The following is a 133,754-nucleotide window of genomic DNA, read 5'->3' on the forward strand; positions in this document are numbered from 1 at the left end:
CAGTCCTATGCTCAATTTTCATCTGATTCATTAAGAATTCTATGGTTTCATTATACATTTTATAAAAGGGACGAATACGTTTTACCTGCAACTTACTAGCTGCTTTCAAAGTAAAACTCCCAAACTTGGCTGCCCTTTTATTAGACACCAGTGGGATCACCTGACTATAGTTGGAGGGGGTGGGAGCTACAACATAGAGCTGGTCACTGCTCTTGTAGAACTATAACAAACAAGGGAAAGTTGTGCTCACCACTAGTTTTTAAAAACACCAGGCGGGGGTGCAATGAGGGTGTGACAACAAAACACACATAGACAAATACAAGATTCCTCTGCACTCAACCCATTCTCAATATATTTAAGACAGAGACATTTTGTGCATACTGCTACTGAAAAATGCCTTACCCTTTAAACAAAACAGGGACTGTCTGTCCATATATTACAATATATTTAAGCTGAACAACTACGTCAAAGTCATCCCATATCTGGCCAGTCCTATGCTCAATTTTCATCTGATTCATTAAGAATTCTATGGTTTAATTATACATTTTATAAAAGGGACGAATACGTTTACCTGCAACTTACTAGCTGCTTTCAAAGTAAAACTCCCAAACTTGGCTGCCCTTTTATTAGACACCAGTGGGATCACCTGACTATAGTTGGAGGGGGTGGGAGCTACAACATAGAGCTGGACACTGCTCTTGTAGAACTATAACAAACAAGGGAAAGCTGTGCTCATCACTAGTTTTTAAAAACACCAGGCGGGGGTGCAATGAGGGTGTGACAACAAAACACACATAGACAAATACAAGATTCCTCTGCACTCAACCCATTATCAATATATTTAAGACAGAGACATTTTGTGCATACTGCTACTGAAAAATGCCTTACCCTTTAAACAAAACAGGGACTGTCTGTCCATATATTGCAACATATTTAAGCTGAACAACTACGTCAAAGTCATCCCATATCTGGCCAGTCCTATGCTCAATTTTCATCTGATTCATTAAGAATTCTATGGTTTAATTATACATTTTATAAAAGGGACGAATACGTTTTACCTGCAACTTACTAGCTGCTTTCAAAGTAAAACTCCCAAACTTGGCTGCCCTTTTATTAGACACCAGTGGGATCACCTGACTATAGCTGGAGGGGGTGGGAGCTACAACATGGAGCTGGACACTGCTCTTGTAGAACTATAACAAACAAGGGAAAGCTGTGCTCACCACTAGTTTTTAAAAACACCAGGCGGGGGTGCAATGAGGGTGTGACCACAAAACACACATAGACAAATACAAGATTCCTCTGCACTCAACCCATTATCAATATATTTAAGACAGAGACATTTTGTGCTACTGAAAAATGCCTTACCCTTTAAACAAAACAGGGACTGTCCAGGGTCGGACTGGGGGCCCGGGGCCCACCGGGACTACTGTCCAGGGCCCCCCCGACCCCCTCGACCCCCTACCGTGATGCGCACTGCACACCTTCGTGACAGCATGCTTCGACGCTCCTTCTTGAGAGACGCCGCTCAGAGCTCTGTATGTTGCTGCGCGCATGCGCAGATGGCGCGGCGCCTAAAGAAATCTTTTTTTTTTTAACAAAATGGTCGGGAGAGGGGTCTGGCCCGGCGGGGGCCCATTAAGGGTCGGGGCCCACCGGGTTTTTTCCCGGTTTCCCGCCGGGCCAGTCCGACACTGGGACTGTCTGTCCATATATTGCAACATATTTAAGCTGGCCAACTACGTCACAGTCATCCCATATCTGGCCAGTCCTATGCTCAATTTTCATCTGATTCATTAAGAATTCTATGGTTTAATTATACATTTTATAAAAGGGACGAATACGTTTTACCTGCAACTTACTAGCTGCTTTCAAAGTAAAACTCCCAAACTTGGCTGCCCTTTTATTAGACACCAGTGGGATCACCTGACTATAGTTGGAGGGGGTGGGAGCTACAACATAGAGCTGGTCACTGCTCTTGTAGAACTATAACAAACAAGGGAAAGTTGTGCTCACCACTAGTTTTTAAAAACACCAGGCGGGGGTGCAATGAGGGTGTGACAACAAAACACACATAGACAAATACAAGATTCCTCTGCACTCAACCCATTATCAATATATTTAAGACAGAGACATTTTGTGCATACTGCTACTGAAAAATGCCTTACCCTTTAAACAAAACAGGGACTGTCTGTCCATATATTGCAACATATTTAAGCTGAACAACTACGTCAAAGTCATCCCATATCTGGCCAGTCCTATGCTCAATTTTCATCTGATTCATTAAGAATTCTATGGTTTCATTATACATTTTATAAAAGGGACGAATACGTTTTACCTGCAACTTACTAGCTGCTTTCAAAGTAAAACTCCCAAACTTGGCTGCCCTTTTATTAGACACCAGTGGGATCACCTGACTATAGTTGGAGGGGGTGGGAGCTACAACATAGAGCTGGTCACTGCTCTTGTAGAACTATAACAAACAAGGGAAAGCTGTGCTCATCACTAGTTTTTAAAAACACCAGGCGGGGGTGCAATGAGGGTGTGACAACAAAACACACATAGACAAATACAAGATTCCTCTGCACTCAACCCATTCTCAATATATTTAAGACAGAGACATTTTGTGCATACTGCTACTGAAAAATGCCTTACCCTTTAAACAAAACAGGGACTGTCTGTCCATATATTACAATATATTTAAGCTGAACAACTACGTCAAAGTCATCCCATATCTGGCCAGTCCTATGCTCAATTTTCATCTGATTCATTAAGAATTCTATGGTTTAATTATACATTTTATAAAAGGGACGAATACGTTTTACCTGCAACTTACTAGCTGCTTTCAAAGTAAAACTCCCAAACTTGGCTGCCCTTTTATTAGACACCAGTGGGATCACCTGACTATAGCTGGAGGGGGTGGGAGCTACAACATAGAGCTGGACACTGCTCTTGTAGAACTATAACAAACAAGGGAAAGCTGTGCTCATCACTAGTTTTTAAAAACACCAGGCGGGGGTGCAATGAGGGTGTGACAACAAAACACACATAGACAAATACAAGAGTCCTCTGCACTCAACCCATTATCAATATATTTAAGACAGAGACATTTTGTGCATACTGCTACTGAAAAATGCCTTACCCTTTAAACAAAACAGGGACTGTCTGTCCATATATTGCAACATATTTAAGCTGAACAACTACGTCAAAGTCATCCCATATCTGGCCAGTCCTATGCTCAATTTTCATCTGATTCATTAAGAATTCTATGGTTTAATTATACATTTTATAAAAGGGACGAATACGTTTTACCTGCAACTTACTTGCTGCTTTCAAAGTAAAACTCCCAAACTTGGCTGCCCTTTTATTAGACACCAGTGGGATCACCTGACTATAGCTGGAGGGGGTGGGAGCTACAACATAGAGCTGGTCACTGCTCTTGTAGAACTATAACAAACAAGGGAAAGCTGTGCTCACCACTAGTTTTTAAAAACACCAGGCGGGGGTGCAATGAGGGTGTGACCACAAAACACACATAGACAAATACAAGATTCCTCTGCACTCAACCCATTATCAATATATTTAAGACAGAGACATTTTGTGCTACTGAAAAATGCCTTACCCTTTAAACAAAACAGGGACTGTCCAGGGTCGGACTGGGGGGCCCGGGGCCCACCGGGACTACTGTCCAGGGCCCCCCCGACCCCCTCGACCCCCTACCGTGATGCGCACTGCACACCTTCGTGACAGCATGCTTCGACGCTCCTTCTTGAGAGACGCCGCTCAGAGCTCTGTATGTTGCTGCGCGCATGCGCAGATGGCGCGGCGCCTAAAGAAATCTTTTTTTTTTTAACAAAATGGTCGGGAGAGGGGTCTGGCCCGGCGGGGGCCCATTAAGGGTCGGGGCCCACCGGGTTTTTTCCCGGTTTCCCGCCGGGCCAGTCCGACACTGGGACTGTCTGTCCATATATTGCAACATATTTAAGCTGAACAACTACGTCAAAGTCATCCCATATCTGGCCAGTCCTATGCTCAATTTTCATCTGATTCATTAAGAATTCTATGGTTTAATTATACATTTTATAAAAGGGACGAATACGTTTTACCTGCAACTTACTAGCTGCTTTCAAAGTAAAACTCCCAAACTTGGCTGCCCTTTTATTAGACACCAGTGGGATCACCTGACTATAGTTGGAGGGGGTGGGAGCTACAACATAGAGCTGGTCACTGCTCTTGTAGAACTATAACAAACAAGGGAAAGCTGTGCTCATCACTAGTTTTTAAAAACACCAGGCGGGGGTGCAATGAGGGTGTGACAACAAAACACACATAGACAAATACAAGATTCCTCTGCACTCAACCCATTCTCAATATATTTAAGACAGAGACATTTTGTGCTACTGAAAAATGCCTTACCCTTTAAACAAAACAGGGACTGTCTGTCCATATATTACAATATATTTAAGCTGAACAACTACGTCAAAGTCATCCCATATCTGGCCAGTCCTATGCTCAATTTTCATCTGATTCATTAAGAATTCTATGGTTTAATTATACATTTTATAAAAGGGACGAATACGTTTTACCTGCAACTTACTTGCTGCTTTCAAAGTAAAACTCCCAAACTTGGCTGCCCTTTTATTAGACACCAGTGGGATCACCTGACTATAGCTGGAGGGGGTGGGAGCTACAACATAGAGCTGGTCACTGCTCTTGTAGAACTATAACAAACAAGGGAAAGCTGTGCTCACCACTAGTTTTTAAAAACACCAGGCGGGGGTGCAATGAGGGTGTGACCACAAAACACACATAGACAAATACAAGATTCTATATATATATTACCGATTGTGTTTTTTCGCTGCAATTTTTCCAAAATGTGGAAAAAAAGATGTGAGGGATCCCTAAGACCCCACAAATGCAACAGCACCCTCAATGGCCGATTGTGGCCTTTATTTTTTTGCAATTTACACTCTGCGTCTGGCGTTGCAAATGAGGCCTGTGATCTTGGATACTGATATATTTGCACATTGATGTCTGCCAGTTTATTCCAAATGATTTTCTTTCAAACTAATTGATTTATAACAAGTTGTTTGGGCTCCAGAATGTGCAAAGTCTGTAGACTGGAAAACCATTTGTGTTCCCTCCTGTCCTTGTTATGGCTGTAAAAAAAACTTAAAATCGCTTTTTTTGTTGCCATGATGTCGGAATCTATAATAAAGTGAATAAAGTAGCCCCTCTTGTAAAGTATAAGGATATTATTAGTTACCCAGGAGTTCCATGACCATATAAAGACATGAGGCCAAACGTAGTGATGGAAAAGCAAATTATTTTGCCGCCTGCAGAAATTCGTCAGCGAATTTTCTCTGCAATTTCACGGATTTATTTGCGGCTCTTTCCGAAGCAGAAGAGCTTAACCTGAACCTACCTGCGACCTGCAAATGGTGCAGCATATCGGCCCAAACCCGCCGACCGCACATCACTTAAAATGCCGACCCCAAGTCATTAATGAACAAGTTAAATAAAAGTGGCCCCAATACTGAGCCCTGGGGGACCCCACTAAGAACCTTACTACAAGTAGAGAATGTCCCATTAACAACCCCCCTCTGTACCCGATCCTGTAGCCAGTTTCCTATCCACGTGCAAACGACTTCATTAAGCCCAACAGACCTTAGTTTAGTCGTGGCCATTCTCCAGAAAATACTCTTGAATGTGATCCCTTATCAAAGTGTTTTTACCCAGCACAGATGTCACATTGACAAGGCTATAATGTCTAGGCTGAGGCCTTTTTTTAAATATTGAATTGCATGAACTTTCAAGTAAACAATCCATAAAAAAACAAGCCCTGAATTTACAGAAAACAACATTCTCCATTCTTTCCTTTTAGATCGGAAGCTCTTGCAAACAGACCCCTCTAATCCTACTGTTTCCTTCTCTAACTCTTATTATAACAGCCCTGGTTGATGCCGTCGTGATTAGTGATGATTCGTTTGTCTCTTATTAGAGCCGCAGATCTTTTGAGCCTCATTCATCACATTTACATTTCACAATGGATCCGTCATATAGTTCATCATGTGAAGACTATTTTGAATATGCCGAGTTCTTAAGAAACTGTAACATTTGGCATCTGGAAAGTATTATACCGTATGTAATTATAAATCTATGCTGTGCCAGAGGCAACATATCAAATGCGATGAGCTCAGGACCGTTTCTTCCACTAGACAAAAATCTGCCCCCGGTAACTTTAGTATCTGAAATTCTGGTTTTTATTCTGTATGTGTCCTGGGGCACCAATATAATATGAGCCATTGATCATCATTTTTATTGTAATACTTCCTACTGCATTGTAAAAGGGTACAGCGCTGCATACACAGTATACCTAGAAAGCACCTGATCTTCTAGCTAACGGGGTGATACCCTGTATTTAGAACTTCATCAGTATGATACTAACAGCATGAGTTTTTTTATTTACATTAAAGAAAAAGGCATATAAGGTATATATATATATATAAACAAGGGAAAGCTGTGCTCACCACTAGTTTTTAAAAACACCAGGCGGGGGTGCAATGAGGGTGTGACCACAAAACACACATAGACAAATACAAGATTCCTCTGCACTCAACCCATTATCAATATATTTAAGACAGAGACATTTTGTGCTACTGAAAAATGCCTTACCCTTTAAACAAAACAGGGACTGTCCAGGGTCGGACTGGGGGGCCCGGGGCCCACCGGGACTACTGTCCAGGGCCCCCCCGACCCCCTACCGTGATGCGCACTGCACACCTTCGTGACAGCATGCTTCGACGCTCCTTCTTGAGAGACGCCGCTCAGAGCTCTGTATGTTGCTGCGCGCATGCGCAGATGGCGCGGCGCCTAAAGAAATCTTTTTTTTTTTAACAAAATGGTCGGGAGAGGGGTCTGGCCCGGCGGGGGCCCATTAAGGGTCGGGGCCCACCGGGTTTTTTCCCGGTTTCCCGCCGGGCCAGTCCGACACTGGGACTGTCTGTCCATATATTGCAACATATTTAAGCTGGCCAACTACGTCACAGTCATCCCATATCTGGCCAGTCCTATGCTCAATTTTCATCTGATTCATTAAGAATTCTATGGTTTAATTATACATTTTATAAAAGGGACGAATACGTTTTACCTGCAACTTACTAGCTGCTTTCAAAGTAAAACTCCCAAACTTGGCTGCCCTTTTATTAGACACCAGTGGGATCACCTGACTATAGTTGGAGGGGGTGGGAGCTACAACATAGAGCTGGTCACTGCTCCTGTAGAACTATAACAAACAAGGGAAAGCTGTGCTCACCACTAGTTTTTAAAAACACCAGGCGGGGGTGCAATGAGGGTGTGACCACAAAACACACATAGACAAATACAAGATTCCTCTGCACTCAACCCATTATCAATATATTTAAGACAGACATTTTGTGCTACTGAAAAATGCCTTACCCTTTAAACAAAACAGGGACTGTCCAGGGTCGGACTGGGGGGCCCGGGGCCCACCGGAACTACTGTCCAGGGCCCCCCCCGACCCCCTCGACCCCCTACCGTGATGCGCACTGCACACCTTCGTGACAGCATGCTTCGACGCTCCTTCTTGAGAGACGCCGCTCAGAGCTCTGTATGTTGCTGCGCGCATGCGCAGATGGCGCGGCGCCTAAAGAAATCTTTTTTTTTTTAACAAAATGGTCGGGAGAGGGGTCTGGCCCGGCGGGGGCCCATTAAGGGTCGGGGCCCACCGGGTTTTTTCCCGGTTTCCCGCCGGGCCAGTCCGACACTGGGACTGTCTGTCCATATATTGCAACATATTTAAGCTGGCCAACTACGTCACAGTCATCCCATATCTGGCCAGTCCTATGCTCAATTTTCATCTGATTCATTAAGAATTCTATGGTTTCATTATACATTTTATAAAAGGGACGAATACGTTTTACCTGCAACTTACTAGCTGCTTTCAAAGTAAAACTCCCAAACTTGGCTGCCCTTTTATTAGACACCAGTGGGATCACCTGACTATAGTTGGAGGGGGTGGGAGCTACAACATAGAGCTGGTCACTGCTCTTGTAGAACTATAACAAACAAGGGAAAGTTGTGCTCACCACTAGTTTTTAAAAACACCAGGCGGGGGTGCAATGAGGGTGTGACAACAAAACACACATAGACAAATACAAGATTCCTCTGCACTCAACCCATTATCAATATATTTAAGACAGAGACATTTTGTGCATACTGCTACTGAAAAATGCCTTACCCTTTAAACAAAACAGGGATTGTTTGTCCATATATTGCAATATATTTAAGCTGAACAACTAAGTCACAGTCATCCCATATCTGGCCAGTCCTATGCTCAATTTTCATCTGATTCATTAAGAATTCTATGTTAATTCTATTCTATGTGAATTCTTAATGAATCAGATAAAATTGAGCATAGGACTGGCCAGATATGGGATGACTTTGACGTAGTTGGCCAGCTTAAATATATTGCAATATATGGACAAACAATCCCTGTTTTGTTTAAAGGGTAAGGCATTTTTCAGTAGCAGTATGTACAAATGTCTCTGTCTTAAATATATTGATAATGGGTTGAGTGCAGAGGAATCTTGTATTTGTCTATATATATATATATATATATATATATATATATAGATATAGATATAGATATATAATTAATCAAAAATCCGGATGCACACTGGGTAATTTTAAGAAAGATAAAAATTCTCCTTTATTTAATCAATCATTAAAAGAAAACAGGCCAACGTTTATACTAGGGATGCACCGAATCCAGGATTCGGTTCGGGATTCGGCCAGGATTCGGCCTTTTTCAGCAGGATTCGGATTCGAACCGAATCCGAATCCTAATTTGCATATGCAAATTAGGAGCGGGAGGGAAATTGCATGACTTTTTGTCAGAAAACAAGGAAGTAAAAAATGTTTTCCCCTTCCCACCCCTAATTTGCATATGCGAATTATGGTTCCGATTCGGTACGGTATTCGGCCAAATCTTTCACGAAGGATTCGGGGGTTTGGCCGAATCCAAAAAAGTGGATTCGGTGCATCCCTAGTTTATACATATAAACACAGTAACTGCTTAGGGGCATATTTATCAAGGGTCGAATTTCGAATTGAAAAAACGTTGAAAAGACCAGAATAGGTCAGTTTTTGATCTAATAGGTCCGTATTCGGCCAAATTCTAATCAAAGGAATAGCGCATTTGATCGAATTCGATTCAAAGTTTTTCCCCCAAAAAAACTTAGATTTTTCAAAGTCCACCAGTTGACTCCAAATAGGTTCTAGGAGTTCCCTCATAGGCTAAAACAGCAATTCGGAAGGTTTTATATGGTGAATGGTCGAAGTCGAATTTTTAAAAAAACAGTACATGAATTTCAATATTCGAATTTTCTAATTTTTTTCAAATTCAAATCGAATTTGGAATCATTTTTTTCATTCGAAAATTCACCTCGACCTTTGATAAATCTGCCCCTAACTGTTAGGGGCAGATTTATCAAGGGTCGAATTTCAAAGTGATAACGATTTTAGAGTATGGTCGAACTATTTTACTTCCATGTGTAAAGACTTAGAAAAATGGTCTAGAAGGTCCCCAAAAAATATACGTTTTTTTAAAAGTGATAGTACTTCGATTATCGAATGGTCGAATATTCGAACGATTTTTACTTCGAATTGAATTCAAAGTCGTAGTAGCCTATTTGATGGTCGGGCTAGAAGGTCCCCATAGGCTAGCATAGCACTTCGGCAGGTTTAATATGGCGAAGTATTGAAGTCGAAGTTTTTTTAAAAGCGACAGTACTTAGATTATCGAATGGTCGAATATTCAAACGATTTTACTTCGATTCGAAGTCGAAGTCGTAGTAGCCTATTCGATGGTCGACGTATCCAAAAAATTACTTCGAAATTCAAACTTTTTTAACTTCGAAAATTCACTCGAACCTTAGTAAATCTGCCCCTAACTGTATGGAGAAGTTTATTTTTGTTTTCTACGATATGAGATAAAGTTGCAAATGTCTTTTGGTTAATTTAATGTTTGTTTCGTTACTGCTTTTCATGATGTCTGTGCATTTGTTCTGCATTTAGTAGGTTAAATCTGTTATTTTCTTTTTATGCTTGTTTTAATGTCATTTTTTATTAATCTAATGAAAAAAATTCCCTCCAACTTCAATGGAAACCGTCTGAAGCTCTAAAATAAAAAGGGACTGCAACTCTCCTCTTCCAGAAGAAGGAATTAAATATATATCTATATCTATATATATATAATCACTGGGGGTGCCCAATATTAGTTATTGTAATAACACATTCAAAAGGTTGGGAGGTGATGAATAATGCAAATCATAGTCCAATAAATGAAAGTAAAGTAATTAAACATATTACTATTACGGAGACTTTCTGAACTGTATGTTCTTATGTTACAATTCCTGCTCAACCAGTTCTTTAACTTTAATCTGAATTCAAGAGAATTTGAAGGACTTAATTCATCATAATTAAACCCTTAATCATACACAGGATTTCTGCTGAAATACCAGCACATAAGTGTTATTTAACCCCTTAGTATCTGGTATCACTGCAGTTTTATGTTTAATCAGATGTTTTAGGTCCAACACAATGTTTATGGGACAATCGCTGGAGAGGCCACGTGTGAGTAGTTGGACACTAAATAGTAACTTGCCTTAAAGGAGCAGGACAGTTAAAATGACTGGAAGGAGGGGTGCCAAATGTTAGACACCCCCGGTGATTATATTCACTTATGTCATATCCCAGGCTGGTGCTGCACCGGCCCAAGGTATTTCTGGGCTTGCAGTTCTTTGTGCAGACATACATGCACACTAGAGAGAAATTCCGAAATGCTGGCAACCAAAGAAAGAAGAAGCAGGAGAAGAGGGTTCTCCATGATTCAGAAATACCCCAGACTGATGCCATTCTCTGCTAACAGTAGCACTGGTATCAGGTAAGGGAATATAATCGCTGGGTGGTGCCTAAAATTTTGCATAATTTTCCTTTTCCTTTAAAGGCGAATTAAAAAAAAAAACCTACGTAGACCCCCTCCCTCCCGGGAAAATGCCCCTAACTTTTTACTTACCCATCGGTGCAGTTCACGGCAGCCATCTTCCATGTCTTTGTGTCTTCTTCTTTGCCAATTGTAACTTACAACAAAGATTCCTGATTCCCCAGCCTCTCCAATTACTTAGCTTGGTGTCTGGAAGAGAGGTCGGCACCTCTCCAATATGCATTAGAGCAAAAGAATCACCATCAGCAAAATTCTTCTTTGCCAATTGCCATCCATTTCGGCACATGTGCAGTTGTCACAACCCAATAAATTGCTCCAACTGCACATGCGCCGCTTCCAGGGTCTCAATCTCGGCTAACCAAGACCCGGAAGATGGCTGCCGTGAACTGCGATCCCTGAACCTGCACCGAGGGGTAAGTAAAAAGTTAGGGGCATTCAGTATCAGACTGGCCCAGCGGGACACCGGGAAAAAACCTGGTGGGCCCCGACCGGGCCAGACCCCTTCTCCCGATGTTCGGTTAAAAAAAATAAAGTAATTTCAGCAAAGTGCAACACCTTCTGCACATGCGTGCCGTCGTTCATGTATGCATGGCGTGTCACAGAAGGGGGCCCTGGGGGCATTTTACTGGGGGGAGGAAGGTCTATGGGGGGTAGGGTTTTTTTTAGTTATGGGTTGAATTCTCCTTTAAGTCAGGTAACGTGTGTTTACTACTTACCTCTATGCATGGCTTCTCCAGCTGTTGTCCCTCAAAAATTGTGTTCAAGGTTAAAGGAGAAGGAAAGTCTTTTTGCACTTGGGGGTGCCAAATGTTAGACACCCCAGGTGATTGTATTGACTTACCTGAAACCCCGGCAGGTGCTCCTATCAGCAGAAAACTGCACCGGCCCGGGGTTATACCAGTGAGCACCACGGAGCGATCCTCTTCCGGCTTCTTCTTTCTTCAAATTTTTTCCCGGGACAGACGCATGCGCAGTAGAACAAAATAGCGACTTTTTAGTTAAAGTTCAGCTTTTCACTGTACTGTGCATGCGCAGCCGTGTGAAGGTAAGGCAATACAATCACTTGGGGGTGCCTAACATTTGGAACCCCCAAGTGCAAACAGACTTTCCTTATCCTTTAATGCATTTTAAACACAGGTGTATACTTGCCCTTTAGTGATATACTCTAACATTCAGAGGCTGAAGTGACTGAGATATAAAGTGATCATGCAGCAAAAGTAATGTCCTGAACCATGGCTTCTATTAAAGGGGTGCTGCACCTTTAAGTGAATTTTTAGGATGTAGAATGTAGTATTTTAGTATGTAGAATGGCCAATTCTAAGCAACTTTTCAATTGGTCTTCGTTATTTATTTTTTACAGTTTTGATTTGCCTTTTTCTTCTGACTCTTTCCAGCTTTCAAATGGGGGTCAGTGACCCCATCTAAAAACAAATGCTCTGTAAATCTATACATATAGGGGCAAATTTACTTAAGGTCGAATATCGAGGGTTAATTAACCCTCGATATTCGACTGTCGAAGTTAAATCCTTCGGCTTCGAATATCGAAGTCAAAGGATTTAGCACTATTTGTTCGTTCGAACGAAAAATCGTACGATTGAATGATTGAATCCTTCAAATCGTTTGATTCGATGGATTTTAATCCATCGATCGAACGATTTTTGTTCGACCTAAAAAACATTAGAAAGCATATGGGGACCTTCCCCATAGGCTAACATTGACTTCGGTAGATTTTAGGTGGCTATCTAGGGGGTCAAAGTTTTTTCTTAAAGAGACAGTACTTCGACTATCGAATGGTCGAATAGTCGAACGATTTTTAGTTTGAATCGTTCAAATCGAAGTCGAAGGTCGAAGTTGCCCATTCGATGGTCGAAGTAGTCATAAAAAACATTTTTTTTGTTTTTTTTTTCCCTCTATTCCTTCACTCGAGCTAAGTAAATGGGCCCCATATTGCTTTTGCTACTTTTTATTACTCCTCATTCTATTCAGGCCTCTCCTATTCATATTCCAGTCTCTTATTCAAATTAATGCATGGTTGCTAGGGTAATTTGGACCCTAGCAACCCGATAGCTGAACCTGCAAACTGGAAAACTGCTGAATAAAAAGCTAAATAATGCAAAACCCTCAAATAATAAAAAATGGAAACCAATTGCAAATTGTCTCAGAATATCCCTCTCTACATCATACTAGGGGGCCGATTCACCAAGGGTCGAATATCGAGGGTTAATTAACCCTCGATATTCGACTGGGATTTAGCGCAGATAGTACGATCGAACGATCGAAGGATTATTCCTTCGATCGTTCGATTCGAAGGATTTTAATCTAACGATCGAAGGAATATCCTTTGATCAAAAAAACTTAGGAAAGCCTATGGGGACCTTCCCCATAGGCTAACATTGAGTTCGGTAGCTTTTAGATGGCGAACTAGGGGGTCGAAGTTTTTTTTAAAGAGACAGGTACTTCGATTATCGAATGGTCAAATAGTCGAACGATTTTTAGTTCGAATCCTTCGATTCGAAGTCGTAGTCGAAGGTCGTAGTAGCCCATTCGATGGTCGAAGTAGCCCAAAAAACACTTCGAAATTCGAAGTTTTTTTACTTCGAATCCTTCACTCGAAGTTAGTGAATCGGCCCCTAAATGTTAACACAAAGGTGAACAATCCCTTTAATAGAACCTCTTCCTTTTCATAGTCATGACTACTCTGTAACACATGTATCCAGCTCACTATGTATTTACTCAGTAATTAATGTATTCAGTCAACATGCTTCTCATTGCCTGATTTCTTGAAAACATTCTACGATCCTTTATAGCCACATGGTTTGACCCATTCCTGTTCAAAACTCAATAAAATGATAAATGTTCCTGTATAGAATGGGCTGGGGATAATATGGAGGGGAATTTTTTACAAAACTCAAGCCATTCCATAAAATCATTTGTATGTTCTCTATTGGATACTGTATTAACGCATGCAAAATGTATTAACCCACATATTTTATCATCATTCTTGTTTGCTGCCTGCCTTGACCACTGCCTGATACATGGACTTGTTCTGGTTTGCCGCCTGCCCTGACCCTGTGCCTGACAATGGACTTGTTATTGCTTGACAGGGGTTGGTATATGAATTGCCTCTTCCATTCAGCAGCAGCTTGCACTATATTTGCTGTTTTATTTATGGCTTGCTTTCTATTAAACCATCCTGTTTCACAATAACAAGGCTTTGACTATTCATCAATCTTACATCATGTATAACCTGAGTTACGCCGCACATAGGCCTGAGATTTCTCCAGACATATTTATATGTTGGCCCCTGAGGCTGAATGGTGGTGCATCATTGGAAACATAATATACAAGTTAGACAGCTTCAATTACATATTCCTACATGAGCACTTTCAGAATTATCTGCTAAACGTTTTGAATTCCTGCTAAACCAGTTCTGCAGCGATTTTTTTCTTCTTAAAATCTGAATTCAGCCCACGTGAACAGAATTAAACCCTCGTTTAAGCTCAGGATGACACATTTCTGAAATACCAGCACATTATTCTTTAAAGGAGAGCTAAACCCTAAAAATAAATGTGGCTAAAATGGCATATTTTATATAGTGAACTTATTGCACGAGGCTAAAGTTTGAGCTTGTCAATAGCAGCAATGATCCAGGACTTCAAACTTGTCACAGGGGGTCACCATCTTGGAAAGTGTCTGTGACACTCACATGCTCAGTGGGCTCTGATTGGCTGTTGAGAAGCTAAGCTTAGGGCTCGTCACTAATTATCCAGCAGAAAATGAGCTTCCCTGGCTGTAATATAAGCTGATGCTACAGGTTTGCTGATTATTCAATTCTGATGCTAATTGCACTGGTTTCTGTGCTGCCATGTAGTAATTATCTGTATTAATTACTAATCAGCCTTATATTGTGACATTTCTATTCTATGTGTACTGTATATTGTGAGTGGCTCCCTAAGCTCAGTAAGTGACAGCAGCACAGAGCATGTGCAGTGAATCAGCAGAAAAGAAGATGGAGAGCTACTGGGGCATCTTTGGAGACACAGATCTTTACTGCTAAAGGGCTGTGGTTGCCTTGGGCTGGTACAGAAACACAAAACATCATGTACAACATGTCTACCTACTTCTTTAGTTTAACTTTAGTTCTCCTTTAACACTCAAGATTAGCCATTGGGCCAGGTTCAATTCAGTGAGGAAAGGGTTTATTACATGAAAAGTCATTCAAAAGTGATTCAATTTGAGATGAAATTCAAATCAGAAAAACGTATTATCATGTGAAAACTCAATTGAAGTCTATGGGAAAAAAACGGAACTGAATTTGGAGAAAAGTTTTTCCTCCTCAAATTTAATCTCGCCCATGACTTTTCCTGTGATAAACCATGAGATCATTTTTTTCTCATTAAATTGAAACTGGCCCATTATCTGGTATCACTGTGATTTTATTATGTTGAATCAGAATCTTCTTTTGAGGTCCACACCACATGTTTGTGGTCCCTGCTCTACATGTATAATTTATTTTCTGCTTGGTTCCCTTGCTCTTCTATAACATATCTTATTTTGGATGACATTATTATTATGCAAAGTACAGCAGACTGACTCCCCTCATATCAAGGAAAAAGGTGTGATGGAAGAATGGCAGGGGATGAAATGGAAGAAGACCAAGGACACATTGGGGCACGAGGGGGTTGGATGCAGAGTGAGCTGTAGAAGAAGAACACTAAGATACTCATGCTTCAGTACGGAGGTTTCAACAGCAGGATGAGGAGTTAGTGAGGAGGCAGGTGGAACATTGTGAAAGAAAAGGCAACAGATGGTCTGAGTTGGAGGCATGGTGAAATGGGTGGTACAAAGAGATTCAGTGTTGGATATGGAACAGAAACACGGGTGATGAAAGATTAAAGCGGAGCTCACCCTTCCTTGTGGCGTCTCGGCCGCAGCTCTCGCGATACTCCGGCAACTCCAAGCCGGCATCTGCAGTACTGAATCTGTGTATCGCTGTTCAGCGCTGGCCCGTCCACATCAAGACTCGCCACACTTCATCTTTGAAAAAGCGGCTTTATTCAGATTGCAAAGAGTGATAACAGGCAGTGGGTAAGTGGTGCGAACTAACGCGTTTCGTGCCCTCAGAGTGATGAAGTGCCAATAGAGAGGGCACGAAACGCGTTAGTTCGCACCACTTACCCACTGCCTGTTATCACTCTTTGCAATCTGAATAAAGCCGCTTTTTCAAAGATGAAGTGTGGCGAGTCTTGATGTGGACGGGCCAGCGCTGAACAGCGATACACAGATTCAGTGTTGGATATGGAGCCTATATTTTAGGTCAGTGAGGATAGTAGTGAAAGGCAAAGGACTCACCGAGGCATTCATACGGGCTTTATAATAAACAAATGATGGATATGAGGCAACAATAGGACAGGACTTTAGAGAGACATGGAGTAAACAAGGTACAAGGGCACAGTAGGAAATGCAGAGTGGACTATGGGAGGCCATGGTTTGGCACTAATCAGAGGCTCAGGGCAGAGTGGGGGCAAAAGTCAGAATGATTGAGGCAAAGTCAATCAATAGGAGTGTCACAAAATACTCTGAAGGGCATTGAAAGACCAGAGGGCACGTCATAGGGGAAAAAGGAGTGAAATAAAGTATAAGGGCTTTCTTATATTTGCAAAAACACTGGAACTCTTCCCGGGCTTTTTACACAATTTTGTGCCCATTTAAATGGCTAGCTCTGAAGATAATAGTGTAGAGACACATCCCTAAGGGCACAGAGGAGTTGGAGAGGGGAACACTGGAAGTGCAAGGGGAGCCAATGGGAACAGATGGACCAGCGATGAGGGAAAAGTCATGAGGACACAATGGAAGAGGGAACGTTGAGGCTCAAAGGCCAGAAATTGGGGTTGGAAAATAATGCTAAATTGAATCCAACAATTTAAAGTAAAGCAAATGAAATGTATATGCTGGAAAGTGCAGACTGAAGCAATACATTTAAGTAAAGCAAATGAAAAACAATATTCAAGTTTAGCTTTAATTACATATTCCTACATGTGCCACTTTCACAATTATGTTTGTTTTATGTTGCATTTCTTGCTAAACCAGTTCAGCAACTTTTTTTTTCTTCAGAAAAATCTGAATTCAAAATGAAAAGAATTAAACCCTCATTCAAATTTTGGATGACACATTTCTGAAATACCAGCTCAGAATTATTCTTTAACCCCATACGGTGAAACATGGGGCCAGAGGAAAAATATTTATCCTGTGAAAAGTCATGAATGTGATTCAATTTGAGATGCAATTGAATTCAGAAAAACATATCTCAAGGTCTAGCACGTGAAAACTCTGTTGAAGTCTATGGGGAAAATCTGGAACTGAATTTGAAGAAACATTTTTTCTCCTCGAATTGAATCTTATCCATGACTTTTCACGTGATAAAGCTGGAGAAAACTATTTTTCTCATTGAATTTAATCTGGCCCATTATCTGGTATCACTGTTGCTTTATTATGTTTAATCAGATTTCTTCTTCTGAGGTTTATACCGTATGTTTCTGGCCTCTGTTCTATGCGGCAAATTCACTAAGATTCGTAGTTGCGCCAGCGTCCGCTTCGCCGCACTTCGCCAGGCGAATTTTCGCCAGCGCTACGCAAATTCACTAAAATCCGAAGTTGCGCTCAGGGGAAACGAAAGGTTGCGAAGTTGCACTAGCGTTAATTTGGCAGGCAAAGCGAAGTTACGCTAGCGATGCTTAATTTGCAAACGGCGCCAAATTGAATTTACAATGGAGGAATATGTAGCAGCACTACACAAGCCTGGGAAACCTTCAAAACATCAAATAAATTTTTTATTTTGCCCTACACATGTGCCCACTGTATAGTTAAGGTGCCATGAGTCAGGAAATGTAGGGGGGAAGGAGGGGAGCCCCAAAAATTTTTTTGATCTTTTTCAGCCTATCACCCATAAAAAAAGAAAAAACGCCAGCGTTTTTTGGGACTTAGAAAAAATTTCAAATTTTTTTGAAGCAATCCCTATCTACTCTATTGCGCTTCGCCTGGTCTGAGGTGGCGAAGGAAGTCTGGCGTAAAAGGTAGCGTTCAGAAAATTGCGCGCGTCAGTGAATTTGCGTAGTTACATCCATTGCGCAAATTGGCCAGGCGCAAGGGTGCGAAGTAACACTAGCGAAATTACGCCAGCGTCTGTTAGTGAATCAGCGAATTAACGAAAATGTTCTACGCTAGCGAATTAACGCTAGCGTTAGGCGCTTCGTCCTTTAGTGAATTTGCCCCTATGTGTCTCATTTCTTTATATCCTGCGTGGTTCTCTTACTCTTATCTTGCTCTACTACTTTGCTTATACTCCACCTCTAAATATCTCTTAATAACATCGCAAATGTCCCTCTCTTTATCATGTATTGAAATTCCTACTTAGTTTCCAACTTCACCAATTCCCAAATTCCACACCATACAATCAGGCCTACCACCACTATTATCTCTCATGCCCACAGAGAGTAAATATTTAAATTTTTAATCCAAGCTACTCATGTATACTCCCTCCTCTTTAATCTTCTTGTTTTTGTATCTCGCAGCTTATGAGACATAATCGTCTACCTCATTGCCCCCCAGTGTAATCTACATCCACCGCGCAAAATACACATTAGTTGCATCAAATCCAAGGGGGTATTTACTAAAATCCAAATGTATCTCATATTTTATATTAAAAAAAAAACACAACAAAACTCCCATGCTCAATTTGACCTTATTTATTAATAAAATAACCTGAATTAATCGGATTGTTGAAAAACTCAATAAAGTTGAGCGAAAACCTGAATCACTTTCCCAAATGTTTCGTTTTGTCCTGAAAACCCCGAAAACGTAAGATTAAGCCCTACGAAGAAGCAGTTCCACATTCAGAAAAGTCAAATCTTTATTTGTCCATACTTAAAAAGAAGACATGTTGTGCACGGTGCTTGACGCATTTCGGGCGCAGGCGCCCTTAATCATATCAACGTGTCTTCTTTTTAATTATGGACGATTAAAGATTAGAATTTTTAAATTTGGGGTGCGGAACCGCTTCTTCAATATAGTGCGCCGTGCGACCTTGAAGGACTCCAGCATTACCAACCGCCAGGTCCGTGTCTACTAATACATTCAGTGAGCATGTAGAGGAGGCACATGGCACAGTAGGTGACACAGGCAAATTTACTAACCTCCGGAAATTCGCCAGCGACGGCTTCTCTCACATCGCCACACTTCGCCAGGTGAAAATTCGCCAGGACAACGCTAATTCACTAAAATGTGATGTGTCCAGGGCGCTGAACGATGGAAAAGTTGTGCTAGCGTTAATTCAGCAAGCAAAGCGAAGTTGCGCTAGCGTTGGCTAATTTGCATACGGCGGGAAGTTAAAGTTGAATGGACGTATATGTTGCAGCAAATACATTACACTACACAAGCCCGGGGAACCTTTATAAAATAAAATAAAGTTGTTATATTGCCCTACACATGAGCCCAGTGTATAGTTTATGTGCCGGGTACCCTAAAAAAAATTACGATCTTTTGTAGCCTATCACCCTGAAAAACTGAAAAGACGCCTGTGTTTTTTAGGACTTTTTTTTGGAGGAACTCCTATCTACTCTATTGCACTTTGCCTGGTCTGCAGTGGCAAAGGCAAGTCTGGCGCAAGAGCTAACGTTCAGTAAAATCCGCATCTTAGTGAATTTGTGTAGATGAGACAGACAGATGAGTTATGACGCAGGAATTGGGAGTTGAGTGGGGAGAATGAGAGTGACAGAGGTGTAAACAGGTGCAATGATATAAAGCCAGAAAAGGACACAATGGAAGAAGAAGGGACTTTGAGGACCACTGAGGCTGTGGAATTGGTTTATAAGTGGAGCTGTGATGAATATTGCAAATTTTAGTGCAACAATTTAACGTCAATGAAATACAATAGCTAAGTTACTCTAAATACATGGACATTAAAATGTCTGCTGAACTCGCCTTCTATTCTGATTGCTGCTGAAGCAGTTTCTGTATTTCCACTCCAGCTTAAAGTGCAGTTACGGAGTTCAGCATTAGAGACTGTACAGCAAGTGGGACACGAGTGAGCAGAATCCTCATGCAGAACCCACAGCTTCACATTCCTCAACTACTTGTCCTTGACTTGTCCAGATTCTGCTCATACACTACCTGCCCTCATCTACTCATTGGACATTGAACCTTGAACTTCATCCTTCCTTGCCTGTCTGTGAGCCATCCTATTAACCATGTCTTTGCCAGTACTTATCCTTCGTTTATCTTCTTGCCTGCCCGTGATTCAGTACAGTGCCACTGCCCACCTTCTACACTTGTCCTGTTTGTTTCTTGGCTCAGTCTCTGCATGGATTTACACTGGTTAAAGTAAAGCAAAAACTCCCCAATATATTTTATTTATTTTTTTTATTTTAAGAACCCACGTAATTCTGATAAATTGTAATAATATGTGTCTTTTTAAAGCCTGAGTGTAATTGCATAACCAGGCTGTCCTTACAGCACATGGGAAGGCAGGATAATAATAAGCACAGTACAGAGGTCACTGCTTTATTTGTAAACTTATCATTCCAGAACCAGCTCACCTTTAATATTTACCACTTAAACAGCTTCAACTGAAATCCCAGTCAGTGCCTGTTGCCATAATTCCCAGAGACCACTATATTCTTGTAGGGGGAAAATATGTTTAATAAAGGATAAGTAAACCTTAAAAAATGTAATGCAAAATTGCTCAGTGTGCAATTTGCTATTTAAATTATTTTTGTTTTTCAGTTTCAGAGCTAATATAATGCATTTTTAACAACAGCTCCACCTGCTGGTCAGTTGCTGTAATGGTACAGTGAAACAGTGAAAGAGACATACCTTCAGAAGAGAAACAGAGGAGTGTTCTGATGTTGCTCTGCTCAGGAAAGAGACAGGAAAGGGCACTCCTCTGTTTTTCTTCTGAAGGTATATTTTACATTCAGTTTTTTTAAGGTTTACTTATCCTTTATTCAACAATTTCCCCCTGCAGAAATGTATCTTCAGCCAAGAACTGCTACTTTAGTTTTTCAGATCTCCTCACTAACCTTTAAGGGTCAGGGCACACGATTCGGGGAGATTAGTTGTCTGGTGACAAATCTCCTCTTGTTCGGGGCGACTAATCTCCCTGAACTGCCTCCCGTCGGCTAGAATGTAAATAGCCGGCGGGATGGCACTCCTCTGTTTTTCTTCTGAAGGTATATTTTACATTCAGTTTTTTTAAGGTTTACTTATCCTTTATTCAACAATTTCCCCCTGCAAAAATGTATCTTCAGCCAAGAACTGCTACTTTCGTTTTTCAGATCTCCTCACTAACCTTTAAGGGTCAGGGCACACGCTCAGATTCGGGGATATTAGTCGTCTGGTGACAAATCTCCTCTTGTTCGGGGCGACTAATCCCCCCGAACTGCCTCCCGTCGGCTAAAATGTAAATAGCCGTCGGGATGGCACTCGGAGCGCTTCGATTTCCAAAGTTGCCTTAAGTTTCCTCGAGGCGACTTTGGAAAACGAAGCAATCCGAGTGCCATCCCGCCAGTGATTTACATTCTAGCCAATGGGAGGCAGTTCGGGGAGATTAGTCGCCCCGAACAAGAGGCGTTTTTTCGTCGGGCGACTAATCTCCCTGAATCTGAGCGTGTGCCGTGACTCTAAAGCTGCAAAGAGAGCCAACATGAACAAGAATGTAAATAACCTAAAATATTTATTAAATAAAGTCTCCATGAAGACCCGAAACAAAAAATATGGCCTGTGGAATAAAATGGTCCTGACAAAAAAACTTTGTTAAATGGAAAGAAATATCACACTGCTGGGAATCGTTAAGTTCAATATTTCATAATTCAGCCGCCATGCCTTTGCTAGAATGAGTGTTGATTTCCATGCATTTTGAGCGCTGCTTCTCATCAACATAAACAATTGGTGAGGCTCTTTTCTGAGGATTTTAAGATTTCTCATATGTTTTTCTCACATACTTTCCCTGGAATTTTTTCTAAATTTAGAAGTTTAAATCTGACAAGATCAATTCAAACCAAAGGGCACATTAACATGTGATTGAGTTGAAGTCACTACACATTAAGGTTATTGGAATGGCAAAAACTTGAAAAAATGTTTACTATAAAGTTTTTTATAAATTTATTTTTTGAGATTTATTATCCCCTGAGGGTACAAAAAGTCTGAATTTGAAAATCCAACATCTCAGACCTGCGGAGGTTTTATATAAGTCAATGGGAGAGGTCCCCAACATATTTGGAAGTTTCCGCGGTCTGCACTGGAATTAGCCCAAAAATCTGACTATTTCAGACTTTTAGGGAAAAAGCCAGAAAAAAACGAGTGTTTCTGAAAAAATCATACGATTCTGGTTCTCATTCGATTTTATTGAGTTATCCCCCGATCCGATTAATTTGTGCTTTTTTTAATAATAAATAAGGTCAAATTGTGGATTCTTTTTTATTTTAAAAACATCTTATGAATTCGGATTCGGTTTGTTTCCCTGTAGAGCAGTAGGCGACTGTGTAGAGATTTGTATTGGATTTTATTTTTGCCTTTACATCCCCTTTACTGTTTCCAACTTTAGCTGCAGGGACAAAGATCATGGAGCCAGATTTAAACAGATAAACTGGGATTCTATTTGGAGGAGATCCATCATATGAAAACCCTTTATCCAGAATGCTCTGAATTACGGGAAGGCCATCTCCCATAGACTCCATTTAATCCAAATAATACAAATATTTAAAAATGATTTCCTTTTTCTCTGTAATAATAAAACAGTAACTTGTACTTGATCCCAACTAAGATATAATTAATCCTTATTGGAAGCAAAACCAGCCTATTGGGTTTATTTAATGTTTACATGATTTTTTAGTAGACTTAAGGTATGAAGATCCAAATAATGGAAAGATCCGTTATCCGGAAACCGCCAGGTCCCGAGCATTCTGGATAGCAGGTCCCATACCTGTATCCAGAAAGCTCTGAATTACGGAATAGCCATCTCCCATACACTCAATTTTAACCAAATAATCCAAATTTTAAAAAAATGATTTCCTTTTTCTGTGTAATAATAAAACAGTAGCTTGTCCCTGATCCCAACTAAGATATAATTAATGAGTTATGTAAGGGGTGGTTTACCTTGAAGTTAACTTTTAGTAGTTATAGAATGGTCCGTTTTATGCAACTTTTCAGTTGGTCATTATTTCTTTTTTTTTTTATAACTTGTTTTTATTGAAAACGATAAAGTGAAATCACATGATACATATGCACATGGTTCCGTAATGCAAAGTTATAGGGGCAAATTCACTAAGCGCCGAACGCTAGCGTTAATTTGCTAGCGTTTGGCATTTTCGTTACTGCGCAAATTCACTAACGAACGCTGGCGTAGTTTCGCTAGTGTTACTTCGCACCTTTATGCTAGGCGAATTTTCGCTAGCGACGTAACTACACAAATTCACTAACTTGCGCAGTGTACTGAACGCTACCTTTTACGCTAGACTTCCTTCGCCACCTCAGACCTGGCGAAGCGCAATAGAGTAGATAGGGATTGTTTAAAAAAAAGTCAAAATTTTTTCTAAGTCCCAAAAAACGCTGGCGTGTTTTCTACATTATGGGTGATAGGCTGAAAAAGATCGAAATTTTTTTTGGGGCTCCCCTCCTTCCCCCCTACATTTCCTGACTCATGGCTACTTACCTAGACAGTGGGCACATGTTTAGGGCAAAATAAAAATTTTATTTGATGATTTGAAGGTTTTCTAGGCATTTGTAGTGCTGATACGTATTCCTCCATTGAAATTTGAATTTGGCGCCGTATACAAATTAGCCTTCGCTAGCGTAACTTCGCTTTACATAGCGAATCAACGCTAGCGCAACTTCGCAACCTTACGCTACCCCTGTGCGCAACTTCGGATTTTAGTGAATTTGCGGAGCGCTGGCGAAACTACGCCTGGCGAAGTGCGGCGAAGTTGCGCCTGGCACAACTTCGAATCTTAGTGAATTTGCCCCATAGTGATTATGACATCAAATATAAGACATTTCAACAATTTTTTGCTCAGGTATGGCGATTAGCATGGGGGGTTAGTCCTATGGGGATTAGTTTAGATGGGATGACAGCAGTCTGTTTATCTGATGACTCCTGGGAGGCGCAGTATCAGGTTGCAGGTGCTCTTGTTGTATTGCCGTTAGAAATTGGGATGATTCCATGATCAAAGGGTGATCTTTCAAGGTTTCCATATCATACCATGATGTGTGTCTAAAAGTATAGATTGTGAGATATTTAGTTCGTTGGGGAAGATGTGTAATGTAAGTTGTCCATGTATCAAAAAATTTTGAGGTGTTGTGTTATTTTTTGGTTACAGGAAAACTATACTCCCAAAATGAACACTTAAGCAACAGATAGTTCATATCATATTAAGTGGCATATTAAAGAATCTTACCAAACTGGAATATATATTTAATTAAATATTGCCCTTTTACATCTCTTGCCTTGAGCCACCATTTCGTGATAGTCTGTGTGTTGTCTCAGAGATCACCTGACCAGAAATACTGCAGCTCTAACTGTAACAGGAAGAAGTGAGGAAGCAAAAGACACAACTCTGTCTGTTAATTGGCTCATGTGACCTACCATGTATGGTTTGTTGGTATGTTTGTGAGTACAGTGAATCCTACGATCCCAGGGGGGCGGCCCTTATTTTTTAAAATGGCAATTTTCTATTTATGATTACCCAATGGCACATACTACTAGAAAAGTATATTATTATGAAAATGGTTTATTTACATGAAGCAGGGTTTTACATATGAGCTGTTTTATGCAATATCTTTTTATAGAGACCTACATTGTTTGGGGGGTATAGTTTTCCTTTAAGGTTTCTAGCCAGTCCATGTGAAAAATATGGTGTAGTTTCTGTTTCACCAGTATCAGTGGCGGAGGATCAGTGTGTAGCCATTGTTGCAGTATAGTTTTCCTGGCTGCTGCTGCCAGTCTTCCCATAAGGTGTTTGTCGGTTTTTGTAATTTGTGTGAACGATGTAGTGTTGCTGAATAGAGCCCATTCTATGTGTGAATGGAAGGGTTTCCCAATCATCTGTGCACCGTAGGAAATTACTTCCTTCCAAAAGGATTGCATTAAAGGACATGATCATATGGTATGTAATAGGTTTGCTCCCGGGTCGCGGCATTTTAGACTTTCATCTGAGGAGAGGTTACCCATATTAAATCCCCTAACTGGGGTGATATATGAGTTATGAAGAATCTGTAGTGACATTTCCTGATATCCACTTGCCGGAAGTAGTGTCATGACTTTAGTATGTTGTTTTAGAATGTCTCAATCCGTTGGTTTAGTAAATTGTTCTTGTCGTTGTTTGATAAGAGTTTTATTGTGGTATTTGCAAAATGAATGATTTGTAGACTCAAGTATATATGGTTGGTGGTAAATGGAAATTTTTCTGCTAGTTTATTTGGAGAGAACGCTGAATATGTATTGTCTAGTATGTCATGTATGTTTTGTAAACCGTTTACACTCCAATGATAAAGGATAGGATTTCGTATACCTTGTGGGAAATTTTTGTTATCTATCCATGACAAGTAGGGGGAGGTATATTGTGAGATGTTTTGTTTTTTCCTGACCGAGTTCATTATTTCTTTTTTAAAGTTTTTTTTATAGTTTATTTGGTTTCTTCTTCCGACTCTTTCTAGTTTCAAATAGGGGTCACTGACCCCATCTGAAAAACAAATGTTCTGTAAGGCTTCACATGTATTGTTATTGCTAACTCAAAGGTGAACAACCCCTTTAATGAACATTTTTTTATTAAACCTGCTTTTCTTTACATTTTCTTCCACTTTCTTGGTGTACTATATGTAGACTTATGTAGATATGAATATGATATATGTTTCCCAATATATAATGCCTACCATTGATAACTCTAGTATTTACTAATGACATCTGTACGCTTTAATTTACTCATTTCTTAGTTCCTGCCAACTTCAAGTAATTGTAATTAATCCTTAGTTGGGTAGGAGACATCTTGAGTTTTTATGACCCAAACTCAAACCATCTGGAGAGAGTCTTTTACATTTCAAAGAGGAATTGTTTGTACAGTTGTTTTTGGTAAAAAGGACATCTAAATAAATGATCTGTTTTTCCTGATTCGCTTGCCGTCAGCCAATCAGAACCATTCCCCATTTTGGTTAATGGGATAGAAACAGTATAACAATGGAGCTGGTTTTTGGCTGAAAATGAGGGAAGAAGAGGAAGAGAAGGATTAGAAGAAGAAGAAGAAGAAGAGGGAGAGAGAGAAGGAAGTATGACCTGTGGGCACATTTTGGAAGATCTCTATATAAATTGCTGTCTCTGGGCTGGATAATCTGAATAAATCGTTTCATCTCTGGGAACCTTGGTTGCATCACTTTACCTGGCTGTGGTAAATTGCGAAATCGAACTCTAAATTCTTGTATCTGGTTTGTAAAAAGAAAATAATGTTGAGTAAACCCACAGGAATGGGCTGGTTGGAGGATCAGTATTCCCTTGATTCTTTAGGCCTTTTGAGATATCAACATTCAGGAAAAGCAATTAAAAATGTCTTTTGAAATATGCACACATTAGCAGTTTTATGCTTTACACTCCATGGTGAAATGTAATGGTTGCCCTGAATGAATCCAGCATTGAGTAAAGTGATTTACGTTAGCGAAAATTCGCCAGCATGACATCATTTCGGGACTTCGCCAATTTACTAACGGGGGCAAGCGTAAATTCGCTGGCGAAGGAGATTCTAACGCTACTTCGCACTCTAACGCCAGGCGAATTTTCACTGTGGCGAATGGACATAACTACACAAATTTACTAAGATGCGGATTTTACTGACCGTTTCCTCTTGCGCCAGACTTGCCTTCGCCAGCTCAGACCAGGCAAAGTGCAATAGAGTAGATAGGAGTCCCAAAAAATGCTGGCGACTTTTCCGTTTTTCAGGGTGATAGGCTGCAAAAGATCGTAGTTTTTTTTTTTAGGGTACTCGGCTTCCCCCTACATTTCCTAACATATGGCACATAAACTATACACTGGGCTCATGTGTAGGGCAATATAACAACTTTATTTTATTTTATTAAGGTTCCCTGGCTTGTGTAATGTAATGTATTTGCTGCAACATATACGTCCATTCAACTTTAACTTCCCGCCGTATGCAAATTAGCCAACGCTCACGCAACTTCACTTTGCTTGCCAAGTAACTGCTAGCGAAATTTCGTCATCGTTCGGCGCCCTGGACGCAACTTCGTATTTTAGTGAATTAGCGTTGTCTTGGCAAACGCTGGCAAATGTCCAGATGTTAGTGAATTTGCCCCCATTGAATCCTACCAATCAGTTGAAATATATTTAATTTTTGCAGCTTAGTCACTTTCCTGTTTGGTCTGCATTTTGGAAAGGGGTTCGAACTTGTGAAGGTGTTAGTGTACAGTGGCCCACGGATAAAGTCTGTGGCACTTCATTCATTGAATCCGCCCGTAAAGGTAAGCTTCTTTCACCTTTTCAGGATCATTTAGTAAATTCTCCCTACTAGGAAAACCTGTTGTGATCCAAATAGCTGTGACACAACCGGTCATTTCAGCTACACTAATTATAGGAACCGACAGATTGTAAAATGTTGCACAACCAATAACTGTACTGTGCCTGAGCATTCATGTATGTATCTTATTCATTATTATTAGGTTACTATAAAAAGTTTCAGGGTAGGCGACACTGATACCCTTTTCACTAAAAACCTTACTAAGGGCCCACTGTTTCCTTACACCAATTAGTGGGGCTTTAGTTAGAAGGTCAGTTAGGGGGAGATTTGGGGTGTTTATTTGTACCCTGAGTACCCCTGGAACTATAGCAGGGTGACACCCCAATGTTTCTATATATCTGTAACCTTGTTATGAGCTAAGGGGGCCCAGTCTGAAGGTCAGTTAGGGCGAGATTTGGGGTGAGTGCTTATTTGTACCCTGGGTACCCCTGGAACTATAGCAGGGTGACACCCCAATGTTTCTATATATCTGTAACCTTGTTATGAGTTAAGGGGGCCCAGTCTGAAGGCCAGTTAGGGGGAGATTTGGGGTGAGTGCTTATTTGTACCCTGGGTACCCCTGGAACTATAGCAGGGTGACACCCCAATGTTTCTATATATCTGTAACCTTGTTATGAGCTAAGGGGAACCAGTCTGAAGGTCAGTTAGGGGGAGATTTGGGGTGAGTGTTTATTTGTACCCTGGGTACCCCTGGAACTATAACAGGGTGACACCCCAATGTTTCTATATATCTGTAACCTTGTTATGAGCTAAGGGGGCCCAGTCTGAAGACCAGTTGGGGGGAGATTTGGGGTGAGTGCTTATTTGTACCCTGGGTACCCCTGGAACTATAGCAGGGTGACTGTTACCCCAATGTTTCTATATATCTGTAACCTTGTTATGAGCTAAGGAGGCCCAGTCTGAAGGTCAGTTAGGGGGAGATTTGGGGTGAGTGCTTATTTGTGCCCTGGGTACCCATGGAACTATAGCAGGGTGACTGTTACCCCAATGTTTCTATATATCTGTAACCTTGTTATGAGCTAAGGGGGCCCAGTCTGAAGGTCAGTTAGGGGGAGATTTGGGGTGAGTGTTTATTTGTACCCTGGGTACCCCTGGAACTATAGCAGGGTGACTGTTACCCCAATGTTTCTATATATCTGTAACCTTGTTATGAGCTAAGGGGGCCCAGTCTGAAGGTCAGTTAGGGGGAGATTTGGGGTGAGTGTTTATTTGTACCCTGGGTACCCCTGGAACTATAGCAGGGTGACTGTTACCCAATGTTTCTATATATCTGTAACCTTGTTATGAGCTAAGGGGGCCCAGTCTGAAGGTCAGTTAGGGGGAGATTTGGGGTGAGTGTTTATTTGTACCCTGGGTACCCCTGGAACTATAGCAGGGTGACACCCCAATGTTTCTATATATCTGTAACCTTGTTATGAGCTAAGGGGGCCCAGTCTGAAGGTCAGTTAGGGGGAGATTTGGGGTGAGTGTTTATTTGTACCCTGGGTACCCCTGGAACTATAGCAGGGTGACTGTTACCCCAATGTTTCTATATATCTGTAACCTTGTTATGAGCTAAGGGGGCCCAGTCTGAAGGTCAGTTAGGGGGAGATTTGGGGTGAGTGTTTATTTGTACCCTGGGTACCCCTGGAACTATAGCAGGGTGACTGTTACCCAATGTTTCTATATATCTGTAACCTTGTTATGAGCTAAGGGGGCCCAGTCTGAAGGTCAGTTAGGGGGAGATTTGGGGTGAGTGTTTATTTGTACCCTGGGTACCCCTGGAACTATAGCAGGGTGACACCCCAATGTTTCTATATATCTGTAACCTTGTTATGAGCTAAGGGGGCCCAGTCTGAAGGTCAGTTAGGGGGAGATTTGGGGTGAGTGTTTATTTGTACCCTGGGTACCCCTGGAACTATAGCAGGGTGACTGTTACCCCAATGTTTCTATATATCTGTAACCTTGTTATGAGCTAAGGGGGCCCAGTCTGAAGGTCAGTTAGGGGGAAATTTGGGGTGAGTGCTTATTTGTACCCTGGGTACCCCTGAAACTATAGCAGGGTGACACCCCAATGTTTCTATATATCTGTAACCTTGTTATGAGCTAAGGGGGCCCAGTCTGAAGGCCACTTAGGGGGAGATTTGGGGTGAGTGCTTATTTGTACCCTGGGTACCCCTGGAACTATAGCAGGGGTGACTGTTACCCCAATGTTTCTATATATCTGTAACCTTGTTATGAGCTAAGGAGGCCCAGTCTGAAGGTCAGTTAGGGGGAGATTTGGGGTGAGTGCTTATTTGTGCCCTGGGTACCCCTGGAACTATAGCAGGGGTGACTGTTACCCCAATGTTTCTATATATCTGTAACCTTGTTATGAGCTAAGGAGGCCAGTCTGAAGGTCAGTTAGGGGGAGATTTGGGGTGAGTGCTTATTTGTGCCCTGGGTACCCCTGGAACTATAGCAGGGTGACTGTTACCCCAATGTTTCTATATATCTGTAACCTTGTTATGAGCTAAGGGGGCCCAGTCTGAAGGTCAGTTAGGGGGAGATTTGGGGTGAGTGTTTATTTGTACCCTGGGTACCCCTGGAACTATAGCAGGGTGACTGTTACCCCAATGTTTCTATATATCTGTAACCTTGTTATGAGCTAAGGGGCCCAGTCTGAAGGTCAGTTAGGGGGAAATTTGGGGTGAGTGTTTATTTGTACCCTGGGTACCCCTGGAACTATAGCAGGGTGACTGTTACCCCAATGTTTCTATATATCTGTAACCTTGTTATGAGCTAAGGGGGCCCAGTCTGAAGGTCAGTTAGGGGGAAATTTGGGATGAGTGATTATTTGTACCCTGGGTACCCCTGGAACTATAGCAGGGTGACACCCCAATGTTTCTATATATCTGTAACCTTGTTATGAGCTAAGGGGCCCAGTCTGAAGGCCACTTAGGGGGAGATTTGGGGTGAGTGCTTATTTGTACCCTGGGTACCCCTGGAACTATAGCAGGGGTGACTGTTACCCCAATGTTTCTATATATCTGTAACCTTGTTATGAGCTAAGGAGGCCCAGTCTGAAGGTCAGTTAGGGGGAGATTTGGGGTGAGTGCTTATTTGTGCCCTGGGTACCCCTGGAACTATAGCAGGGGTGACTGTTACCCCAATGTTTCTATATATCTGTAACCTTGTTATGAGCTAAGGAGGCCCAGTCTGAAGGTCAGTTAGGGGGAGATTTGGGGTGAGTGCTTATTTGTGCCCTGGGTACCCCTGGAACTATAGCAGGGTGACTGTTACCCCAATGTTTCTATATATCTGTAACCTTGTTATGAGCTAAGGGGGCCCAGTCTGAAGGTCAGTTAGGGGGAGATTTGGGGTGAGTGTTTATTTGTACCCTGGGTACCCCTGGAACTATAGCAGGGTGACACCCCAATGTTTCTATATATCTGTAACCTTGTTATGAGCTAAGGGGCCCAGTCTGAAGGTCAGTTAGGGGGAAATTTGGGGTGAGTGTTTATTTGTACCCTGGGTACCCCTGGAACTATAGCAGGGTGACTGTTACCCCAATGTTTCTATATATCTGTAACCTTGTTATGAGCTAAGGGGGCCCAGTCTGAAGGTCAGTTAGGGGGAAATTTGGAGTGAGTGCTTATTTGTACCCTGGGTACCCCTGGAACTATAGCAGGGTGACACCCCAATGTTTCTATATATCTGTAACCTTGTTATGAGCTAAGGGGGCCCAGTCTGAAGGCCACTTAGGGGGAGATTTGGGGTGAGTGCTTATTTGAACCCTGGGTACCCCTGGAACTATAGCAGGGGTGACTGTTACCCCAATGTTTCTATATATCTGTAACCTTGTTATGAGCTAAGGAGGCCCAGTCTGAAGGTCAGTTAGGGGGAGATTTGGGGTGAGTGCTTATTTGTGCCCTGGGTACCCCTGGAACTATAGCAAGGTGACTGTTACCCCAATGTTTCTATATATCTGTAACCTTGTTATGAGCTAAGGGGGCCCAGTCTGAAGGCCAGTTAGGGGGAGATTTGGGGTGAGTGTTTATTTGTACCCTGGGTACCCCTGGAACTATAGCAGGGTGACACCCCAATGTTTCTATATATCTGTAACCTTGTTATGAGCTAAGGGGGCCCAGTCTGAAGGCCATTTAGGGGGAGATTTGGGGTGAGTGCTTATTTGTACCCTGGGTACCCCTGGAACTATAGCAGGGTGACACCCCAATGTTTCTATATATCTGTAACCTTGTTATGAGCTAAGGGGCCCAGTCTGAAGGTCAGTTAGGGGGAAATTTGGGGTGAGTGTTTATTTGTACCCTGGGTACCCCTGGAACTATAGCAGGGTGACACCCCAATGTTTCTATATATCTGTAACCTTGTTATGAGCTAAGGGGGCCCAGTCTGAAGGTCAGTTAGGGGGAAATTTGGAGTGAGTGCTTATTTGTACCCTGGGTACCCCTGGAACTATAGCAGGGTGACACCCCAATGTTTCTATATATCTGTAACCTTGTTATGAGCTAAGGGGGCCCAGTCTGAAGGCCACTTAGGGGGAGATTTGGGGTGAGTGCTTATTTGTACCCTGGGTACCCCTGGAACTATAGCAGGGGTGACTGTTACCCCAATGTTTCTATATATCTGTAACCTTGTTATGAGCTAAGGAGGCCCAGTCTGAAGGTCAGTTAGGGGGAGATTTGGGGTGAGTGCTTATTTGTGCCCTGGGTACCCCTGGAACTATAGCAAGGTGACTGTTACCCCAATGTTTCTATATATCTGTAACCTTGTTATGAGCTAAGGGGGCCCAGTCTGAAGGCCAGTTAGGGGGAGATTTGGGGTGAGTGTTTATTTGTACCCTGGGTACCCCTGGAACTATAGCAGGGTGACACCCCAATGTTTCTATATATCTGTAACCTTGTTATGAGCTAAGGGGGCCCAGTCTGAAGGCCATTTAGGGGGAGATTTGGGGTGAGTGCTTATTTGTACCCTGGGTACCCCTGGAACTATAGCAGGGTGACACCCCAATGTTTCTATATATCTGTAACCTTGTTATGAGCTAAGGGGGACCTGCAGCAAAAGCTGGACTTACAGAGATGGATGGAACTGAAAAGATTAGATAACCACCTCCTTAAAGCAACACTGTCTCAGTCTGTAATAACCTATAAGTCTTTTTCAAACATCTGACACAAATTGTGCCAATTATCATGGCATCAGGACCAAACATTTACTAAATACATTTTCACATCCACTGTGAAGTCGGCTGTTGATTCTAAATCAGCAGTGAAATGTTTATAAACATCATGTCCTCACATTAAACTACTGTAAAGGTGGACACAATACAGAACAGTAACAGAATCAACTTTGTCTCACATTTCCTACTGAACATGTCATTCCCCTTCAACACAATATTGAATGTGATCCCTTTTAAATGTTGTCAAATTAACTGGCCTATAATTGTTTACAATGGAACCCCGTATTAATTTACATTCCTCCAATCCATACATAACATACCAGATGAAAGTGAGTCTGAACATATCAGTGTTCTAGACTGAACTGAACTAAACTCCCTAAGTCCTTATTGGTATATTCCATCAGGGCCTGGTCCTTTCAACATTATCTTTTCATGTCCTGCATCAGTCGCTTGATTGTGTTGATCCATCTTTACCAATAGAGAGTGGGTCCTGAAACGCCTCTATTTACATTAAGGAGGAGAAATAATTAAGCCTCAGTCTTTACTTATACCTTTTTACTATTGATATATGTAAAACATTTTTGGAATTAGTTTCATTTTATCATTTTCTATTTTGCCTTCTATTCTTTATTTTTTTAATTGTCAAAATTCAGGGGGAGGGGTATAAAGCAATTATAATAATACATGACTGACAAAGTCTTGACAAATAGTTTTCATCTAGCCAATTTCTTTAAATGCTGTTTATTGTTATGAAAAGTAGAAATCAGTGTTTTATATAAATTTCAAATGTAAATTCAAGTTCAAGAACCTTTATTTCCCCATTGTATAAGAAATAAGAGAAGTGGGACAGCTGGTGGTTTTTCTCTAGTATTACATTTAGTAAAAGTAATGGTATATCTGTATTTTTTTGTTGGGATCTGTGTAAATAAAGTTATATCTAAAGTGTGCTAGACCAATATGTGTTGAGTTGGGGACAGGAGAGCCATACGTGTAACAGTTTTTGGAGCTTTTAGGGTATATTTTATAGAGTTTGGCAGGGGTACAGTGCCAACTAGTGGACAGTTTGGGGTTTACAACTTTTAGTTGGGTCTATTTATTAGAAAGTGGGTAAGGGGATTAAGGCATTTCTAAAAATGTTATTGTGATGTGAAGCTAATATTTAAACTAGTGAGTTTTATTTAAAAAAAAAAACATAATCAAAGAAAGAAATTTAGATTGCGTTAAAAAATTGTGTTTTTTGATTCACTTCTCTGATTTTTAATAAATAAACCATGCAGTGTGTTATTTCTATGCTTTAAACGAAGGGTCTATCAGGACCCAAAAAATGAAGGCACGGTGTTAAGCAAGTAGTACTGGGACAGTTACTTTTTTGGAAGAAAAGAAGCTCCCAGATCAAGGTCAATGGTAAGTAAATTAGCTTAAAACAATGGATGATAGGGTAGAGCAGTAATTTAAATTGAAGTAAAATGTTAATTGATTGCCTTGGATATCTAAAATAGACTGACTGTAATCATGGTTTCATATATCCATGCTATGCTAAACAAATGAATGAGAACATTTATTGACACAATTTGTTTTTATTTGGATTGACAAAAGTTAAAGCCTTTACTGTGTCACCCAGCACCACTGACCCCCATTATTCAAACAGAAAAATCACTTTACATTAATCAGGAGGAAAACGAAATGCAGCTGGAACCACAACAAAGCAAGTGGGAAATTGATAAACATTGAGGTCAAAGGACACTTTAAAAGGGAAAAAAATTTTTTTCAAAACAAATCAGTTAATAGTGCTGCTCCAGCAGAATTCTGCACTGAAATCCATTTCTCAAAAGAGCAAACAGATTTTTTTATATTCAATTTTGAATTCTGACATGGGGCTAGACATATTGTCAATTTCCCAGCTGCCCCCGGTCATGTGACTTGTGCTCTGATAAACTTCAATCACTCTTTACTGCTGTACTGCAAGTTGGAGTGATATCACCCCCCTCCCTTCCCCCCCCCCAGCAGCCAAACAAAAGAACAATGGGAAGGTAACCAGATAGCAGCTCCCTAACACAAGATAACAGCTGCCTGGTAGATCTAAGAACTACACTCAATAGTAAAATCCCATGTCCTACTGAGACACATTCAGTTACATTGAGAAGGAAAAACAGCAGCCTGCCAGAAAGCATTTCTATCCTAAAGTGCAGGCACAAGTCACATGACATGGGGCAGCTGGGAAATTGACAAAATGTCTAACCCCATGTCAGATTTCAAAATTGAATATAAAAAAATCTGTTTGCTCTTTTGAGAAATGGATTTCAGTGCAGAATTCTGCTGGAGTAGCACTATTAACTGATGCGTTTTGAAAAAAAACATGTTTTCTGATGACAGGATCCCTTTAAGGCAAAGCTGTACTATTCCCTTACACTTACCTACCCCTCTTATAATGTAAGTAAATGCTCCCAGAACTTGATACTATAATTACTAATACCATACTCATTTACTAATGTAGAAGGGCTAAGTGTAAACTCTTTTTCTGTACATTTCTTTTCTGGTTGGTGCCTAAACCACAGAAACACCACACGTGTCGTTGCTTTATTAATATGGTACCTGTGGGATTTTTATTTCATTTTCATAACAAATGAGGCAGCATGGATTCAGGATATTCACATTTAAAGATGCTCCCATTATCACCAATGAGCCACAGGAACCCGGCATCATAGCTGACGTACCGAAAGCTGTTACAGACGTCTATCCCAATCCATGAGGTTCCTCGGGGGTTCTTGGGGGAGATCCCGGCTCTGAAGATAGAAGTGAATTCCAGTGATTAGATAATTAGACATTGGCTTTATATTACTGAAATTCTTGTTACATTTTGGTGATGTGATGTATACCCTTCTGTGAATATACAGTTTGCTAAACTCTTCTTATATAATGTCTGTGCATTAAACTTTATAATGAAAATTTTCCACCAGTCAAGTGACATCACTAAGCTCGGATAATAACTGGTTACATCACTAAACGTTGTTCACTCGGATATATTTTACTCCACTAATTTATAATGATCGGGATGCAACACACGTCCTAATGTAATTATTATATCTCTTATTATATAATGGGTGCACGTTATACTTTATAATTAAATTAAAATGACATTTTCAGTCTCGCAAATGACATCGCTGATAATTTATAATGATATTCGACCTCTGTCTTGCAGGGATGCAACATACTGTAAGTCCTAATGTAATTATTATATCCAAGACTTCTAATATTCCTATAAAGTGAAGTCGGGGTACACTCACTATATTGTACAATGGTGAATAACTCTGTGACCCAGGACTGTTGCTGATGAACACTGACACTCGGGACCCTGGAATTACCACAACCCTGGTTGCACAATGTGTCATCAATCAGCTACAGACTTGCACCCAGTCAATTACACTCTAATGACATTTTTGATGCCACACGCATTGGCAAACCAGAAGTGAGACAATCAATAAACTGGAAATGTTAACAAACAAGGGAAAGTTGTGCTCACCGCTAATTTTTAAAAACATTAAGCTGGGGTGCAATGAGGTTGTGACCACAAAATACATATAGACAAATACAAGAGTCCTCTGCACTCAACCCATTATCATTATATTTAAGACAGAGACATTTTGTGCTACTGCTACTGAAAAATGCCTTACCCTTTAAACAAAACAGGGATTGTTTGTCCATATATTACAATATATTTAAGCTGAACAACTACGTCAAAGTCATCCCATATCTGGCCAGTCCTATGCTCAATTTTCATCTCATTCATTAAGAATTCAATTGCTTCATTATACATTTTACAAAGGGACTAAGTTTTACCTGCAACTTACTTGCTGCTTTCAAAGTAAAACTCCCAAACTTGGCTGCCCTTTTATTAGACACCAGTGGGATCACCTGACTATAGCTGGGAAGGGTGGGAGCTACAACATGGAGCTGGTCACTGCTCCTGTATAACTATAACAAACAAGGGAAAGTTGTGCTCATCACTAATTTTTAAAAACATTATAATTGCACCCAGGCTTAATGTTTTTAATGTTTTTATTTGTCTAAATTGGAAATGTTAGCTGCAAGTTACAAGAGGGCATACACAATAGTGTCCTGCAGCAAATCATCTTTTTAAGAATTTTCTAACAAATTCTAGTATTCTTGTTATTACCTTTGGAGCACTGGGCCTTCTGAGTTGACACCAAAGACTGAGCCGTCAGTTCCAACCTCCACCATGATCAGACTGCCTTCCACCCTAACCCATCCTGTACCCTGGCATGAGCTTGGGGGTCACCTGGTTACGATAATAGATCTCATTGGCACTATTGACTCCCCAGCAACCAAGAGGCCCGCAGGCATAATGCTTCAGCTTCCCTTCAACATGTACATAGGGTATGGCATTTGCAGGGAAGGTGCTTGGATCCTGGCTCACGCAATAAATGTCATCATCAGCATTGGCTCCTGAAATGAATTTATCACCCCCAGCATCTATCGGATTCAAGCGCCCTGTGGGGAAAAGAGCACACGATGACCTAAATACCTTTATTACTAAAAACAGCATTTACTGTTATGCACAAAGAGCAGCCTTCATTGATACCCACTGTGGCACAGGAGTATCAGGGGATGCAACATATACGTCCATTCAACTTTAACTTCCCGCCCTATGCAAATTAGCCAACGCTGGCGCAAATTCGCCAGTGTTCGGCACCGTGGACGCAACTTTGGATTTTAGCGAATTAGCATTGTCCTGGCGAATCTACGCCTGGCGAAGTGTTGCGCTCTGAGCGAGCCGTCGCTGGCAAATTTTCGGAGGTTAGTGAATTTTCCCCTATGCCTTCCCTCTCCCAGCCAAACAAGAGGTCCCACACCCATTACCTGATACTTGTACCCAGTAGAAATTATTCAGTCTGTAAATGTAGTCATCTTTGTTGACTCCCCAAACTCCTGCTGGTCCCACAGTCACGTGAGTGAGCCTTCCTTCAATGGTTTGAGTGCCAGAAGTAAATAGTGTCATCATCTGCCACCCCGTAGACTTCTCCATTCCCCACGTCCAACTGCTTCAGCTTCCCGGGAATAACCGTGCATGGCAGTTCTGCAAAGTAACAGAGAATGTCTTATTGGTACAGAGAGACACAACTTAACTTTTGGGGGCAAAAATAAGATTTTGTCTCCTGACCCCTCCTTAGGCTCTTCTGAGGGTCTGAACAGACATTTTTGTAGCCTTTGGGTTCCCTCTACCATCATTGGCTATGAGACCTGTAGGAAGGCTGCTGGATAGTGACATGTAAAATACAATGTGTTGCAAAAACAGCTAAAGACTTCCTTGATGATTCAAGTGGGTGTAACAAGAACCAGAGTAGGAATTGTGAAATACAGAAGAAAATGGGTCAGTATTGTAACAGGTACAAAGGTATTAAACTCATCTGTAATATGAAGTGGTTCGGTTTGAGACATATTTAGGTCTAGAAAGAAGAAAAAGACAGAAATACTTGTATTACCTGCAATGGCTCCTGCGTACAGCAGGTATAAGCAGATGAAGAGCAGCATGGTGACTTTTTGCTCAGGCAGGAGAAACGATTTTTTCGGTCTGTAATTCCTGCCTTATTTATATATCTGCTCTGACTCCTCCCTCACAGCCAGAGGGGGTGGAGACTGGGTGAATGGGCAGTGGGAGGATCATTATTGCCTGGAGGTTTATAACTCTCAGTGAGAGTGAGATTTGAGATCTCAGTAACAGCTAAGGTTGCCAACTGTCCGGTATTTCACCGGCCTAGCCGGTAAAATACCAGCCCAGGCCGGGGCCAGTATTACAAATTTACCGGCAATGTAGCTGCCGGTAAATTTGTGATCACCATTCAAACTGCTCCCGGCCTGCCTCCGATGCACCCTCAGCCCACCCTTTGCTTCCCTCTATAGTTAAAAAAAAACTTACCTATTCCACGATCCACGACTCTGGCCCGCCCCTTGATGTCATGGCCATGCCCCCAGTGACAGCGCTATGCCGCTACACCTCATGGACCCTCCCCCTTCCCTGGCCGGTAAAGATTTTTCAAAAAGGTGGCAACCCTAGTAATAGCTCTGCCCTGGTATTTTTAGAATAATTACAACTTTGCTGTGGAGGTACAAGGATATGTGGGTTTTAGATAAGCTGAGAATTAAATAATAATATAATAATAATAAAATACATTGTCTGTAATGTACTGGTGCGTTACAATTAAATACAAATAATAATCACATCAGCCATCCAAGGGAATTCTATTGCAGTTTTCACAGCACAGGTGCTAATATATATATACACTAGGATTAACCTAGCATTATTATTATGAACTATAGAAGAAATCGGGAGAACATTCTGCATTGTAATATTGAACCCAAGAGCCCAAATATCCATAGGAACAAACAGAGCCACCCTACAGCCAAGAATAGGAATATACACAGGGGATGGTTTCTTGCTGAGCTCAGAGAGCTTCTATGAAATGACACCATAACAATGTATTATTTGTAAACATACGATTGATTTCTGTCTTTGAACAAATGCATGAAAATAAATGAATTTCCATGGAATATTTATTTTAATACCCAATATAGCTTTTTTTTTAGGCTACTCATACACATCACTCTCAGGTAGCGATGAGTGAATTTGGGGCGTTTTGCCGAAAAATTTGAGAATTTCCTGCGAAATTCACAAAGCGGCAAAAAATTTGCGAAACGGTGGCAGCGTCTAATTTTTGACACCAGTGTCCGTTTTTATTATGCCGGCACAAATTCGCTGGCAAATTTTCGTGGCGGTTTGCAAATTTATTCGCCGGCGGCGAATCGTGGGAATTTGCCACGACTTCGCACCATCACTACTCCCATGTGCCAATATTTGGTCCAAACTCCATCCCTTCTGTGCAATGAAAGGTGAATGCTGTGCCTGTCAGTGCTGCCAGAACATGGGGTGAATAGCAGTAATTTGGCGTATTTAAGACAACAACTAACATGGGCTGAATGTGATCAGTTTATCACTAATCACATTGTTCAATTCATTTCAAGGAGGCTGCAGAATTATACTTGCTTCAATGCTTCAGATACTCCTTCCATTGACTTCTACTGAATCGCCACTGGTTTTAGGCTTTAATTTTAATCTTACACATATACACATCTTTGGAGAGAAAATGTATTATTTTTGAGACACAGTTAGATTTGTTACTTCATCTCATACCATGTCAGTACAATGACGGCCAAATGTGTCAGGAACCAACTACCAAAATACACAAAACTGTAGAAGGATCGATGGTCATTTTAAATTTAACTTGTCGAAACCATCAAAATTCTCTCAAAAATGCCCGTTGGCAATATACTGATGTCATCTTCTATTCTTTTAAGTGGCTCCTCATTTCAGAAAATAAAGGGCATGTATGATCTATTTGGTATAGCTGCCCTTTTTTACAAACACAAAACCATATTCCATTCCCAGCAATTGATAATTACTGGAAAAAGGAACAGCAGAACATATTTACAGAGATCGTGATGAGGAAGTTGTAGTTACTGGGGATGGGCAATTCGATAGCCCAGGACATTCTGCTAAATATTGTATATATGAATATTCATGAACATTCTTTCTGATAAAATTGTTGATTTCAAAGTTGTTCATATTGAACCTGGAAAAACATCAGCATCACTAGAATTGGAGGCTTTTACAGATTGTTTGGAAAATCTTTTAAAAAATCACGTCCAAGTTAAAATAGTGACGACAGAGAGGCACAGTTCCATTAGAAGGGTATTGTCCAAAAAGTACTCAACAATTGAACACCAGTTTGATATTTGGCATTTATGTAAAAGTCTATCAAAGAAGTTGAAAGCAACAAGTAAGCTGCGAAAATGCAAAGACTTAGTCCATGGATAACATCTATTCAAAATCATCTATGGTGGTGTCCACAGACCTGTATGCAAAATGCAGATTTACTAATTGAAAAATAGCAATCTGTGATGTTTCATGCCGCAGATGTACACAATTTCCCAAGTTTTAAAAAAAAAATACAAGAGATGGATGCATGGAAGGATCTCACAGGAAGAGTGAAATGGAACAAATTGGATTATGACAAGCCATCCTGCTCAAAGTGCACTTCAAAAAATTGTGAATGACAAAGGACTTCTTGCGGATTTACGTCAAGTTACAAAGTTTTATCATACAGGACAATTAGAAGTTTATTATAGCAAATGTTTAAAATACCGTTCAAAGATAGGAATGAGTTCAATGAATGCTCGAACCACTTTGGCGGCCCTTTCGAACAACTGCAATGTAGGCAGAAGCCAAGCAACAGTGACCTGCCCTGAAAAAACAACATCAGCAATTGGTGAAAAAAGATACAAACTGGTATTCCCAAAGCAAAAAAAAAAAAAGGATTGGGTGGCTAAGCCGATTTACAAGGCCTGTGTAGATGACCATCTATTTGAGATAACTAATGACTGTTTGAAGATTCAAAGTGGTGCACTAATTCACAGTTGGACATCTCAGGCTACACATATTCCATAGAACATTGCATCTAAAGAACGCCCAGACAGAGAGACACTAATACACCTAACCAGATTTAAATAATACAAAATGCAACTGTACTTGTCAAATTAAGTAAGTTTTTACTGTATCAAAGTTGAGTGAATAATGTGAAAGTTATTTAATAATTCCCCTTTAAAGGAGAATTCAACCCTTTAACAAAAGACCCGTCCATCCCACCTTACGTAAACCCTCCTCCCCCACTACCACTGCCAGTACTTCTGATAAAGTCATCTAATTTTAGAGATGAGAGCATTTGTGATTCTTTATGCAAGACTAATTCTGAAGAGCAAATTAATGACACAATTTAGAAGTAGAGAATTCCGATGGCTCTTTACTGGAAGAAAGAAGTACAGGATAAATAGTGGTTTTTGGAAAAAAATAAAAAAATTTACACTGTTTTACATGTATTGATTAAATTTACTTTGCTAGGATTGAGGAAGAGTAATGGGCAAATAAACAACCCCAACCAGAATCTGAAAAGAACAAAGTCAGCCGGACATTTAGCTTCTTGCAAAATAGGATGACCAGCACGAGAAACAAAAGCAAGGTGAGACGTTTCACAAACTGATCTACTTTACTTCAAAGCATTGTATTTTTCTCATAGTACCTTGATCTTCAATTTTTTCATCATTTATCTAGAGCCCAAGCAATAAAATCAAAAAGTACACCATAAAAAAGCTGACCAGGTCATACAGAAGAATATGGACGATGCCCTTCTTTTTATTGCAAAGATTGGTCTTTCATTCTCGATTTTCAGAGATCTGTTTGTTGCTGTGTTCGTTCACAAAATTTAGAGATTTTCAGATTTATTTCCAATAGCTATTGTTGTTTGTGTTTTTTATATTTGAATAACCTGAATGGCATTTGTGGCTTTAGAGAAAATCCGTTTAGTGGTACAGAAAACCTCAAATTACTCTAAAATGAGAATGATAATAAATGGGCCTCCCCATGTACAAGGTATATTAGCTCATCACAAGACAATGTGAATGTATTATTCATTTAATTAATAATTGATAGGCACTAATCTGGACAAGTAATTCATAATTGTGCATGAGATATCCTTAAAATGGCCATCAATGTCAGACACTGGATTATAGTTATTTTTGGTTTCTTTACCTGCCTGAAAAGAGCCTGCTGCACTATCATAGAAAGGCACAGTATTTGGGATGTCCAATCAGGTGATTTACTGTTGGTTGGACGTCCCTGCTCCATATTTACCCAAATTATGTTTCCAGTTAGTGAGGTTTGAATTCAAGCAACTGTTCCCCCAACACATAAAGATAAGTCCAATTTTTTTTTTTTTTTTTTTTAAATTGCCAAGGTCACTACATTAAAAATGTTGGCCAGGTGATTTTAGAGCTTTAAAATTACCTTCGTGAATATTTTTAAAATTAATATTTTTTTGTGGCTAAAAAAGTAAAATTGATATAAATATATTGCCCTGTTTTATTAGAATTTATTTTAAAATTATAAGGAGTTCATTGATGTACAGAGGAACTTACCTTTAAGTTTTTAATCCAGCCCCAGCACCTGCTCTGCGGGCTATCGTCTTCAAAATATATGGTCATATAAGCATCAAACATATAAGTGTGTTTGAAATCTTTAAAGGTTTTTTTTAAAGAAACTGGTGAGACGTCGACGGGAGATGAACATTCTTGTTTACAATCTGTTCTGTCCATGTGATTTTAATAAAGAAGTTACTATTTAATTTTTGATCATGAATAGTTTTTTTTTAAATGGAATTAGGCTATGTAATATTTAAGCATATCTTTAATATTTATATATATATATATATATATATATGTGTGTAACAAATCTCACCATGCAAAATGCATAGTGTCTGACTGTCTGTACAGAACGGGACAAAAAGAAAAATATCCCCATGCCATACTTCATCCTTTCCCTGGAAATCTTGAAATCATCAAAAAGTGGTTATTGCAGATTGGTGACGATTATGATGACATTGATGCACTTGCTCTCATTATTTTAGAGGGGAAAAAATATGATTCATACCGGATATGCTCTATGCACTTTGAAGAGAACCAATATGTTCACAAAACTTACCATTAATCTCTTTGAAAGGATGCTGTCCCAACACTCTTCATGAAAATACCATCCTTAATTCAGATTCAAAGCATAACAGGACCACCTCCATGCAAAATAAGAAGAGTAGATGACCCAGGTGAAGGACCATCAGCTGCTATCATTGTCCATATAGTATCACGTTCAAGGACCATTTCTACTCAGACAGAACTGGGATATTTTCAAAGAAGTACTGCCGTTAATACCGATCATATGTTCTTCTTCTCTATCCAGTTTGCTTTTCCACACCAACCAAAGCAAGCATCTTTAATAATCAACTGCATCAATCACAAAATGAAATAATTCAAGAGATTTCACCAGTTAATTAAAATCAACTGTTGGAAGACACACTGGAGACTACATTTCCAAAAATTGAAGATCCTAAAGACACCACCTTTAACCCACAAGAATGCACATTTTTGGAGATGTCGGAAGTAATATATTCCTCAGTTAATGAGGTTTTTAATGATCCTATATTTTCAGAAACAGATTTTGTGCGAGAGAGAAAATTTATTATTTTTGCGACACAGTTAGATTTGTTACTTCATCTCATTCCATGTAAGTACAATGATGGCCAAATGTGTCAGGCACCATTTTCCAAAATACACAAAACTGTAGAAGGATCGATGGTCATAATAAATTTAACTTGTCAAAACCATCAAAATTCTCTCAATGGAAATCACAACCAACAGTTTCAAATATGCCCATTACTATATAATATACTGATGTCATCTTCTATTCTTTTAAGTGGCTCCTCATTTCAGAAAGTAAAGGAAATGTAGGATCTATTTGGTATAGTTGCCATTTCTAACACCACATTTTACAAACATCAAAACCATATTCCATTCCCAGCAATTGATAGATTCAAAGCATAACAGGACCACCTCCATGCAAAATAAGAAGAGTAGATGACACAGGTGAAGGACCATCAGCTGCTATCATTGTCCGTATAGTATCACGTTCAAGGACGATTTCTACTCAGACAGAGCCGGGATATTTTCAAAGAAGTACTGCTGTTAACACCGATCATATGTTTTTATTCTCTATCTAGTTTGCTTTTCCACACCAACCAAAGCACGCATCTTTAATAATCAACTTCATCAATCACAAAATGAAATAATTCAAGAGATTTCACCAGTTAATGAAAATCCCCTATTGGAAGACACACTGGAGACTACATTTATAACTATTGTAGATCCTAAAGACACCACCTTTATCCCACAAGAATACATATCTTTGGAGATGTCGGACGTAATATATTCTTCAGTTAATGAGGTTTTTAATGAGCCTGTTTTTTCAGAATCAGATTTTTGTGCGAGAGAGAAAATTTATTATTTTTGAGACACAGTTAGATTCGTTACTTCATCTCATACCATGTCAGTACAATGATGGCCAAATGTGTCAGGAACCAATTTCCAAAATACAAAAAACTGTAGAAGGATCGATGGTCATTTTAAATTTAACTTGTCAAAACCATCAAATATGCCCGTTAGCAATATACTAAAGTCATCTTCTATTCCTTTAAGTGGCTCCTCATTTCAGAAAATAAAGGAAATGTATGATCTATTTCGTACAACTGCCATTTCTAACACAACATTTTACAAACATCAAAACCATATTCCATTCCCAGCAATTGATAATTACTGGAAAAAGGAACAGCAGAACATATTTACAGAGATCGGTGATGAGGCAGTTGTAGTTACTGGGGATGGGCAATTCGATAGCCCAGGACATTCTGCTAAATATTGTATATATGAATATTCATGAACATTCTTTCTGATAAAATTGTTGATTTCAAAGTTGTTCAAATTGAACCTGGAAAAACAACAGCATCACTAGAATTGGAGGCTTTTACAGATTGTTTGGAAAATCTTTTAACAGATAACATCCAAGTTAAAATAGTGGCGACAGAGAGGCACAGTTCCATTAGAAGGGTATTGTCCAAAAAGTACTCAACAATTGAACACCAGTTTGATATTTGGCATTTATGTAAAAGTGTATCAAAGAAGTTGAAAGCAACAAGTAAGCTGCGAAAGTGCAAAGACTTAGTTCCATTCATAACATCTATTCAAAATCATCTATGGTGGTGTGCACAGACCTGTATGCAAAATGCAGATTTACTAATTGAAAAATAGCAATCGGTGATGTTTCATGCCGCAGATGTACACAATTTCCCAAGTTTTAAAAAAAAAATACAAGAGATGGATGCATGGAAGGATCTCACAGGAAGAGTGAAATGGAACAAATTGGATTATAACAAGCCATCCTGCTCATAGTGCACTTCAAAAAATTGTGAATGACAAAGGACTTCTTGCGGATTTACGTCAAGTTACAAAGTTTTATCATACAGGACAATTAGAAGTTTATTATAGCAAATGTTTAAAACACCGTTCAAAGATAGGAATGAGTTCAATGAATGCTCGAACCACTTTGGCGGCCCTTTCAAACAACTGCAATGTAGGCAGAAGCCCTGAAAAAACAACATCAGCAATTGGTGAAAAAAGATACAAACTGGTATTCCCAAAGCAAAAAAAAAAAGGATTGGGTGGCTAAGCCGATTTACAAGGCCTGTGTAGATGACCATCTATTTGAGATAACTAATGACTGTTTGAAGATTCAAAGTGGTGCACTAATTCACAGTTGGACATCTCAGGCTACACATATTCCAAAGAACATTGCATCTAAAGAACGCCCAGACAGAGAGACACTAATACACCTAACCAGATTTAAATAATACAAAATTCAACTGTACTTGTCAAATTAAGTACGTTTTTACTGTATCAAAGTTGAGTGAATAATGTGAAAGTTATTTAATAATTCCCCTTTAAAGGAGAATCCAACCCTTTAACAAAAGACCCGTCCATCCCACCTTACGTAAACCCTCCTCCCCCACTACCACTGCCAGTACTTCTGATAAAGTCATCTAATTTTAGGGATGAGAGCCTTTGTAATTATTTATGCAAGACTAATTCTGAAGAGCAAATTAATGACACAATTTAGAAGTAGAGAATTCTGATGGCTCTTTACTGGAAGAAAGAAGTACAGGATAAATAGTGGTTTTTGGAAAAAAATAAAAAATTTTACACTGTTTTACATGATTGATTAAATTTACTTTGCTAGGATTGAGGAAGAGGAATGGGACAAATACACAACCCCAACAAAACCAGAATCTGAAAAGAACAAAGTCAGCCGGACATTTAGCTTCTTGCAAAACAGGATGACCAGCACGAGGAACAAAAGCAAGGTGAGACGTTTCACATGCCAAACTGATCTACTTTACTTCAAAGCATTGTATTTTTCTCATAGTACCCTGATCCACAATTTTTTCATCATTTATCTAGAGTCCAAGCCATAAAATCAAAAAGTACACCATAAAAAAGCTGACCAGGTCAAACAGAAGTATATGGACGATGCCCTTCTTTTTATTGCAAAGATTGGTCTTTCATTCTCGATTTTCAGAGATCTGTTTGTTGCTGTGTTCGTTCACAAAATTTTGAGGTTTTCAGATTTATTTCCAATAACTATTGTGCTTTTTATATTTGAATATTTAATAACCTGAATGGCATTTGTGGCTTTAGAGAAAATCCGTTTAGTGGTACAGAAAACCTCAAATTACTCTAAAATGAGAATGATAGTAAATGGGCCTCCTAATGTACAAAGTATATTAGCACATCACAAGACAATGTGAATGTATTATTCATTAATTGATTGGCACTAATCTGGACACGTAATTCATAATTGTGCATGGAATATCCTTAAAATGGTCATCACTGTCAGACACTCGATTATAGTTATTTTTGGTTCCTTTACCTGCCTGAAAAGAGCCTGCTGCACTATCATGGAAAGGCACAGTATTTGGGATGTCCAATCAGGTGATTTACTGTTGGTTGGACGTCCCTACTCCATATATACCCAAATTATGTTTCCAATTAGTGAGGTTTGAATCTATGCAAAGGTTCCCCCCAACACATAAAGCTAACAAAAGTCAAGTTTTTTTTAACAAAAAAAATTTGCCAAGGTCACTACATTAAAAATGTTGGCCAGTTGGTTTTAGAGCATTACAATTACCCTGGCGAACATTTTTAAAATTAAAAAATTTTTTGTGGCTAAAAAAGTAAAACTGATTTAAAAAATATATTGACCTGTTTTATTAGAATTTATTTTAAAATTATGGCCAAGGAGTTCATTGGCGTACAGAGGAATTTACCTTTAAGATTTTAATCCAGTCCCAGCACCTGCTATGCGGGCTATCGTCTTCGAAATATGCGGTGGGCCTTCATATTCCTTTTCATTTTAATGGTGTCTCCATCCTGCTTCAGCAGTACACATTCAATGAATATTAACCTGTGCACATTAAACAAAACAAAAGACAGGAACACTTGCAGGACTTCTCCCCCTACATGCTGCCATGTACAATCCAGCCTCCTGAAAGCAAATTTAACCATGGTAACTCCTGTAGGTACTGTGCACCAGCAGGGCAGTTTTTCTAAATAATAATCCAGGCTGAGAGCTACAAAACACAATAAGCGTGTTTGAAATTTTTAAAGGTTTTTTTTAAAGAAACTCAGCTGGTGCTCCGTACCTACAGACCTTACTTCGACGGGAGATGAACATTCCTATTTGCAATCTGTTCTGTCCATGTGATTTTAAGTAGAAGAAGTTACTGTACTGTTTAATTGTTGATCATGAATAGTTTTTTTTATGGAATTTGGCTATGTAATATTTAAGCATTTCTTTAATATAGATTATTATATATATTTTTATATTTTTAAGTAATAATCGTCTCACCATGCCAAAATGCATAGTGTCTGACTGTCTGCACAAAATGCGACAAAAAGAAAAATATCCCCATTTCATTCTTCATCCTGTACCCTGGAAATCTTGAAATCGTCAAAAAGTGGTTATTGCAGATTGGCGACGATTACATTGATGCACTTGCTCTCATTATTTTAGAAGGGAAAAAATATGATTCATACCGGATATGCTCTATGCACTTTGAAGAGAGCCAATATGTTCACAAAACTTACTGTAAATCTCTTCGAAAGGATGCTGTCCCAACTCTCTTCATGAAAAGATCATCCTTAAAGGAGAAGGAAAGCTACGGAGGCATTTTATTGCCAATAGATTAGCTGCAATAGTGCAAGCTAGAATGCTATATTTATTCTGTAGAATGTTTTACCATACCTGAGTAAAAAGCTCTAGAAACTCTCTGTTTGTTTAGGATAGGAGCTGCAGTATTAACATGGTGTGACATCACTTCCTGCCTGAGTCTCTCCCTGCTCTGGGCTCAGATTACAGTAGAGAAGGGAGGGGTGGGGGGAGAGGAGCAAACTGAGCATGCTCTTGCCCAGGGCAATGAGGTTTAAGCTGAAAACAGGAAGTCTGATACAGAAGCCCATGAGTACACAATAGAAGGAAAGAAATGTGCTGTTTCTTTTGACAGAGGACTCAGAGCAGCATTACTTTGGGGATTTACTGGTATATTTAAATGGACCTTTCTGATAAGGCTTACTTAGTTTTAACCTTTCCTTCTCCTTTAAATCAGATTCAAAGCATAACAGGACCACCTCCATGCACAATAAGAAGAGTAGATGACCCAAGTGAAGGACCATCAGCTGCTATCATTGTCCGTATAGTATTACGTTCAAGGACCATTTCTACTCAGACAGAACCGGGATATTTTCAAAGAAGTACTGCTGTTAACACCGATCATATGTTCTTCTTCTCTATCCAGTTTGCTTTTCCACACCAACCAAAGCAAGCATATTTAATATTCAACTGCATCAATCACAAAATGAAATAATTCAAGAGATTTCACCAGTTAATGAAAATCACCTATTGGAAGACACACTGGAGACTACATTTCCAACTATTGAAGATCCGAAAGACACCACCTTTAACCCACAAGAATGCACATCTTTGGAGATGTCGGAAGTAATAGATTCTTTAGTTAATGAGGGTTTTAATGAGCCTGTTTTTTCAGAAACAGATTTTGTGCAAGAGAGAAAATGTATTATTTTTGAGACACAGTAAGATTCGTTACTTCATCTCATACCATGTCAGGACAATGACGGCCAAATGTGTCAGGCACCATTTTCCAAAATACACTAAACTGTGGAAGGATCGATGGTCATTATAAATTTACCTTGTCGAAAACCATCAAAATTCTCTCATCTGGATATCACAATCAACAGTATAAAATATGTCCGTTGGCAATATACTAAAGTCATCTATTCTTTTAAGTGGGTCCTCATATCAGAAAGTAAAGGAAATGTATGATCTATTTGGTATAGTTGCCATTTCTAACACCACTTTTTACAAACATCAAAACCATATTCCATTCCCAGCAATTGATAGATTCAAAGCATAACAGGACCACCTTCATGCAAAATAAGAAGAGTAGGAAATCTGGAAATCACAACCAACAGTTTCAAATATGCCCATTACTATATAATATACTGATGTCATCTTCTATTCTTTTAAGTGGCTCCTCATTTCAGAAAGTAAAGGAAATATATGATCTATTTGGTATATATGCCTTTCTAAAACCACATTTTACAAACATCAAAACCATATTCCATTCCTAGCAATTCATAATTACTGGAAAAAGGAGCAGCAGAATAGAGATCGGGGATGAGGCAGTTGTAGTTGCTTGGGATGGGCAATTCGATAGCCCAGGACATTCTGCTAAATATTGTATATATTCACTCATGGATATTCTTTCTGATAAAATTGTTGATTTCAAAGTTGTTCAAATTGAACCTGGAAAAACATCAGCATCACTAGAATTGGAGGCTTTTACAGATTGTTTGGAAAATCTTTTAACAAATCATGTCCAAGTTAAAATAGTGGCGACAGAGATGCACAGTCCATTTAGAAGGGTATTGTCCAAAAAGTACTCAACAATTGAACACCAGTTTGATATTTGGCATTTATGTAAAAGTATATCAAAGAAGTTGAAAGCAACAAGTAAGCTGCGAAATAGATGTGCCATGGATAACATCTATTCAAAATCATCTATGGTGGTGTGCACAGACCTGTATGCAAAATGCAGATTTACTAATTGAAAAATGGCAATCTGTGATGTTTCATGTTGCAGATGTACACAATTTCCCAAGTTTTAAAAAATACAAAAGATGGATGCATGGAAGGATCTCACAGGAAGAGTGAAATGGAACAAATTGGATTATGATAAGCCATCCGGCTCATAGAAGAAATTGTTAATGACAAAGGACTTTTTGCGGATTTACGTCAAGTTACAACGTTTTGTTATAAGGGACAATTAGAAGTTTATTATAGCAAATGTTTAAAATATCGTTCAAAGAGATATGAATGAATTCAATGAATGCTCGAACCACTTTGGTGGTCCTTTCAAACAACCACAATGTAGGCAGAAGCCAAGCAACGGTGACCTGCCCTGAAAAAACAACATCAGCAATTGATGAAAAAAAGATACAAACTGGTATTCCCAAAGCAAAAAAAAAGGATTGGGTGGCTAAGCCGATTTACAAGGCCTGTGTAGATGACCATCTATTTGAGATAACTAATGACTGTTTGAAGATTCGAAGTGGTGCACTAATTCACAGTTGGACATCTCAGGCTACACATATTCCAAAGAACATTGCATCTAAAGAACGCCCAGACAGAGAGACACTAATACAAAGACACCTATCCAGGTGTGTCTTCTTCCGGCGCTTCTCCAATTATCGTGACTTTTGGCGCATGTGCAGATGTCGCAAACCAGCAAATTGCTCCAACTGCGCATGTGCCGACATACCCATCTCCCACTCAGCTTGCAGAAGACCAGGAAGATGGCTGTGTGGAACTCCGATTCCAGAATCAAGGGGTAAGTATAAAGTATGGGGCATTTCCCTGGGTCCCAGTGGGGTGGGGGGTACGGGTTTTTTTTGTTAAAGGGTTGAATTCTCCTTTAATTCTGCCATTCACGTGCATAATTAAAGTATGCCACATTTATTGCAATGTGTTATACAATCTGCACTCTTCTCTTTTCTGTGTTTCTTTTTTAACAATACCCCAACCTACTCTATCATCCCTTGTAAGGGAAAAAAATAGCACAGGAACTTGTCTGCTGCTAATTGGTTAATTTGCTGTTCTTACCACAGTTAATAGAAAATGTAATTTCTTGGAGGGGCACAGTTGAATGTTTCTGCCTAGCAATTGTGGATAAATATGTAGGCTTTTTTCAAGGAAAATGTCACCATCTTCGTATAGTTAGGGGCCGATTCACTAACTTCGCCTGTGTGTCCATAACCTAAAAACATTTCTTCAAGTGGCTGCACTTTAATGTGCTATGCAAATACTCCAGTCACTCTCTAAATGTGTTTGTTTAGATTAAATTACCTTTGCTCATTGCTATGGAGTACTTTCTTGAAATACAGATGTTTATAAGTCCTATTTTTAGAATTTTCTAGCCAAATATCAGGTCAAAATGGTGCCCAACTAAATCACATCTTTATATGTGAATTTGCTTCATGTAGTTTTTCAAATAGCTTACAATGATTTATTTTTAACATATATTTCATTTTTAAAAAGTTAAATTTCATTCTGTCTATAACATTACTGTTGCTTTAACATGATTCAAACTTTGTTTGCAAAAAAATCTTACTTGAGGCTTAGTTACCCGAAACATGATCCAGAGTATTTTGGGAAACACAACCCATACATGAATATTGTTAAATTTGCACGTTGACTGTATGTCTGTATAAAGAACTTTAAGAATATTAAATGTCAAATGCTGTTTATTGAAATGTGATAAAAGTGCTTGTAAATTCTTTAAGATGAATTTGTTTACCATATGATGACAATACGAATATTTTTGATTGAACAAACCAAAAAAAGACCTATATGTATACATTTGGGGGCAGATTTATCAAGGGTCGAATTTCGAGGGTTAAAAAACCCTCGAATTCGACCCTAGAAGTAAAATCCTTCGAATTCAAAGGATTTTAGCGCAAAAGATTTGATCAAACGATCTAATAAAAATCCTTCGAATCTAACAATTCAAATGATTTTAAGCGATCAATCGAATGATTTTTATTCGATCAAAAAAAACTTAGAAAAGTGCTCTAGAAGGTCCCCATAGGCTAACATTGCACTTCGGTAGCTTTAATGTGGCGAAGTATGAAGTCGAAGTTTTTTTTAAAGAGACAGTACTTCGATTATCGAATGGTCGAATAGTCGAACAATTTTTACTTCGAATCGTTCGAATCATTCAAAAAAATACTTTGAAATTAGAATATTTTTGCATTCGAACTATTCACTCGAGCTTAGTAAATCTGCCCCTTAATGTGTCTGAACAGTATTGATATTGAGTATTTTTGGTATTTATTTAGTGCATTGTTATAGCTACACTCTTGTTTTAGCAGTGACCAGTGAAAGAGAAGGTTGCTTCACGCAAGTGGAAACAAAGATAATAATAGAAAAATAGAACAACATGGTGCAAATAGCACAAAACTAACAGTATGAACTTAAGGGGGGCCCAGAGATTTAACAATTAAAAAGGGTGGTTCACCTCGACCATGGAAACAGTCCTAATTTGAATATTTGCCACTTAAAACCTGCTGAGTTCATGTACAAGTCAATGGCAGAGGTCCTTTGAGCCATTTGGAGATGTTAATAGCCTTCCTGACATTCAAGGGTTTTTTTTCGTAATCTTGATTCGTACGAATTAAATACGATTCGAATTTTCGGGTCGGAACCATTCGTCAAATATTAGACATTCTACTTTTTTCTTAAATAACCTCCCAGTCGAATTGTGAGTATATTTGAATTAAAGGGGTGGGTCACCTTTTTAATTGTTTTTTTATTTATTTTTTATAGTTTTTCCAAAATACCAAAACATACATTTTTAGCTTTTTTTGGTTTACATTTTTTTTTTAAAAAAAAATCATCTTTGGTAATTGCCATCATTTGGGTATTTGCATAAAGTGACATTAATTAAACGATGTCGATCCCTTGTTTGCATAATACTTCTTGGTAAAATTCTGGATGTTGTGAGATGCACACACTATCTTCAGGAATGACATCACACACTTCTGAACGCTCCTGACATCATAAACTCTTAGGGGCAGATTCATTAAGGGTCGAATTTCGAAGTTAAAAATACTTCGAAATTCGACCCTCGAATTGAAATCCTTCGACTTCGAATATCGAAGGATTTAGCGCTAATCCTGCGATCGATCGATCGAAGGATTTTTCGTTCGATCGAACGATTAAATCCTTCGAATCGTTCGATTCGAACGATTTTAATCCAAAGATCGAAGGAAAATCCTTCGATCAAAAAATCACAGGCAAGCCTATGGGGACCTTCCCCATAGGCTAACATTGACTTCGGTAGGTTTTACCTGCCGAAGTAGAGGGTCGAAGTTTTTTTTAAAGGGGAAGTACTTCGACTATCGAATGGTCGAATAGTCGAACGATTTTTCGTTCGATTCGTTCGATTTCGTTCGAATTCGAACGAATTTAACCAATTCGATGGTCGAAGTACCAAAAAAATACTTCGAAATTCGAATTTTTTTCATTCGAATCCTTCACTCGAGCTCAGTGAATCGGCCCCTTAATATGAGTGTGCATAGGAACACAGTGACCACAAGTGCACCATGAAATGTTGCCAATTCTTGGAGATTCTAATCTTTCAAAAATGTCTGTATCTTCTGTCAAATCCAGTGGAGAATCATTGGCGCTTTGTGTACGCCTCACTTTTGTTTTTTTGGTTGGATCAGAAGGGAAGCATTTACTTAAAATTTTTTAAAGTATCCATTGGTCTTTAATATAAAAAAAAAATGTAATTTAAATTGAGAGTAATACCTTCTCCACTCCGGATAAATGATAACTTTCATCCTGACTTGAAGAAGGTACAGACATGTTCTTGAAATAAACAGTTAAGAATTAGTTTCCATTTTGAATTAGCTATAATAAAGACACTTCACAATGACTTTTAACAGTTTTGCATTGAGTATCCTCATCTAAGAAGAAAAAAGAACCTTTTGTCTCTAAAAATTGAAATTTAGTTTTTTTTAAAATTTGTGAGTAATGTCTTCTCCACATCTGTTAAACGTTCTCTTTCTTCCTGATGACTTGTAGAAGGTTCAAACATTTTCTTTGAAAAAAAAATTAAAATTAGATACCATTTAGAATTTGCATTAAAAATTACACTTAGGGGCAGATTTACATAGGGTCGAATATCGAGGGTTAATTAACCCTCGATATTTGACTGTCAAAGTTAAATCCTTCGACTTCGAATATCGAAGTCGAAGGATTTAGCGCTATTCATTCGATCGAACGAAAAATCGTTCGATCGAACGAAAAATCGTTCGATCGAACGATTAAATCCTTCGAATCGTTTGAATGATTTTTCTTCAACCAAAAAATACTTAGAAAGCCAATGGAGACCTTCCCCATAGGCTAACATTGACTTCGGTAGCTTTTAGGTGGCGAACTAGGGGGTCGAAGTTTTTTCTTAAAGAGACAGTACTTCGACTATCGAATGGTCGAATAGTCAAACGATTTTTATTTCGAATCGTTCGAAGGTCGAAGTAGCCCATTCGATGGTCGAAGTAGCCAAAAAAAACATTCGAAATTCGAAGTTTTTTTCCTCTATTCCTTCACTCGAGCTAAGTAAATGGGCAGCACATCCTCTAAGTCTGCTTGATATATGCTGTCATACTGATTTTTCTTGTTTAAGTGAAAATCAAATAAATATATATTTAGAACTAAAAATTACACTTGGGGGCATATTTATCAAGGGTTGAATTTCAAAGAAGAAAAAGCTTCGAAATTCGACCATCGAATTGGAATACTTCGACTGCGAATATCGAAGTTGAAATTTTTTTTTACATCGAATTTGGCCATTTGCGGTCGAAATAAAATCGTTCGATCGAACGATGAAATCCTTCGAATTGAACGTTTCGAAGGATTTCCTCCATTGATTGAACGATTTTTCTTCGACTTCAAAAAACTTAGAAAAATGCTCTAGAAGGTCCCCATAGGCTAACATAGCTAAGTATTGAAGTCGAAGTTTTTTTTAAAGAGACCGTACTTCGATGATCGAATGGTCGAATAGTCTAAGTATTTTTATTTTGAATCGAATTAGAAGTCGCCTATTCGATGGTCGAAGTATCCAAAAAATTACTTTGAATTTCGAAATTTTTTACTTCGGAAATTCCCGCGTATTCACTTCGACCCTTGATAAATCTGCCCCTTAGTATTACTGTGTGCCCATACAAAAAGCAGTGTTTCACCTCTATGAAATTTTTAAAAAAAACTAACAAAAAACTTATATTAGTTAATACTTTTTAAGAAATACAAAAAAAATAATCACATCAGTCGATACGTTAATTTAAAAACGAACAAACCCTATGGGGCTATGGTGCGCCCAATTACAAACAGAAATTTAACATGGAAACTGCCAAGCATTCCGTATATTAGATCCCATTTCTAAAGCTGGACATGTACATTGTGTGGATCCAAAACAATTGGAGGAAATGCAGAAGACAACTAAAAAGTTTGGGTTCGTGGCTGACCACCAAACATGGCAAACACGTGAGAGCCGTGCTCTGTGTCATGAGACCTGGGTTATGGTTTAGCAGACAAGAAAATTGGGAAGGGTGGCAAATATTAAAAACATGAGGGTGAAGAATGCAAAAACTCACAGTATTTATTGATCTTCACTTCGTCAGAAAGGGAACAAATTCAACTGAGCTCCAAGATGGTGTCGGAGCAACACAAAGTCCCACAAACGAATCTGTAAGTTTGGTACAGATAAATTAACACACAAAAAGTTTCTATTTTTTATTAAAGCATTCATAGCTGTTGTAAGCTCATTTAAAAATCTCAGCTGTCAATCAAATATTGTCTGCCCCTCCTCTATGCCTTAGGCAATTACTTTGGTGTCTTTATATGGTCACAGAACAACCTCTTAGTGACATCTAATATCCTTATAATACACAAAAGCTATGAATATCCTGTAAATTATATCCTTATAAACGGTGAGTTCTGATGTCATCAGTTATAAACGGTGAGTTCTGATGTCATTTCTGTCACATGACTCATTGAAACTTGAGTATTATAATAAATAAAGTACCCCCAGTTGCAAAATATGAGGATATTAGAAGTTACCTCGGAGTTCCATGACCTGTATAAAAACTCCTCAGTAACTTATAATATCCTTATATTTTACAAGAGAGGGTACATTATTCTAGGGATTCGGTTCGGGGTTTGGCCTTTTTCAGCTGGATTCAGATTCGGCTGAATCCTTCTGCCCGGCTGAACTGAATCTTAATTTGCATCTGCAAATTATGGGCGGGGAGGAAAATCTTGTGTCACAAAACAAGGAATTAAAAAATCTTTACTCCTTCCCACCCCTAATTTACATATGCAAATTAGGATTCGGGTTCAGTATTCGCCCAAATCTTTCGCAAAGGATTTGGGGGTGCGGCCAAATCCGAAATAGTGGATTCGGTGCATCCCTACTTTTTTCTCTAAATAATTTACAGTAGGAGGTACATTATCCCTTATAATACATGAGTGATACTCAGAGTTCCCTGTATAACTCAGCCTGCAGCCTTGTGCCTTTATATGGTCACAGAACAACCCCTCAGTGACTTCTAATATCCTTATCATTTACAGTAGGGGGTACATTATCCCTTATAATACATGAGTGATACTCAGAGTTCCCTGTATAACTCAGCCTGCAGCCTTGTGCCTTTATATGGTCACAGAACAACCCCTCAGTGACTTCTAATATCCTTATCATTTACAGTAGGGGGTACATTATCCCTTATAATACATGAGTGATACTCAGAGTTCCCTGTATAACTCAGCCTGCAGCCTTGTGCCTTTATATGGTCACAGAACAACCCTCAGTGACTTCTAATATCCTTATCATTTACAGTAGGGGGTACATTATCCCTTATAATACATGAGTGATACTCAGAGTTCCCTGTATAACTCAGCCTGCAGCCTTGTGTCTTTATATGGTCACAGAACAACTCCTCAGTGACTTCTAATATCCTTATCATTTACAGTAGGGGGTACATTATCCTTATAATACATGAGTGATACTCAGAGTTCCCTGTATAACTCAGCCTGCAGCCTTGTGTCTTTATATGGTCACAGAACAACCCCTCAGTGACTTCTAATATCCTTATCATTTACAGTAGGGGGTACATTATCCCTTATAAATTCCCGCCACTAAGTAAAGCAGAGGAGAGAACTAAGAGCTGAATGACTTGGTACTAGAGAAGGCCCATCCACAGACTGCGCAGCCGTGGAATGATTTCAGCCTCTCACAGACCGCGGAGAGTCACCGTGTTGTCCCAGCAATGGTTGGACAATCCTAAAAGAAAAGGCGGAACTCTGGCGAGCGGATAGCCAATAGAAAACCAGACATTTTGAAGTTCCTGTAGAGCTAACCAGGGAGCTCTAGCCGAGCGCCGCTAACTCGTACAGGAAGAGTAGTTGCAGAGAGAGTTCAGCGCAGTGCGTGTGTATTACGGTTTGCGGGTGAGGGAGAGGGAAACAGGTGGGAAACAGCTTTCCAACAATGCCCATCGCTAGCCCCTTCTTTGGGCCGGGTAACTGTATATTCGCATTAGATAAAAACTACAACTCCCATCCTGCTTCCGGTTCCTACGCTCTCCTGACGTCACCTCCCTTGTCGGCACCGGAAGTGAAATAAAGTCTGTTCGCGGCGGTGACACAGGGAAATCAGCGATAATGGAGGAGATCGGGATTGTCATAGAGAAGGGAAGCGGGCAGGTACTAGAGTCGTTCAGCGTTGATATAAGGGACGGGGGATATCAGGAGCGGCCTTTTTTGTGCTACTGGGACGCTCAGTCTGTGGCTCTGCTGCTGTTATTGGACTGCAACTCCCAGCATGCCCTGCAGACTTCACTTGGTGTCCAGAGAGCGGTGACTTTGTCAGGGCAGGTGTGGGGAGGGCATTGTCTTGCTTGGGCACCACTAAAAAGTAAATATAATAAGGACAAGCTGCTGTCTCTAGTATAACATTATATACACAGGTTCCTGAAGGTTGGATATTTCTAATCTAAGTCTTCCCACATCTCTAGGGCCCCTTACCACTATTTTCAGCCTAGAAACAGCCTTGTGTCCTGCAATGAAGCAGATTAGGCTTTCCCACCCAGCAGCCTCTGTGTGTTTTACACTGGAGGATTCTGGGAGTTGTAGTGCAACAACAGCTGAAGGGTGGTTTGTAATTAATGGTCTTGCTTCTCCAGGCCTTAAGCTGGCCATAGACGTGCAGATATGATCATATGAATCTTTGTTTCGTACGATTTTCGGGCCGTGTGTGGAGAGTCCCGACATTTTTGGTCCCATGGACATCGGAAGTTGAGACATTCGGACGGGTTAGAAGATTTCTGTCCACTGCAGATAATATCTGCATGTATTGCCCATATCAGAGGGAGACTGTCACCAGATTTTGTCAGACATAAGTTTCGTACGATTGCTGTCAGGGGCAGAACATTGTCTGATCTGTTCTTTTACTACTTTATTTATTTAAAGGAGAAGGAAAGCCACGTAGGCATTTTATTGCCAATGGATTAGCTGCAATAGTGCAAGCTAGAATGCTACTTTTATCCTGCATTATGCTTTACCATACCTGAGTAAACCGCTCTAGAAGCTCTCTGTTTGTTTAGGATAGCAGCTGCCATATTAGTTGCTGTGACATCACTTCCTGCCTGAGTCTCTCCCTGCTCACTCATAGCTCTGGGCCCAGATTACAGCAGAGAAGGGAGGGGGAGAGAGAGGAGCAAACTGAGCATGCTCAAGCCCTAGCCCTGGAGGTTTAAGCTGAAAACAGGAAGTCTGATACAGAAGCCCATGAGTACACAATAGAAGGAAAGAAATGCTGTGTTTCTTTTGACAGAGGACTCAGAGCAGCATTACTTTGAGGGTTTACTGGTATATTTATATAGACCTTTCTGATAAAGCTTACTTAGTTTTAACCTTTCCTTCTCCTTTAATCTGAAAGGTTAGTGGCAGGTCTGGAGATTTGGACGGCCAATCGTTCATCTGATGTTGCAGGTATATCTGCACGTCTATGGGCAACTTAAGCCTTATTAGTAGCCACAAAACAAATTACCCATGTTCCTCGTCGGGAAACATCCACACGGTGAGGTTACTGATGAGAACTGGGGCAGGTTCATGGCAGCTGACCTCTGGGTGATCTGACCATAATAAATAATAAGCTTTTTGTTGTTTCAGACTGGGAGCCCGAATGACTTGGGCAATGGACAGGCTATTTTTTTATTTATACTCACGGGGTCAGAATGACACCCTAATTTTCACCAGAACCTAATCAGGTCTTGGTAAGATATTGACTGGGATGAGGATCAATTCCTAATGGGCCTCCGTAGTTCTCCCATGTAATTAGATCGAGGACCAGTGGGCAGAGAGTGTTTATTAACCATAATAAATGAGCAGATCTGTATGTACATGGGCAGCTTTTTTTTTTTTATGTGATCTTGGTCCGGATTCAACCATTTCCCTTGATCCATAGGAAGCAGAATATTGTAGAAATAAGTCAAATCAACTGCACTTGCGGTGTTTTTCCTTGGCAAGTCCAAGTGGCTTTCTCATTTCAGAATAACTTGTAAATAGGATCTTTCTTTGAGAGTACAAATCCTCTGGAATGTTGCTCCCGTCAGCAGAATCTGTTTCTTCTTTTTAAACAAACGGTTTATACCATTTTTACCTAAACTTTGGGGGTGTTTTTAAGGGAATCCACAGAAGCAGTGTTTTTTTTTTCTCTAAGCAATCTGTTTTCTCTCTGTGAGTTGTGTTTTTTTTTTTAGGGAAGCCAGCTCTTATCTCAGCCAGGCAAGGTAAAAATGAGACCACAGTCCCAGAAGCGCTGACTTCTCCAGCTTTGTGGGGTCCCTAGGTAGAAAAATTACAAGTTAGCTCCTATGGGACTTCTCCACCTACTATTATCTCTATTTCCTACTTGAAATCTGAGCAATTATAGTAATCTAATTGGATACATTGGGATTTAACTATTCGGCATAGCCATTGTCTAATGAATTAATATTATTATCCGTCATATTACTGAAATCATCGCTGCTAATTATTTATTAATCAAGGATTATTTACAAGCACCTTGTAAGCACTTTCCATCAATTTAGCACTCAGTCACTTTAACCCGTGGAAGGGAATGGTTAATGAATTTATTTAATTAATTTGCATCGATAATCGCACTTGTCACTTTAACCCTTAGGGCGATTAATGAATTTATTTAATAAATCGCACTAGCACTATTTATTCTATATCCGGTTTCTAATGAATTGAGCTTGTTTTAGGCGAGCAATCATTTTGGTGTAGTCAATCTAGCAAGTTTAAGTTCATTGCCCACCATCACCAGGGATAATCACCTAAGCTTTTTCGTAGAACCGCACTATAAACTCTTCAGTCCTGGAACCTTATAAGCAAGTAGGAGGGGGTATCTTTTTCTCTATACTTCACATAATCTTGTGGATTATGATAAACAGATTATGCTGATTGGAGCAACATTCCGCTGGATATATACTCTCGAAGGAAGATTCTATTTACTAGTTATTCTGAATTGAGAAAGCCACTTGGACTTGCCAAGGAAGAACACAGCAAGTCCAGTTGATTTGACTTATTTCTACAGATAGACTATGACCTGGATGAATGAGAATCTTCACAAACAAGCAGGATATTGGTTTCACTGCTCGTATTCTTTAGCCTTATTGTTTATATTGTTCTCTTGCTCTTTGTCAGGATGAAGCTCCTTCTCTGGTCTCGTCTCGCCCTCTCACAGCCCTCTCCTTTCTTGGGCCTGAGCCTGAAGACTTGGAGGATTTATACAGTCGCTATAAGGTGGGTTGTTGGCTAGTAAGCAGGATCTCACTGATCTTTATCATGCAATGGACATTTAGTTGCATATCCCAAACCTGGCTTTATGTTACAGAAACTGCAGCAGGAGCTGGAATTCCTGGAGGTGCAGGAGGAATACATTAAGGATGAACAGAAGAATCTAAAGAAGGAATTTCTCCATGCCCAGGAGGAAGTGAAACGCATACAGAGCATCCCGCTGGTCATTGGCCAGTTCTTGGAGGCAGTGGATCAGAACACGGCCATTGTGGGATCCACCACAGGTTGGACCTGATTTATTTACTTGTGGGAAGCGTAAGGCAGAGTGGAAAATTTTATATAGTACAAAATGTTGATGATTTCCCATAACAAATCCGAACATGTTACCACCAATGGAGTTTTTTTGCCTGTATACGGAGGGCGCTGTTCAGTAGACCATGTTTAGTTCCCCATGAATTTTGATCTCTGTAAATGGCCTTCTTTATGGCAAGCAGTAATAATTATCACCAATACAAAGGGTTATATCATTCCTTCACAGAAATTGTCAGTGCTCGGTCTAACCCACAATATGAATTTGAGCAGCTGCTAAACGAAATATAAGCCAATATTTGAACTCAAAGAGAAAGAGGAAAATTTGCCAGCACACGGTTTGCCTTTAAAAATAATTATTACAAAAAACGAGGTATTGGTACCACACTTTGGCCAAAATATAAAAGCTCACGTGTCACCTCAAGGCCCCTAATTATATAGGAGTCCTACACTAATTATTAGCATTCTAATAAGTGCATATAGTATGTAGTGCATTTAGAATCAAGTCCCCAATCAACCAATGTGACTGAGTAATAAGACCAACAGTGCACTTACCCTTAACTCAGAGGCTCTAGTGAGACAGCAGGGAGCTTTTAAAGGAGAACTAAAGAAGTAGCTATAAATGTTGTACATGATGTTTTGTGCTTCTGTACCAGCCCAAGGCAACCACAGCCCTTTAGCAGTAAAGATCTGTGTCTCCAAAGATGCCCCAGTAGCTCCCCATCTTCTTTTCTGCTGATTCACTGCACATGCTCTGTGCTGCTGTCACTTACTGAGCTTAGGGACCCACTCACAATATACAGTACACATAGAATAGAAATGACACAATATAAGGCTGATTATTAATTAATACACATAATTACTACATGGCAGCACAGAAACCAGTGCAATTAGCATCAGAATTGAATAATCAGCAAACCTGTAGCATCAGCTTATATTACAGCCAGGGAAGCTCATTTTCTGCTGGATAATTAGTGACGAGCCCTAAGCTTAGCTTCTCAACAGCCAATCAGAGCCCACTGAGCATGTGAGTGTCACAGACACTTTCCAAGATGGTGACCCCCTGTGACAAGTTTGAAGTCCTGGATCATTGCTGCTATTGACAAGCTCAAACTTTAGCCTCGTGCAATAAGTTCACTATATTAAATATGCCATTTTTAGCCACATTCATTTTTAGGGTTTAGTTCTCTTAACTCAGAAGCTCTAGTGAGAAAGCAGGGAGCTTTTAAGCCCCAGTCCATTAACATACACATGTAAATCATTCCCTGTTTTAAAAGATGAATGGCAGTTATAGGCAAAGTTCGGCTACAATTTGTACACAAAACACAAAAAGAAATTGCCAGTGCTCAGTCTCGGCCCTTGTGCTTATATCATTCCTTCACTCTATCGTGGGATGTGATTGGTTAAGTCTGGCTCCCATTTAGAACGTTATGAATATAAGGGTTCCTTGGTGTCCATTCCTATAATATAAATACCAGCTTTAGTTTATCAGATTTAATTGCAATCTCTGTTTTCTATTATTTCCAGGCTCTAACTACTATGTCCGGATCCTGAGCACCATTGACAGGGAGCTGCTGAAACCCAATGCCTCTGTAGCTCTGCACAAACACAGCAACGCTCTAGTGGATGTCCTACCCCCAGAGGCTGATAGCAGCATCACGATGCTCACCTCAGGTAACCACTGCCTGGCTCCTCTCTGTGTTACACAGTATAGGATTATATGCAATATACGAGCTGTTCTTATTTCTTTAAAGGAACAGTTCAGTGTAAAAATAATAACTGGGTAAATAAATAGGCTGTGCAAAATAAAAAATGTATCTAATATAGTTAGTTAGCCAAAAATGTAATGTATAAAGACTGGAGTGACTGGATGTGTAACATAATAGCCAGAACACTACTTCCTGCTTTTCAGCTCTCTAACTCTGAGTTAGTCAGTGACTATAAGGGGGGCCACATGGGACATAACTGTTCAGTGAGTTTGCAATTGATCCTCAGCATTCAGCTCAGATTCAAAAGCAACAGTTATGAGCCATGTGCCCCTCCTCAAGTCTCTGATTGGTTACTGCCTGGTAACCAATCAGTGGAAAGCAAGAGAGCTGAAAAGCAGGAAGTAGTGTTCTGGCTATTATGTTACACATCCAGTAGGGATGCACCGAATCCAGGATTAGGTTCAGGATTCAGCCTTTTTCAACAGGATTCGGCCAAATCCTTCTGCCCGGCCAAACCGAATCCTAATTTGCGGTGAGGGAAATCGTGTGACTTTTTGTCACAAAACAAGGAAGTAAAAAATGTTTTCCCCTTCCCACCCCTAATTTGCATGCGCAAATTCAGTTTGGTATTCTGCCGAATCTTTCACGAGGGATTCTGGTATTCGGGCCGAATCAAAAACCGTTGATTTAGTGCATCTCTAACATCCAGTCACTCAGCCTTCATACATTACCTTTTTGGCTAACTAATCTTTGTTATTTTCTATTTATCCAGTTTTTATTTTTACCCTGAACTGTTCCTCTAAAAAGGCAGTAACATCTATAAAAGGAACATCCCATTTGCATGCAATGTAATAAATGTAGGCCTCTTAACACATTTGGGTGTTTTGTGCATAGTTTCAGGTGAAAATTGTGTTAGGAGCAATGGGATGTGGCAGGAAGAAGACCAAAATTCACTACGTATCACATACAATTTCCCCTCCAGATCAGAGAGAGTTATGAGGAACTTGGCATATTTATAAATGTTACATATCTATATTGTCCCTGACACTGTGCGTGTTGTTTCTTCCACAGACCAGAAGCCGGACGTTCTATATTCTGATATCGGTGGGATGGACATCCAGAAGCAGGAAGTAAGGGAGGCAGTAGAACTCCCGCTGACGCACTTTGAGCTTTATAAACAGGTGAGGGAGCGTAGGTGTAAGCCCCGCTAAGGTTTATGATGACTGCCCCCTGTACATACAAACAAAGGGCTGACAATAGGAACCTGATTTAACATAACTGTGGTTTTCCTATTGCAGATAGGGATTGACCCACCCAGAGGAGTTTTGATGTACGGCCCCCCAGGATGTGGGAAGACTATGCTGGCCAAGGCTGTGGCTCATCACACTACAGGTGAACATTTGTGCACGTGTGCTGCTGTCGGATGTAGTTGTACCGCCTGATGAAGAATAGAAATAGTGCTAAATTGAGTGCTGTTCTTAGATTCGGCCGATACCAACCTGAATCCTAATTTGCATATGCAAATTAGGGGTGGGAAGGGAAAAAACATATTCCTTGTTTTGTGCCAAAAAGTCACATGATTTCCCTCGCCGCCCCTAATTTGCATATGCAAATTTGGTTCGGCCGGGCATAAGGATTCGGCCGAATCTGAATCCTGGATTCGGTGCATCCATATTTAGGAAGCTGCTATCTGGTTACCTTCTCATTGTTCTGTTGTTAGGTTGCTGGGGGGGGGGGAAGGGAAGGGGTTGACATCACTGCAACTTGCAGTAAAGAGTGACTGAAGTTTATGAAAGCACAAGTCACATGACTGGGGGCAGCTGTGAAACTGACAGTATGTCTAGCCCTGTGTCAGATTTCAAAATTAAATATAAAAAAATCTGTTTGCTCTTTTGAGAAATGGATTTCAGTGCAGAATTCTGCTGGAGCAGCACTATTAACTGATGCGTTTTGAGAAAAAAATAATTTTTTCCCATGACAGTATCCCTTTAAGCATGAGGGACAGAGTTTCATAAATATTTTCAATGTAATGGCTACAATGCTGTTATTTACAATTTCCCTTGGTATCTGTCTTGAGTTACACCACATCATGGCAAAGGTATTTCCCTGTACTAAAAAAAATTCAGCAGGAACAGCCCCTTAATTTGTTGAATACGATAGGACCTTCCTGATTGCATTGTGAGTGACCACATCCACAGTCTGATGTTAGACGAGTGGCCATTATTTATGAGCACAGAGACGGCTGCTGCTGGAAAGTCATCAAACTTAAATTTGCCCATACAGATATGGGATCTGTAATCCAGAATGCTTGGGACTTGGGGGTTTTCTGGATAACAGTTATTTCCGTAATTTAGATCTTCATACCTTAAGTCTACTAGAAAATCATGTAAACATGAAATAACCCCAATAGGTTGGTTTTGCCTCCAATAAGGATTAATTATATCTTAGTTGGGATCAAGTACAAGCTACTGTTTTATTATTACACAGAAAAAGGAAATTATTTAAAAAAATTGGATTATTTGATTATAATGGAGTCTATGGGAGACGGCCTTTCCCTAATTTGGAGCTTTCTGAATAACTGGTTTGCAGATAACGGATCCCATGCCTGTACTCTGCACGTATAGATAAGTCCTCCTCTGTTTTAAGCAAACTTGTGCTGAAAAGTAAGTCCTTGGTTACTATGAGGTGCCACATAGGGGAAGTTTTGTACCTACATTAGTAGCTGTTAGGGATTCGGTTGAATTCCAAATCCTTCGCAAGAGATTCGGCCGAATACCGAACCGAATTTGCTTATTCAAATAAGGGGTGGGAAAGGAAAAAATGGGGGAACTTTTTTTCCATGATGAAAAGTCACGTGATTTCCTTTCCTGTCCCAAATTTACATATGCAAAATCACATTCGGTTCGGCGTTGCTTGTTGTCATGACACATAATGAATAGAAACCACCGCTTTTCTGCTTTATCTCTTGAAATTCTTCACTGGTTCTGCCCCACAGCTGCCTTTATCCGTGTGGTGGGCTCCGAGTTTGTACAGAAGTACCTGGGAGAGGGGCCTCGCATGGTGCGGGATGTTTTCCGCCTGGCCAAAGAGAATGCCCCGGCCATTATATTTATTGATGAAATCGATGCCATTGCCACAAAGAGGTTTGATGCCCAAACGGGAGGTGAGTTTTATGCACTATATAAAGCTTGTTATTTTAGCCTCCTGCCCTATGCAGCAATTATAAAGTGCACATTTGTGTAAACTTTTACATCTCCAACTCCAATAGCTGTGAGTTTAAAGGGGAAGTAAAGTCTAAAATAGAATAAGGCTAGAAATGCTGTATTTTGTATACTAAACATAAACATGAACTTACTGCACCACAAGCCTAATCAAACAAATGATTTATGCTTTCAAAGTTGGCTACAGGGGGGTCACCATCTTGTAACTTTGTTATACATCTTTGCAAGACCAAGACTGTGCACATGCTCAGTGTGGTCTCGGCTGCTTAGGGATTGTCGTAAATTATCAAAACAGCACAAGTGAAATAATATCTGCCAGAAGCCGATACAGCAAGACTGATTAATAATCAGAATATACAGACTGCACTGGGTCCTGTGTTGTCATGTAATCTAATGTGGATTTTATAGTTTTTGTTTTGTTTAATACAAACTTTCTCCAACTCTGCAGAACCAGTGGCTGCAGCAAAATAATCCTCCAAATAGAATCCCAGTTTATCTGTTTAAATCTGACTCCATGATCTTTGTCCCTGCAGCTGGAGTTGGAAGCAGTAAAGGGGATGTAAAGGCAAAAATAAAATCCAATACAAATCTCTACACAGTCGCCGACTGCTCTACAGGGAAACAAACAAAGCTGCTTGAGTTCTGCATGGCTGGGAAGTAAGGCGGGGGCTCCCCCTGCTGTTCATAAGTTTGATTGTTTCCCTCAGAGCAGTTAGGGACCATCTGACAATTCCTATCCACAGCAGTAAATGAAGGGAGAATTTCACTGCATACAGTCCGGTTTCTTATAAGAACAGTAGCAATTTTTAATTAAAGTATATTGGAGATAGGTTTCTTTTTCATTAAAGAAAGTAAAAATGAGATTTTATTTGTTTTTGCCTTTACATGCCCTTAAACATTGTTTTTATACAAATGTTTAACATAAAACGTTGATGATTTGTGTTTAATATATACAAAATAATCGAAATACATTCTTTCTCATTGGCTTCAACAATGCAGCCATCTCACCTCATCATATTTTTGATTATATTCTGCAGCTGACCGAGAGGTTCAGAGAATTCTGCTGGAACTTCTTAACCAGATGGATGGATTTGACCAGAACGTGAATGTAAAAGTAAGTCCCCGGGTGACTAACATGCACCTTGTTATTGTACTTTCCAAGGCCAGTGGAAGTGGGATATTAACTCATTTTCTTGAATACCGGTTATTTGTGAGATTTTGTTTAATAATCCTACGGCTATTGGCTGTGTTAGTGGGAAATAAGAATATATGGTTTCTGAGGTCATCTTACTCTTAGGGGCTCTTATGACATAAAACACAGGCAGAATACTTTGTTTTGTAGCAGACATGATAGTATTTATTTTGTTTGTGGGTCACCTCATGCCTTGGTAATCTTCTAGTATAAGTGTTCAGAACCTGCAATACGAGGGGGTTTTATTTTGCATGAGATGCACAAAACTAATTCTATATTCTTTGCAGTATGATCGTTTGGAGTAGAAAGCCATATTAATTATTTTCAGTTTGCCAGAACGTGTGTGGTTTTCTGGTGTAACCGTACTGTCGGGGGCATTTTTGGCTTTGCAGTCAGTAATGTACCCCAATATCTGGTAACATAGTAACATAGTAAGTTAGGTTGAAAAAAAGACCATCAACTTCAACCTTTTAACTTTTTTTTTAACCTGCCTAACTGCCAGTCGATCCAGAGGAAGGCAAAAAAAACCCATCTGAAGCCTCTCCAATTTGCCTCAGAGGGGAAAAATTCCTTCCTGACTCCAAAATGGCAATGGGACCAGTCCCAGGATCAACTTGTACTATGAGCTATCTCCCATATCCCTGTATTCCCTCACTTGCTAAACACCATCCAACCCCTTCTTATACCTATCTAATGTATCAGCCTGTACAACTGGTTCACTTCCCAGCTCTGCCTGTAACACCCCTTTCTCTCCTCTAATCTCATTGGCTCCCTCGTGTCTGCTGGGAGGAGCTACTGGTGAATCAAGCATCCGACCCTTCCTTATACCTATCTAATGTATCAGCCTGTACCACTGATTCACTTCCCAGCTCTGCCTGTAACACCCCTTTCCCTCCTCTAATCTCATTGGCTCCCTCCTGTCTGCTGGGAGGAGCTACTGGTGAATCAAGCATCCGACCCTTCCTTATACCTATCTAATGTATCAGCCTGTACCACTGATTCAGGGAGACAATTCCACATCTTCTCAGCTCTCACTGTAACAAACCCCTTCCCAATATTTAGCTGGAACCTCTTTTCTTCTAATCGGAATGGGTGACCTCGTGTCAGCTGGAAAGACCTACTGGTAAATAAATCATTAGAGAGATTATTATATGATCCCCTTATATATTTATACATAGTTATCATATCACCCCTTAAGCGCCTCTTCTCCAGCGTGAACATCCCCAATTTGGCCAGTCTTTCCTCATAGCTAAGATTTTCCCTTTACCAGCTTAGTTGCCCTTCTCTGTCCCCTCTCTAATACAATAATGTCCTGTTTGAGTGATGGAGACCAGAACTGTACGGCATATTCTAGATGGTGTAGTGCTTTGCTAATATATTCGTTTACCACTGTGGGAATCTCCATAATACTGTGTGTATATGGTATATAGGAATATATATATAGGAAACATTATGAGGCACATTTATCAAAAGTCACATTCAGAATTCATGTACATTTTTAAAAACTCCCATAAATTCGACTAATCGAACTTTATAAAAAAAAAAAAAAAACAGCACTCCGATGAATTCAATCGAACCGAATTGATTTGAATTTAAAAAACTTGTTTCAAGTTTTTTCTCCGGAAAAAAAACTTGAATATCAGGAAGGCTGCAAACAACTCCAAATTGATCCCTAGACGTCTCCCATTGACTTAAACAACAATTCGGCAGGTTTTAGATGGCGAAAAGTCGAAGTAGAGTTCTTAAAGGGCCAGAGTATGATAAATCTCGAAAATCTAATTTTATCAAAAACTGGAATTGAATTTGGATAACTCCCTAGTTGAATTTGATAGTTTTGACCATTAGAAATGTGAATTTTGAATATGAATTTTCAATTCGACCCCATACAAAATTACAGGTGATCTCAAAAGTTTCATAAGATACATTTTCGATATCTGTCTCTAAATAGCGCAAAATGTTCAAAACACACCGGCACCGCACATGCAGCTCCGTTGTTTAACTGTTTCAGGGATTGACAACCCCAAACACAGCCGATGAAACGGAACAAATCATAGACAGCGGGTTTGTTATGTCACAGTCTATAGGAAACATTTGTTTCTGCTGTAGTTCTGGATTTCTAACACTTTGCACTCTCCTCTCATTTGATATAAAATGTTTTCTGATCTCTATTGTCTCATGTCTGACCCATTTCTGCTTCATCCTGATCAGGTAATCATGGCCACCAACAGGGCGGACACATTGGATCCGGCTCTGCTGCGTCCTGGGCGACTCGACCGAAAAATCGAATTCCCATTACCTGACCGCAGACAGAAACGTCTCATATTCTCCACCATCACCAGCAATATGAACCTGTCTGAGGAGGTGGACCTGGAGGACTGTATCCTTGTGTTGAATGTCTGTGTCTCAGAGACTCCAGGGAGCTTTGCCTTGGCCAGTGGGAATAATTTACTATTCTCTTAAAGGAGAATTCAACCGTTAACTGAAAAAAAAAACCCTACCCTCTACCCTATGTAGACCCTCCTCCCCCCCAGCCTATCTGCCCCCCCGGGGAAATGCCCCTAACCTTTTACTTACCCCTTGTTGCAGATTCAGGGATCACAGTTCACCATCTTCCGGGTCTTTGGTAATCTTCATAATGAGACTGGTGAATCGGCGGCGCATGTGCAGTTGGAGCAATTTCCCGGTTTGTGACAACTGCGCATGCGCCGAAATGAACTCTGATGCTGTGACTCTGCACCAAGTGGAAAGTAAAAAGTTAGGGGCATTTCCACGGGGAGGGGGGCAGCTAGGCTGGGTGGGGGAGGAGGGTCTATATAGGGTAGGGGGTGGGCTAGGGTTTTTTTTAGTTAACAGTTGAATTCTCCTTTAAACCTGTTCTAGGAGCCTGGAGAGGAAGTAGGAGAGAAAGAAAGAGTGGGCCGGCATCATTTATTTTACTAGAGTCCAGCTCAGTTGTTGGGGGGAGCTTTTGGCCAAGGAGAAAAAATGCTTGAGAAAAAAAAATAGATTTTAATGCAATTTGTGTGGGGAAAAAACATGGCAACAAAACACCCATTGTGTCTAATGCAATGTGTGAATTCAGCTCATCACTCCCAGTCCTATAATACTATGATAATTAATACTGTGATGATTATGAATGTAGAATAATATCGGAGTATTTTGGCTGAGGAGCAGGTCACAGATATAGATAATGGGGTGCAGTGCTGCTGGAATGATAAATGCAATGGGGGAGTAGGAGTAGATGGTGATGGAGACCAGTTGGTACCAATAGAGAGTGAGAGATGATTATTACAAGTTGTTGGATTCCTTCACTCGCACCTTAGATGTTGCTCGTCCTGATAAGATTTCCGGGGCCGACATTAACTCCATCTGCCAAGAGGTAAGTGTAACTGCTGATCTGACCACTTGCAACTTGGGGCCTCTATCCAAGCCCGGCAGTGCATTCCACAACCTCACTGTGAAGAACCCTCTATGTTGCTTCATATAAAAGTTCTTTTCCTCTAGTCTAAAGGGGAGGCCTCTGGTACGGTGATCCACTTTATGGGTAAAAAGGTCCCCTGCTATTTGTCTATAATGTCCTCTAATGTACTTGTAAAGTCTAATCATGTCCCCTCACAAGCACCTTTTTTCCAGAGAAAACAACCCCAACCTTGTCAGTCTTTCCTTTAAAGGCTGCCGTAGCATAAATATGGCCTTCACAATTCTGGGCTTAAAGGAATACCATCATGGGGAAATTGTTTTTTTTTTTTTTCATAATGCATCAGTTAATATTGACTTCTGCACTGAAATCCATTTTTTAAAAGGGGGAAACTGGTTTTTATTTTTATATTTAATTTTGAAAACTGACATGGAGCTACACATGACAGTTTCCCAGGAGCCCCCAGTCATGTGACTTGTGCTCTGATAAACTTCAGTCACTCTTTACTGCTGTACTTCAAGTTGGAGTGATATCGCACCCCCTCCCCCCAGCAGCCTCACAACAGAACAATGGGAAGGTAACCAGATAGCAGCTCCCTAACACAAGATAACAGCTGCCTGGTAGATCTAAGAACAGCACTCAATAGTAAAATCCAGGTCCCACTGAGACACATTCAGTTACATTGAGTAGGAGAAACAACAGCCGGCCAGAAAGCAGTTCCATCCTAAAGTGCTGGCTCTTTCTGAAATCACATGACCAGGCAAAATGACCTGAGATGCACCTACACACCAATATTACAACTAAATACACTTGCTGGTTCAGGAATGACATTTTATATTGTAGAGTGAATTATTTGCAGATAAAAACTACACCATAAAAATCATGACTGAATCCCTTTAAGTGCCAGCATTTTTAGCATCTTGAAAACATGGTGCCAAAGCACCTACAGCAGTTCCCAATAGACTTTAATATAAATCATGTGATCGCCACAGCCTGGGGGATTATTTTTCAGGTCTCTATATTCTCCATTGTGAGACTTTTCTCTTATACTTTCAGGCTGGAATGCTTGCTGTCCGGGAGAACCGATACATAGTGTTGGCCAAGGACTTTGAGAAAGCCTATAAGACGGTCATCAAGAAGGATGAACAGGAGCACGAGTTCTACAAATAAACATTAACTCCCTGTCCTCCCCACTGTCACTTGCTGTTTACGTGGCAGAGTCTCTCTGACTTACATTGTCATAAGAGTTTCAATAAAATGTCTTGTTCAGTTCATGGTCTTGTTTCTTCCTTTCTATGTGATGTTCATATTTAGGGATGCCGTAGGCTCTGTATATGTCTCATACAACAAATAGAGTAAGAGACAATGCAGTTAGGGTTAGAATGGAGACCAACTGCAAAGTGGCTGTACCCTCCTGTAATAGAGTAAAGTTGTATTTAGAGCAGAGATGCAATGGCTAGAAACACAAATGGGTTCCCTGATAAAAGATTATGTTCCCCCAAAAAATACGGGTGCTTGTGTGTATATTCTATCACTTTTTTATATTTACTGAAACTGTAATTTCTTTAAAGCTTTTAAAGTTATTCATAAAGTGTAAATAGTCCTATAGTCCAACCTTGGGTGCGGGTCACCGTTTGTCATGTACAAAACTACATACGACACACAGGGGCCCATTTACTAAAGGTCGAAGTGAATTTTCGAATTCAAATTTGGAAGTAATTTTTGAGTACTTCAACCATCGAATAGGCCAAAATTAGATACGAATTGAAAATACTTCACAAATTCAACCATCCGAAAATCAAAGTAATTTCTCTTTAAAAAACTTTGACACTTCGCCACCTTAAACCTGCCGAATTTCTGTTTAGCCTATGGGGGACCTGCTAGAACCTCTCTGAGTATTTGGCTACGTTTTTAGTCGAAGATTTTTTTTCTGCGATCCTTCGAATCCTTAGATTTTTACTTTGCTCGAAAACGCCTGTTTTCGATCGAAAAAATACTTTGACTATGGAAGTATCAAATTCGATGGTCGAATTTCGAAGTTTTTTAACTTCGAAATTCGACCCTTAGTAAATGTGCCCTATATTATCCAAGCATGTTAATTGCTAACTCTGAATACATATATTTATATATTTATCAATCCTACAGAACAACGTTTGCCCCATTTGTCCTCTTTCAGGTTTATTAGGAATAATTTGGGGAAGTGCTAGTGTATCTGATGAGAATGACCAAACACAGCATTGTGTATCAAGAATGATCACCTTAACTCGTAGCCGAAATAAAAAAAAAATATAAACATACAAAACAGAATTGACAAAACTGCTATCAGATTTTTTTAACCATATCCCAATTTCATTTTACATTTTTCTGAAAAACGAGTGTCATTTTTAAACTTTAGACTTGGATAGTTGCGGGAGATACCTTTGTGTAGAAGAAGTTGTATATGTCATGTGACCATATATGGCCATAAATAGATTTTCACTACTGGACTAAACACCAGCAGTGAATTTTCTGAAATTATTTATTTTTTCTTAATAACATCTTTTATATTAGAATGGTGTTTCGCTCATTTTCCAGCAAAGGGTAAGAATATTCAACTTCTTCTCATATAGAGTATTTATGCATTATAACTAGGCTTGTGCTTTATGTGTGATAATTATTATTGGCAAAGTGCCAACTCAGCAACTGGTTGCTATGGTAGCGTTAAATTATGATATATGTTATGGGATGTTATGTGACCATATATGGCAAAGTGCCAAGGCAGCAGCAATTGGTTGCTATGGCAGCATTACATTGTGATGTCATTTCAGTTGGTGATGTCATAATGTCAGCGACCTACTTTAGTCAGTGCCAACAAGACAACTGGTCATTTCAGGATTTTCACTACTGGACTAAACACCAGCAGTGAATTTTCTGAAATTATTTATTTTTTAATAACATCTTTTTTATTAGAATGACATTTCGCTCTTTTAACAACAAAGGGTAAGAATATTCAACTTCTTCTCATATAGAGTATTTATGCATTATAACTAGGCTTGTGCTTTATGTGTTAGAATTATTATTGGCAAAGTGCCAAGGCAGCAATTGGTTGCTATGGCAGCATTACATTGTGATGTCATTTCAGTTGGTGATGTCATAATGTCAGCGACCTACTTTAGTCAGTGCCAACAAGACTACTGGTCATTTCAGGATTTTTACTGCTGGACGAAACACCAGCAGTGAATTTTCTGAAATTATTGTTTTCTTAATAACATCTTTTATATCAGAATGGTGTTTCGCTCGTTTTCCAACAAAGGGTAAGAATATTCAACTTCTCATATATAGGGGTATATTTATAAAAGAGTGAAGTTAAAGTTCGCCACAGTCTGCTAGAGTGAAATTCTGCCACTCTCCATTCATTTCTATGGGTTTTTTAAAGGCGTATTAAACAAAGGGTGAAAGTAAAAGTTCACCCTTTAATGAATAAGCTTTTAAAAAATCCCATAGAAATGAATAGAGAGAGGCGGTATTTCATAAATATACCACATAGAGTATTTATGCACTATAACTAAGCCTGTGTTTTATGTATTATTATTGGCAAAGTGCCAAGGCAGCAAATAGTTGCTATGGCAACATTGCATCATATGATGTCATATGAGTCGGTTATGTCATAATGTCAGTGACCTACTTTAGTCAGTGCCAACAAGACAACTGGTCATTTCAGGATTTTTACTGCTGGACGAAACACCAGCAGTGAATTTTCTGAAATTATTTTTTTCTTAATAACATCTTTTATATCAGAATGGCTTTTTGCTCATTTGCTAACAAAGGGTAAGACTATTCAACTTCTCATATAAAGTATTTATGCATAATAACTAGACTTGTGCTTTATGTGTTAGAATTATTATTGGCAAAGTGCCAACTCAGCAGCTGGTTGCTATGGTAGTGTTACATTGTGATGTCATTTCAGTTGGTGATGTCATAATGTCAGTGACCTACTTAAGTCAGTGCCAACAAGACAACTGGTCATTTCAGGATTTTCACTAGTGGACTAAACACCAGCAGTGAATTTTCTGAAATTATTTATTTTTTAATAACATCTTTTTTATTAGAATGGCGTTTCACTCATTTGCCAACAAAGGGTAAGAATCTTTAACTTGTGGGTAGTATTTCAAGAAGGTGCATCTGTTGGTATAATGTGGCTGCTCTCTGACATCACGTTCATACAAAATCATTTTGTGAGAGCGCATCTACATTGTATTCTGATTGATCTGTTGTTGAGACTCACCAAATGCAAAATTAAACAATTAAATGGTCATTTCTCTTGTGATTTTAATTGTAGAAATATCAACTTCTTCAGAAAACTTTGCATTAGATCAAAACAGGCATGTGATCCTGTCCCGGTCGACATAGAGAAAGGGGAAAAAGAGAGAAGGGCACCGTGTACACTCCTCTGTGCGAAGGCTACGCTGGCCATCCTTCTCCTGATCAAATTCGTCCATTACGTGGACACATATCTAGCTGAAGGTAAGACAGGGGCTGGAAGGAAGAAATACATTTTCTGAAGGTAACAGAACCACTTCACTACCTGTACTAACGTGTCCATATGGTACTTTGTTCCTCTTACAGGTGTTATGCCGTTGATTGAAGCAGAATATGAACTCTCCATTGACAAAGTTGCGAGAGTAGAAACAGGTAAGGTCACATTCCTTGGACTTTCTCTCTTATGGATATACTTATCATTCCCTCTTTCTATCTGTCTCTTTTAGCCAGTCGTGGGCTTGGTCCATGTCTGAAGCTCACAATATTCTCCCTCTTCCTTCAGGTTTTGCTATTGTTTTTGCCTTGGTCAATCCATTCTTTGGACATCTATCGGATCAGATCAGCCAGTGGACCCTCATGTGTCTGGGAGTAACGTATTGGACTCTGTTTGTCGCGAGCTGTTCCGTAATTCCCCAGGAGGTAAGAGTCGATGTATCGGATGGTCAATGAGATTTCACTCAGCGTATAACCTGTACTCAGTAGTATTAATTCTTCATGAATCCTAACTTATAAAAATTTGTACCCTCTTATCCTTTAGTGGGGTTGGACCATCCCTTTTATACGGTGTGCTGTGGCCGCAATAGAAAGTTTTTTTGCAGGCATTTCCCTGACCCTGATTGATGACCTGTTCCCACCTGAAAAGCGACGAGGGACTTTATTCAAGTTTAACAATTTCAGCTATATAATGGGGTAAGCTGCAAGTTGTACCTGGATTCCTGCTACATTCCTGTTGGTTTGTGTGTGGATTCTGTTATATTAACCCTGAATCTCCTCGGTTCTGTTACAGTGCCTTAGGGATCGTTGTGGGAGCAATTGTGCCAAGCTACTTAGGCTCAAACTGGCGTTTTGCACTGCAGGTAAGGAAAATTCAACCGGGTACCATTAATTATATTGGGGTGACGGGAAGATACAATTGAATATTGGCTAAACATGAAGAGACAAATAAAACAGTGGTTGTTGTGAGATATTAGCCTTTTATTATCAGTTTAGTTGATTGGATACTGTACATGAAAAGAGATACATGGCTGGCTACTTAACTGCTGTTTTCTTTGGACACAGCTAGTTGCAGTCGCTGGATTAGCGTGCCTAGTGCTGCTAATCTGTGTGAAGAAGGAACCACCTAGATGCTATACCGAGGACCACAGTGATGACCCTCAGATGCAGATCCTCAGTTTCCAATATATTTGGAAGTTGACCTCCTCCTTCTTCAAAAATCTGAGGATGCTATCTAAAACGTGAGTATTATTTATGATAAATAACAATCAAATGGAAAATTGCAGAAGATGTATATATATTACTAATCCCTCTCCTCCACTTTCAGACGGAGCTTTGTTTTTCTCACCTTGGCTTCATGGTCCGTGAATTTCATTAATGAAGCCATGTTTGCCGTTGTTCCTGATTTCCTGAACCGAACCAGGGCCGTGACAAGCAGTTCGTTTCCCTGTCTGTTGCCAGATTGTTACTACAGCGACTTGTGAGTCTCCAGAACTTGTGCATATTTAGGGGCAGGTTTATCGAGGGTCGAATTTAGAGTTCATGGGAGTTTTATTAAACTCCCATAAACTCCCAAGAACTCAAAATTCGACCCGCAAACTCAAATTGAATTCAAATCGAATCGTTTGGAATCGAATCGAATTCGATTCACGTTTTTTCTCCAAAAGCAACTCCATTTTCAGGAAGGCTGCAAACAACTCCAAATTTATCCCAGGACCTTCCCCATAGGTTAAAACAGCAATTCAGCAGGTTTAAGGTGGCAAATAGTCGAATTCAAAAAGGGCCAGTACATAATGCATTTCTATAATCAAATTCGAATTTTGAACTATTCCCTAGTCAAATTTCACTTCGACCCTTGATAAATCTGCCCCTAAATGTGTGTTTACCAGTCCCATTATGAACAAGCCTTGCTATGGTTTAGCAGATAGCCTTTAGCAAGTGCACTGTATTGTTTAGGATGTATATTAAATTGTTTCAGTTCAGGATCTGAGAAGTTATTATTAGAGGTACATTATACAGTTTGAACAATATAATAAACATTCTTGTCTCTTTGTCTCCTTCTAGTATGTTCTATGGTTTGATTAAATACACGGCTGACATCGTGGGGATACAAATAGGAATGGTGATCATCACTCGGTGGTTCAAGATGTATCCATCCGCTGATCGACTGGTATCCGGTTTAGGACTTATGGCCTCTGGATGTTTCATTTGCATCTTCTTTTTCACTGTACAAAGCAGCTTTACCCTTGCCTATGTGAGTTATATCCATTGGATTTAAGACACAATAATGTTTTTACTCCCAACATCGAGGGATGTTGAGATTGAGAGAAGGTGATAGCATGAAGCTAATTAACCTAGATTACAAATAGATTATTTTTATGGCCCCAGTTCTACATGAATGGTTTAAAATATTACTAACGCTCAAGGATAAGTTAACAAAAGTGATTTAAGAGCCAACCTTAGAGATAACATCAACATTGGCGCCAATAATTGTATTAAATGATTATTCCATTTAGATGTGGGTTCATTTTATTTTTTTATCTCACCACCCTATACTCTCTCCTACAGGGGTCCGTCTTTGTAGGTGGCGTTCTACTGAATATAAACCAGGCTGTAGCTACTGACATGATACTGGTAAATATATCTCTTGAAGAACTTTTTCCTTTCATACCCACAGACAGAATCATATGAACTAGTGTTTGGGTCCTAAACATCGGGTTTATATGCTTTTTTATTGATAACATAACCCCATGTTGGACACCAATAAGCGCAAGATATGATATCAAATAATAATAATGGCAGTGACCTCTTCCCTGATAAACCCTTCTTTTCTCTCTTGCCAGTCGGTAGTAATGCCAAATTCCCGTGGCACAGCAATAGCCTTGCAGTCTATTATAGCGCAGTTAGCAGGAGGGGTATTTGCCCCATTTATCATTCAGAAGGTAAGTGCATTTGATTCCCCTTAAGATTTTAAACTCTAGCAAACCCAACCTTTTAGCTTTATATCTGAGCCACTGTAAATGGTTTGTTATCATGGTGTCTCTCTGCTGTGCAGTCCTGTGTAATATGTTACCACTTTATAAACATGCAACAATTAACTTCTATGTCTTTTATCAGATTTCTGATGCGATCCAGATGTGGCAACCAGAAACCAGCCCAATGCGCTGCTTGCAATATGCCTTGATAATATTGACAATTCTGGCATTGATTGGAGGATGCTTCTTCCTCTGTACAAACTTTTGTATTGAAGAGGATCGGAAAGTAGTTGAACAGGCCCGCGCCCCAAGCCCACCACCTGAATTGTGAGTACACAGTGTAGGTTAATTAATGCACAATGGATTATAGGAAATAGGAATGAGATTTGTATGACGTATAGATGACAATGTGGAGACTGGAAGGCAGTGTTTGGCAGTATAAGTTCCATGAAGGATACCATGAAGGTAGCAGAGGGTGATTGGTAGTAAAAAGGGTTGTTTAAGTTGGGGTCTGTGTGGAGCTATTCCTGTCAACTACCTCAAATTTCCCAATCAAAAAGTTGTCTATCACTATAAAAAAATAGAGGAGCTTATTGAGGATAAGCAGAAGAATGTGAATATTGGGTTATGCCAACACCAGCAAAAATGCATGACTTGGAGTGTTTGTAGCTAAATATACAGAGGTAGAGGTACAGGATGGAAGTATAAATCTCAATGATTTTACTTTTCGCTTCTTTATTTTTCCACTGACAACTCAGGAACCTACAGGACATACTGGTGTACGACTCTGAAGATCCTGGATATGCTGCTCAGCCTTCTCTAGAATTGGCTCCTGAGTCTCAAGATCCTGCTCCAGAACGACCTGCTCAGCCTGCAGATCTCGATACATGCCGGTTCTGCTGCTTTCCGTTTCTAGGACTGGCTCCTAAGCTTTCAAATCCTTCTCCAGAGATACCTGCTCAGCCTCCAGATCCTTCTGTAGGACTGGCTCCCGAGGCTCCAGATCCTGCTCCAGAACTACCTGCTGAGCCTCCAGATCCTGATACATGCAGGTCCTGCTGCTTTCCCTTTCCTAGGACTGGCTCCTGAGTTTCCAGATCCTGCTTCGGAGATGCCTGCTCATCCTCCAGGAGGAGAAAACTATAGACAGGGAGAATACCTGAACATATAGCATAGGAACCAGGACTGTAACTGGAGTTAACCACACACTAGGAAGTGGGCATGGTGGAAGCCCAGGGGGATACCCATACACAACTGGAGATGACATAGTGATATTGCAGGTTTAATGGCAACAGAAGATAATAACAGGAACAGTCAAAAATCGAAAACAAGGTCAAGCCAAGGTCGTTATCAGGAAATCCAGGAGGGCAAGGAATGCTGGAACAAGAACACTGGATAAATAAATAAAGCATTCATTGCACAGATACGTCATTTATGTTTTTTGTCAATCATTTTAAGGAACAGCAACACCAAAAAATGAAAGTGTTTTAAAGGAATGTCAATATAGTATACTGTTGCCCTGCACTGGTAAAACTGGTGTGTTTGCTTCAGAAACACCACTATAGTTGATATAAACAAAGCTGCTGTGTAGCCATGGGGGCAGCCATTCAAGCACAGGATACACAGTAGATAACAGATAAGTACTACTATAGTTTATATAAACAAGCTGCTGTGTAGCCATGGGGGCAGCCATTCAAGCACAGGATACACAGTAGATAACAGATTAGTTACTACTATAGTTGATATAAAGAAGCTGCTGTGTAGCCATGGGGACAGCCATTCAGACACAGGATATACAGTAGATAACATAAGTACTACTATAATTTATATAAACAAGCTGCTGTGTAGCCATGGGGGCAGCCATTAAAGCACAGGATACACAGTAGATAACAGACTAAAGATTCTGAAGAATCCTATTGCATACTACAGGGCTTATCTGCTATCTGTTGTGCACCTTCTGCCTTTTCTCCTTTTTCAGCTTTGAATGGCTGACCTCATGGCTACATATCAGCTTGTTTGTATAAAGTATAGTTGTGTTTCTGAAGCACCTGTCCTTAGCCCTTAGATTGATACTTAGTGGAGCTATTGGGGGACGAGGGCTGTATGGAAATATGGAGACTGTATAAAGGTATTGGGAGGCTGAATAAATCTGGGCAGTGGTACGGAGCCTGTAAGGACGTAGGGTAGAATTGTGCATTGGTGGGGGGTGTAGAGTAACATAAATGTAGTTGCACAGGGGTTTTGGAGAAATAGAAGGGGTAAAACAAAGTATAGTAGCAGGCTCAGACTGGCAATCTGTAGAAAGTCACTATTTAGTGGGCTGGTGTTTGGGCCTTTATGTACTTGTAAAGCCAATTTTGACTCCAAGTCCAGACCTATATATTTGGTTCATTCAGGTACATGGAGGGTTGTCGATTAGTAAAAGATGGGAAGTATTGATGTATGGGGAGAGGGAAACATGGAAGTATGTTGCTTGTGTAGTAGTATAATAGAAGGGGAAAGAGTGAAGTGTGGGACATGCAGTCATACAGAATGGGAAATATGGGTTAATGGTGGCTGTGTAAAAGTACAGGATGGGAAAAGCAAATGTATGGGGGGTTTGTGTAGCTACAGAAGGAGCAATGTCGTGTTGTTGAGGTAAAGGAGTGTGTAAATATAAAGACACTGGGGTAACAATGGACACAAGAATTATGTCCTATAATGAGTACAGCGTTTACTAACAAGATACCATTTTATAGAACAATATTCCATCTGTGCCATGCTAGAATAAAAGGCAGAAAAGCACATTCATAAATAAACTAAATAAAACAAAATGCAATTCTTTTATTGATTTCAGGAGCTCAAAAATCATGCAACCAGTTCTTAAACTGAACATGTCTAAAATTCCCTTTCATTTGTTCTGCATCTTATGTTCCCATTCTCCTGCATTCAGCCTTTGCTGAACCATTTCAGGCATCTTTTTATGTAGCCACCCTGTCATCACTCCTTCACTCCGTCAGCTGGGCCTTCTAATGGATTGGCACAAGATTCACCCTTTTAGTGTAAATTAGGCTACTAGCCCTAAACAGCTACTTGCATGCAGTACATACACTCTAAGAGTCAATGTCCATAGGGGCATTTATTAGGGCACATCTATTACCCCTGTTGCCAAGCTGCATGTGGCTCATTTCAAGCTGAAGAGCTATTAAAGGAAAACTAAACCCATTTTGCAAACATAGGGTCTGTGGCACAGGAACCCCTCCAGAATTGTTGCAACCTCAATCCCTTAAACAGCCCTGCCCCATACAAGTCTATACACCAGGTAGAGTTGAGCAGTGGGTTTAAAGACCCCATGTTCAGCCACTTCACCTCCCTGACAGTATCACTAAAAAGTATGTACTTTATAAGCTGATCTAGTCCTGACTTCTAGTGCCCATGCTCCTGCTTGTTGATCATGCAAAGGAGCAGCAGTGCTGGTAAATAGTGATGGGCGAAATGTTTCACCAGGATTTGCCATGAAAAACACCCATAGACTGTAATGTATAGTAAAAAAAAGCATGTGGTTTGGAAAATGTTATGCCAAAAAAGGCCTATTGATTTTTCACGTATTTTCTGTAAAGCGAAATGGTTCCCCCATCACTAGTGGTGAGTCTTAGCAGGGGGACACAATGCCAACAGAGAGTTTAAAGAGATTCTGTCATGGGGAAAAAAAATTTCAAAACATATCAGTTAATAGTTCTTCTCCAGCAGAATTCTGCACTGAAATCCATACAGATTTTTTTTATTTAATTTTGAAATCTGACATGGGGCTAGACATATTGTCAGTTTCCCAGCTGCCCCCAGTCATGTGACTTGTGCTCCGATAAACTTCAGTCACTCTTTACTGCTGTACTGCAAGTTAGAGTGATATCACCCCTCCCCCCCAGCTGCCTAACAACAGAACAATGGGAAGGTAACCAGATAGCAGCTCCCTAACACAAGATAACAGCTGCCTGGTAGATCTAAGAACAACACTCAATAGTAAAATCCAGGTCCCACTGAGACGCATTCAGTTACATTGAGTAGGAGAAACAACAGCCGGCCAGAAAGCAGTTCCATCCTAAAGTGCTGGCTCTTTCTGAAATCACATGACCAGGCAAAATGACCTGAGATGCACCTACACACCAATATTACAACTAAATACACTTGCTGGTTCAGGAATGACATTTTATATTGTAGAGTGAATTATTTGCAGTGTAAACTGTGTCATTTAGAAATAAAAATCACACCCTAAAATCATGTCAGAATCCATATAAAAAAGCAAACACCTTGTGCTGCTTATAACGGGCCACTCATATTGCAGTCTCCATAAACTACATTGTGACCAGGAGTTTCAATAAAATGTCTTTTGTTCAGTTCATGGTCTTGTTTCTTCCTTTCTATGTGATGTTCATATTTAGGGATGCCGTAGGCTCTGTATATGTCTCATACAACAAATAGAGTAAGAGACAATGCAGTTAGGGTTAGAATGGAGACCAACCGCAAAGTGGCTCTACCCTCCTGTGATAGAGTAAAGGTTTATTTGGAGCAGTAACCCATGGACTTGTACTAAAAATTATTTGTAAATGTATTCATGAAAATGAAACTCTAAATACCTTTCTAGTGTATTACAATTACAAGTTTATTATGCCCAGTCCTGGCTAGGAGCGTTTCATTCTTACATGGATTCTTAATTACAAAAAGAAAAAAAACATACTTGAAGGCCCAACAGTGAAACAGAATGAAGTACTGTAGGTAGGGTAGATGGGTCCACCATAGCCCCCAAACCATGTTACAAGACTTCTTATCCTCATGATTCACCTCAATGTGTAAGGAGGTGCTCCAGAGTTTAGAAAGAAAATATTCTTCTCCGCTTGGGCCCAACACCAAGCACAGGCCAGTGGGGAGATTCTATGGTGTAGGACTTAAAGGACATGTAAAGGCAAAAAAAAAAATCCAATTTTTACTTTCTTTAATGAAAAAAAAACTTTAATTAAAAAATGTGTATTGTTTTTATAAGAAACCGGATTGTATGCAGTGAAATTCTCCCTTCATTTGTCTACACGACCATTGTTCTCTGCTGTGTTCCTTTAATTTGCCATGAAATGAATGAGAGTATCATTGTTGTTGTATCATTTTTATTTGTGCTCCTGTTCTCACCTGGCGTGTGTAGGTTACACTTATTGCTACATTATTTTATTCATGAAAGATAAAGCCAAATAATGGAGGTTTTTATTAAGAGCATGTTTCCACTATACACAATGAATAACAGCCATTGGTTACAAGCCAGACAGGATATCCTGCCCCCATTTACGTCTTTACTTCTACTGAACATTGTTGGAATCCAGCAGATTATGATCTTCAGGGACGCCAGGGAAAAGGGTTGTTGTCATAGTGTCTTAGTTGTTGATCAGAGTCTAAAAGGTCAAAAAAATTAAAATAAATTAAATTAAAACGATTTCATAGACATTGCTAAAAATGTGAGGTTCTCCTTGATGTGGTCTTAAAGTCACATAGTCAGGGGGTTATTTATTAAGTCTGAATGCAAAAATCTCAAAAGATTCAAGTTTTTTTTTAACTATAAAATCCGAAATATTAGTGGAAAAAAATTTATTTTTTGGGGGAGTCATTAAAGCTCAATGCTGCAAAAAGTCAGAAACCAAAAATCTGCCATCTCAGATCTGTCGATGTTGTATATAAGTCAATGGGAGAGGTCTCTATCTTATTTGGAAGTTTCTGTGGTCTGCACTGGAATTAATGGAAAATTCAAATTGCACGTTTTTTCAGATTTTTTTCTCGAATTGCCTGGTCCTCCAATGGCCACTTTCCACTGGCAATACTGGCACAGAAATTAGTCCAGCACCCAAAGTTTTCAATAAAACATTACGTCATGCCCTTGGTCCAATAAAGGCCGTTTTATTGAAAACTTTGGGTGCTGGACTAATTTCTGTGCCAGTATTGCCAGTGGAAAGTGGCCATTGGAGGACCAGGCAATTCGAGAAAAAAATCTGAAAAAACGTGCAATTTGAATTTTCGCTCGATTTTATTGAGTTTTTCCATGATCCGATTAAATTGTGTTTAATACTGTAAATAAGCGTGGATTCTAGTTTTTTATTTATTCAAAAAAGTGTGGATTCTAGTTATGTCTGTTTTTTTTTTTTTAATAAAATAATCAGAAAAATTCGGATTTTGACACGGGGAGGCACATTTATCAAGGGTCGAAATTCTAATTTTTTAAAACTCCCATGAATTCTTAAATTATTTAAAAAATGGAAGAATCGACCTGGAATCGACGTGGAAACTCAAATCGAATTCAAATTGAATTTGATTCCAATTTTAAAAACTCAATTCAAGTTTTTTCTCAGAAAAAAACTTGAATGGCAGGAAGGCTGCAAAATAACTCTGAATTGATCCCTGGACCTCTCCCATTGACTTAAACAGCAATTTGGCGGGTTTTAGGTGGCGAATAGTCGAATTTGAGTTCTTAAAGGGCCAGAGTATGATAAATCTCAAAAATCGAATTCTAATGTTTTTAAAAACTCGAATCGAATTTGAATAAAAAAATTTGAATTTTGAAGTTTCAATTCGACCCTTGATAAATCTGCCCCATAATCCCCTAAAGCCTAAATCATATGGAGCTAACAGTCATTAGACAGACATCAGAATCAAACCCAGTCTTGAGTTTGTTTTACAGCAGTTGGACTGAACCGGCAGCAAATCAGATCTATCTGTTATGCATTCATATAAGAGGAACTGCCTGACCTCCCTCTTTTAGGCCTTGGTTTGGTCTGGATTTCTGTTGCCTCCTGAAGTGCGTTTCTGAGCCACATCAGAACCAGAGACGACATAGACCTTACAAACATGCTTCATGGAACCACTTGATCGAAATCTGAACCCTGAACTTTTAAGTTCTCCAAACTAATGTTTCTTCCAAAAATATTATTCTACAAGGCTGAAAGTGGTCATATAAGTCCAAATAAAGCCTGCCCTCCAGACCAATGGCAGCCGATTGACCTGCGTATCCACCTAAATAATATCTGGTTGCAAATGAGCCAGATACCTACAAGACAGGTTTGAAAATTATGTTGGGCAAGGGCCGCATTGGTGTATTGGGTCTGCCCAGGTTTGCATTAGGATCCCATGGTTGCACCCCCTTCTAATAACTGGATCAGAATGATTTGGTCATCCACATGGGTGACCAAAATAAGGCAAATATCCAATTAGGCAACTTTGTCAAACAAGAGGATCTATTATGTGTCACCAGCTCTACTCATATAAACTCCGGCTGATCAATCATCACCATTTTGCATAGGATTGTGTTATAGTCAGAACACCCAGCCTGAAGGCCTCCACCTACTTCTGAACTACAAAGTGAAAGTACTTTTAATTGTGTCCTAAATATTATAACCCCTGTGCTGCAGGGCCACATTCTCACCTCACTTATCCAGCTGTTATAAGCAGAGACACGAGAGAAGACCGAGGGCTTCTTGTAGTAATTGCACCCAGCGGATGAGCCAAAACTGACCACACCATGGACCTCCCAAGCACCATCATCATTCTTGCAGTTGAGTGGTCCCCCAGAGTCCCCCTGCCAGAGAGAGAACAGCAAGATCATCACTCACTTTTATAAACTAAAAAAACACACACACCATTATAATTATGTAACTGGGAAAAAATGGGGTCCAAGTTGATACAAATCAGTATACAGCAATCACATTGGGGGTCATTTAAAAACACTGGGCAAATTTGCACCTGGGCAGTTACCCATGGCAACCAATCAGATGTTTGCTTTCATTGTTCTCCTTGCAGGTGGCTGAAAAGAATGTAATCACTAATTGGTTGCTATGGGTCACTGCCCAGGTGCAAATTTGCCCAGTGTTTTTAAATGAGCCCCACTGTTTTCTATGTCAGTGAACTTGGACAAAGCAAAGGGAAGTGTCGGAAGGGTTACTGTCTGCTCTGCTCTGATTTCCCTACACATAAAGTTATTGGTAGCACCTTAAAGTTGGATTATATATATATCACGGTCCAATGAGTATCCGCACTCCAAGGCACACTATTGTAGCTTATCCAGCTGGGGTGCACGGTTAAGATAAATATATCGAAATTTTCCAAAGAACCAGCACTCCCGTATATAAAAAATATTTGCTTTTATTTCTGTTGCATTCCAACGTTTCGGTCCCTGAGAAAGGTCCCAACAGGGACCGAAACGTTGGAATGCAACAGAAATAAAAGCAAATATTTTTTATATACGGGAGTGCTGGTTCTTTGGAAAATTTCGTTATATATATATATTTATATATATATATATATATATATATATATATATATATATATATATATATATATATATATATATATATATATATATATATATATATATATATATAAAAACAGGGGGGTTGTGGGAGCACTCTAAAGGCTTTAAAGTATATATATATAAGTATAATAAATGCTATTGCATATGTACCCAAAATAGGGGTTATTTTGTTACAAAGTTATGATCATAAAATTGATAAGCCACCATACCACGTCAAGGTAATATATACTATATATATATATATACTGTATATATATATATATATTAGAGACAGATCCAAAGAGAAAAGATCGGAAGAGTTAGATTGTCATGTAATTGTCTTTACTTTTCATGTTATACTGCATAATTTTGGGTTTGATTTACATTATATTCCTAATTTCTTTTGGGGTACAGTAAGACTTTCTTGCATATCTCCAGCCTTATTGCTTTGTGGAACTATTTGGGTGCCGTGTTACTTACGTAGCAGCTTGAGATGATGCCGTCCCCACCAGCGCAGATCATGTTGGTATTTACGCTTTTCCACCACCAGTCCCGCTGGGAACAAGTTGGGTAATCGACCACCAGTAAGAGCCCCTGCTGCAGTTTATCTGGTGCTGGGCCATTGGCTGAAATAACAATTCGATATTTAGGGGCAGATTTCGTACGTGGTGTAACAAAACAGCAGGAAAATTCGCCACACATCAACAGGCATTGATATGTAAACAAAAAAACATAATTTTTGTATAAAAAAGCGTAATTTTTTAATGCATTTTTCCATAGCGTGACTTTCGCTGGAACTTACTTACAAAGGTCTGCAGCAAATCTGATAGTTGCATGGTGTAAAATAAAACCTTGATAAATTCACCATTTATTTTACACAGCTTTTTATACCATTTTTTGGGCAAATTTTGTCTTACACAGCATAATAAAATGCCTCTTAGGATCTGGGTCCTGATATCTTTTTACTCAGGGTTTGACAGTAGCAGGATCTCTTGGTGGGTTCAGCTCCTAGTGGTCCAAGGACAATTTCCATCAGCCCTTTCTTATTTGCCCATAAGTCTATTTGACCCCAGGTTCTCTCTGCCCTATGAGGCTCAGTCTGACACCGTCTTTGCTTAATAGTTCCTAGTATGGGGGATTTTATATTTTACATATAACACAAGAGACTGAGTCAGTACAAGTCAGTGTTATAACTATTTCCAACCATCTCTCTTCATTTTAGATTGATGTTATTGATCAATATATGATATGAGCAAAGGGAGGACTAGACTGAAATCAATTTCAATTTAATTTATTTTTTGGTGGACATATAACTACTCTGGGGCCCTCTCATGTATAAGAAATCATTTATAATGAAATGTATCTGATTTTATAAGTTTAGTTTCTAATCAGGTGATTAACAACTGTACTCCCAACCTTCAAGGGGGGAATGTTACCCCTTATTTAGGGGGAGGGGCTTGCACTCATTTTGCATGGGGTCCCTCTGCTGCCTGTGTCTGCCCCTGGAACATAGAATACAGTACTGGAAATTTAAAGTGAAATCAAGAGATACACAGGGAGGCGTGGTATGCAGCACACTGCCCCCTTTTGACCACTCCCCATTTAAACCACACCTACTCATGTCACAGCCACGTAATTTTGTTTTGCATCCTAAAAGTAAACTTTGCTCTGTACACATTTCCCCAGAGAGGAGAAATTGCCATGAATTGTGTTTCCAGTACGAAAACATGTCAAATTATTAAAGGGATTCTGTCATGATTTTTATGATGTTGTTTTTATTTCTAAATGACACTGTTTACTCTGCAAATAATTCACTCTACAATATAAAGTTTAATTCCTGAACCAGAAAGTGTATTTAGTTGTAATATTGGTGTGTAGGTGCATCTCAGGTCATTTTGCCTGGTCATGTGATTTCAGAAAGAGCCAGCACTTTAGGATGGAACTGCTTTCTGGCAGGCTGTTATTTCTCCTACTCAATGTAACTGAATGTGTCTCAGTGGGACCTGGATTTTACTATTGAGTGTTGTTCTTAGATCTACCAGGCAGCTGTTATCTTGTGTTAGGGAGCTGTTATCTGGTTACCTTCCCATAGTTCTGTTGTTAGGCTGCTGGGGGGAAAAGGGAGGGGGGTGATATCACTCCAACTTGCAGTACAGCAGTAAAGAGTGAGTGAAGTTTATCAGAGCACAAGTCACATGACTTGGGGCAGCTGGGAAATTGACAATATGTCTAGCCCCATGTCAGATTTCAAAATTGAATATAAAAAAATCTGTTTGCTCTTTTAAGAAATGGATTTCAGTGCAGAATTCTGCTGGAGCAACACTATTAACTGATGTGTTTTGAAAAAAAGAATTCCCATGACAGTATCCCTTTAAGTACCTGGGAAGAAATGTTATTTAGTTAATACCGGGCGACCTTTCCTGGGAACAGGCTACATGAAGGGGCAAGCAAGGTGTAATAGGTGTATGACTTACTCTGGATATTCCCCCAGCCTGTTACATAGCAGCCGAATTGGTGTGGAAGGACGAACCCAGCGGGAGGCAAACAGGCAGGCTTGATGGTGTCACTGTAAGTCACCTCTTGCTCCAGCTTGATGAGTGAGATATCAAACCTGTGAAAGAAAGAAAAAGATATAATAAGACGACCCTTTTAAATTTGTGGTGTAACTATAGAGGAAGCAGACTCCGCAGTCACAGGGGTTCTGGGGAACAGGGGGACTATGGGGTCTGCTTCCTCTAAAAACCACCTCCTCCCCAGCCGCTCTCTCTTGCCAGTGAGGAAGGGGGAAGCAAGTTGGGCGGAAGTGGGCGGGGTGGAGGCAGGACATGGACGGGGCGGGATTGGAAGTGGACGGGAGGATAGGGATCGGAGTGTGATGGGCCCCTCTAAAGATTTTTTTGCAGTGGGACCTAGCGCACTCTACTTATGCCACTGCTTGAAAGGTTTCACTCCAAACAAAATGATACGCAGTATATAACAATAAGCTTAAAGGGGAAGTAAAGTCTAAAATAGAATAAGGCTAGAAATGCTGTATTTTGTATACTAAACATAAACATGAACTTACTGCACCACAAGCCTAATCAAACAAATGATTTATGCTTTCAAAGTTGGCCACAGGGGGCCACCATCTTGTAACTTTGTTATACATCTCTGCAAGACTAAGACTGTGCACATGCTCAGTGTGGTCTGGGCTGCTTAGGGATCATCATAAATTATCAAAACAGCACAAGTCAAATAATATCTGCCAGAAGCCGATACAGCAAGACTGATTAATAATCAGAATATACAGACTGCACTGGGTCCTGTGTTGTCATGTAATCTAATGTGGATTTTATAGTTTTTGTATTGTTTAATACAAACTTTCTCCAACTCTGCAGAACCAGTGGCTGCAGCAAAATAATCCTCCAAATAGAATCCCAGTTTATCTGTTTAAATCTGGCTCCATGATCTTTGTCCCTGCAGCTGGAGTTGGAAACAGTAAAGGGGATGTAAAGGCAAAAATAAAATCTCTACACAGTCGCCGACTGCTCTACAGGGAAACATACAAAGCTGCTTGAGTTCTGCATGGCTGGGAAGTAAGGCGGGGGCTCCCCCTGCTGTTCATAAGTATGATTGTTTCCCTGCAGAGCAGTTAGGGACCGTCTGACAATTTGTATCCACAGCAGTAAATGAAGGGAGAATTTCACTACATACAGTCCGGTTTCTTATAAAAACAGTAGACTTTTTTTAATTAAAGTAAATTGGAGATAGGTTTCGTTTTCATTAAAGAAAGTAAAAATGGGATTTTATTTTTTTGCCTTTACATGCCCTTTAAGGAGACAAGTAGGATAAAACAAATATGGTATAGTTTATCTAAATATATTTGCCAAATTACACCAAGGCAAAACATGCTCAGAACTATCGGACTAGTTTTCTAAAATTTGTACACATTTTTGCCACGATGGGAGAAGACTGTGGGGAAATAATAGTTTTACGGGTTAGTTCACACAAGGAGAACTGCCTCAGCGTTTTTTCCCATAGGCTACAATGAAAAGTCGCCTGCGCTAATGCACACGCGGCGATGCATTATCTATAGTCGCCCGAAGTTGCCTCACACAGGCCCCTTCGTCAGGCAATTTTGCTTGTATTCGTATTATTTTGGAATTTTATAGTTTTCGAATATTTTTTGAGTTTTGTTGATTAAAAAAACTTCTCAAAAGCTTGAGTCAACGAGGGTCATATTCTCAAAGTTCAAGTTATTTTATTATTTACATTTTTTTAAAATATCAGTTTTCAGAGCTTTTTCATAAATATGCTAGTGATTTTTTGAGATTCTAAAAAACTCCATCCATTTCCAGCTTTTCAACAATTTTTCTCTTTGTCTACACTATTAAAACAAGATTTAATTTTTATTTTTTTTACACTTGATTCCAAACTCGCTTTCCTTCCTCTCTAATCTTATTTTCCTGGTGGTTTCTCATCATTCCTTGATTTCATGAATAATATCAGAATGGTTACATGTCTTACCTATATCTACATTATTTACACATTAGATTGCAATTATATATTTATTATAATATTATGCACTGGCACTTTAAGACTATTTGGACACAGGGTCGATGATTTATACATTTTTTGATTCAAGTTTTTTCAAATTCCAGTGTGGAAAAAATCGTGATTGAAATAATACTTGCAATTATATATTTCATTAAAATAATATAATGCACTGGCACTTTAAGAATATTTGGACACAGGGTGGACGATTTATGAATTTTTTAATTCAAGTTTTTTCAAATTCCAAGAATAGAAAAAAATCTTGGTTAAAAACTAGCATTTTTGAGTGAAAAAAAGGAGAAAAACGTGACTGCAGTGATAATTCCATCATTGCATTCATTTTTACAAACTTAAAATAACAAAAAAAAAAAAGCTTGCTTGCTGAATATGCAACCTCTCATTGACTTATACAGAACCTCGCCAGATTTTACCTGCCATATTTTTTTATTAGAGTTTTTACGATTTTGAATAAATATCAAAAATTCAAGTTTTAGACCTTGATTTTATACAATTGTGGAAAGAACACAATTTCTCATTTTAATAGGCCCCACGGTATTCAGTACATCATGCACGGATGTAATTCACACAGAAAATGGAACAGTTTGATATATTCTGTACTAATTTTTTTCATTTTGTGTTTAAGGGGCAGATGTATCAAGGGTCGAATTTCGAGGGGTTAAATCCCTCGAAATTCGACTGGGGAATACAATCGAATAGGCAATTCGGGCACATTTACGCGCTGGCGAATAGTCGAATTGGCGAATATTCGCCAGGCGAATAGGCGCACAATCGAATATTCACTCGAAGGATTTTCATTCGATCGATTGCCTTTTTATTCGATCAAAAACTTGGAAAACAAGCCTATGGGACTTTCCCATAGGCTTTTAAAGCAATTCGGTAGGTTTTAGGTGGCGAAGTAGGCAGTCAAAGTATTTTTACATCCGTTTATTGAAAAATGATTAAAATATAACAATGGAGCATAGTGAGCCCATCGGCTCCATGGCTTTGACGTGTTTCGTGGACAAACCACTTCCTCAGAAACGCGTCAAAGCCATGGAGCCGATGGGCTCACTATGCTCCATTGTTATATTTTAATCATTTTTCAATAAACGGATGTTTTAACCTGCTTGATGCTCCGTGACTACGAAAATTTGCTGTTTGAAACAACGCTTCGGGGGCGTACTTCCACGTGTAGCACAGCTGAAATACATCATGGGCCGGTGAGTGCTCCCAACTCTCCTTTGTTTGCTGAGTCAAAGTATTTTTAAAAGAGACAGTACTTCGACTATCGAATGGGCATATAGTCGCAGCGTTTTTGCGCTCGATCCAGTACTTCGACTATGCAAAGGTCTAATAGTCCCAGCGTTTTTGTGCTCAATATATTCGAATCATTCTACTCAGGCGAATTTACGCCAATTCGATAGTCGAGGAGCACAAAAAACTACTCGAAATTCAAGCGTTTTCCCCTCTATTCATTCACCCGAGCTTGGTGAATGGGCCCCTTAATGTCTCCTTAAGCTTTCAGCACTGATTTATCTTGACTTCAGCATTGTGTCTTCAATACCTTGACTAAAAGCATCACACCACATGAGTGCACACATCACAAAGAAATATGTTAGCTAGAAGGACATTACCCATTGGACAGTTTGCTTGGGTTCCATTTCGAATGGTTAATTAGTTTAATGACGTTGATTGTTTTCTGGCCGGATTCATTCTGTCCAAGATTGTGTTTCCCAAGTTGCACTCTGTAAGTATAGGCTGAGCTGAAAAAAAGTAGGACGAAATCAGTTTAAAAAAAAAAAAATAAAATAACAATTTTAAATTCAAGGAATTAAAATGAATTAACTAATGTATTTAGTGCAGTAGGGAATCTAGAAGTAATGTAGGTGCATGTGTGTGTGTATCCTGGGGTTATGTCTCCATGTATGTAAGATTAGAACTAGAAAATGTTATACAGTATGTCTGTGTACAGAACAGTCAGATCTAAATGTGTGAAGCAATTAGGGGCAAGAAAACTCAACATTGTATTCAGACTGACCCTAGAGGTTGTTGGGTCCAGACTGGGGTTCAAAACAGGCCCTGGCATTACAAGTACACAGAGGCCCCACCTGCCCACTTAATAGTCTATGACCATCCATAAGATAGAATATGAAAATCCATAGATTTCCAGTCCAGGCCTGGAGGTTGTCATGTTCAAGACTGAGAACTGGAGGAGATTTGTAGGCTTGAGATCAAAAGTGAAAACATGATGACAGATGGTCAATCCAACCCACAGTTGTGTTACATAACAGCAGAAAAGAAAAATTACTAATAATGACAACTTATTCGATAGTGTAATTTTGCATTAGTCTTTTCCAGTTCTATTATCAGGGCCTTTATTGCTCAAGACCTTGGACCAAGCCAAGATAAAGACCAGACCTTCAAGACATGGTTCGAAGGTCAATTTTTTCCCAAAACTGAAACAATTTGTTAAGTTGTGTTAATTCCATTTTTAGAGCATTTTATTGGTTCAAATAAAACCTGTTATTCAGAAAGCTCCAAATTTCAAGGATATCTTCCATAGACTGCATTTTAAACAAATAATAGATTTTTTGATTTTTAAAAAAAAAAAAAAAAGGATTTCACTTTTATCTGTAATAATGAAACAGTACCTAGTACTTGATATAATTAATCCTCATTGGAAGCAAAACCAGCCTATTTGGTTTATTTCATGTTTAAAATATTTTTTTTGTAGACAAAAGGAATCCCAATCCAAATTATGGAAAACCATAGCTCCCAAGCATTCTGGGTAACAGGTCCCATACCTGTAACAGCTGTTTTGGATAGGAAACAGTGTGCCTGTTGTATGGGACTATTACATTTCTGATTGGACATTCACATGGACTTATGTCTTTAGAAGGGAATATTAGTCTCAACTGGCAATCCTTTAAGTGCAGCAAAAGGTCGGCCAGGAAAACTTCAGTGGTTTGTGAGATAATGGCAGTCAAAACTTAACTAGAGGGTCACATAAATGAAGTTCTTTTTGGCTCAAAATAATCCATTTCTCAGGGCATTGGTTTTACATTCAAATGAAATCAGTTGAGGTGCTAAAAAACTGACCATTCTGGTCAAATGATTGATTTCAGTTTGTTATGTTTTCATGAAGATTTCTTGCAGTTTTTATTTATTCTGAATTCCCATCCCCACCTACCCACACCCTCCCCATCCATGACTACCCCCATCAATGAGAAGTTAAATCTGGTGTGAAGGCTTACCCTGGTGGTCTAAATTTAGAGAGCCATACGTGACATCTGGCCATTACAGAGTAATTTCATACCTGATACAGTGAGCAGCCGTTAGAACCCAGTTGGGTGCAACGAGGCTTCCCCCGCATGTGTGATACCACAATCCATTATAGATATACTGAAGAGACACCTACAGAAGAACAGAAGCAAGAGTTAGTGGATTTTGTTGAAAGCAACATGATCACAACCTCCTTTGTCTTTACTGTTTTAGAGGCATCTACAGTTGCTATAGTTTTATCTTTACAACATCACTACTGAAGAGTATTTACTAAAACCTGTACACTGGAACAGTGTTTTATGTATCTCTAACCTTGTTATGAGCAACTGGGGTCCCTCAACAAATCTTGGACCTCAAATGAGTTTTGAACTAAATTCCAAATACCATATACATTTAGTTCAAGGCTCATTTGAGGACCAAGATTTGTTGGTCCCCAGCTCATAACAAGGTTAGCGATACATAAAACAGAAGCATAGTTCCAAGAATATCCATGACAGTAAGCAAGTGATAACCACAACTCTCATCCTAACGAACCTTCAAACAGGGCTTCCAGGAGAATTTAGGTTAACAAATATACATTCTACTTAAATCTCACCCTAACTAGCCTTCATGTTCTGCTTGAGTTCCCATTAGGGATTCACTGTACTAGAGTGTTGAGTACTTAGTTGCTTCTGGAGCACATATATGAGTCTTAGTGCTCAACACTGTAATGCAGCCATTCCCTGAAAGGGCCCCAAACAGAGAATTGGTCCAACCCTGAAGTGTGGGCAGCACAATAAAATCTCTTCAGGAGCCCCCAAACTAGTGATGGGCGAATCTGTCCCGAAAATTTGTGAAACACATTGAGGTCAATGGGTGGCAAAATTATTTTGACGTGTGTAAATTGTTGACTTCAGCGACAATTTTATGCACGCAACTATTTTGAATGCATTAAAGTCAATGGGCGTCTGAATCATTTTGACGCGCAACAATTTTTTTTGGTGAATTATCGCCACAGTTTTACAAAAACAGATTACCTGTTTTCCCAGGAACCTGGCAAAGGGGCATGCCTCAAAAACATTGTGTGCAACCTGTTTCACACAATAAACACAGGGGATCACCCCCTTGGAAAAGCAACTCCATGTACTAAGAAAAGTCAGTGGTGTAAGGCACCCCCCATAAAAAAATCTTCGGAGGGTCCCAGCATGCACAGCACCCCTGCCCCGCCCACCCACTCGCACCACAGTAGGTAGGAAAAAGGTTGAGGAGGATGATTTCTAACAACTACAGAAGAAGCAGACCATATGGTTCAGGTCCCTCAGTGGGCTCTACTTTCTTTATAGTTACGCCATTGAGTGTAACTATATAGAGAGGTTGGGTTTGCCGATGAATTTTCTGTTTACCCAGAAACCCAGTGCTCCTCTCCCAGAATTCACAAGGCCTGCTTTCCCTGTTGCTGCTATCATATATTAATTGTATTTGTGTCAGAATCTGTAAAGACAACTGACCTGCCAGGGCCAACTGTGTGGAACAGCCTCATCCCCATTGACCACTCTGGATACAGCAGGTGGGTAGGTGGCAACACCACAGCCATGAACTACCAGAAATAGAAAAGTAACAGTAAATAGCTAGACTGTTCAGTGTCCACATTGAGGCCAATGTGGACTCTGAGTTATTATGTATTCTTCAGTACAATTATGGGATTGCTTATCTGAAAACCCATTATCCAGAAAGCTCCAAATTTCAAGAAGGACATCTTCGATAGACTGCATTTTAAACAAAATGTCTCTGTAATAATAAAACAGCAGCTTGTACTTGACCCCAACGTAGATATAATTAATTCTTACTGAAAGCAGAACCAGCCTATTATTTAATATTTAAATAGTTTCATGCCCACTCACGCCACAGTAAGTAGGTCCAGGCCCCTCAGTGAAGTCTGCTTTCTCTATGGTTTCGTCAGCGACCAGAGTGTAACTATACAGGTAATACTGGTGACTTGGCCACTCCTGGCTGAATCAGCAGTGTATTGGTTGGTGTATGGGACCAAAACTAGGTTCTGTCTGATTAATATATGGTTGGAGATCTTTGCAAAGACTGCATGGGCCCACTGCAATGCCTAGGTGTCAAACTATTTTATGGAAGATCACTGAAGTGGCATGGCCGGTCAAATATCCACTAATTCCAGAGTTGTTTAAGGGATTCTATCATGATTTTTATGATGTAGTTTTGATTTTGAAATTACACTGTTTACACTGCAAATAATTCACTCTACAATATAAAATTTAATTCCTGAACCAGCAAGTGTATTTATTTTAGTTGTAATATTGGTGCGTAGGTGCATCTCAGGTCATTTTGCCTGGTCATGTGATTTCAGAAAGAGCCAGCACTTTAGGATGGAACTGCTTTCTGGCAGGCTGTTGTTTCTCCTACTCAATGTAACTGAATGTGTCGCAGTTTGACCTGGATTTTACTATTGAGTGTTGTTCTTAGATCTACCAGGCAGCTGTTATCTTGTGTTAGGGAGCTGCTATCTGGTTACCTTCCCATTGTTCTTTTGTTAGGCTGCTGGGTGGAAAGGGAAGGGGGTGATATCACTCTAACTTGCAGTACAGCAGTAAAGAGTGACTGAAGTTTATCAGAGTCACGTGACTGGGGGCAGCTGGGAAACTGACAATATGTCTAGCCCCATGTCAGATTTCAAAATTAAATATAAAAAGATCTGTTTGCTCTTTTGAGAAATGGATTTCAGTGCAGAATTCTGCTGGAGCAGCACTATTAAATGATGCATTTTGAAAAAAAAACATTTTTTTCCCATGACAGTATCCCTTTAACTATAAAGCTCACAGTCTATTTTCATCTCAAGGATGGCATCACCCTATGCTTCTTAGATCCTTACTACAGGGAAGCCCTGGCTGATTGGAGTAGAAACCTGAAGAACTCAACTAGGTCAAATGGCAGACAAAGCTCAGGGCAGGCCATGCACTTACATATACAAGCCAGCTGTGACTGGTGAGGGTTTCAGTATCTACAGAAGTTCTATATACCTTACTAAACCCATCGAGGACAAGCATTTAGTAACCAACAAAAGCCAATCTGTGCTTACTATAGCTTCTGTCACTCTACTACAGGTGGATTCATAGAAGGAAATCTCTGAGACTGTTTTCATTCATTACAGTTCTTCTTGGATGTTACCATTATACACGATAATTGCATCGTTTTTAGTTATACAGAAATAGCTTATAATAATCTCAATTAAAATGCAGTCTATAAACCTACCTGCAGCCACGCACAGCACTAAGACCAGCAGCGGAGTCATGTTGCTGAATGGGATCTGCTGTGTTTATGCCGGGGGCTTTATTTATCCGTTGCCTTTATCAATGTTTTGCACTATTTGTTGGCGCGATAAGAAGAAATGGGGCAGGAGTGTTATTTTTCCCACCGTCACAATATTTGCTAGACCTTGGTAAACTTTTCCATCTAAATGTTTCAGTCTAAGGCAAATCCTTTATAAATACATTCAGAGTTGCAAAAAAGATTTCCTGCAATTAGAAATGAATGTATTGAGTATAGCTAGGAAGAGTGATCATATTTATATACACTATATGATGATTCTTTTCTGGGCTGCTTTAATGACCTCATCTGTCATTCTATGTGACTGGCACCATTGTACTACCTACAAAACAAAAAACATAGCGGGCTTATGCAAGGAGAAGGGAAAGAAAGTTCTGTTTTCTGTACATACCAATTTGTCTCCTTGGGAGTTACCCAGAGATTATGGGGGGATACCCTAAAGGGTGAATTTTCAACTGCGAATGCTCCGCCACAGTACGCCAGGTGTAAATTCATTACCAAATTCATTTCTCAAATTCACTAAAAAGTTGCGTCTTTGCAGTGAACACTGGTGAAGTTTCACTAGCGTTAATTCGTCAGCGCGAGCATTTCATAGCGAACTTTCACTAACGTTCATTTCTACCTTGCAAAATTTCGTTTATACACTTACAATTAGGTCAATTTGAATAGGGCGGGTACATAAATGTAGGGACCCTGCAGGTTTAATTTCCCCTTCAGTCGGAGTCTCATGGCTGAGATACAGGGTTTCCTAAGGGGCAGAGCCCTTGTGATTGGTGCAGCATGGCTGATCCCAAAGGCAGCCACAAGGTGTCGCTGTGCAACAATATAAAAGGAGATGCCATGTGCTCAGTCAGCCATTAGTTTTACAGTTTTGCTGCTGAACCTTGTTTCACTGTGGAGATAGTGAATCCTATCCGTCAAAATGTAGGCAAAAAGGGAGTTCGATAGGCCTGCCAAGGCTGGGCAGGATCCACCAGTGCCTGAAAGCTCAACCAAGGAGGGTTTGGAGTTTGGATTGCCGGATTTTCATGTTCACACTATGGAGAGTGGTGAGAGCTGCAGTTCAGCAATGGATGTCGGGGAGCTCACGCTATAGACAGTGTTGGGAGCAAATATCCAAAGGATTCAATATTGTTATGTGCTCGACTGGGAGAGTTTAGAGCCTATAAAGAGATCATCGCTGTGGATGCCTGTTAGATCTGTGTGAGACTACCCGTCTGTGTGACTCCTTTGGTGTGATTGTAACCTGAGGGAAGGGGTAGGAAAGGATAAGGATCCAGCGATCTCCTGTTTGGAGAAATAGGCTGTTTGTGTGCCTGCCACGTGGGAGCAGCGCATTGTACTCTTTTGGGAAAGGGAATTAAGACTCTTGTCTGCCAAAAGAGTTACGGGACATTGCCGGGCAAGGGCCAGGATCTTGGACTGTATATATTTCCCAGGGCATGGGTAATGAGAAATGTTAATGTGTTTACTTGACCTTTATAGTTATATAAAGTTATTTGTTACACCGTACAAATGTGTAAGTGAATGTTTTTCCTAATGGGCTAACTGCAGGTTTATTCCCGGATCCCATTAGGTGGAGGCACTGGCAGAGAGGAGTTTCCCAGTATCTTTCACTTAGCAAAGGAGACTCAGGGACCTTCATCGGTAACAATTATGTGATGTACCATCTTGGCACCAGGGGGTGGCCAAGGCCAAGGGGTTACATATAGGTCATATATATATACGTCTTTATTAGAGATGTTGGTGCAAATGCTTGAAGTGGCCACTTATTATTACACATGTCCAAGGAAGCAAAATAAAGACAAAAGAGATCCTCTAATGTCCTAGACATGAGCCCACCCTAAAACAAATGTGGCATGCCCCTCAAATGGTAAAAAAAAACGTAACAAAACTTAAATAGTTAGAACTTTTAAAGACAATCCCGCTTTATAATGTTACAACACTTCTTGGGGAATGTAAGAAAAGTCGCAAAGAGCAAAACAATTTGCACAAATCAGAATAAAAATGTGCATTTCGCAATGTAATATTCTTCCTTAAACTGTTATTGCATTGTTAATTTTCATTGCGCATTGCCCACTCTTAAGAAGTGCTTGAAGGTGTCGTAATCTTTTGGAGCAAATATAAGACTTTTTCGGTAAGAAGTTTTATTACATTCACTGCACACTGGCGCAAATTATAAAATTCGCAACCCTTCTTTCGGAAGTGGTCGCTTAACAGTTTCCGGGTTCTCAAAAGCTAGATTAAATTCGCGCAAAGCAAAATTTGTTTGCACAGAGGCATAGCTTTTCGCATTGCAAATATTTTTTCCGTTACCAACCAAGAAGCCAGTGACATTTGGGCTCTCTGTGACTGAAGTATAGTTAATACTGTTTTTTAGTACAGGTATGGGATCTGTTATCCATAACCTGCTCCGAATTATGGTAGGGTCTTCTGCTATAGACTCCATATTATCCAAATATTTAGATTTCCCTTTTCTGTGTAATAATAAATCAGTAGCTTGTTCTTGATCCCAACTAAGATATAATTAATCCTTATTGGAAGCAAAACCAGCCTATTGGGTTTATGTAATGTTTAAAGGATTTTCTAGTAGACTTAAGGTATGAAGATAAAAATTATAGAAAGGTCTGTTATCTGGAAAACCCCAGGTCCCGAGCATTCTGGATAACAGGTCCCATACCTGTACTCACTACCACTCCCCTCTACCAACCCCGACACCTGACACTATTTTGAGGCAACTTTGACACCATAATATTGTTTTAGTATCGGCTGTTCCCTTGAGCCACGTCCAGGTGTGTAACTAGATGTTACTGGGCCCTATATATATATATATATATATATATATATATATATATATATATATATATATATATATATATATATATATATATATATATATATATATAGTCAACTACAAGAGGTCCTCTGCACTCAACCCATTATCAATATATTTAAGACAGCGACATTTTGTGCTACTGCTACTGAAAAATGCCTTACCCTTTAAACAAAACAGGGACTGTCTGTCCATATATTGCAACATATTTAAGCTGAACAACTACGTCAAAGTCATCCCATATCTGGCCAGTCCCACGCCCAATCTCCATCCGATTCATCAAGAATCCAACTGCTTAATTACACATTTTACAAAGGGACTAAGTTTTACCTGCAACTTACTTGCTGCTTTCAAAGTAAAACTCCCAAACTTGGCTGCCCTTTTATTAGACACCAGTGGGATCACCTGACTATAGCTGGGAAGGGTGGGAGCTACAACATGGAGCTGGTCACTGCTCCTGTATAACTATAACAAACAAGGGAAAGTTGTGCTCACCACTAATTTTTAAAACCATTAGGCGGGGGTGCAATGAGGGTGTGTTGGATTCTTGATGAATCGGATGGAGATTGGGCGTGGGACTGGCCAGATATGGGGTGACTTTGACGTAGTTGTTCAGCTTAAATATATATATCATCATCATCATCATTATTTATATATATATATATATATATATATATATATATATATATATATATATATATATATATATACAGTAAATATAAATAAAGGTTCCTAAATCCAGAGAGAAAGAAACCTAGGTCACACCCATCCCTGCCCGCTGGCGTATTAGCTGCCATTTTGAGCTCAGTGCCAGGAAGTACAGTTGTGCAGGAAGTCAGTTATGTGCACTGGGAAAATGTCCGCTCCCTTGATCAAATCTAATGTGCAGCGCATACCCAAAGACTCAGTTTGGAGAGGGCTAAGGCTGCCATACTTCTCTCAGAGGGTCACCAGGACTTTCTCTTTTTGTAGTGACCAATGTAAAAACAACATCAAAAGTTATCAGTTATCGCAGTTTTATAGATGACAGACAAGCCAAGTTCCATTAGAAGAAGAACATATTTTTATTAATTAAAAGCATGTTTTTACAATATATAATCAATGGCCCCTCTCATTGTTTACATCAGAGATGATATCCTGTCCCCTTAAAAATACTGATTTATAATCTTCTAGGAGGCCATGGAAAGGGCTGTTCCAGGTGGTCTTTCATAAGGTCTTAGTTGTTGAGCATAGTCTGAAAGGACAAAATCATCATAAAATTAAAAAAAGACATAGGATCTATATATATATATAGGGAATAAAGTACCCCCTTTTGTAAAATATAAGGATATTATAAGTTACCGAGGAGTTTCATGACCATATAAAAACACGAGGCGGAAGGCCGAGTGTTTTTATACAGGTCATGAAACTCCGAGGTTACTTCTAATATCCTCATATTTTGCAACAGGGGGTACTTTATTTATTATAATACACAAGTTTTAGTGAGTCGTGACAGAAATGACATCACTACTCACCGTTTATAACTGATGACATCAGAACTCACCGTTTATAAGGATATAATTTACAAGATATTCATGGCTTTTGTGTATTATATAGTGGATAATGTACCCCCTACTGTAATTTATAAAGATATTATGTTACCGAGGAGTTATGTGACCATATAAAAGCACGAGGCCGCAGGCCGAGTGCTTTTATACAGGTCACATAACTCCGAGGTGACTATTAATATCTTTATAAATTTTAAGTGGGGGGTACATTATCTATTATAATCTACAGTTTCTGGGTTCAGTTTTACTTTTTTTGAAGTGTCTCTACAAGTTGATTTTTATCTTTAACTGCAGCTCTTTTAGGTACCTGTATTTTATTCTTGCTTTCTAAATGGCACACGTCTCCTGCAGCTGCCTCCCTGGTCTCGCTCTTTTCCTCACAGGATTCCCCTACATTTTCACTCCCCCTCCCGTCCACTATCTAAAGAATCGCTCCCCCTCTGTGTCACATCATTTTCTTTTACCGGTCATGCAGGGAAGGAGGGGGAGCGAGTGGACGGGAGGCAGAGCGAGACTTTGTAGTGTAAGGGAGGCAGAGCGAGATTTAGGCAGTGTAAGGGAGGCGGAGCGAGACTTCAGACACTGGACGGGAGGGGGAGTGAAAATGGAGCCGAATCCTGTGAGGAAAGCGACACCAGGGAGGCAGCTGCAGGGAGACTTGTGACAGGAGTGAGAGATGCGATGAAGGAAAGAGAAGCCCTTCATCGCATAAAACGGGTAAATCCATTGTGGGAAGTGATTAGATGGGGAGCCCCGAAAGCTATAGCGGTGGGAAGCAAGGCAGCAGCTGCGAGTGCTGTCTCTTTAAGCTTATAATCGGCGCGTTCTGACGCATGAACGCGCCGTTTATAAGGATATAATTTACAGTCTGGTCCCATAGGGAAATGACCAGACTGTAGATTATATGTATATATGTATATCCCTGCCGAGACTCCCCTTGATATCTGTGATATCTTACAATCACATATATGCCAAGTCTGCTTCTAATCATTAGATGATCATTGGAGCCCAACCAAAGCCCCCATTGTGTTACAGCATTTGCCCCCATTGTGTTACAGCATTTGCCCCCATTGTGTTACAGCATTTGCCCCCATTGTGTTACAGCATTTGCCCCCATTGTGTTACAGCATTTGCCCATTCTGGGCAGCAACCAAGTCCTTTCTGTTGTGCTTTCACATGTTGAGGGCTCTGACCCTCACCTGGGTTTAGAGACAATAAAAATAATATAGATAAAAAAGTACTGAAATGCTGTTGGATTTGATGTCAGACTTAGCTCTGTCAATGGCACATGGGGGAATAGTCTTTATCCTGCTGTAGAAACAAAGCTCCTTTCATTCAGTCTCGGATGGCCACATTCTCACCTCACTTATCCAGCTGTTGTAATTGGAGACCCGAGTGAAGACCGAGGGCTTCTTGTAATAATTACACCCTGAGGATGAGCCAAAACTGACCACACCATGGACCTCCCAAGCACCATCATCATTCTTACAGTTGAGTGGTCCCCCAGAGTCCCCCTGCCAGAGAGAGAACAGCAAGATTATCACTTACTTATACCAACTACTAAAGTACCAACCCCCCCCCCCCCCCACACACTGTTATAATAATGTATCTAAAGCAAAATAAGGTTCAAATCAGTATACTGGGAATGACTGCATTGTCTTGAACTTCTGATTCCAGCTTGTCTCTTAAAGGAGAACTAAACCCTTAATATGGATATGGCTGCAAAATGCCATATTTTATATAGTGAACTAATTGCACGAGGCTAAAGTTTCAGCTTGTCAATAGCAGCAATGATCCAGGACTTCAAACTTGTCACAGGGGGTCACCATCTTGGAAAGTGTCTGTGACACTCACATGCTCAGTGGGCTCTGATTGGCTGTTGAGAAGCTAAGCTTAGGGCTCGTCACTAATTATCCAGCAGAAAATGAGCTTCCCTGGCTGTAATATAAGCTGATGCTACAGGTTTGCTGATTATTCAATTCTGATGCTAATTGCACTGGTTTCTGTGCTGCCATGTAGTAATTATGTGTATTAATTACTAATCAGCCTTATATTGTGACATTTCTATTCTATGTGTACTGTATATTGTGAGTGGCTCCCTAAGCTCAGTAAGTGACAGCAGCACGGAGCATGTGCAGTGAATCAGCAGAAAAGAAGATGGGGAGCTACTGGGGCATCTTTGGAGACACAGATCTTTACTGCTAAAGGGCTGTGGTTGCCTTGGGCTGGTACAGAAGCACAAATCATAATGTACAACATTTCTACCTACTTCTTTAGTTAGGCTTAACTTCTCCTTTAAAGGAAAAAAACCCATACCCTCCACCCCACTTAGATCCCCCTCCTTCCTCCCCCCAGGCTAACTGCCCCCCCCAGGAAATGCCCCATACTTTATACTTACCCCCCGTCGCAGATTCTGGCAGCGGACTTCATGGCATCCATCTTCTGGGTCCTTGGTAAGCTGACTGGGAGATCGGCAATCTCCTTCAATTTCGGTGCATGCACAGTTGTCAAAAAAACGTCAAATTGCACCAACTGCGCATTCGACAACATACGATCTCCCAGTCAGCTTACCAAGGACCCAGAAGATGGATGCCATGATGTCCGCTGCCAGAATCTGCGACGAGGGGTAAGTATAAAGTATGGGTCATTTCCTGGGGGGGGTCTACGTGGGGTGTGGGGTACGGGTTTTTTTCTACCAGGTTTCCTTCTCCTTTAAAGGTCGAATTTTAGTGGTTGAAACTACGACTGAACTCACTTTCTCTAAAACCATGAGTGTCATGAAATGTATTAAAAAATCCAAATTTAAAAAAGCAAAAATGAAAAAAAAAGCAGCTGTGCTTCAAAAGTACAAATACCTTTATAATAAATAGTCTGAATTGATTTAAAACAGTAAAGCATAGCTCCCATTGACTTCTATAGGACCTCAACAACTTTTGCCTGGTCAATATTTTCTTAAAGGTTTTCATGGTTTTTACACTTCATGAATCTCAAATTTTTAGAGCTTTTAAGAAATATAGAAAAAATACAAATTTTTAGAGATTCGTGGAAAAAATAAAGATTACATGGTTAGTAAATAGACCCCAAAGAGTTGTTTGCATATCTCCTGCCTTCTTGCAGAACTATTGGGTGCCTTACTTACATAGCAGCTTGAAACAATGCCGTCGCCACCAGCGCAGATCATGTTGGTCCGTACGTAAATAAACCACCAGTCCAACCGGGCACAGGTTGCGTATTTCACAACTCGTAACAGCCCCTGTTGTAGCTTATCTGCTGCTGGGCCTTCGGCTGGAATAATAATTCTTTATTTAGGGTCATATTTATCAAAGGTCGAGTTTTCGAGTTATGGGAGTGTTTTAAACCCTTGAATGAACTCACAACTCAATTGGTTTCTGATTTAAGAAAAAACTTGAATGGAAAAAACTTGAATCGAGTTCAGGGTTAACAACCCAAAAACTCAAATTAATTGAAAAACCTTAATCACTCGAATTAGTCGAGTTTTCTAGTGAAACCCTCCTTAACATCTTGAAATGGTTCAGGGGATCTCTGTTATTGACTTCTACATGACATCAACAGGTTTTTAGATGGTGTATTTTTGAGAATACACTCAGGTTATTAACATTCAGACTTTAGATGGGATAGCGGTACAGGTATGGGATCTATCATCTGGAAACACATTATGCCCAAAGCTTTGAATTACAGGACGGCCGTCTCCCATAGATTTCATTTAAATGAAATAATTGAATTTTTTAAACATTATTTCCTTTTTCTGTGTAATAATAAAGCAACAGCTTTTACTTGATCCCAACTAAGATATAATTAATCCTTATGATGTGATCCTATTGTGTTTAATGATTTTTTGTTAGATTTATGGTATGGAGATCCACATTTCCAAAAGATCCCTTATCCAGAAAACCCCAGGTCCTAAGCATTCTGGTCCCATACCTGTACTAGTAGGAAGATACCACTTTATGGGGGACTGTAGGAGGCAAGGTAGCAATAGTGAAGGGGTTAAAGGCTGCAACATGAATCAGGCTAAAGCTGTAGCCTATTATTCTTGTGTCTTCTGTAAGGACCCATAGGGCTAACATAGTCTTGGAGAGTGATTTAGGCAGAATTAGCTATAACATTAGGTAGGATTTGCTAAATAAACCTTTTGTTTCATATATAATCACTCAATTTCAGACGTGCAAACTTTGACAGTATAAGGTCATCTCTGCAACATATTAAGTGGGAAATTCTTTTCACAGGGTTAAACACAGAACAAAAATGGGAAATGTTTAAAATGCTGCTTAGTAAATATACATGTCAGTATATTCCACTTGTAAGCAAGGAACGTCGTTGCAAAGCAAAACCTTTTTGGTTCAATAGAAGTGTTGGTGTTGAGGTGGGTAAGAAAAGACCTGCTTTTAAGGCTTTCAAGCTGGGACAGCCGAAACATTTATAAGGTACAAGGAGGCCAATAAATCATGCAAAGAAGCTATAAGGCAAGCTAAAAGATCTGGCATAGTGCCGAGAGACTGGCGAATTGCTAATGTGGTGCCTCTATTCAAAAAAGGACCCCTTCTCAGCCTCAAAACTATAGGCCAGTTAGTCTGATGTCAGTGGTAGGAAAGCTTTTCGAAGGGTAAATAAAGGATAAGATACTGGACTTCATAGCAAATCATAATACTATGAGTTTGTGCCAGCATGGTTTATGTGTAATAGATCTTGCCAGACTTAACTTAATTTCTTTTTCTGAGAAGATAAGTAGAGACCTCGATTCTGGGATGGCAGTGGATGTGATTTACTTAGACTTTGCTAAAGCATTTGATACAGTGCCACACAAAAGGTTACTGGTTAAATGAAGGAATGTTGGCCTGGAACATAGTATTTGTACCTGGATAGAGAACTGGCTAAAAGATAGACTACAAAGAGTGGTGGTAAATGGAACATTTTCTAATTGGACCAGTGTTGTTAGTGGAGTACCGCAGGGCTCTGTTCTAGGTCCCTTGCTTTTCAACTTGTTTATTAATGACCTGGAGGTGGCCATTGAAAGTACTATTTCTATTATTGCTGATAATACTAAATTGTGCAGAACTATAGGTTCCATGCAGGATGCTGACACTTTGCACAGTGATTTGTCTAAATTGGGAAACTGGGCAGCAAACTGGAAAATGAGGTTCAATGTTGATAAATGCAGGTTATGCACTTTGGCAAAAATAATATAAATGCAAGTTATACACTAAATGGCAATGTGTTGGGAGTTTCCTTAAATGAGAAGGATCTAGGGGTCTTTGTAGATAACAAGTTGTCTAATCCTGGGCAGTGTCATTCTGTGGCTACTAAAGCAAATACAGTTCTTGTATAAAAAGGGCATTAACTCAAGGGATGAAACATAATTCTGCCTCTTTATAGGTCCCTGGTGAGGCCTCATCTGGAGTATGGGGGCAGTTTTGGACTCCAGTCCTTAAGAGGGATATAAATGAGCTGGAGAGAGTGCAGAGACTAAGTGCAACTAAACTGGTTAGAGGGAGGGAAGAGTTAAATTATGAGGGGAGACTGTCAAGGTTGGGGTTGTTTTCTCTGGAAAAAAGGCGCTTGTGAGGGGACATGATTAGACTTTACAAGTACATTAGAGGACATTATAGACAAATAGCAGGGGACCTTTTTACCCATAAAGAGAATCACGTACCAGAGGCCTCCCCTTCAGACTAGAGGAAAAGAAGTTTCATTTAAAGGAACAGAGTAGGGGGTTCATCACAGTCAGGACAGTGAGGTTGGGGAATGCACTGCCGGGTGATGTTGTGATGCTGATTTAGTTAATGACTATAAGAGGGACTTGGATGATTTCTTGGACAGACATAATATCAAAGGCTATTGTGATACTAAACTCTATAGTTTGGACTTGATGGTTTTGTCTTTTTCCAACCCAATTTAACTATGTAACTATATAAGAACCTCTATCTTATTTATCAATATAAATATCGAGCCAGGGCCCAGCTGAAATAGAAAGTCTGAATGTAACCAGTGTTCATACCGCTAAGCTACAAATTCATTCTATACAAGGTAGGGTTACATTACATTTAGGGGGGCAATTGAGTTGCATTAAGTGTATGACTTACTCTGCAAATACCCCCAGCCTGTTACATAGCAGCCAAACTGATCTGGAAGGACGTGCCCAGCGGGAGGCAAACAGGCAGGCTTGATGGTGTCACCGTAAGTCACATTTGTATCCAGAGTGAAATGTCGTTCCTGGAATTTGGAAAAGATTTAAAATATTAAAAATTAATAACAAAGACATCTCAGTGGTGGAAAGTATTCACCCCCTAATGAAGCTCAAAGACCTGTGAATAAATACTGCTCTGCCTATGGTCAGCACCACTGTATTGATGAGGGGCAGGCTTGGGGCAGTATGAGGGGTAGGCTCGGGGCAGTATGAGGGGTAGGCTCGGGGCAGTATGAGGGGAAGGCTTGGGGCAGTATGAGGGGCAGGCTTGGGGCAGTATGAGGGGCAGTATGGGGCATTAATTTGGATGCAGCATTCAGAAGTATAAATTTGGGGCTAACAACAAAACAGTCCAACAGCAGAATGAAGTACAGAGCTGCCTTACACCTGACTGTGCTGCACTTTGCACTACACAGATGCCATTGCCCCAAGCACAGTAGGTAAGTGCATAATCCTCAAGTGCTCTTGTACTTGCTCCTGGGACAAGGGTAAATGACCCAGAATCTGTAATAAGCATATTTTAAAAAACAGGGGACTTTTGAAATTTTTTCTCAATACACCAGGCCTGTTCTCTATATTTTCCTACTGTAATGAGAACTGAAAGCACCCAGCGGCTTCATTAACTGCATCAAGACATTAGTAATCAACATCCCACACCAGCAACATCTTCACTGACTCAGCATCATAATTGCAGGACTTTGATTGGAAGCATCAGACCCCACAGTTTGGGCAGCACATTAGCTGGAAGGACATTACCCGTTGGATAGGCTGTTTGGGTCCCAATTTGGATGGTTAAAAAGTCCAATGACATTGATTGTTTCCTGGCCGGAGTCAAACTGTCGGAGATTGTGTTTCCCGAGCTGCACTCTGTATGTGTTCTCTGAACTGAAAACAAATGAAAAGAAATTACTTTTTTGTTTTTTAATAGTTATTACAGAAGGAAATCATATTATCACAGTTCTGCAGGGAATTTAGAAATAATGGGGGTCATTTATAAACACTGAGCAAATTTGCCCCAGGGCAGTAACCCGTGTGTGATCTAAGGCACTGTCTCTGTCCATCTAATAATGTAACTGGGCTCTATTAATGGGGTAGATCACCTTTTAGTTAACTTTTAGTATGTTATTGAATGGCCAATTCTAAGCAATGTTTCAATTGGTCTTCATTGTTTATTTTATACAGTTTTTGAATTATTTGACTTCTTCTTCTGACTTGTTCCAGCTTTCCAATGGGGGTCACTGACCCCATTAAAAAAAAGCAAAAGCTCTGTAATCCTACAAAATTATTGCTATTGCTACTTTTTATTACTCCTCTTTCTATTCAGGCCTCTCCTATTCATATTCCAGTCTCTTATTCAAATCAGTGTGTGGTTGCTAGGGTGATTTGGACCCTAGCAACCAGATGGCTGAAATTACAAACTGGAGAGCTGCTGAATAAAAAACTAAATAAATCAAAAAACCACAAATAATAAAAATGAAAACCAATTGCAAATTATCTCAGATTATCCCTCTCTACGTCATACTAACAGTTAACTCAATGGTGAACAACTCCTTTAAAGGGGTTGTTTTGCAGCACTCCAGCTTCAGTGACTTTCTGGTTACTAGGGTCCTGTTTACCTTAGCAACCAGGGAGTGGGTTGAATTAGAGAAGCTGAATAAGAGAGGGCCTGAGATAGGGAAGTAATAAAATTTGTTTAAAAATTGCAGCCGGTTGTTATACAAGTGTATAAAATTGTGGCCTATTGTAAAATTTATTTTAAAATAAATAAAAGAAAACTTTCAAAAATATAAAGTGAAGACTAGTTGAAAAGTTGGTAAGAAGAAGACATTCTTTAACATTATAAAAGTCTGAGCTTATGATTGATGGAGGAGAAATGGATTGAAATACAGGTATGGAATCCGTTATCTGGAAAGCTCCCAATTACGGAAAGGCCGTCTCCCATAGAGTCCATTTTATCCAAATAATCTAATTTTTAAAAAATGGTTTCCCTTTACTGTGTAATAATAAAACAGTAGCTTGTACTTGATCTAAACTCAGATATAATTAATCCTTATTGTAAGCAAAACCAGCCTATTGGGTTTATTTAATGTTTATATGATTTTCTAGTAGACTTAAGGTATGAAGATCCAAATTACAGAAAGATCTGTTATCCAGAAAACCCCAGGTCCCGTGCATTCTGGATAAGAGGTCCTATACCTGTATATACAGTAACTGTGCAAAATGGCTAATGATGTGACAATTCCTGCCCAGAGTAATAGTAAGTGTAGGGCATACAGGACTGACAAATTTCTAGGAGGACAATTACATATATTAATTTCTTCAGTAAGACATTTTACCAACAGGTGGGAAGCTGCTATGAACCAGTAATCCATCAAATGCAGCAGGAGAGGTTCAGCTGTGGGTAAGACGATGGGGGTTATAGTTTTACAACTGCTGGAGGGTCAGAGGTTGCACTTAAAGGAGAAGGAAACCCTTTTGCAAAAAACCCCGTACCCCCCACACCAGGTAGACCCCAGGGTTTTTTCCCCACAGGTTGAATTCTCCTTTAAATTAAAGGGATTCTGTCATGATGTAGTTGATCTGCACTATGGAACTGCTTTCTGACAGGCTATTGTTTCTCCTACTCAATGTAACTGAAGGAGTCACAGTTTACTATTGAGTTCTGTTCTTATATCTACCAGGCAGCTGTTATCTTGTGTTAGGGAGCTGCTATCTGGTTACCTTCCCATTGTTCTGTTGTTTGGCTGCTGGGGGGAAAGGAAGGGCGGTGATATCACTCCAACTTGCAGTACAGCAGTAAAGAGCGACTGAAGTTTATCAGAGCTCAAGTCACATGACTGAGGGCCGCTGGGAAACTGACAAAATGTCTAGCCCCACATCAGATTTCAAAATTAAATCTAAAAAAATCTGTTTGCTCTTTTGAAAAATGTATTTCAGTGCAGAATTCTGCTGGAGCAGCACTATTAACTGATGTGTTTTGAAAAAAGAAAACATGTTATCCCTCTAAGTACTATTTAGCTCAAAGAGAACACTCAGATGTTTATATTGCAATCATATGAAACCAGTTGCGGTGCCAAGACACTAACCATTCTAGCTGAATAATGTATAAGTTGCAACTGGTACTGGTCTGGTTTTTAAAATATTGTTTGAGGCTTTCATTTATGCTGAATTCCAATGCACCCCCCCTCCCAAAAAGTAAAAAGGCCATTACAGAGTAATTTCATACCTGATACAGTGAGCAGCAGTTAGAACCCAGTTGGGTGCAACGAGGCTTCCCCCGCATGTGTGATACCACAATCCATCATAGATGTACTGCAGGGAGACCTATAGAGGGATACAAACAAGCAATAGATTGACTTCTCATCTCCATTTTAATCAAATAATTAAGAGTTTGACAAATTGATTTCCTCTGTAATAATAAAACAGTACCTTGTACTTGATCCCAACTTAGATATAATAAATCATTAATGGAGGCAAGAGAATTATCTTGGGTTTAATTATAGTTTGAATGTTTTTTTTTGTGAACTTAAGGTATGGAGATCTAAATTATGGAAATTCCCCTTATATGGAAAACCCAGGTCCCAAGTCTTCTGAATAACCGGACCCCTACCTGTACATGACCACAGCAAGTGGTTGCCCTCGTAATGATCTTCACAAACAGAACTTCAAAGAGTATCTGAGTGAAAATTCCAAATCTCACCATAACTGTCCTTAGGGGAACATTGTGTGGATATTACACACACCTTCATTGTCATAAACAGGCATTACGGGCCCCACAGCAAGCAGGAGCCATTCAGGGACCCCAACTCCGTTAGACAAATGACTTTTTCCCAAGGACTAGGGATGTAGCGAACTGTTCGCCGGCGAACTAGTTCGCGCGAACTTCGACTGTTCGCGTCCGCCGAATGTTCGCGAACGTCGCGCGACGTTCGCCAATATGAGTTTGCGTTCGATTCGAACAAAAATCGTTCGACCATTCGACCATTCGATTCCTTCGACCGCTAAAATCGAAGGATTTTCGTTCGAATCGAACGATCGAAGCCATTCGATTGAATGAAATCATTCGATAGAATGGCTTCGATCGTTCGATTCGAATGAAAATCGTTCGATCGAACGATTAAAATCCTTCGATCGTTCGAATCGAACGATTTTGCGGGTGTTCAAAGTTCGCAGTTCGCTACATCCCTACCAAGGACCCCAGTGGGTCCTACAAAAATTCAAGTATTTACTTCCCTGTTGCTCCTGCTCCCATTGTACAGACAACTGACCTGCCAGGGCCAACTGTGTGGAACAGCCTCTTCCCCATTGACCACTCGGGATACAGCAGGTGGGTAGGTGGCAACACCACAGCCATGAGCTACCAGAAATAGACAAGTAACAGTAAATAGTAGGCTACTACAGGTAGATACATAGAACAATTGCTTACCATGAGTAATGGCCTTAAAATGTATATTCTGTCAACTCCTGGTGAATATGATGTCAGAGCCTGAGCAGCTTATTAGATAGACTTTACAGCACTGGAACAACCGTGCAAGTGATATATCCAAAGTATTTTTAATAAAGTTATTGCCTTAAAAATACTGTGCCTTTATAAATATGTGTAAGTATTGGAGGTGTTAGAAAGTACCAGAATTAATGATAATTACGCCCGTTTGCATCCCCTGTAATGAGTTCTACAGAAAAATAAAATCATTATTAGCTTCACAAAATTGAGATCCTGCCTATAAACCCACCTGCAGCCACGCACAGCACTAAGAGCAGCAGCGGAGTCATGTTACTGAATGGGAGCTGCTTTGTTTATGCCTTGGCCTTTATTTATCCATAGTCTTTATCAATGTTTTGCGCTGTTTTTGGCACGATAAGATAAAAATGGAATAGGGCAGCTGTGAATTTATTTGCTAGACCTTGGCACACTTATTTCCATCTGACGCTTTTAATGTAAGACAAATCTTAATAAAAATAGTCAGAAATGCAAAATATTTCGAAAATGAATGTATTGATTGTTTTCTCCTCCCCACGGATGGAAGAGAAGTCAAAGTAGGATTGCAGATATATATAATGTTAACAATGTCCTTGTTGGCAAGAAAAACATCTGAGATATTGCTGATAAGCTTGTGTCACGACCGGCACCCAATACCAGAACAAGTGCCAAGCACCCTGGTCTCGGCTCGGCTTCACCAGTAGTGTGACCACCGTTGGGCTTCGGGAGGAGCCCTCAGCTTACTTGGGTGCCACCTGGACTTAACAAGGGGTACAAGGCGAGATGTTCTGGCTAGCAAAGGGGCACGGCTGTTAGCAGAGTCTTTAGGGCCGAAGGTCACGGTACAAAGGATTAGTCAGAAGGACGGTCAGACAGGCTGGGTCGAGGCAGGCGGATATCAAAATCATCAAATAGGCAAAGGTCAAAACCTGGTTGTCAATCAAGGGGTTAAGCAGGAGAGTTTTCGTAGGCAGGCAAGGGTCAGGATACAGAATGCAGAATAGTCAGGAACAGGCTGGGTCAAACACGGATAATCAGATCAGAATTTCAAAGACAGATGCACAAGGCTCAGGAAAACCACTAGAACAAGTTCTATCATGGACAAGGGGCTGTACACTGAATGGCCCTTAAATAGCTTTCAAAATTCGCTCCAAAACGTTCGCAAAAATGCCCGTGCCTTTAAGAGGCGCGCCCTAGAAACAACATGGTGCCGGTGCTGGAGCTAAGGACCATGCGGCGGGCGTCCTAACAGTTTGTTTGGTCCTCTCTGTCTGATCATTTGTCTGAGGATGGAACGTAGAGGAAAGAGAGACTTTGATTTGTAAGTATTGGCAAAGTGATCTCCAAAACTGGGAAGAAAATTGAATGCCACACTTGGAGACTATCTCAGGAAGTGTAGTCTGATTATTTCTTTAATAAAAGTCTCAGCAGTGGCAGCAGCAGTAGAAAGCTTATGAAGACGAATGAAGTGAGCCATCTTGGTAAGTCTATCAACATCTACAAAAATTATGTTTTAGCCCAAAGAAAAAGGTAATTCAAAGATGAAGTCCAGTGAAGCTGGTCCCCACAGCCTAGAAGTTACAGGTAAAGGAAGAAGTAGATCTGCCTATGTGTTGCAAAATTTTACCTACTGTGCACAATCTTTACAAGATTTGGCCACCAAAATATTCTTTTGACTAGATGTATTGTTTTCTTTATCCCAGGATGCCCTGCAAGCTTAGTATCATGGACAGACTGGAGGGTTTGAATTCGAATTTGAGACTGTAGTGAAAGTAAAATCTAACATTAATATAGATATTGGTAAAGTTTATGTAAGTGTGTGGAGGGGTCATAGTGAGTGTGTGTTTGTATGTGCCCTGGGTTTCATTTGGAAGGTTGAACTTGATGGACTTTGGGCTTTTCTCAACCCAACTTAACAATGTAACTATGTCTTTTAGCAAGGATGTAATAATGTTAAAATGAACAACCCCAACCTCAGAAATGTAAAGGATCAGATAAAAAAAAAAAAACAAAGTCCCAGCACAGGCTATTGGTCAGGGCAGGCTGCAATCGAACAAGTCAAAAACAGACACAGGGTCAAGGCAGGCAGCAAACAATCAAAATTCAAACTACCGATTGGAATTCTCCTACGGCATGGGGCCACATTGAAAATGAGATGCGCAAGATTACCACTTAAATGCACTTATATGGTGTCCCACTACCACTATCAGATGCCCTCCTACGATACTTTCTGCGACTAGGCACCTGCACTCAATATGGCTCAACACCAGGCATAAACATAATCTGATCTCGACCAAGCCATTGCTGACCACGTTCCTGAGGAACCCTGCCTTCCAGCCAGGCATGGAACCAGCATACCATACGCGGTGGTCCAAGTTTTCGTACTTCACTGTACAGGACATCCTTCACCCACTTACCCACACAATGCTTCCTCTACGGACTATTCAGGACAGAGGTCCATCTGTGAGAATCAGATTCTTTGAATACCTACAACTCCGTCACTTTGTGGATTATTTTACAGGGACTGCAATTAGAACCAGCCCCACAGCATTTGAGGCTTTGGCCGCCAATGGTCTACCACAAAAAGGCCTCATCTCTAAAATCTACTTGTTGCTCACTGCCCCCCAAACACCATCACAGCATCGTAATAAGTATATGGACAAATGGGACCAAGTTCTTCCACAACCGCTCACTGATTCAGACTGGTCCAGAATATGGGACAATGCGGCACACATGGTGCATACGGCAGAAGGAGCACATTTACAAGATCTTAACTTTCTGGTACTATACCCCAGAAAGACTGCACAAACTTTTCCCAGAGCACTCTCCTCTCTGTTGGAGAAATTGTGGTGTCCAAGGTTCTCTATTGCATATTTTTTGGGATTACCCATTTATACAGCCCCTCTGGAAAGAAATACAAGACCTTCTATGCTTGCTACTCTCCCAACCAGTGCCGTTAGATCCGTTAGTATTTTTACTGGGAAAAACCCTTGCCAAGGGTCAAATATTGACTGCCACTCGGTTAGCCATTGATGCTAAATGGAAGAGCCAGACAACTCCCAGAATGACTGAAATTATTAACAGGGTGAACAGCAACAGATCTTTCGAGGTTAACATAGCCCACATCCAACATAAGACAGAACAATTTCTCAAAATGTGGTCCATATGGGACCTTCGAGGTATGGCGCCCACCCTGCCCCACTGAGTTTATCTGAGACCGTCACTGAGCTCCCCAACACTTTTTCTTACTTGCTCCCTAAACCCTCTCTGTTGCTATTGCTTGAACCTGAACCCGAAGTGCTATAATTTGAATTATTAATTTTGTACTTTTTCCTTGGTATCTTTTTCTTGTATCTGTTGTACATGTTTGAAAGATCCACACCTCGCATTCCCTCCTGGACTTGCGATCATTTTTTGCTTATTGACATAGATCTGGAAGCTGGCCATAAAGGCCCTAGCTCTTGACGATTTTCTGAATGCTACACTGTATTATCATGCAATTGATATCTATTGTGATGTTCTAAACATTGTAAAACTTTTAAACCTGTCAATAAAAAGTAAGTTACTAAAAAAAAAAAATTCAAACTACCGGTGAGTTAGAACACAGGCTAACATACAAGAAAGGACTTCAGGATACAGGAACAGGAATTCAAGATCTCAGGGAATAAAAACTCAAGGCTTGAACAAAGCAGAAGGTCTAAAGATCCAGCATAGACTGATAGAGGGGCAGGTCTAAGTATCCCCTAATTTGGAATATTGTCTACTACTGGATCATAGGAGGTGTCAGAGTGTCATGATGGCTATTGAATTGGAACTGCATATGTGTTTCATAAGCTTGCCAGTCAACCTAAGAGAACCCTTTAGGATTTCTAAATCTACCTTCTTATTGTGAATATCACTGTGTATAACTCTGCTTGTTAATCTGTAATATTTCTGCATAGCCTTGACCCGGCCTTTCTGACCTTCCCTAGCTTTTGACTTATTGTGTAACTCTCACATGCTAAACTGTTATGTGCTGTGTGTGCAGCTCTCTCAGTGCTGCTGAATATTAGAGCCTCTTAGAGTAGCAGCTCTACCCACAGTAGGAAACTCAGTTTTCTCTTTATGTAATCAGTAAATTATATAAAATGGCAACACTGAAATCCCAACCAGATGGTGTCGTCCCTTTCCAGACTCATTTGTGGAGCATATAAAGGTCACACTTATTGCTGTTTTATTGATGACATCCAAGCCAAGTTCCATTAGAAGAATATTTCTTTTTAATTAAGAGCATGGTTCTACAATACATAATTAATGACCCACTCATTGTTTATAAGCTAGAGATGATACTATTACACTTTTATATGAACACTGAATGATTTTGGAATCCAACAAGTGATGATCTTCTGGGATGCCAAGGACAGGGCTGTTCCAGATGGGCTTTCAAAGCGTCTTAATGTTCTATTATAGTCTGAAAGGTTAAAATCATTATAACATTAAAAAAGATTGAATACATTTGTCCATCCCTGATTGATATTATCATACAGTTACATCTTAGATGCCTTCTTATAGTAATTAGATAGATATTGCTATTAAACCCAGTTTCCCAAGACGTGTGCTACAGCATTTGCCCCCATACTGGACATGAAGCCAGTTCTTTCTGTTATGTTTTATATGCTGTAGGCTGGGGTTCTAACTCTCCACCTAGAGGTATGGTTTTGGAGAAGAAAATGATTAGTTAAGTTCTGGAATTCTGTGCATTTGAATGTTTGACTAACTGAAGCCTGCCTTCAGCAGAACAGTTGACTGAAACCCAGTAAGAACGATGACACATGGAGCCATTGCCTTAACACTAGAAAGTGAAAACATTATTAAACTTGTCTCAGATAACCCCCGTGCTGCAGGGCCACATTCTTACCTTACATATCCAGCTGCCGTAAGCAGAGACACGAGAGAAGACCGAGGGCTTCTTGTAGTAATTACACCCTGCGGCTGAGCCAAAACTGACCACACCATGGACCTCCCAAGCACCATCATCATTCTTGCAGTTGAGTGGTCCCCCCAGAGTCCCCCTGCCAGAGACAACAACGAGATCATCACTTACTTGTATAAATTGGAACCCCCCCAATACTGTTGTACTAATGTAAATGGGTCAAAATAGGGGGGGTTCAAACTGGTTTTAATTGGTATACAGGGAATAGTTATTAAGGCCTTTATTATAGACAAGCCTTGTCTTTGATACAGTCCTTGACTTTGATAAAGGTCCTAATTTGTAACTATGTATATATGATCATTGAAGAATTGCAATTCACTAAATATGAAGTGTGGGTCCTTCTATTTATGCATATATAATACACAAAAGCCATGAATATCCTGTAAATTATATCCTTATAAACGGTGAGTTCTGATGTCATCAGTTATAAACGGTGAGTTGTGATGTCATTTCTGTCACGACTCACTGAAACTTGTGTATTATAATAAATAAAGTACCCCCAGTTGCAAAATACGAGGATATTAGAAGTTACCTCGGAGTTCCATGACCTGTATAAAAACACTCGGCCTTCGGCCCCGTGTTTTTATATGGTCATAAAACTCCTCGGTAACTTATAATATCCTTATATTTTACAAGAGGGGGTACTTTATTCACTATATATATATATATAAACAAGCTCCATGCCCTGCCCTTGTATATCTCCTGCTACTGCCTCCTTGATTCTCTCCAGAATTGCTCTGTGCCTTGTTACTTACATAGCAGCTTGCGACTATGCCATCCCCACCAGCGCAGATCATGTTGGTCTTTACAATACTCCCCCACCAGTCCGGCTGGGAACAGGTTTGGTAATCCACCACCGATAACAGTCCCTGTTGCAGCTTCCCTGCTGGTGGGCCTGAGGCTGGAATAATATTGGATATTTAGAATCAGAGAACCAAATGTTCAAGGGGGAAGGTATATACTAACTATATCATGAATATCTATAATACTCTCATATTACTGACTATGATCACATTTGCCTGCCTTTTCTTTTTGTATTACTTCTACCTGCTGCTTTGTAATGGCAGTCAAACTAGACCCCCTATTTAATCAAGCCCTAGCTCTTGTCCCTTCTACTGATCCTAACCAGAGATAGTTTCCTTTCTATGAGCCAATTTAAGGCAAAATGCATTAGAATTATTAATTAATTTCAAGGAATGAGAGTACTAAGTTGGACAAGATCACCAATTTCTGGCAGAACATAGTAATGGTAAGACCCATATACTGTAGATGTTTTCATAAATAAAATTATCCTTTTTTTTCCAAGAAATAATTTAGTTTGAATTCAAGTGATTAACCTGCAGGCTGTAGATGGGACAGCGGTACTAAACGAAATATATCACTATATGGGGGGCCCTTATCCATTAGTTAAGCAAAAAGTTGCAATATGAATTAGGCTGTGACCTGTTATTCTAATGGCTCCCTGACCGGAGCAAGTGAGGTGCAATAAGTGTATGACTTACTCTGCAAATACCCCCAGCCTGTTACATAGCAGCCAAATTGGTGTGGAAGGATATACCCATCAGGAGGCAAACAGGCAAGTGTGATGGTATCACTGTAAGGCACCTCTATCTCCAGTTTGAGGAGTGTGATATCATACCTGGAAATGGAAAAAATGTATAATATGAAACCTATAAGTACAAATAATGTAGCACTGTAACATCTCTTTATATAGTATTAAGTGCAGAAGCCATTGTCCCAGCTGTAGGTGCATGGACCCTAAGCTATGCTTCTGGCAAAACCATAAATGATCCCTAATACCAATCTTGATTAAAAGCTACTCCCTGGTTTAATGGGTGCAAACATCATACGGGAAGCATCTTAGCTAAAAGCACATTACCCCTTGGCCACATCGTTTTCGTCCCACTGTTCGTGGTTAAAAAGTCCAACGACATTGATTGTTAGTTGGCCAGAGTCAACCTGTTGGAGATCATGTTTCCCGAGCTGCACTCTGTAAGTATTCTCTTTACTGAAAAAAAATAAGAAAAGGAAGGGCTTCAGTCAATTTTGGCCACAGCATTGCATGTCTCCTGGTGGGGTCCCCTGGTAGAGCAGGTCTCACTGTATTCATTCCCACTCCCCGGGTAGGTACGTCTGTATGGAAACAGGCTAATAAAAGTAAATGAAACAAATGGGCATTAGGCTGAAACTAGACTAAAACTAATGGTTGAGGGAGCTTTATTGGCTTGAGACTATACTGAGCCCAACATGACATGAGTGATGAGCCTGCCAGCAGACCAGGACTGATGTTGTGTTACATATAAAAAGTTGGACTGGGGGTGACAAATGTTTCTATATGTTTTGCATTAATCTTGTTCGGTTCTGTAAACTGGCTTGTGAATCTTTATTGTTCAAGACTTGGGCACAGCCAAGTACAATAGAGAAAGACAAGATCATCAAAATCTGGTCTTGAGAATGACCACTTAACTAAAATAATTTTTTACATTTTGCAACTGCCCGTTTCAGAGCATTTTTGATTGTTTCAAGGGTAATGAAACTGCCCCTTGTCAAGATCCCTGCGGTTTTGACACAGCACATTGGCGCAGGCGTCAGGATTACATCGGTTTTCACAAAACGCATCCGTTTTTGACACAAGTTTGTCACTTTGACGATGGGGGGGTATTTCTAGCGTCATTCAAGGTCTGGACCTTGCTTAGACACCGTCTTGGCTTTATACTATTTGCATTATCCTGAACTTATCTCTGACTTTGGAATTAGTTTTGACTATGCTTGCTGGTTCTGCCTATCCTTTTTATACGCTTGGAACTTCTTCTGCCTTACTGAATTGACCGTGCCTGTCCCTGACTACATTGGATTTCCGCTTGCTCCAACCTCGGCCTACCTGACCTCTCTAATTCTTCACTGCAGTGAGCCTGTCATCACTAATATTCCGGCTCTCATACCTTCCCCTACCAGTCACTCTTCTGTTCAGTCTGAGGACACACCGTGTGGGGTACTGTAAGAACAGCCTTCCTCCAGCTAATTGGCTCCACATACCGGTAAGCCTCACACCTGGGATCAACTGGCAAGTTCCGACTGTTTGTGGGAGAAGTTCAGCTCTTGGTGGGATGACGGGAATCATAGCTTAGCAACCTCTAGACCGTCAAAGGTTGCATCTAAATTAAGTGCTTTTTTTGTCTTAAAATGAAGTTCCTGCTGATATGATGTTTTATATTTAGTCTACAACATAAAAGACTGCATTTAATTTTATTTATGCTGAATTGTCATCCGCCCCTTACTGTAATTCCGTACCTGATACAGTGAGCAGCCGTTAGAACCCACTTGTGTGCAATGAGAGTTCCCCCACATGTGTGATACCACAATCCGTAATAGATGTACTGCACAGAAACCTACAGGGGAATAGATTAAGGAATATCTTAGTTCTCTACTGATCTGATGCATCTGTAGGAAGCAAATGTTCATGGCTTTCTTCAATTCCTGCATTGTATTTGAGGCAACTTTGGAGAAGAACCCTTGCCATGAATTTTCTGTAACAGTGGACTTTTTTAGTTCAAGCCTCATTTGAGGTCGAGAATTTAGTAAGGGTTATTTCAGAAAAGTTAACAGATAAATGAAGACACTGTTGTGTCAGCAATATGGTGCCAAGAATAAATATATGACCACAGTAAGTGGTCTTCGTAACTCTTCAATCTAATCAAAGTTCATAATGGGCTTCCAGGAGTATCTAGGTGACATTCTTCCCAAATCCTACTGTAATTGACCATCAAGGAACCACTGCACCAGAACACACAGGCTTTTAGGTGTGCCAAACCAAGGAACCTTGAACGTTGCATGGACAGGACACAGAGTTTTGGCCACACAGTAGGAGCCTTTCAGGGACCCCCACTCCTTTAGACATATTACCTTTTCCCAAGGACCCGAGTGGGGCCCTGTAGAAATCATGAGGTTAGCTTCCCATGTTACTGCTGCCCTTCCCACATTCATTAGAAACAGATAACTCACCTGCCAAGGTCAACTGTGAGGGACAACCTCTTGCCCATTGACCACTCGGGATTCAGCAGGTTGGTAAGTAGCAACGCCACAGTTATACCCATAAGCTACCGAAAAAGTAACAGTAAATAGCTTGTCTACTGCAGGTAGAATCAGACATTTGATTGGCTGTTATGGGTTATAGTTATTGTAAATTAGCCAGAAGAGCAGAAGTGATCATGTGTTATCACCTGAGTTCTTGCTGGAATCTCATTGGGTGGAGAGTTGTCTCTCTATAATAGACACAACCTAAGAGAAAGAGATATCACAGACTGACAAGGGAGCCTGAGCAGCTTGTTAGACAGACATTACAGTGCTGATAAGATAATCCTTACAAAGTGTTTTTAATTAAGTACTATGATAAATGATAGCTATGAAGAAGACATATTAGTAATCAGTTTATAAACCCACCTGCAGTTACGCACAGCGCCAAGACCAACAGAGGAGTCATGTTGCTGAATGGGATCTGCGCTCTGCTTATGCCTTGGCCTTTATTTATCCGTTCCCTTTATCAATGTTTTGCGCAGCTTTTCGGCAGGATGAGAAAATAAATCAGACAGGGGTGGCAGTTTTCCCACCATCAAAATATTTGCTAGACCTTGTTATTATCTAAATAATAAAGTTATTCTAAGTGGCAAGAGACTTTCTATAAGTAGAAATCAATGCATTAATCCTAGGCATTATAGCTTTCTCTCCATACCTGTGTAGATTAAGGCGGGGGGGGGGGGCAAAGGCACCGGGTATACTCACACATAAGCAGCTATTTGTTATCTTCATCAATGGCCTGTATGCCCACCTTCCTCTGGCTAATGATGCCACTTATACTGGCATTGTGTATATACTGTATATATGAGAGAAAGGTCCCTGAAAGTTGTGTTGCAAATTAATGAGGTGGTAAATAATAACCCCCTCTTTGAAAATATAAGGATATTATAAGTTATCATCATCATCATTTATTTATATAGCGCTGTCAAGATACGCAGTGCTTTACGCAGAGTTCTATGACCAATGTTTTTATACAGGTCATGGAACTCAATACTTTATTATAATACACAAGTTTCAGTGAGTCATGTGACAGAAATGACATCACTAAGCTCCTATTATAACCGATTACATCACTAAAATCCCTTTTTAAGGATATTCATGGCTCTTGTGTGTTGTTAGGAAATAACGCGCAGGATGGGCCCAATGATATACAGGGTTGATGCATGCAGGCAGGGCAGCCATCAGGGGGGGACAGGGGGGAGAGTTGTAGGGGGCCCGAGGGTAAGGGGGGCCCCGGCCATGCCACACTTACTTGATTAGCCGGGACCCCCCTCTTTCTGAGAGCTGCTGACTTCGGGAAGGCATGGATGTTTAAGGGGCCCTGGCCACCAATTTTCTTATAATGTGGGGGGGGGGCCTGGCCACCAATTTTGGCCACCAAATTTTTTTTTCTCATGTGGGGTCCTAGCCACCAATATTTTTTAATGGGGGGGGCCCTGGCCACAAATGTTTTTTTTATGGGGGGCCCTGACCACCAATATCTTTTTATTTTTTATTAACATGTGGGAACCTTAGCCACCAATATTTTTTTTTGTTTTTTTACTGTGTGGTGGTGAGGGAGGACCTGTAGGTGGGGCTTGTGGTGGGCGCAGCCCAGGGGGCCCAGGAAATTTGGTCGTACGGGGCCCTGCGATTTCTGATGGCGGTCCTGCATGAAGCAGCCAAATGGCTTTTGAACTTTTTATTCCTCATCTTTCTATTCAGGCCTTTCCTATTCATATTCAAGTCTCTTATTCATATTAATGCACGGTTGCTAGGGGAATTCGGACCCTAGCAACCAGATGGCTGAAACTGCAAACCAGAGAGCTGCTGAATAAAAAGCTAAATAACTCAAAAAATATCACAAATAATAAAAAATGAAAACCAAATGCAAATTGTCTCAGAATATCACGCTCTACATCATACTAACAGTTAACCCAAAGGTGAACAACCCCTTTAAAGGAACAGTTCAGTGTAAAAATAAAAACTGGGTAAATAGACAGGCTGTGCAAAATAAATAATGTATCTAATATAGTTAGTTAGCCAAAAATGTAATGTATAAAGGCTGGAGTGACTGGATGTGTAACATAATAGCCAGAACACTACTTCCTGCTTTTCAGCTCTCTATGGCCACAGACGTGCAGATATACCGGCAATATCGGATGAACGATCCTTCTGTGCCATCTTCCAACCTGCCACTAACCATTCAGATCAAATAAAGGAGTAAAATATCAGATCAGCCGATGTTCTGCCCCTGACAGCATTCCTACAAAAGTTATGTCCAACAAAAGCTGGTGACAGTCTCCCACTGATTTCGGCAGATCGGCAATACATGCAGAGATATCGGTAGAGATATTGAAATTTTCTAACCTTTCTGATCGACTGAACGACTGATCTGATCGCCATGGCACGAAAAATGTAGGGACTCTCCACGCTCAGTCCGAAAATCGTACAAAACAAAGTTTCATACAATCATATCTGCACGTCTATGGCCATTATGTTACACATCCAGTCACTCCAGCCTTTATACATTACATTTTTGGTAACTAACTAACTAACAATATTAAAAATATTTACCCAGTTTTTATTTTTACACTGAAAAATTCCTTTAAAGGGATACTGTCATGGGAAAATATGTTTTTTTCAAAACACATCAGTTAAGCAGAATTCTGCACTGAAATCCTTTTTTTTAGGAGCAAACAGATCTTTTTTTTATATTTGATTTTGAAATTTGGCATGGGGTCCAGGTACCCTGATAAATTCAGTCACTCTTTCCTGCTGTACTGCAAGTTGGAGTGATATCACCCCCTTCCTTTCCTCCCAGCAGTCCATGAGCCACATTCAAATATAAAAAGAGTTGGGGAGTAGTGATGGGCGAATTTGCATCGTATTTGCGCGATTCGCCGGCAGCAAATAAATTCGCGAAATGCCCGTGAAAATTCGCGGCAAAAAATCGACGGCGTCAAAAAAAATTTTCCCCGGCGTCAGAAAAAACGGACGCCGGCGTCAAAAACGGGCGCTGGCGTCAAAAACGGGCGCCGGCATCAAAAACGAGACGCAAATTCGCCCATCACTATTGGGGAGCAACACAAGCATGAAAAAGTCCCAGGGTGTCAAATAAAGGATATGACTTGGTAGCCCCTATGTGGACTGGCAACTTACAGGACGATGGATTTGGCAGTACACCTGTTTTTAAACTTGCCTCCAAGCCTGGAATTCAAAAATAAACACCTGCTTTGAGGCCACTGGGAGCAACATCCAAGGGGTCGGAGAGGAACATGTTACTCACGAGCCACTGGTTGGGGATCACTGCATTAGTGTAAGAATAGAAGGGACAGCACATGAGGGGATTGGTCACAGGTGTAGTGATGGGTGAATCTGACCTGTTTTGTGAAAATTCACCAAAATGCATTGTCTTTTGATGCGCAACAAATTTTTTCACCCATTGGGGTCTATGGGTGTCATTTTAATGGTGAAACTTGGTGAAAAAAAATAGTTCATCGCTAAACTGAGAGGACCAGGTGAAGACTATGAGAGAAGAATTTTTACTATAATTATTATGCTCTACTAAGGACTAGTGATAGGCGATTCCAAAAAGGGAGCGCATTGAAGTCAATGGGCACCAAAATTATTTTGACATGCTACCATTTTTTTTTGTCACTGCAAATTTTTTGCCGGCAAATTTTTACAGCAGTTTTGCACAAACATTAGATGGCGGCAAATTTGCAATTACATTTTATTTTTCCGTTTCATCATTATTTAAGTTTTTATTGAAGGAACAGTAACACCAAAAAAGAAAGATTTCTGGATAACGGGTTTCCAGATAACATATCCCATACCTACAAACAAGGGCCTAAAAAATGTTATTGCCCCTTATCCAATGTCAGAATGAGAAGCTCAGGCTTTCACAGCCCCTGGCCACTATTAAAGATAGGGCACATCATTTTCAGTCATAATACCAGACAGAATTTTTATTTCTTAATTAATAATGCCCCAAATAACACTTTTAGGCCACCTATCTGCCACCTTAGTCGGTTAGGTATTTGGAAGGCACCTTCATAGTAACATAGTAAATCAGGTTGAAAAAAGACACACGTCCATCAAGTTCAACCTTGTATGTCTATTTATAACCTGCCTAACTGCTAGTTCCAGAAAAATATGTTTGGCCACCCACCTACTGGTCACCAGGGGTGCTTTACCAATGAGGCGAGTTGAGGCTGTCGCCTCAGGCGGCAGCGCCCCACTAGGTACCAGGGGCAGCAAAAATGCTGCTCCTGGTACTTTAAGAGCGAATTTCCGGGGGAGGGGGGCAGCAGCAACTGCTGCTGCCTCGGGCGGCAGAGGGGCCAGGATCGCCCCTGCTGGTCACAACTAGTAGTTCAACACCTGCCTGCTTTTTAATTTCTCTGCATGTGTCCTTAGCAGTGATGGGCGAATTTATTCGGCAGGCATGGATTTGCGGCAAATTTGCCGCCATCTAATGTCTGTGCAAAACTGCTGTAAAAATTTGCCGGCAAAAAATTTGCAGTGACAAAAAAAAATGGTAGCATGTCAAAATAATTTTGGTGCCCATTGACTTCAATGCGCTCCCTTTTTGGAATCGCCTATCACTAGTCCTTAGTAGAGCATAATAATTATAGTAAAAATTCTTCTCTCATAGTCTTCACCTGGTCCTCTCAGTTTAGCGATGAACTATTTTTTTTCACCAAGTTTCACCATTAAAATGACACCCATAGACCCCAATGGGTGAAAAAATTTGTTGCGCATCAAAAGACAATGCATTTTGGTGAATTTTCACAAAACAGGTCAGATTCACCCATCACTACACCTGTGACCAATCCCCTCATGTGCTGTCCCTTCTATTCTTACACTAATGCAGTGATCCCCAACCAGTAGCTCGTGAGTAACATGTTCCTCTCCGACCCCTTGGATGTTGCTCCCAGTGGCCTCAAAGCAGGTGTTTATTTTTGAATTCCAGGCTTGGAGGCAAGTTTAAAAACAGGTGTACTGCCAAATCCATCGTCCTGTAAGTTGCCAGTCCACATAGGGGCTACCAAGTCATATCCTTTATTTGACACCCTGGGACTTTTTCATGCTTGTGTTGCTCCCCAATAGTGATGGGTGAATTTGCGTCTCGTTTTTGATGCCGGCGCCCGTTTTTGACGCCAGCGCCCGTTTTTGACGCCGGCGTCCGTTTTTTCCGACGCCGGGGACATTTTTTTTGACGCCGTCGATTTTTTGCCGCGAATTTTCACGGGCATTTCGCAAATTTATTTGCTGCCGGCGAATCGCGCAAATTCGATGCAAATTCGCCCATCACTACTCCCCAACTCTTTTTATATTTGAATGTGGCTCATGGACTGCTGGGAGGAAAGGAAGGGGGTGATATCACTCCAACTTGCAGTACAGCAGGAAAGAGTGACTGAATTTATCAGGGTACCTGGACCCCATGCCAAATTTCCTTCAATAAAAACTTAAATAATGATGAAACGGAAAAATAAAATGTAAATTGCAAAAGTGCTTAGAAAAACACCCTGAGCAATTTTATATTCAATTGTTTAAAGGGATACTGTCATGGAAAAACATGTTTTTTCCAAAACATATCAGTTAATAGTGCTGCTTCCGCAGAATTCTGCACTGAAATCCATTCCTCAAAAGAGCAAACAGGTTTTTTTATATTTAATTTTGAAATCTGACATGGGGCTAGACATTTTGTCAGTTTCCCAGCTGCCCCCAGTCATGCGACTTGTGCCTGCACTTTAGGATGGAACTACTTTCTGGCAGGCTGTTATTTATCCTACTTAATGTAACTGAATCAGTCTCAGTGGGACCTGGATTTTACTATTAAGTGCTTTTCTTAGATATTCCAGAGAGCTGTTATCTTGTGTTAGGGAGCTGCTATCTGGTTACCTTCCCATTGTTCTGTTGTTTGGCTGCTGGGGGGGGGGAGCGGGTGATATCACTCCAACTTGCAGTACAGCAGTAAAGAGTGATTGAAGTTTATCAGAGCACAAGTCACATGACTAAGGGCAGCTGGGAAACTGACAACATGTCTAGCCCCATGTCAGATTTCAAAATTGAATATAACAAAAACTGTTTGCTCTTTTGAAAAATGCATTTCAGTGCAGAATTCTGCTGGAGCAGCACTATTAACTGATGCAATTTGAAAAAAAAAACATGTTTTCCCATGACAGTATGCCTTTAAGTTTTACGATTCTGGTTGTATTGCTTTACATGTCATGATTCTTTGAAATATACTGGCACTCCAGTACTTTTTTTTTTATACAATAAACTGCCTGAAATTTGTAAGTGTTTTAAACGGTGCACAATTCATTTAGAAATAAAGATTCTGAGCGAGGTTAGCAGAACATAGCTAGAAAAACAAGCACATTGGAAACCAGTGAATTTTATTGTACAGATAAATGTTACAGCAAACCAAGCTGTTCTTTCATGTTCACTTTAACAACTTCATCCAGGATTCTATTGGAATGTTACATTGTATTTCCTGCGAAACAAAAAAGAAAGTTGGTTGAACTGTACAGCGGACCCCACGCTTCAGGCCCCCCTAATCCCCTGCTCAATGGTAGTTACCCCTGGCGCATGTCACATTAATAAAGGATAAGTAAACCTTAAAAATAAGTGAATGTAAAATTGATGGGGGGGCTATTCTAAGCACTATTGCATTGTACATTCATTATTTATTTATTTTTATTACCAAGATATTAAGGGATACATGTACTGTTAATATGAATGAATTTTGTTACAACAGCCCCACCTGCTGGTCATTTTCCCACCAGTCTGACCAGCAAGTAGTCAAGGAAGTTGTCAGGAGAAAGAAAGAGGCTGATGTTCTTCTGCTTAGGAAAGATGTGAGAAAGGTTTCTAATTTTATTCCTAAGCAGAAGAACATCAGACTCTTTCTTTCTCCTGACAACTTCCTTGACTACTTGCTGGTCAGACTGGTGGGAAAATGACCAGCAGGTGGCGCTGTTGTAACAAAATTCATTCATATTAACAGTACATGTATCCCTTAATATCTTGGTAATAAAAATAAATAAATAATGAATGTACATTGCAAAAGTGCTTAGAATAGCCCCCTCATCAATTTTACATTCACTTATTTTTAAGGATTACTTATCCTTTAATAATAACAATTATCCCATAGCTCAAAATTCATAAAAACGCTTTTTTTATTCCAAAAAAGTTTTACATACTGACCCCATGACAGTCCACCTTATGCGTTTCGTACCCTCCGGCAATTTATCATAATCATGAATTTTGAGCTAGGGGATAATTTTTGTTATAAGTGGTTATTTATGCCCTTGGAACTGGGGCAACATCCAGTTGACTATGGCCCATTATTGACTGGCGGTTATATTCCCCTAAACAGCGGTGTTTTTGTTTAAATGTCACATTAAGCCCAGTCCAAAAATTACATTTGGGGCCCTCTGTGACATACTGAGCTATAGTTGAGCTATAGTAAATGCTGTCTATACAGCACTACCCCCATGCCTCTACTGATGCTAATGAGCTGACTTCAACACCACAATGGACGTCCATTCTATTTCTGGCAGGAGAACCCTAATATATTGCCTTGACTGTAGGGGGCAGCACACAAGCTTGAACCCCAGGTCTCCTGTACCGGCCGCACTTACTGTCTTTGTCTCCTTCTGCAGGAACATTGGGGACATTTACTACCTGCAAAATAAAAATCTTGGGTTATTTTCTATAAACGAGAAAATAAAAATCCTAATTTTGGCGCAGGAGATTACGTTTCCTTGTACAGTAATAATAAGTCATTCAGCCTATCATAACATGACATGGAGGGGAAGCCCAATTTATTTTGCAGCAAATTTAATTATATCACCGGTATAAAGGTCAAATGTCAGATACAAAGCATGCAGCTTGTGCTTTATGTACCAATATGGACACCAATTGGTGTGAGTTTTATAGCTTGCCGGCCAACTACTGTCCGATTCATAAGCCAGTTTGCAGCTGGGGGAAGCATGGGGCTGCTAGGGACTGCTGGTAATTTTTGGGATTCCCTAAATTAAGTTTTAGTATGACGCAGAGAGGGATATTTTGAGACAATTTGCAATTTTTTTTCATATTTTTTTTCGTAGTTTTTGAGTTATTTAGCTTTTTATTTCAGCGATGTGGTTGCTAGGGCCCAAGTTACCATAGTAACCATACAATGATTTCAATAAGAGACTGGATTATGAAAAGGAGAGGCCTAAATAGAAAGATGAGTAATAAAAAGTAGCAATAACAATACATTTGTAGCCTTACAGAGCATTTGTTTTTAAGATGGAGTCAGTGACCCCCATCTGAAAGCAGGAAAGAGTCGGAAGAAGAAGGCAAATAATTCAAAAACTGTAAAAAAATAAATAATGAAGACCAATTGAAAAGTTGCTTAGAATGGACCATTCTATAGCATACTAAAAGTAAAATTTATCAAAGCAGCCTGGACGGGCACATTGAAGAATACCAAGCTCATATGTTTACTTTTAAAGAGTTCCCACTAGATATTATTGGGGTTATGTAATAAAAGGCACTAAGTTTGCCCAGGTGCAGTAAGTAGAGTTGCCACCTGTCTGATTTTGACCCGGACAGACCGATTTTCAGAAGGACTGCCCAGGTCAAGACCACCTCCTGGTTTTCAAATAAGGAAAACTGGGCAGGATTCCCCTCAATTGACATGGGGCGCACATCCAGGGGCGCTTCACCAATGAGGAGAGTTGAGGCTGTCGCCTCAGGCGGCAGCGCCCCACTAGGTACCAGGAGAGGCAAAAATGCCGCTCCTGGTACTTTAAGAACCGAATTTCCGTTTTTCAAACTGGAAATTCAGCTCTTCTAGTGCAGAGAGTGAAGTTAGGCTCTCTGCACTAGCGTACTGGCCCTCTCTGCCGCCCTCGTGCACTCCCTTGCAAAAAGGTAAGAGCATGGGGGAGAGGGGCGGCAGCAACGGCTGATGCCTCAGGTGGCGGAGGGGCCAGGATCGCCCCTGGCCACATCATAACTGACCCGCTCCATGACTTTACCAGCCGCCCCCTGTCCAGCAACCCTAGCAGTAACCCATAGCAACTGTTTAAATGCAAAACATATTTTTCAGGGCCGGATTTGTGGCGAGGCCACCAAGGCCCAGGCCTAAGGCAGCAGGATTTTAAGGGGCAGCATGCTGCTCAATCACACCCGCATTGGTTCAGAAGCACTGGGGAGGTGCAGGAGATACAATAGTTTTTAAAATTCCCTGTACGCCAATCCTAATTGCTCTTGTCTCAATGATGAAAATCTGAGAGGATACAAGGGAGGGGACGAGGCGACAAACGACAGCGAGCCTAGGGGCCCCTGTTATATAAATCCGGCCCTGATTTTATTGGTTGCTATGGGTTACTGCTCCTGTGCAAACGTAGTGCCTTTTATTACATTTTGTGTGCTAATCGGAGGGTGACTTGACTTGTAATAAACTTTGCTCTTTTTATTACTACCTGAGCTGTCTAGAAATGGGTGGAATTATTTTTGCAAGCAGATGGATTTGCTAAGATCGCCCAGGACCGGGCAGCTGCTATTTGCCCTAACTGGAGGTATAATGGCCGCTGTGTCTGGGGACAGGAAGTTGCAGATGATGGACGACTGAATATGATGTCACTTCCAGTTACTTCCCTCTTCTGCTGTCTGCTGGTAACATGGAGCCAAAATCAGTCCCAGCCCCGCATTCATGAAATTATTTATTCTTCTGCATGGACAAAATCAGGCCAAATCTTTTAACTTGTTTGGGTCACTGCTAATCCCAGGCCTCAGGTACAAGCGGAGCAAATACTTAGGCCCAAATAATCAGGACTAAGCACTTTAGCTCACTGTTTTGCAGCCGACATACCCATAGACAGGGAAATACTCACTCGCTAGTATCAGAATCCCAAGAAGAAAGAGGATGAGGGCACACACCAGCCCCCACTGCCTGAGAGAATAATAATCTGCAAATAAATACAATATTGCTCCATTAATCATTCTAAGGAAGTGCCACTAATACTCACTTTGTTAACTTTCTTTCTTTAGCCTTTTGAAACCAGGGTATGATGACAGTATGATGACAATAATATACACCTTATACTTACATATGTTGGGCATGGCTGCCATTTTGTTCTAGGCTCATCTGCACTGGACATAGAGGCCATTTTGTCACTTAGAGATTCAAAATCAGAAATCTCCCATGATCCCCTTATATTTTGCCTGTGGTAAGATGTGAGTGCTCACATGGAGAGGAGACCAGACCAAAAATATGGACCAGACTATTTAAAATATAGAAATAAACCTCAGCACGGCCTTGTGTGCTACCCCTGGTTAATGTTTCTATGGCACTGAGATCTGAAGGTTTTCTCAGGGTGTGAAATATGTATCTTATGAAAAGACAATAATGGGATCTGTTATTCAAAAAGCTACAAAAAATGCATCATGGTTTTATGGATATATAGGGCATTTAAAGGGCAATTCCAACTTAAAATTCAATTCAAGTTCAAAGGGCTGATTTATCAAAAGTCAAGTGTTAGAGTTTTTTTAACTTGAACGGTATCTTACTTGCAAGTATCTGCAAGTTAGAGTCCCATAACCCCGAAAACTAGAACTGTTGTGGCGAAAAAGAAAACTAAAATAGCTCGAATCATTTGAGTTTTCGGGCAAAAACCCACCTAAAAAAAACTCCCCCCTCAAGCAGGCTGTTAGCCATTGACTGCTACAGAAGCTTGATATGGGGTGCCGTTTGTCCCAAATACATTCTGTATACAAAACTATCCCTAATACACAGAATGAATGTCTCTCATGTTATATAAGTATTTGTGACCATACATAGAGAAAAAAAATATACAAAAGACTTATTTATATTAAAGAATGAAAACAAAACCTGGTTAGTGCACAAAAGGATGTCATTATATCACAAACTCCATTCTGTACATTTAACAAGCAATCTGTCGCACAAATGTATAACCTCCATGTAACGGACACACTTACGTGCAAAGTTACTTACAGAATGAATTATGTAAAAAAAACATGGACATAATATATAATAGTGTAACTAACTAGTGCTTGTCAAGCTAGATTTGACTGACAAAATAGATATCTGTGACAGAAAGCAAGATTTTATAGTACAGGATTCATTCTTTCCACAAAATGACAGTTTTGTTTCACAAAACAGATAAAATAACCATTCTGTGAAGCAACACTGTCAGTCACATTCCTGAACCAATAAGAACAAAGCTTATTGCCATATACAAACAAGATGAGAAGTGGCCAGCTCTGCTCCACATGGCTAAGGCAAAGTATCTGGCCTGCTATAGAGGGCGCCCTCTAATGTCCCCTGTGCTGCATAGTAAGAAACATGAACAAACCTTTCCTAAAAGGGCTGCTGTTAAACACTACAGGTTCATAAATGGAAGTTTTTACAAATGGCTGAGAAATATAATGCTGCAATATATAATATATAATGCAAAACTTATATAAATATGATCATTTTAGGTGATATGGCTATTCTTATTGTAGTAACCTGCTTGTGTGGCCATTTTGGTTAAGGGCATTCCTGCTGTTTTGCCATTATTTTATGACTCACTCCTGTTCCTCTTCCTGTCTAAACTGAGAGTAATTATGGGA

At 40.0% G+C, this 133,754-nt stretch overlaps 6 protein-coding genes across 7 annotated transcripts in view; 2 read left to right on the forward strand and 4 right to left on the reverse strand.

The window, feature by feature from the left end:
- Positions 1-38,314, reverse strand: part of LOC100126627 (fish-egg lectin) — a 45,897-nt gene extending 7,583 nt beyond the window's left edge. The window contains exon 1 of the mRNA XM_041569770.1: positions 38,251-38,314. Coding sequence (XP_041425704.1) covers positions 38,251-38,299 — 49 coding nt within the window. The 5' untranslated portion in view covers positions 38,300-38,314. The remainder of the gene's footprint in view (positions 1-38,250) is intronic.
- Positions 36,996-37,876, reverse strand: LOC108696927 (fish-egg lectin-like). Its single transcript, XM_041569771.1, has 2 exons — positions 37,628-37,876; positions 36,996-37,258 (listed from the first exon to the last, which is right to left on the reverse strand). Exons 1-2 carry the CDS (start codon positions 37,791-37,793, stop codon positions 37,008-37,010), a joined length of 417 nt encoding a protein of 138 aa, XP_041425705.1. The 5' UTR covers positions 37,794-37,876; the 3' UTR covers positions 36,996-37,007.
- Positions 38,315-58,095: 19,781 nt separating the features above from the next.
- psmc4.L (proteasome 26S subunit, ATPase 4 L homeolog) lies at positions 58,096-72,368 on the forward strand. The gene is given in 11 exon segments (NM_001089831.1): positions 58,096-58,151; positions 61,155-61,253; positions 61,345-61,531; positions 63,084-63,230; positions 64,337-64,446; positions 64,564-64,657; positions 66,261-66,428; positions 67,524-67,600; positions 69,887-70,055; positions 71,002-71,057; positions 72,153-72,368. Coding segments are annotated over 11 exon segments (1,263 nt in total). The 5' UTR covers positions 58,096-58,109; the 3' UTR covers positions 72,267-72,368.
- Positions 72,369-75,046: 2,678 nt separating this feature from the next.
- LOC121395672 (protein spinster homolog 1-like) lies at positions 75,047-80,014 on the forward strand. Of its 2 annotated transcripts, XM_041569773.1 has the most exons (13): positions 75,047-75,214; positions 75,415-75,599; positions 75,702-75,767; positions 75,898-76,034; positions 76,153-76,304; positions 76,402-76,471; positions 76,674-76,849; positions 76,936-77,088; positions 77,673-77,862; positions 78,177-78,242; positions 78,452-78,550; positions 78,726-78,910; positions 79,342-80,014. In XM_041569773.1, the coding sequence occupies exons 1-13, from the start codon at positions 75,186-75,188 to the stop codon at positions 79,670-79,672; spliced, it is 1,839 nt and encodes a 612-aa protein (XP_041425707.1). In that variant the 5' UTR covers positions 75,047-75,185; the 3' UTR covers positions 79,673-80,014. The 2 variants fall into 2 exon arrangements, with proteins under 2 accessions (XP_041425707.1, XP_041425706.1); XM_041569772.1 differs by having other exon boundaries at positions 75,071-75,599.
- Positions 80,015-83,701: 3,687 nt separating this feature from the next.
- cela2al.L (elastase 2A L homeolog) lies at positions 83,702-98,002 on the reverse strand. Its single transcript, NM_001092506.1, is given in 8 exon segments — positions 83,702-83,997; positions 86,016-86,168; positions 87,360-87,505; positions 89,354-89,490; positions 93,047-93,175; positions 94,729-94,826; positions 96,182-96,270; positions 97,950-98,002. Coding segments are annotated over 8 exon segments (810 nt in total). The 5' UTR covers positions 97,990-98,002; the 3' UTR covers positions 83,702-83,979.
- Positions 98,003-101,897: 3,895 nt separating this feature from the next.
- On the reverse strand, positions 101,898-113,382 carry LOC121395673 (chymotrypsin-like elastase family member 2A). Its single transcript, XM_041569774.1, has 9 exons — positions 113,343-113,382; positions 112,878-112,966; positions 111,836-111,933; positions 109,366-109,494; positions 109,274-109,280; positions 108,506-108,635; positions 105,544-105,689; positions 103,766-103,918; positions 101,898-102,091 (listed from the first exon to the last, which is right to left on the reverse strand). The coding sequence occupies exons 1-9, from the start codon at positions 113,380-113,382 to the stop codon at positions 102,074-102,076; spliced, it is 810 nt and encodes a 269-aa protein (XP_041425708.1). The 3' UTR covers positions 101,898-102,073.
- Between the last annotated feature and the right edge of the window lie 20,372 nt (positions 113,383-133,754).

The sequence above is a fragment of the Xenopus laevis genome, chromosome 7L (genome assembly GCF_017654675.1).
Source record: "Xenopus laevis strain J_2021 chromosome 7L, Xenopus_laevis_v10.1, whole genome shotgun sequence".
Classification (NCBI taxonomy): domain Eukaryota; kingdom Metazoa; phylum Chordata; class Amphibia; order Anura; family Pipidae; genus Xenopus; species Xenopus laevis.

Excerpts from the sequence above, each read along its gene's own strand:
- LOC108696927 (XM_041569771.1), bottom strand. The coding sequence starts at position 37,793 with ATGGAGAAGTCTACGGGGTGGCAGATGATGACACTATTTACTTCTGGC. Across the intron at positions 37,259-37,627 it reads CTACTGGGTACAAGTATCAG|GGCGCTTGAATCCGATAGAT; the intron begins GTAATGGGTGTG and ends TTTTCCCCACAG.
- LOC121395672 (XM_041569772.1), top strand. The coding sequence starts at position 75,269 with ATGTGGCTGCTCTCTGACATCACGTTCATACAAAATCATTTTGTGAGA. Across the intron at positions 75,600-75,701 it reads GGACACATATCTAGCTGAAG|GTGTTATGCCGTTGATTGAA; the intron begins GTAAGACAGGGG and ends TTCCTCTTACAG. Across the intron at positions 76,850-76,935 it reads CTGAGGATGCTATCTAAAAC|ACGGAGCTTTGTTTTTCTCA; the intron begins GTGAGTATTATT and ends CTCCACTTTCAG.
- LOC121395673 (XM_041569774.1), bottom strand. The coding sequence starts at position 113,382 with ATGACTCCGCTGCTGCTCTTAGTGCTGTGCGTGGCTGCAG. Across the intron at positions 109,495-111,835 it reads ACTGCTGCTCACTGTATCAG|TTCAGAGAACACATACAGAG; the intron begins GTATGAAATTAC and ends ATTTGTTTTCAG. Across the intron at positions 105,690-108,505 it reads AGGCTGGGGGTATTTGCAGA|CCGAAGGCCCAGCAGCAGAT; the intron begins GTAAGTCATACA and ends TTATTATTCCAG.